This window comes from Asterias rubens, chromosome 11 (assembly GCF_902459465.1).
Source record: "Asterias rubens chromosome 11, eAstRub1.3, whole genome shotgun sequence".
Taxonomy (NCBI): Eukaryota; Metazoa; Echinodermata; class Asteroidea; order Forcipulatida; family Asteriidae; genus Asterias; species Asterias rubens.
Window position 1 is genome coordinate 1,958,696 of NC_047072.1, and position 144,179 is coordinate 2,102,874.

General features: G+C 39.4%; 3 protein-coding genes across 4 annotated transcripts; 1 reads left to right on the forward strand and 2 right to left on the reverse strand.

The window, feature by feature from the left end:
- Positions 1-41,987: 41,987 nt before the first annotated feature.
- LOC117296617 (phe13-bombesin receptor-like) lies at positions 41,988-43,353 on the reverse strand. Its single transcript, XM_033779638.1, is given in 1 exon segment — positions 41,988-43,353. A coding segment is annotated over 1 exon segment (954 nt). The 5' UTR covers positions 42,942-43,353.
- A 3,618-nt stretch (positions 43,354-46,971) lies between these two features.
- Positions 46,972-49,154, forward strand: LOC117296876 (SH3 domain-containing protein Dlish-like). The gene is made up of 3 exons (XM_033779973.1): positions 46,972-47,208; positions 47,709-48,331; positions 48,883-49,154. The coding sequence occupies exons 1-3, from the start codon at positions 47,160-47,162 to the stop codon at positions 49,039-49,041; spliced, it is 831 nt and encodes a 276-aa protein (XP_033635864.1). The 5' UTR covers positions 46,972-47,159; the 3' UTR covers positions 49,042-49,154.
- Positions 49,155-52,851: 3,697 nt separating this feature from the next.
- LOC117296330 (afadin-like) lies at positions 52,852-101,120 on the reverse strand. 2 transcript variants are annotated; one of them, XM_033779195.1, is made up of 24 exons: positions 100,866-101,120; positions 95,187-95,379; positions 83,100-83,314; positions 82,583-82,742; positions 81,589-81,746; positions 79,731-79,854; positions 78,530-78,670; positions 77,528-77,634; positions 76,629-76,832; positions 74,416-74,566; positions 73,015-73,220; positions 72,394-72,539; positions 71,943-72,040; positions 70,494-70,610; positions 67,849-68,114; positions 66,253-66,411; positions 65,107-65,287; positions 63,565-63,962; positions 62,466-62,648; positions 61,917-61,990; positions 60,358-60,476; positions 59,111-59,338; positions 58,408-58,504; positions 52,852-58,271 (listed from the first exon to the last, which is right to left on the reverse strand). In XM_033779195.1, exons 1-24 carry the CDS (start codon positions 100,968-100,970, stop codon positions 55,118-55,120), a joined length of 6,984 nt encoding a protein of 2,327 aa, XP_033635086.1. In that variant the 5' UTR covers positions 100,971-101,120; the 3' UTR covers positions 52,852-55,117. The 2 variants fall into 2 exon arrangements, with proteins under 2 accessions (XP_033635086.1, XP_033635087.1); XM_033779196.1 differs by lacking the exon at positions 70,494-70,610.
- Between the last annotated feature and the right edge of the window lie 43,059 nt (positions 101,121-144,179).

Genomic DNA, 144,179 nt, shown 5'->3' on the forward strand with positions numbered 1-144,179 from the left:
TTTCACACCATCCTTCTCAACATATATCACATTTATTATTGCATTCTGATCGAATCAAAGAAGAAAAATGTCACTGAATAAATCCGCATATTGGGCCGGGGGGAGACAAATTCAGACAATTTGTGTCTAAGGGTAGACTACATATTGAACTTCTATATAAAGTTACCCCAAAGCCTGCAAGACATTGATGATGTGGTGTCTTTTATTTGGTTTGCCGATGGAAACTCGAAATCTAATCCCAGGCTCTCATAATTCGGTGTATCTGGTTGCGGGTATAGCAAGAAGATGTGAGTGGGTGTTTAACTTATAAGGGAGGATCTACGGAAGCCAAAAAGGGTCGCTCAAGAAGAAAGTCCATTAAGGTGTGATTTGTCTTTTCTTATGAAAACAAGTTCTGAATTTTTCTGTATGGAACCTTGACGCCCCTTGCATGGGGTGTTATCTCTCTGCTCATTGTCTATCACTCGAAATGGATTTGATCGAAATCTGGGCAGCGGGTTCGCGGGTTGTTTTGTTCGTGGTTTTCCTGGTGTGTTTCCACCTCAATCCCCCGCATGCCTTGTACTTTTATTACTATAAAGGAGAGATAAGAAACTCATGAAGTTGCATTCAAAATGTGCTTCATAGAAACTCAATTCTTCAGTTACCTTTTCAGGAGGGACCAGGATTTACGTTTTATAATTTGATCGTACTGAAGTTAATAAAGAACGAACCAAAAAACAGAGATAACAACAAACTCATAAAGTCGCCTTCCAAAAAATTGCTTCATGAAAAATCTTAATTATTCAGTAACCCTTTCAAAGGTGAACATGTTTTAGATTTTTCAATCTTCGTCATGATACCAAATCTAATGAAGAAGAAATCATAACAAGAGAATATATATATATAAAAACTCATAAAGTCGCCTTCAACAATTTAGCTTATAAAAAACCTGAATTCTTCAGTACCCTTTACATATGGACCCGGTTATTTTCGTTTTCAAATTTTGCCATGATACCAAATTCAACGCAGGAGGAACCATATTGATCTTTGATACTATTGTAAACTCGTAAATCCGAATATGAAATTTTTGGCTGACTTGATAAGATAAAGTTTTTCCATTATCCAATAGTTGCAGCGAGAAAACACCTGTTTGGGTTAAAACTTCTGCACGAGCTGCCGAGATCAAATTTCAAATCAAATTTAGGCCAACGCGCAGTCGGAGTGAGGTACTTTCCAAATTAATGGTTTCAAACGCAGCTGAATCCGTTTTGCATCATGCCAATGAATTGAATTTAGTGATGAGACCGTTGTCATTGGCCTACATATAGACGGACTTTTGGCTAGATCTTTGAGGTAACGGGTTTCAAATGTTTTCCAATAAACGGGATGCTATTTTGATCCCGTCTGAATTCGATGCAGTACTTTCCAAACGGTTTTTAGTTGCGAGCTCAGACGTTATCAAAAAATGTTTCAATTTTAGTTTGGGTGACAGTTTTGAACACAATAACATAAACAACCACATAAAATACAACAATAACAACGAAAAACTTTCTCTAGAAGATGATCAGAGCAAACTAATCGAAACATCGAGTTGAAACCAACGGTCTTTTTCGGAACAACCCTAACTCATTTTAGAGATTAGCATTACTATATCGTGTTTCCAACATGCAAAGTTTCAAGACCTTTATAAAGATGCTATGGCCGATTTTTGGCCGATTTGACCCCAAATATTTTGATTTAAAATTCAATAGGTATTTTGATGGGGGTCGAGAAAGTTACAAGCTTTCATTTGAGCCATTGCTCGTAAAAGTCCGCCAATTATTAGTAGCAGTGAAATAAAGTGCTCAAAATTAGTTTTTGTCGGGATCCCGACAATATACCACGTGACCAATTCTTATGTGTTTTATAAGAAACGTTTTAAATTTTTGGCATGATTCCTGACCATTAAAAGTAAAAGTAAAAATTTGTTTCGTTAGAGCGGGTGATAGTCTTTGAAATACCATTCACTAAAAAAAAATATATGTTTTAATGTTATGGGCCAAAAATCTGACATAGCATTTTTAACAACGAAACAAATAATTAATAAGTAGAAAAAGCCTGAAGAGACGTATTTTTTTGCACAAATATTTACAGAACTCTTGATATAACTATATCACGTGAAATATGAGAGATAAAATATAACATTAGAACGAATTTTGCTATATAATTCATAGCATCATTGCACAACCAAAATATTATTTTCAATGACTATCGTATACAGGCAGGTTCGGTGGATGTTTATTATGCATAACAAAGTTATCAACATTGACGTCATTAATGGTGGGGGGGCCACACCATGCTTTTTGTCGACAGGTTTTTGTCGACACTCGTTACGCAAATTTTGCATCAAGAATCTGAAGAAAAGATTTATATATCCATCAACAAACCCTCGACAAAAAAAATCATGTCGAGGAGAAAATAATGTTGTGTCGACAACATTCTAAAAATAGTATTGTCGAAGCATGGTTATAGTACCCCTGCAGTATCCAATACATTGTTCCCCAATCACCTTTTACAATAAACTGCAAAATACATACACCTCGAATGTCGAAATTCGTCACGTGCACAGCTTGGTATGTATTACATCAAACAACAAGATAAGTTAATCAGACAGTTGGCCATTTTTTTAATTATCCTCAATACTTTCTTTTCATAAACATACTTCAACAGTTTCAGAAAATATAAGACAGTTACATATATCTCCTCCTTAACAACAACAAGAGCAACCACAACAACAACAACAACAACAACAACAACAACAACAACAACAACAACAACAACAACAACAATACCAACATGTTACAGCAAACAGACACAAGTAAAAGTTGAATCAGAAAAAAGTTCGTTGCGGACGTTTGCATTATTTTGTTGATCGAATATCGCGCCACATTTCAATTACAATTGATCCATTGTCAAGCCGAAGGGTGGATCATAAAGTTACGCCACTAAATGCAGTTACCACACTGTCTAATAAATCTAATAAAACACTACTAACTCACTCAACGAAGCTGACTGATTCGAATATACAACAGTCAATCTGATTGAAGTGCAAGTAAATCCTGGAATTATTAACTCACTGCAAAAACGATTAGTTGATTCGATTTCCAGCCAGGGTAGTTTGTTTAGGAATAGGCACTCGTTGTAAATAAACCGCTTGCAGTGATTCTTCACTGGGTTGTAGAATTATGGAATTGGTCTGACCCTCTGTGCGAGCTGCTGAACGCGGGGCACTTTGTGCCTGGCGCTCAGCAGACGGTGAGGGCTTCCCGGAAAAAAACACGAACCTAACCTCAGAATGAACACACAATCTGATTAACTACACCTCTCTGGAAAAGTACTTTCTTCTGTGGGCAAAGAAAAAACTTCCTTCGAACTAATTGTTACTTTGAATTGCCTGAAGTTTGGGCCCCACGTCACTTTGGGAATTCTGTCTTTCTGTCACTCGACCACCAAATTACCACACATCTTTTCATTGAATTGCGAAAGCTTTTCACTGACTAGCAACAACTTTTCACTGATTAGCCCCCCAAAAAGTCACCTAGTCTTTTTGAAGTACCACACATCCTGACGTCACATTTTGCGTTGCGAATTGACATTAGCACTCAGGCAAATTGGTCTTTTGTGAATGCGAATGCATACGGGCTGGGGTCGGGCACCAGACCCATCTCGAGTCAAGTCTTTGCATCAATACAAGTTTCCCTACCAGTACACCTTTACTGTCAGCTCACAGGTCGCACTTTGTCCAGCTTAGTGTTTTGTAATACTCCCTTCAAACCCGTCCAGTCAAAAAGTGGCGAATCGAGGCAAAAAAAGCTACACAGACCACTTGCTAGTCTATTCACAGGGCAAAAACTTTAAGCCGTTTCCGGGTTAATATTTCGACGAATGCACTTAAAATTCCTAACAGACATCTAGGTCCCATACGTTTATGGCGCGCAGTGCTAGTCCTCACCGGACCGCCAAAATGACACATGGTGTCGGCCATCTTGTCGTGTTAAGTTGACCTTTTTTGCGAATAAAACCTGCCAAAAACAGTGGCGAATCACTGCACATCAAACAGTGAATCCAAACCGTGCATGTTTTAACCTCCACACAGAAGATCTGCCTAGTTTTCGGTCTTTGTTTAAATTTGAAAGCTGGCAAATCGTGACGTCACTCCAAATCAGATCAAGGTGAATTCAGTCCGTGCATGTTTTCTTACTTTGTTTGCGATAAAAACCTCCCAAATCGTGACGTCATTCCTCATCAGACAATGTGAATTCAAACCGTGCATGTTTGAATCTCCACACAGAAGATCCGCCTAGTTTTCTTTCTTTTTTGCGATAAAAGCTGGCAAATCGTGACGTAACTCCACATCAAACATTGTGAAATCAAACAGTGCATGTTTTAGTCTCCACAGAGGACCCACGCAGTGACCCATCCCGTGACCTTTTGTTGATGTATGTGCTCATGGGTGATCCAGGGTTCATTTGATACATGTTCATCCGGGTTGCCCGTACATGTGATAGCTTCTTCCTCCTGCAGCAGAGATACCTCGCGAAGTATCGCCTGTACGTCTTACTAAGAAAGCAAAGGGCCAATGGGTTGATACAGGAGTTCGTGTACGACAGGAGGAAACACACCGTGGAAAAGATGAACATTCCAGTGGATTGGAACACTTCCATGCTGAAGCTAAACTGAAACCACAACCTGCAAGATTAAAGCAAAATGAGGCAGACATGGGTTAAGTTATTGGAATTGATGTTTGTGTTTGTGCATTAATGAAAAGTTGATTAAATATAAACCTCGTTAATACCTCGAGGAGGACGCCATCAAGTGGCTTGAAGTCACTAACTAAATTTCGTATTACTAAAATTACCAAATTGGTCCCGAAAGATCAAACGAAAGAATAAGAGATATGAAACGCTTCGACAACCGTACGTGGATAAAACAAATTTAATGTGAACATTAAGGTGTACCAGACTAATATCATAACAACAGCGAATGTGACAGCGACATCGACAGCGATATCGACAGCGACAGCGATATCGACAGCGACAACAACACTAACAACACAAACGACAATTTAAATGTAATAACAGCAACAGCAGCAGCAGTAGCAACAGCGCATATCCCAACGGACCCGGTTTATGAGTTACTGATACCTTTTTAATTATATTATTCCCTCTTGTAAAGAATTCCCTTGAGGGGGGTCCTGGTTTAACAAAGAATTACATTGTGGAGTCCATTGTTATACTGAGTAAAAGACCCCACAAGGTCACTCTAGGAAACCCGACAACATTAGCAGCAAAAACACGTCATGTGGGGTTAACTACGACGCCATTTTATAACTACATTACTTTTAAACACATTGCCATCAATTGTGAGAAACGGCTCCCTCTGAAGTAACGTAGTTTTCGAGAAAGAAGTAATTTTCCACGAATGTGATTTCGAGACCTCAGATTTAGAATTTTGAGGTCTCGAAATCAAGCATCTGAAAGCGCACAACTTCGTGTGACAGGGTGTTTTGTTGATATACACCAAGTGAGAAGACTGGTCTTCGACAATTACCAATTGTGTCCAGTGTCTTTAAGAAAGAATACTTTTGCCCTTTGACAGGTCCCTTTGGGTTTTTTCCCTTAAAACTTAAACCTGGTCTGCATTCTGATCCCGAATCAAGAGGAGTTTTTAAGCCAGAAATTGTCACCGACTACCACACCTACAATAAACAGAATACACGGTATAAAGGCATAGGCCTATACTGACGCAATCCTATCACTAGAAATATTAAGACCGAACTCCTCTCTCGGGAGTAAGACAGTTTTCCCGTCAGGGGAAATGCACCGAGGCGGTAGTCCTTGTACGAGACAATAACGTGGACAGATGTACGATATAAACTTGTCCAAAAGAAAGCTAATTACGTTTGAGATTCAGCAAAATGGGGTCGGCCAAATTGTCGGCTCAAGAAAGTCGTTCAAATGGAAAATGTGTCCGTCCTGCCATTGCGGTCAATATTGGTAGGTAATAACAGTCAAAGAAAAAAAAAAACGCGGCCAGAGCGCTTACCGTTCACGATCGAAAATTGAAACTGGGCTTCACAATTTAATTGTTTACACAGTCTCTTAAGCCTATTAATATTATGAGCTTGGCCCAGTTTGGTGTTTCAACAACCAGCTGTTATTAATAAACGATTTTGCATTATTTTATAGGTCAACTAAATAATTTCTCATTGCATGGACGCGTCAGATTATTTCATATGGACCTCCAAATCAAGGTCAGTGTAGAGCACCGAATGTGTAATCTGCTTCAAATTGAACCGTTTGCCCAACTCGGAATATAATAATATCAAAGTCTTATATAGCGCACGTATCTACAAAACAAGGTACTCAAGGCGCTGAGGACTATACAACTTTCAGAAAGATAGGTTAATGCAGTGATGCATTGTGAGACCCAGTTATTTTGCACCTTATAATGGTTTACAAGGTGCTATGGCGCATAATAGCAGCCACAGCCAGGAACACCGGGGCAAACCCCTCCTCTTTTCGATAATTGACTGGGTTCTTTTAAAATACACAACACATTGGACCAACGGGTTTGCGTCCCATCCCAAGAACGAAGCAATGGTTAAGTGTCTTGTTTAAGGACACAAGTGTCACGGCTGGGGATATCACTCGTCACTATTTTAAGACCGTGTGTGAAGTCACTTCGCTGAACCGGGTCAGAGTTGACTCGGATTCCGAGTGCCAAAATGCTCTGACCCATTCCTGTGTCAAGCTGACCCGGAATTATTTATAAAAAGTGGTCAAAACATTGGGTTTTTAACTTACTAAGAATCTGTTTCAGTTTAACAAATTTTTTTTCTGGATTAACTTGACACATATTCCGGGTATAATACTGACCCTAAAACGAGTCAGGCCCCACGGGACCCGGATCCAGATAAATTCCGACCCGGATTTGTCGTTGAGTGTACAAGAAACGATCCAATTTATGTCTTTAAAAGCAGTAATGAACGCTGATTGTCCTTTGTACGGAAAATATACCAGACTATTTTTTCCTTCAAGCCTCGGCTTTGATTTCGTTATTTTTCATTGATCAATTCTGGTTATGAAACTAAGAACTTTCGGAAAAGTGATCTTTATCACAGTACTACACTCTAAAAACTAAAGAGTTGAATCCAACACTTGCATAAGTTCGGTGAGTGATTACACTTTGAAAGTGTTGAAGCCAGCGTTTTGTTTGTTAAAACTAGCATGTTAAATTGTTGATCCAACGCAAAAAGGGTTAATTCAACATTTCTAACATAAAATCCTTCGAATTGTTGGATCAGATTTTTAAAAATTTAACTGGCACTAAAATTGTTGACCGAATACCTTAAAATGCTGGATTCAACACTTTCAAAGTGTAGTCACTCACCGAACTCATACAAGTGTTGGATTCAACTCTTTAGTTTTACGAGTGTCGCTAAGTGTCCAATAGAAAGAAGACAATGGCGGACATTTCAGTTTAAGGTGTGGCAGGGAAACCCCAGAAAACAATTACAGGAAAAACCCACACACTCAGGTATGGATTGACCCCCCCCCCCCACCCTCCACAGTGCCCACGGTTGGATTTGAACTGGGGTCCTAGAGGTGGAAGGCCAGGGGTGGATTTCACAAAGAGTTAGGACTAGTCTTATCTCGAGGTAGGACCAGTTCCTCGTCCTAACTTAGGACTATCCATGCAATTTGTATATCTCCTATAGGACTAGTCCTATAAGTAACGACTAGTCCCAACTCTTTGTGAAATCGACCCCTGTCAAGATACCACTACGCACATTCGACGGCATTAAAAACACTGGACACTATTGCTAATTGTCAATTGTTGCGTATCTCAAAAAATGTATCAAATAACAAACCTGTAAATTTGAGCTCAGTTGGTCGTCGAAGTTGCGAGATAAAAATGGAAGTAAAAACACCCTTGTCAACACGAAGTCGTGTGCTGTCAGATGGTTGATTTCGAGACCTCATAATCTAATTCTTAGGTGTCGAAATCAACTTCGTGGAAAACTACTTCTTTCTCGAAAACTACGTCACTTCAGAGGGAGCTTCTCACAATGTTATTTTTAATCAACCTATCCCCATTACTCGTTACCATGTAAGGTTTTATGCTAATAATCATTTTGAGCAATTACCAATAGTGTCCACTGCCCTTAAACACTGATTTGTAATGAGAGAAAACCAAGAACGCGACCACAGTCCATGTTTGACACGTTCCCCCTCGCATATAGCGGCTGTAAAACCTAACCAAAACCTTAAAGCGATTATTCACATGAACAAAATGTCAAGGATTTATGCCACTTAAATGTCTCAGACTGAGAGAGAAACTGAGTAGCCTATATTTTTTAAAGCAATCAGAAAACACGAAAATAACAATTCCAAATTGCTCTGATCAAAGCTGAAAAGCCGACGTGGCAGCACATTAGGGCCAAATGGCCTTCTCATCAGGCCCCATACCATTCAATGTTTCAAAATGAGTTGAAATTATGGTAGATTGGTAATGAACAAAATGACTCTACCTTGAAGAGATCTATAAACGGCTGGAAGCTACGACTACGACCCAGATATCAAGTCGAAAATAAACATCCAAATTACAGACTCAAGCACTCGCTTGAGTTACGTGATGTACACACGATGATTGTGGTGATTGCCACTTGGTGCGTAGTTGCGTTCACACGGTATAGCCTAATCCCTTTGGATTTCGCATGGGTAAGGGGGTAATTATATCTCGAGCATATTATATGATAGTTGCCCAGGTGGCCGACGGTTCTTAGATGGTGTGGTGATTCTCACCCGATGACACCTTTTTGGAAAGCTTGGAGGAATTCTAATTTTGCGAGGGGAAAATGTGTTTGAACCACTGTGTTCCATGTGGCGTGGTAGACGGATTTGCAATCAGTCTGCAGCGTTGCTGTATAAGGAAGTGCCCGTAGTTGTATTGGCTGCATATTGCGCCACAGCACCTTGTAAACCATTACATGGTGCTTAAAGGAGTAGGTATCATAGTTCAAAAACGTAGTCCATCCAGAGAAAATAATATACCTTGCATGAAAACATAATAAAGCGTCGTTGAGCGTCACTGAGTGTCGCATATGATCGCTATACTATAATTTGATCTGATTTAAAAACGTTATTTCAAAAAAAAAAAAAAAAAAAAAAAAACACTTTCAAAGCCAGTAGGCTGAAATAACATGAATCGTACAAGTAAAAAAAAAAACATATGAGAACTAAGCCACTATTCATGAGTAAAGGGGGGGGGGGCTCAGTCTGGAGTTTGTGCCCAAATGAAACTGATGAAATGTATGGACAGAAAATCACAATGCTTCTTCGGTTTATGTTTTCAGTGATTAATGCCTTGCCGTATAAACCATCAAATTAACCGCCGACCATACACGGCTGTTGAGCAGTTCAGAAATTCCAATTGCATGCCCCCAAACAATCTGATCGTTCAGCGCGTAACAGTTCCCTTTGTTATTTACTCCGCAGGTCTAATTTGATTTTTGGTTCAATACACAATGCAATAATTACACAATGAAGAAAAAGACAATAGATTAAAAAGGGTAAATGGACCAGAGAAAAAATGCAGTCTATAGCTAGAAACCTTGACATTGACAAAAGGGGGGGGGGTACACAAAACAACAATAGAATAGCTGTTGTGTTATAGAACACACCGGAAGACTGCCTTGTTACGCTCAGTATTTATATAAATTATATCGAGTCAGGCTGAATAATATTGTGCTCTTCTCTTGTGAAAAACCCTCACTGACGTTTTTTCTTTTATATCTAATACTTATAGAATTGTTATTTCTGTTGTGCAGTTTTGAGTAATCAAGGCTTGAATCGTTTTTGTTTAAAGGCAGTGGACACTATTGGTAATTACTCAAAATAATTATTCGCATAAAACCTTTCTTGGTGACAAGTAATGGGGAGAGGTTGGTGGTATAAAACATTGTGAGAAACCGCTCCCTCTAAAGTGCAATAGTTTTGGAGAAAGAAGTAATTTTCCACGAATTTGATTTCGAGACCTCAAGTTTAGAACTTGAGGTCTCGAAATCAACCATCTAAACGCACACAACTTCGTGTGACAAGGGTGTTTTCTTCTTTCATTATTATCTCGCAACTTTGATGACCGATTGAGCTCAAATTTTCACAGGTTTGTCATTTTATGCATATGTTGAGATACACCAACTGTGAAGGCTAGTCTTTGACAATTACCAATAGTGTCCACTGCCTTTAATTAGTCTCAAAGATCAACAGCATAGCCGCTCATAATAGGTATAGACTAGTTCTTCGTTTTTAAAGGTAAATACAACAATCATCTCTATCAAATATTTTGTTTAAATGTTTGACACATGCAACGGTTAAAAGTTTTTGAATGATTGAATGATTGATTGGTTGATTGATTGATTGATTGATTGATTGATTGATTAATTAAAGGGTGGCTGCAGTGTTTTTTTTTTAATAAGTTAAACGATTAAACATGACTTTTGAAACCTGAAATATTGTTTATTATTTTTTATTAAATGCGCAAGTATTTTAAAAATGGTTTTCAAGAGATTAGGGGAACCCACCCCGACCCTAAAAGGGGCATAAACGTGACGTCATGTCGGGAACCCGAGCCGTCGGGCCCCCTGGCTGTGTGCATATAGAGACGTGTGCACTGTGTGGCCTGGTACCTAGGCGCGTGTAGTTAGGGACCAGACTCTTTTTGCCGACGATATGTTTGAATTCCCGACGTGACGTCGATGGTAGGGGGCGGTAACAATCCACAAAGGGGGGGGCATGACTTATTCGCTAATTACGCAAGTGAGATATGTCGAGAAAAAAACAAAACACATTTTATTGAGGTTCAATACATATATCAGAAATAAATGACAGCAAAATTAACTGTTTTATTTTAATTCACTGCAACATCCCTTTAAATGTGTGTCTGTTTGCTTTAACTAATTAAGTTGCATCCTTTGATTTGATCTATCCATTGACAAAAAGATTTTATACAATGATGCTGGCAGAGTTTTGTCTTGTCCTATGTTTCAGACCACTTTCACATGTTTATTGACAACCCTGTGACGCGTGGAATAGTCCAATTTAGGATATCAATGCAGATGAGCAGACCAGTGTGTACGACGTGGTAAATTGCTTTCAAGACCTCTATGATCTTGATACAATAGCGCCTTCTAAATAATAATTGTTAAGGCAATGGAAATGTCAAAATAGGCCAGAAAGTGTTGACAACTACTCTCACAGCAGGGATGTGTTACAGTCACCTCTCTAAAAAGTGCCCCAACAAAGTTCAACATTTACAACTATAAAAGGGTTAGAAAGTCCATTTCCCTTATAAATTGTAATCCACCATTGAAAATAGAAGCCTTAAACCTGTTAGAACGAGAAGGGGAAAAACGCGCGGAAAATAACTGAACGAGGAAGAAACGAAATGTGCACATTAGAAATCCCCTTATTGGCTAATTCACGAAATTGGAATAAGTTAAGCGTGCGAGAAGGTTCGCCGTAGCGTGGTGTGGAGTGCGTCCACTCCACTGGTAGCTATAAGGTAATGGTTGATTGGTATAAACTGATGATCGAGGCAGACTCTTTATTGGGTTACCAGTGATTTCATGATCCGGGGGTTGACTGGGAGAGCTGTGGACGGTAGAGGGACGATTGTGTTAAGATCGATCACCGTGACATTTAAGTGCAGCTATATTCGGGTTGCATCGCTGCTGGGCCAAGACTATTACCTAAAGGTCGTGACCACGCCCTCCCTTAAGACGCTCCTCTTTAGAACCCCCCACACTGTTTCAGGCTTACCATAAACATAAATCACATTCATAAAAACGTTAAGCAGAATATATTGCTGGCCCTGGACACCTTTGGTAAATGTCTAAAGATCAGTATTCTCGCTTGGTGTATCCAAACATAATGAATAAAATAACACATCTGTGCAGATGTTAACTTAATTTGTCATCGAAGTTGCAAGAGAATAATGAGAGACAAAACACCCTTGTTGCACATTATTGTGTGTGCCTAATAATGGGCTTTAGGCCTTTCATTTTTTAGTGAGAATTAGTAACCTCTTACCCAACAAATGTTACTTCAATGGGGGGGGGGGCACGTTTCTTACAACAGCAGCTCTCCGTTGCTCGTTTAATACCAAGGTATTTTTTATGCTAAAAGATATTTTGAGTAATTACCCGTTTCCAGTGGCTTTAAGCAGAAAATATTGCTAAATAATAGTTGACATATTAAGCACCATTGAACATAGAACAAACAGACAATGTATAACAGTATCAAGAACGTTCAAGTGCTCTTTCACCAGGTAAATTGTTTGGGTGATATTTTTATTTTTTAATTTTTTTCTAAAGGTATACCCTCCCGTCAAACCTCTTACAGATCACAAAAATACCCAAGGCCAAAAAGGTATTGAAATCTTGATAAGTTATAATGTTATCAGACATCTGTAGTCGAGGGTGATAAAGTCTTTAGTGTTATATGAGATATCTCAAAGATGGCTCCACCGTGCAAAACGATCGCTACTTGATAGTATAAAATGAAGACACGAAATGTTCGAATGCTCGAATGTGATACAGCACGTTGCACACACTCTGCCCCCACGATCTGCCTGCAGTGAAACGCGTTGATCACATCAATCAGGGAAAGAGAACAAGTAGCGAAACAGAAAAGGAAAGTTTCTCAAAGCTGGACTGATCTATACCCGTCTGGGAAATCCATTAACAGAAACGAAAATCGTGTTTCTGTACTCAGAAATAGCCTTTCCAAATGTTACTGCTAAAGGGGGACCAGTCTTTCATGTCCGCCCACGGGGGGTAGTGGGATGACGCTTAATGACGGGTTTAAGGTTGTCACTGTTCATCCCCGAACTAAGCGCCCAAAGATGAGCAACCGACGGGTCTTTTTAATTAAATCTCTTTGGCGCGTAAAAAGGTAATGACTCTGGCAGACAATAGATCTGAGGGCGACCTCAATTATCGGAAAGGTATAACATGGAGAGCCTTGAGGCTTGCAAAGCCGTGTGGAGATGTTAAGGTCGATTACTGATGACGATCGGAAACGGGTTTACTTGAAGTCGCCTTTGCTGATTACCGATGGCAGTGATTTTCTTTGTTATTCATTGAGTTGTCATGTTTCGCGCGGATTGTCTTCAATTAATGTATAGGGTTCAATGATTCAATGGGAAAAACATGTGTGGCAAACCTTACCGTATCCTTTTGTCAAGGGCTTCTTGGCTTGAGATAGCGGCTTTATGAATCTGTTTAAGCCGCAAAGGCCTTGAGAAGAAGGTTAGCCTTACCGTGGCTCAAAGACAATGCGGAAAACAATTTTACTGCTGACCTTTTGAAATTATTGATTTATATCAATTTTAGTGTTGTTTTTCCCCTTCTTTTTTTTATTATATTAAAGATATTGAAGCGTTTTTCTTTAAATGACTTCAATGTATGCGATCATTTCAATTAAATGTTTTTGGATATATATAAGAAAGAGTCAAAAAGGGAGAGTTCTACTTTCTTTGAATTTGTTATAGTTTTTTGTTGTTGTTCTGCACCATAGATAAAAAAGTGCATGGTCTATTGAAACGACCAGCTGCTTGTGGGTTTTTGTGACCGTGTCTGCTTTTTTTTTTTGCATTGTTTTGAATCAATGAAAAAAGTGCATGGTCAATCGAGATGACCAATCTATTTTGTTTTTCTTATTTTTTTTTTTTTTTTTTTTTTTTTTTGGGGGGGGGTTCTTCTTTTTATTATTGCATGCATGGTTTTGCACCAAAGAAAAAAGTGCATGGTCAATAAAGTGACCATCTGTCTGTGGATTTTAGGGGTATACGCTTGAGCAGCACCTATTTTTAACGCCTCCTCTGAAAAAAAGGGGAGCAGAAATAAACTACACAAGGAAGCCGAGAGAATAGAGTCAATAAATTCGCGTGAAGTAATTAAATGTGCCTGCTGTTAAAGTGAGACGCAGTTTCAAGTATCAACATTATCTGACAATTAATTTAATGGAAAATTGCTACAAGTACCACTTGTGATTAAAAATGATAATAGATGATTATAAAAGGGCTTGTGTGACTTTTTGACACAAATTACAAAGTTCCACTTATTTACTTTAAACTTACACGGGTTTAAAGACAGTGGACACTATTGGTAATTGTCAAAGACCAGTCTTCTCTCTTGGTGTATCTCGACATATGCATAAAATAACAAACCTGTGAAAATTTGAGCTCAATTGGTCGTCGAAGTTGCGAGATAATAATGAAAGAATAAACACCCTTGTCACACGAAGTTGTGTGCGTTCAGATGGTTGATTTCGAGACCTCAAATTCTAAATTTGAGGTCTCGAAATCAAATTCGTGGAAAATTACTACTTTCTCGAAAACTATGTCACTTCAGAGGAAGCCGTTTCTCACAATGTTTTATACTATCAACCTCTCCCCATTACTCGTCACCAAGTAAGGTTTTATGCTATTAATTATTTTGAGTAATTACCACTAGTGTCCACTGCCTTTAAAATAATGATAGAAAGCTTCCCTTAACATGATTAACTATTGAGGTGCTGCAGTTTTTTTTAAATAAATAATTTCACAAAAATAAAGTTTGTGACGATTGATAGTGGAAAATAAAACTGTTCTGCAAACAGATAAAACGGTTACTTCGACACCGACGTTTCTGTACTCGAAACAAAGTCAAAAGCCACGAAAAAATAAGGTTTATTTTCGGTTATACTTCAGAGAACCCAAATTGATGAACAAGTTCCAGTAAAAAAAAAAACCATATAGATCACCCCTTTAAAATAAATTCCCACATCGACCCCAAATTTGCCGTGAAATTAATTGAGGAGAGTGCACAGTCGCCTACGCGCGTCGTTGCACAGTTAGCTCGAGCAAGCTCACACGGCTCGATGATAACTCGTTCTAAATATTCCACCGTATCAGATGCACAAGTGACCCCATGATTCGAAAAGAGCGAGAGTGTACGCAACGAAAGTTACATATGACGACAGTATCTTTTCCCGGGTGGACTTAGAAAAACACATTGCCAAGGAAATGTTGTTTTTATTACAGTGTCAGACACTTGATGTTATAGTGCCTATACGCCTCACTTAATATTTATGCATGAGGTACGTCACAATGCTATTTCAAAACGAGGCGATGGGCGCAGCCACTGCAAGTGATGGGGAACGTGCGCCCATAGCCTCATTTTGGGTAAGAATTATGACGTCATGCATAAGTATTAAGAGAGGCGTATGCGTATGCTTTCGAGTATTTTGTCCAAGTTTTTAAAATTCATTTATCAACGATTTATTTAAATAATAATAATAATAATACGAATCATGACATCAACCAAATGGCTAGTACAGGGTTGAACCTTCGGCAGAAATGGAATTTAGGCGCGAACTGAGAGAACTGTATACGTGAAGTCTGAATTAATTAGGTGAGGTTTGCGGTAACACATTTTTATAGTAGTGTCGGTTCTGAAAAGAACCGTTGGTTGACAACGCAACGTTTCAATCAGCATGATCTGATCGTCTGCAAGTTTGAATTACTCTGATGACGGGAGTCTTCCAGTCAGAATGAGTAAGCTATATTGTAAATGTTGGGTGGCTGCTCTTTGATGTGTTTAGTTGAGTTATCTGTAAAAGTTAATGATTTTATCTGATTGAGACAATAAACACTGCTTATTAACACAAACATAAAATGCTAAGCACTCAACACCATGCTTACCAGATTAAGGTTACCAGTCCCAAAACTATGTATAATGTGTGACTAGTGTCCTGCTCATTTCTGCTAAGCAGACATTTGCTAAGCAACATTTTCTGCTTAAGCAGCTCAATGACTTTTGGCACTGGTTGGTAACTGTCAATACCAACCAAGCATTTCATTAAAGTTAGTGTGAGTACAAACTGTACCCCAAAGTTTTCAGATCCAATATTAACAAGTTTTGTTCGTCTGGTGGTATCTTATACGAAGACACTTGTTCAAATTGACACTTATGGCTACGGCTACGTCTGGATAGCCGCGTCATCATACACTGGCGCTCATAACAGTACCATTATTAGCAACAGCCGTAGACGTGAAAACTTTAACCCGGTTCAAAGTTAGTTTTCAGATCAAATGCTAAAACTTGTGTGCGTCTGGTAATCTTATGTACGACGTCCCTACAGATACGGCTATGTCTGGAAAGTCGCGTCACCATGCACTGACGCCCGTAACAACCAACACCCTTAGCAACAGCCGTAGCCGTGGTTGTTAGCTGCCAATTTAGATACGACCCACGTCTCATTCGTGAACTCGTCCCCAAAGATCGATCTCAAACTTGGTCATCTATAAAATGCCTTGAAGTGTTTTTCAATTTTACTGAAAAACAACATCCTGTTTAACGTTGAACCTCTATGATTGATTTTGGCTCCCCACCAACGCTACATTATGTCCCCGACTGACTAGCTAGCATGACAGCTTTCTACCCCCCTGGGGGAGAATCGACGTGCCCGGAATTTGTATTCGCTCAATTATCACACGTTATTCTTGAGCCACTGACCAATCGGTAATACCACCCTTGGGGGGGGGGGGGAGGGCGCCAAAATTGTTAACGTTTATTCGTCTGCATTGCGAGTCTTTCTGTATAACAACCTTGATATAGAGTTTGTGAATGTGTACTTTTTTTGTTTGTTTTATCGAATTTAAAGAATCAGTGAATAATCTAGTCGGGCTATAAAGTGGTACCACAACGTCATCGTGACGTCAGCAAACCGATTGATCCGCCACCAACCGTAGGGCATTTTGTCCCATTGACTGACTGGATATAATGATTGGCAGATGGCGCACGTGATCCAATCACATCAGCTTCAGTGAAAAGCGCCCCCAGTGGTAAAGTTAAAAACCAAGAACCAAAACGACTGAAGAACAGGAAAACTACTCCATTGCAATTTTGAGAAAACGAATTACAGGTTTGTTCCTTGGGGGGACTTAAACGTGAATAGCGGATTTACTCTCATTATTGGTTACCGATCTACAACGCAGGCGTTAGACGTCTGCAACATTTATCAACTTTAAATTGAGTTTTTCCCGCCAACAGATATTGACTTGGTTCTCTAGTGACGTCACTTGACTCGAAGCGCAAATAGACTCAATCGCATGATGTGAACTTCAGTTCAATGTGATTTCCTACAAGTCACAAAACAGGAGGCTTTTGTGCTGTCTATTAAGTGGATAGAATACGAAGAGGTTATTTTCTTCTTTTCTTCGTCTCCGAACTCTCTACACCCATGGGGACAATGGCTAGACAAAGCTTTACAAATTGGTAAAGAGTGCATTATCTGCAAATTGAATAGTTACGTGCATCCTCGTCGGTACCCCTGCTCACCAACATACAGTTGGATTATAACTCACAGATGAGACCAACCTATTTTTTCATTGAAGCCTGACGTTGAAGATTTTTTGTTTTTTTGTCTTGCGAAAGGTCGAGTGATAAAGCTTGTGAATAAAAGTGAAAACCGAATCAATTCATTGGTTCACAGCCACAATCGTAGGCCTACATATTTTGGTTGTTGTCCATTTTATGAAAAACAGTTCTTGAAAACCTTTGATGCAGCAGTAATCTCAATGCTATTTATTACATCAACTAAAAAACGCTGTGTCGATGTTGAATAGCAATTGCTTGAGTTTGTCAAATACAAGACCTGCAAAGAGTTACTCAAAAATAAAAAATAATTTATATAATTGGGGGGGGGGGGTGCTAACCATCCTTAAGAGCTTAATTGCGAAGGACGCGGCTACAACGTGTTCGAGAAGCAGGCATGCAAGGGCGCCTTTGGCTGCCGGCCACATCAACCCATTATGACCACGGAGCACAGCCAAGATCGAAAGTGTTTGATTTTTCCCGAGGGAGGACAACCGGATGGTGGGAAAACCCTCGTGACACAGCAGAGAACCAACGCACAACTCAACTCACTGGCCGGGAGTCGAACCGGGGTCACCTTGGAGAGAGGCGAGCGCTTTACGCACAAGCCAACCATGCCACCCAAAATATACCAGTCCCTTCCCTCACCCCCCCTGTCCCTTTATTCTTTGTTTACCCCCTTGATTTTGTGTGTGCTTTCTAACTCACTCTATAAGCTAAAGTAGTAGTCCCAACCCATTTTCTAAACCATCCATTCGAGAAGTCTCCCGAACCCCCGAACATCTACTCCGCAGTAGTAGAATAAAGCAAGACAGTTCTCTAAGAACAAACTATGTCTGGCAAGTAGATACACACATGGTGTTACCGCAAACCAACTATATAACCTCTCATTCTCTTAAATATTCATGAATTTTCACTTCACTGCTTATGTAACACCCCAAAGTTACCTGTTCATGTTTGTTCTGTTGTCAGTTAGCCTTTGAGGAAGATTCTGCTAGGGTCGAAACGTCAGGCTATTAAACTGCTTTTTGTATACCCATAATTGTGGGTGTGACATTGGCACAGAGCACATGAAGAAGAAAACCACTTTAGTCTTGCCAGTGTTCCACCACAAAACTAATTCTCAACTGCTTCTAAATTTTTACCAGATTTGCAGCAGAGAAACACCCTTGCCCCAAACACGAACGTGGTTTCGAGGTTTCTTGAAAAAGGTTGAGTTATAAAAGCTTATGCATGAATTTGAAAACCGAATAAATCTGTTGGCATTTGTACCGTCACATGATGAATAAAAGGGCCTTAACTTGCCAGCTTTCCGAATATGAAGAAGAAAACAAAAACTGCAGCAGAGAAAACACATCCTTTGCCCAAACATGAACGTGAGGATAAGACCAAACTTGTTTTTTGAGGTTTCTTGAAAAAGGTTGAGTTATAAAAGCTTTTGCATGAAATTGAAAACCGAATAAATTCGTTGGCATTTGTACCGTCACATGATGCACATGATGAAGAAAGGACCCTTAAAACTTGCCAGCTTTCCTTCACCTCATCGATTCTCAACTGCTTCACATGTTTGAAGAGTTTGCAGCAGCAGAGAAAACACACCCTTGCCCCCAACATGAACGTGAGGTTAAGGCCAAACTCATGAAATTTCATCCAGCGAGTGAGGCATGTCTCATTTTAAATCCCCACTCTCCAAAAAGCTGAATCAACCAACTACAGGCAGACTCTTGCATAAAGTCGGTTTGACCTTTCATGGGAAATTCAAATGGCATGGTTGAGCACGCGGTTTTGGTAGTAGACTGTGGAAGTCTTCAAAACAAATTCTCGTCTGTTATTTTAGTTTCACGTAGTTAATGACATTAACATAAATGTTTTTGGAAATGCAATACTGATTAACAACACACATAAAAGTATAATCAATTCAACAAAATAACGAAGAAAAACTTCCATTATGGAAGTCTATAGACTTTTCTATTGAAACGTCACTGGCCGCAGTTATGCCGACTGAGATTGGAAAATGGAAAGCCATCAATACTACAATGTTGCACATTCAAACATTGTGTTGCATTTTACTCATTATAAAATAAAAACCTACAGCACCTCAGTAAATAATATGTTAAGGGAAGCTTTCTACCATCATTATCTTCAACCCGTGTAAGTGTATGAATGTAAATCTGTTGACATTGTGTTTAGTGTCCTACAAAAGTTACAAAACCCTTTAAACCGAACATTACCATTACGATGTGACTTGTGACTTGAGTTACAACACTGCACTAGATTCCAGTCTAATAATAGCTCCAGTGTGTGTCTTGAATTTAAAATCAATGAAACCCAACCGAGAATGGAAGGACAAGATAGTGTGGCCCTTTTGTGAGCGGTGAGGTCTGTAAATGTAGTGCAATATGCTAATCGCGGAAAATATGCCGTTTTTCACGCTGTGGCCACGTTCGGTTTGGTTCCCGAAACGACAGTCGTGCTGAATAGTGCCAATGCTACGGAGCTTTGGAAGTGCCATCCGAGGTGAGTTCCCGAGATACATCCGGAACATGTTCGGAGAATCCAAGATATCTTGGGAAGACCACATCCTACTTTCACGATGTCGGATGGTATTTCCAAAGCTCCGTACAATGCCTTCGATTGGGGGGCCAGTCTAATTTACTTTGACACCCCGGTCTCCACGGAGTACATCTGGCCGTGCAGAATTGTACTCTTTTCATTTCTGTGATTTTGAACGTGCAAGCTGTGCGATCCACAATACAATCGGGTGAGCAGCACTGTCGATTTCCACTGCGTGCCATTCACGTGCTTCCACATTTTTGACCCTTTTTCTTGAAGGGTGCTTTGGAATCGATACTGGCTCAACGATACCACTATTCGAGCGAATCGATATATCGATTGTAGAGGGTTTGAGTGTGCGTGTGTGTGTGAATGGATAGGTATGCATATGCGTTGCACACGGCTGTTTCACTCAATAAAAAGTGCGCCCTCTCGTGGTTGTTTTTGTTTAGCGCGATTCGCTTGTCAAAACGCGTGACGTCATTGTTTATTAAAAGGACGGCAGCTAAAACTCGCCTGTTGTTGAAGTCGTGACGTACTGAAAAACCTGTTTGTTGATTGGCTAGGAGAATACCAGCCGTTTATTTTTTAGGGGGATTGTCTTAGTTACGTGTAGTATAGTCTTTTTTCAATCTAAGTGGGCTTGTTCGCTGAACTTCTTGACTTAGAGACTACCACGAAAAGTTCAATGTGAGCGGCCATGCGACGCGAAATGTGACTGTTCCTGTTGTAAAAAACGACGTGAAGTTTGTATCATTTAAAAAAAGCCTGAGCATTTTTTGTTGCTGTCTTCTAGCAAGTCTGTCATCCAATGACTTTTCCAAGTGGATGTGTGAATGGTAAGTCTGGGACATTTGGTTTTGATTAGCAAATCGTCATCTAACTTTTGTGTTTTTTGTAGCGTGTTTTGGTTCACTCACACGTGGGGATCATGTTCCGTGTACAAACTACATGTATGTACCGTTGGTACATACGTATACAAGTTCGGCCATGTTCGACGTCCTGTACATGGGATTAGTGTCATCTAAAAACATATTGTATGCCTACTTTACGTTTTTTTTGTGCCAGTTGGTAGGGTGGGGGTATTGGATGGAGGTACACATTTGATGTTAAGGGCGGGGGGGGGGGGGGGGGAGGGGGTGTAGCTTTGATAATTGGATGATTTTTTTCTTTCACTTTCAAAATTCAATTCATACATTCCAATTCCATGTCATGGAGTATTGACATTGACATGACATCGATCGACTAGGCCAAACTTTCAAAACAATATCAACAGATGCCAATCAATTCGGAAAAATTTTACGACCTTGCCACCAATTTCTGCCCCTTTTTTTTGTATTTATTATATTTATAGGCCTAATTATTAATAAAATATCATAAATACAAGATTTATAAAAAAAGTAAAAACACTTCATTCATGCTCTTTCTACTTTAGCACTTATTTGCAAACTGTCACGTACATTTTATTTTAGATAAGTGAGAACTGATGTATTGACACTTTCACTATTTTTTATGAGATACATTGTACATGCACTGAGACAGCGATATATTTCTGGAAACAAAAGTCTTGTATAGTATACAGTCATGTACCTAAGAAAGAATACGTGTTTAAGAACAAGCCCTATTTTTTCCGTAGATTGTTTACTTGTTGAAGATTATTTATTTGTAGTTATTTACTACTTTTCATTTTTTCTCCAGACTGGGGCAACTTCTGCCTGAACCTCTGGTGTTGTGCCGACGTGATGACGCCGCATAATCGCCATCAACCGTTGAATTGGATCCTTCATGCCATGAACCACACGGCCTGTGCGGTTGAACTCTGTGTGAATAAGTTCCCCGCCTTGTCCTAAATCCAACTTTAAACTTAGTAAGCTGCTGTACTGCATGATCTTGGAGGAGATGCATCTTCGGTGATGTGTTGACATTAGGGAATAGGTCACGGAACGCTGACATAAACTCCTTAATACATACATCTGTAAGAGAACACAAATGCAACCATCAATGATTTAGATACAGCAAATGATTATTTCATCATACGTGAAGTTATGTACTGACATGAAACATGTGCAGCCAGGTATACTGGTGTGTAGTTACCTATATGGTGAATGTTATGTGACGACAAAGGCTTTGCATGGTTGATGCCATGGTGAACATCAGCAAATTTTAGAAAAATTTCATGGTATTTCCTTCCAATATTTGCTGAATCTCGCACTAGATGTCTTGAGCAGCGATGGTGATGTCGTCTGTGAGGTTATGAACATCTGTGAGGTGATGAACTGCTTAGGAACTGCAGTCAGAGGATCAATCACTTCAACCTGAAACAAAGATAAATACTGCAGAGATTAACGTCAAGTCAAGAAAGTACTATTGGAATTGTGTTTTTTTTTCTTGTTGAAACCCATAATAATTGCACAGTATCCATTTAAATTATAGTGAAGAGACTTGCTGCTGTTACTTACTGTGCAACATCTGTGTACGTGATTACCAACAAAAGCAATCTCGCATCAATGCAAGGGCTCTATTAGCAGACATTGGTTGTTGAGTTGATGATGGGCTGATCTCTATATTAGCTGTAGGTGTGGATGTTGTGATCTTTTGAACCAAAGCAGGCTGAAAGGAAAAACAAAATACAAATTATTAGATTGGAGTGATTGGCCAAGTGATTACTGCTAAGTTTGAAAAACAAATATTGTAATAATACTGTACAGTCTCTGGTTTTAGATCACGTGGTTCTTTGTGCAATTGAAAGCCAGTAAAATACTATATTTTTTTATTATTTTTCTTTGTAAAAATTGTATTCTATTTTAAACAAATTAAAATGTTTTAAAATTTGTTTGTTTCAATTAAAACTTTTGAATCTCAAATGTTTGTACTGATGTGATTTAATACAAAATATACAATGTAGTCCTCTCTTTGTTTATCCTGCAGCCAAATTCACGAAACTTTACGCAAACTGCGTAGGTCCCTTTGCGCAACGCATATGGCTTTACCTATGCCATAAACGTTGCGCAAGTGGACTTACGTAGTTGCGTAAAGTTTCGTGAAATCGGCTGCTGGTCATAAAACTGGTTTTAATTCAAGATTGATTAATCTTGTTAGTTACGCAATACTTACCCGTCCTCCGGTATGAAGCATTGCTGCGTTTCCCTCGTTGCGTTTCAACTTCATCCAAGTCCAGCGGTCTGCTGTTGTTCAATTTCCAGTGGAATTGGATCACCCAGTTTGTGCTTTGTGGCCATACATTTTAGAATTTTGGCAGCGTTCAAAACATCGTCAGTTGGGTCGGGGAGTTTGGATTGGAGTGGGAGATCAGCTCGTGCTTTAACGATTGTTATTTTTGGAGCATGGACTTGTACTGCTTGACATTCGTGAGAAATTAACTTACACATTTGTCCAATGCTGCTGCATTTAGTGCAAAAAACAATCAAGTTGTCGAGTTGGACACAGAGTACCCGCGGACTTGGTGTGATAGGATGGAAGTCCATTGTAGCCATGCATATTGGGCATTTGACTATAACTGCGTTGCAGTATTAGTACGCAGATAAACAAGTTGCACAGAAATTGTGCTGACATGGAGTTTGCACACATGGTCTATTAAGTAAACACATGCATATTGCGCAAATAAATAAGTTGTGTTCACAATGGCCGAAAACTTCAAAGTGAGGGAGTACATCCTGCTGACATGTCTGTGTTGGCATTCGAAGATCAGGGAAAATGTTTTCAATCATTGTGTCGAAAGGAAGCTCCGGTTGGTTTTCAAGATCAACGGGCCGGGACCTCTTTTCGGTTTTTGACGCGGACCCCCTTTTTCTTGCTGGTGAAATAAGTCACAGACGTAACAACTGCCAGTACGTTGGTGCTTTGGCCATTCTGTCCCAACCACAGTCTGTCGGTTCTTGACTTTTCCTGAATCGTACTCTCTCAAACCTGCTCTCTGATGCCATACTTTTCTACCACACAGGTCGCATAAGCTATGTGGATGCTGACCCGAAACATCCTCCCAAGTGCTCACGTCGAAGACGGTTTTAATTTCTTTGTTGTAATCCTTGCAAAGTATTGGCTTTCTATCAGTTACCCTTATTTTATTAGAGCATATTCTACATATTTTTGTAAGAGCTACTTGATGAAATTTGAAGCTCATCTCAGCTTCAGAAAAATTAAATATACTACATGAATTGTACTTGTAGGCCTACTGAGATGTAAGACTATTGGAGTATACAAGAATATTTCAATGTGATGTTAATCTCCACGACATCAAGCTATCCAAATCCACACTCCATCGTTATTTTGTAGGCTACAACCTGTTTTACACAAACTTTATAACTTCCCCATATACTTTGTATGGCGCGCGCTTTCCCTGGCGAGTCGCTGGTACGCGGCGCGCCGCACGTTATCTGTAGCGTTCCTACGTGTACTCACCAACGAAACCGTGTCGTTTGCTTCGCTGAAACACAATTTCACCGAGTAATACGAATGGATTTTACGGTCGGATTTTGACATTTCTCCGTGTAAAAACAAATGTCCCAGAGATGAATCTCAGCGTATATCATGTAAAATCATCCATTCTTCTTAGTAAATAGTCTGGCTTGTAAAGATAATGTTTTCCTTTTACATAATCTGAGATTTACCGTTGGGTATGAATACATCACACGTATATAAATAACTACGACGAAAATCTCACAAAAAAGTCTGTTTATTATTCAAATTCTTCTCTTTTAGTATAGAAACGTCTAAATCTTGGTAGAAAACACAATTATGTATACACAAAGTGGCATGGTAAATACTGGGACGTGGATGAATTAAAGAAACGGGGCATTACATCAACTTTTACATTGCTCTGTTGAGAGGGGTTGTAGTGTAAACAAATGATGACGTTCTGTGTAATAATTGGAGGAAACAAAATTTGTGCACTTTCTGCAGCAAACAAACTTGAACACTTGTTTAACGCACAGTGCATGGGATTGAAACAGCCGTGTGCAACGGAGCATGCTTATGCATACGGTATTGAGCGACTTGTTCCATGAGACGAGAGAGTCAGTTCCGATTGTTGCCGTCCTCAAAATTAAGGAATAGACTGAAGAAGAAAAAAATGCAATCCAATTTTGTTCTGATACGTTACATACGACAAGAAGGTCAGTTCCGAGGTGTAATGTCGTCCTCAAGATTAAGGAACAGACTGAAAAATATATTTAGTCCCATTTTATTTTATCCCAAAACAATTCTATCACGTTCCATGAGACAAGAATTTCAGTTCCGAAGTGTTGTGTCGTCCTCAAGACAAAAAAAAAATTAATTTAATCCCATTTTATTTTATCACATTTTTTGTTCTCTGACACGTTCATTGGGAAGAAAAAGTGTTATGTCGCATTAAGACTAAGGATTAGACTGACAAATAAAATCAATCTCATTGTCGTTAATCACAATTTTGTATACGATGCAATGACATGTTGTATCGATTCAAACATGGACCGGAGGGGATCTTCAAATAAAGGGAACTTGGTTTCCTTAAGGGTTATCATTCGGGCTCCATAGATGGCTTTCTTTTCTTTCTCTGTGTTTTAAATGTTGTTGTTGTATCTTTTAACTTTGTTTGACGTTGTGCATTTTGTACTTTTGTTGTTGACAGAAGTACATAAGCCTATCATTTAAAATTGTCCTGAACAATACAACAGTAAAATAAACATTCGTTAAAGGGAAGGTACACGTTTGGTAGTACTCGAAAAACAAATATTAACTTAAAAACTGACTCGGTAACGAGCATTGGAGAGCTGTTGATAGTAGGCCTATAAAACATTGTGAGAAACGGCTCCCTCTGAAGTAGCATAGATTTTGAGAAAGAGGTAATTTCTCACTAAAATAATAAAAGGATTCTAGCCAGAAGTCTTTTGTTCCTATCTGAATGAAAGCACACAAATTCGTCCAACAAGGGTGTTTTTTTCTTTCACCATTTTCTCGCAACTTCGAGGACCGACCGATTGAGCTCAAATTGAGCTTATTTTATGCTTAATATGGGACCCACCACGTGAGAAGACTGATCTTTGACAATTAGCAAACGTGTTCAGTGCCTTTAATAAAGTCATTCCTACCAAGTTAAAGATAAAATAAATGATTACGAAATACAAAATGTGATTTGTGTTTAAGCAATTATAAACTCCCTGTTTAGACCTTGCCAAATTGGTATGAGATAATTATGTACAAATTACTTTTGGGTTGATTCTTTGCATAACCAAAGAAAATTTCGAAGTTAAACACGCGGGGAAGTGACTGGATAAATTATTAAAACCAAATGATGTACAAGGCCTACATCTCAAAATGGACACTAGATGTAGGTCCGCAACCTTTATTTACAGTCCACAACCTTTATTTACAGTACAACAAAGATGGCATGAGCGATGCGTAGAGTTTCTGACGGGTAACAAACAATTAAATCAAGAACGGGAGAGAACAAACAAACGGATGTGGGGACGAGGAAAGCGATGACATGAAACGGGGGAAAGTCAAACAGACCGTGGAACAGCGAGCAAGGAAGAGGCTGTTCTTGTGATAGATTGGGGTGGGGCGGTTAGGGTTCGGTTGACAGTCAAAACTTCTCCTTCAGTGTGGTGAAATAGTTTTAAAAAGGCACACGTTGCCTTGGATCGGTCGAGTTGGTCTTTGAAATGCGTTTGAAACCGTTTGTTATGAAATGCCAATGGTTTTTATAGATAATTTAAAAGTAGTTGAACTTGCACGGTTTTCCTCGTACGTCGCGAAGAAACCCGGTCGGCCATTTTATAGAGTCAAAATTTCGAATGACTATTATGTGGACCATTATATTCTACTTATCTTTCTAACCATGGCACTTGATAACAAACGGTTTCAAACGCTTTCCGAAGACCAACTCGTCCGATCCAAGGCAACGTGTTCCTTTAAGTTCATTCAATAGATAGCAGTTATTATGCGATTCCGGGGTAAGTGTGGGACGTTTTGATTCGGGGAAGAGGTTGTGAGAGTCACTAACCGTTTGATGGATTGGTAGCACTAGCTGATGGGTAAAAAATCAAGTAGGACACTAATTGTAGGTTTACGCTTATGGTGCACATGAAAAGGCATCTAAGTTAATTCGGGTGTTCAGCTGAGGAAACTGGCAGTGAAGTAACCAATCATGTTAGAGTTAGGTTGACAGTAAAAACCTCTCTTGTAGTAGTGTGGTGAAATAGTATTACTGCATTTAGATATAGATTGGTGTGTGGTTTTGAAGGTTGTATGGTGGGGACGTTTTGTGATTCGGGGAATTAGTGTTTGTGAAGCGGAAGCGATTGAAATGCGACGGATTGCTAAACGCTTGTTGACGGGAAATACTCAGTGTGATCCCGATTGCCATCGTTCACTACATTAATGTTTGTGTTTAAATCTTTTTTTGTTTATAGTGGGTGCACCTGGATGACAGGCGCCAGAATTTGTGTCACGCCCCCACCCCAAACCTTGTCTACACCGCTGCAATCGCTGTGTGGACATTTTGTTTGTTCTGTATACATGGACAATCTTATTCTGCATCACTATAATAACACTGTGTGGTTTCGTGTAAAGTCTTCACAGTGTTGCAAGTCCCTCCATGATGTGGCCTCTTTTGTTATCAGATCCACACGTTGTACTGTAGCGTTAAAACACTATAAAAAGCGGTTGTCTGTCGACGGTTTAAACTAAAAAAGAATGGATTGAAAAGAAGGGATCCCGGACGCGTGTGACTGTTATTATGACTGGTAGAATTTATAACATCCCCCTTTTTAGACGGTTGCAGTGAAAGAACGAAGGAACTTGAACTTTTACCATCAATTTAACACAGAGACTCTCTTCTCGACATCAAAATGGAATCCACTATTTAAATTGTGGCTGAGGTCCCGAGCGGTCTTCGGCGCATTGATTCTTGTTATCAGCCTACTTTACTCCTTTACGGCTCATTTTCTAAACAAATCAAGCTTGAACATCTTAGTCTCAAGCCCGAGTACACTCCCTGGAGACGACGAGAGTGGGGTCGTTTTCACCCGATGACGGGGAATGGACGCGGCACCGTGGTGGTGTTGTTGACGACAGGGATGGGTTAAATTAGTTGTTGATGAGGTGGAAAACTAATGCATGAACTGGTCGTCCTGTTAACGAATAACTGACCGAAAGAACATGAACAAACAACCATTGCGTGGTGTATATGGTGGATGCATGGGAACCAAAATGACCATCCATGCAAATTATACCATAGACACTGGTAATTACTCAAAATAATTCTTAGCATAAAAACTTACTTGGTAACGAACAATGGAGAGCTGTTGACAGTATAAAAGATTGTGAGAAACAGCTCCTTCTGAAGTAACAGATGTTATGAGAAAGAGGTAATTTATCACTCAAACATCATAATTAAAGACGAGGTGTTTTTTTAGGCATCTGGAGGCACAACATTTATGCCAGAAGAGTGTTTTTTTTTTCATTCATTATTTTTTTGCAGCTTCGATGACCGAGTGAGCAAAAAATTTCCCAGATTTTTTATTTTATGCAATCATGTGTTTGGATACACCAAATGAGAAAACTGGTCTTTGACAGTTTCCAAACCAACCGACGTGTCCTGTAAACGAATAACCGACAATGACAACTATAAACGAATAACGGTTACTCGAGAGTCAGTCTCAGTGATGGCAGGATTCGACCCAAGTTGGTCTCTTCTTGACAGTGCACGAATAATCGAAAGATCACACGGCAGTTATCGAATAATGGTTTCCTCGAATACTTATGGTAGTTGTGGACGAGTCCATTTCACAACGTTGAGTGATGGGACCAATTTCATAATGCTGTTAAAGATACCAATTAAGTTTTTGATAACAATTATTTTGAGTAATTACCGGTATAGTGTCCAGTGTCTTTAAGCAAAAACTACTGCTTGACAAAATTACATTGTTAAGCAAAAATTTAGTGGGGCACCAGCCACAACAATGCAAATTAAATGTAATTTTGACTGGTAACCTAATCTGCTAAACGATTCGATTCTGTGCTTAGCAATTTTTTGAAAATGGGCACAGGTCTCTATCTGACCTTGGGTTTGATCTAGATTAATTAGCAAATAGTCTAGACTTAAAATGCACTTAGAGTGTTTTAATCAATTTATAAAGCAGAGTGAACCGCCAACCAATGCTAGGAAATTAATACGTCCTCGCCAATTGTTGCATGAAAAAAATGTTTCAAGTTCCTGTTGAGCTTGATGGTGTAGATCAATATTCTTGATACGTCAATTTAATTATAGCCTCTTTTTGTGGGAGGAGCTGCCTATCGAAATATCTGCCTGGTTTTTCGACGTTTCGACTAGAGTGTGCTCCAGTCGACTGTGTATAGTCGGGTTGGCGTAGTGGTATCTTTCCCAACGTCTTCCGTGCCTAGGACCCCGGTTCGAATCACGCTATGGGCACTATGTGGATTTGGGTTCAGTCCCTGCCATGTGCCAAATTTCATTAAACCTGTTTACATAAAAACCTGCTAAGCACAGACAAATCTTGTTTTACAAAACCTGGTCACCAGTCAAAATTCCGTAAAGTTTAACAATATTGCAACTGGTGCCCCACTATTGTTTTGCTTGAAAAGGATGTTTTAGCTTTATTCAATTTGGTCATGACTGCGTCGTGTTTCCCTTTAACATTTCATCTTGGGTTTTCCTCCCACAGCTGAAACTGAAACTCGTTCTCTCCATTAGGTTCTTTGCAAGAGCAGAAGTTCGCTTTCGTGAGATTCATTGGCTTCACAACCAGAATAAATAAGACTGCAAATAGCATGAAAGGGGATTACAAGTTTCAAAGTTGACATATTGGGAACAGACCTCCATCTTCTAGGCTGATTGGTGCTTTTATTTATAAATATAGATATTTCCCCTGCCGATAATGATCAAGGCTCGTGTAGCATGTGTTATTTGTTATTGTATAGAATAATTTTTGTGATTTATTAAAATAATTTTGTTGGTATAATGTATGATGGAATGTTGTTCACGATGTCTTGTAAATTGCCGAATTCCGGTTTGTCTCTAGTGGTTTGTGTCTTGTGGATGGGGCTATAGATATGCATTAAAGGCACTGGACACTATCGGTAAATTGTCAAAGACCAGTGTATTCTCACTTGGTGTATCCCCCCAAAATGTATAAATGTATAAATAATAGTCATCGAAATGGCAAGAGAATGATGAGAGAAAAACACACTCGTTGCACAACTGAGGTCTCGAACGAATTCAACTCATTATTTTAGTAAGAAATTCCTTCTATCTCAATAACAACGTTACTCCAGGGGGAGCCGTTGTTATACTATCAACAGCTCTCCAATGCTTGTTCGTATGTTTTTATGCTAAACAATTCTTTTGAGTAATAATCAACAGTGCCCACTGCCTCTAAAGGTAAATTTGATGTGCTTAAACCTACGTTTAACGATAATGCTTATAATACCATAACTTGAAAGAATAACAAAGTACATCATTGTTTGTATTAATGGCATTGGACACATTATTGGTAAGTGACAAAGACCAGTATTCTCACATATTGTATCCCAACATGCATGAAATAAATCATCTGCCAAAAAATTGATTCAATTGGTCATCGAATTTGCGAAAGAATAATGAAAGAAAAACACCCTTATTTAGCGATCTCAGGTCAGTTTTGAAAACCTATGTGAAGTAAGATGTATGTAGATATAATGCTGATAATAATAATATTACATCTTATAATTTTTCGCAGTTTGCTCCCTAGTGAATTAACATAAGGTATCGTGTAGGAAATCGTTGTGGTAAAGTAATTGTATTGGTTAAATACCTTCTCTGAATCACGACATGGTACGTTACAAAGCATGGGGTTTTATTATATAATGCGCGGGGTCAAATTATATAATGCGCGCGAATATCAAAAAACTTAACCTTTGTTGGAAGGAAATTGTACAGTAAGTAATGAATTTCTATAAATTTTAATTTAACCATGAATACAACGCCAGGTCTGAAACTGCAATTTTCTCTTGTTAGTTTGACATCATTTAATAATCGTTGTTGATAAATTGCACAATGTAAAACACTGTACCGAACAATACAATGGCTCTACAATGGAAAGGCTACCCTTATTTTTTACTAAGTTTGGCTCCGCACCAATCAAACGAAGGTGTATAGAGAGTCAGCGTTGATAAAAATAAGTTCCCTGCGCAAAAATATACAATAAAGGCCCATCCTGTCACAACGGCATTTCTCCTTCCAGCCATTGTTTGGTTTGCTATGATTTTACCGGAAGCATAGGCCTGCGGCTACGGTAAAACAACATAAACAAAATGCATGACAGTTCAGATTGCCAACAGAAAACTAGCTTCCGTTTTGTATATAACCAAAAAACCTATACCAAGGTTAAATTTTGAGATTATTGGCCAGCCATGAAACGTCGATCAACGCGACTCCCACTGCCAGTCAAGACGCTTCTTGACTAGCTCAGTCAGAGAGGAGTTAGGCCAGCTTTAGACAGAATGTCGCAGCGAGTTTATGTATACACAGGAATATTTACCTCTGTCTGGGAATGCCCAGTATTAACCTTATAGGCTGTGATTGTAGATTCACCAGAACCTGATCGTTCACGCCAACACTGGATCGACAAATAAGGGACAGACAACCATGAGCAAAAACGGAACAGAATACTGCCATGGCAGTGGGTTGACAAGTTGTACATTGAAAGTTATTTGGAACGAGCAGTGATATAGAAGGCATTGTCCTTACAGCATGAAGACAATATTGGTTGTCAAAAACCACACACATTATGTGAGCCAACGTACACTTGGAATGACAAACTTGAAGTTTAATTTCGATTGGTCATGATACTGAAGAATAGTGAAGAAACAAATTACAGAATTTTGAACATAACCTACATAATATAATAAAGATGGTCTAGGTTGGATAACTTAACCCTGAAATGATTTTGCCTGCAACGCTATGGTTTTTGAGTAACGATGAACACAATTATTAGCCGCCAATCCCCCCCCCCCCCCCCCCCCCCCACGAGAACGTGTGGTTATCCAACTGATGGTGCTATGGTATCATCGACTGGTCCCCTGTCTTTATCCGCAAGGAAAGACAGGTGCCTGCTACTCAGACCAAGTGGTTCCATTGGATACAATGGGTGCGTTCGTTTAGCTTCCCATGGTCTACCCCGCGGTGCTCACTCGGGTGAGCCCCTGACTAAACGAACGATCACCCACCGCTCTCGTAGTGACGTCATGCACTTGGGGCCAGCTCAAAGTGACCCACTCCACAAGCAGGGCACTGGGGGCTGACCCGGGTGAGCCCCTGGAATGACGTCAGAGCTATTCGAACGCACCGGGGGAAGACCGGGGTCGACCCAAGGAAGCTAAACGAACGCATCCAATGAAATCAGTGGATAAACGTGCACAGTGACATGAGATTTCCACAGACGCCCAAACAGTATCACGTCCGCCATAGTATTTGGCTGCGTATCTCTATGTGAAATGCATGTAGGTCAAAGGGGAAAGTACACGCCGGCTGGAGGCCGGTCTCCGGCGTTATTCACGAGCCTTGAAGTGTGACGTCAGATGTTCAGGCTATGTTATAGTCTATAACAACTATACACATTTGCTCCCACCCAACAGAAACAATAATCTTAGAAATACTAGGTGTAGAACTAACCGCTACAAAAACAACCCAATTCCTTCCCTAACCACCCTTCTCAACAGTTGAATTTTAAACTTCTTGTTTTTTGTGGAGCTGGAATCCAAGTTGTATTTTTTTGTCAATAATTATTGTACATAATCTTTTTAAACAATTTTTCTGTAAACACTTCCCTTTTTAATATTTTTATAATGTTTTTTTTCTTGTTGTGTATCTTTTAAACTCAATTCAGCCCTCGGGCTGCGATGTTTGAATTTTGCATAAACCAATAATAATAAAGTAATCATAGCTTTACAGTATTTGACTAACCTACATCTGTAAGTCGCCATGGCGGCAATTGAAGGCCATTTGAAGCTTACAGAGTACACATTTGGCGACGTTACTGATGACATTCGAGTAATTATTTTTAAAATTTAGGCCAATTGAGCATAGAGTACCATATCCAAACAACGGCTGCTTAAACCGTCTATAAAGCGTTTTATGCGTTATACAATCGAAAGCTGCTGTAGGCTTTTTAAACAAAAGCTTTACAGTTTATGAGTGATTACCAAACGTATACCTTCCCTGTAAATGGTTAGGGTCACTTGTTTAACACGTCCACATATATACATTAAAGCCATTATACACTTTCGGAACAGAACAAAAAGTTCACAGATTTACAAATAACTTACAGGGTTTACAGAAGGTAATGGTGAAAGACTTCTCTTGAAATATTATTCCATGAAATGCTTTACTTTTTGAGGAAACATTAAAACAATTATCAATTCTCGTTGTCGAGAATTTCGGATTTATTTTGAACACATGTCATTACACGGTGAAACGTGCGGAAACAAGGGTGGGTTTTCCCGTTATTTTCTCCCGACTCCGATGACCGGTTGAGCCTAAATTTTCACAGGTTTGTTATTTTATATAAGTTGTGATCCACGAAGTGTAGGCCTTTGGACAATACTGTTTATCGAGAGTGTCCAATGGCTTTAAACTTAGTTTGAATATTATGGTAGTAGAAAGCTTCCCTTTAAATTTATTATCTTGCTGAGGTGGTGAGACCTAATTTTTTTTTTAAATGAGTAAAGCAATGTCACGAATTAATTGTTGTCTCAGTTTTTGCATGCAAAATGTATTTACCAGTTATGGTAGAAAAAACATAACTGGTAAACACGTTTAACGTGCTAAAATAACTTTCGTTTCACTGAGAGGACAATTATTTCCATGACTTGTTTTACTCATTTCTCAAAAACTACAGCACCTCAGCATGTATTAAAGGAAAGCTTTCTACTATCATAATCTCAAAACCGTGCAAATTTAATGTAAACCTAAACAAATACCCAAACCCTTAGTTGAAATTTTGTTGGTGCGTTTCCCCTTTCCACATTTTGCTTTGTTAAGGCGCCGTGAGAACCTTTGTGGATTCATCGGGTGATACGGTCTTATTTTTCTGCCCACTGTCTTCAAGAAAACTGCTTTTCAATTCCAGAAGATGGCATCCCTATAAGAATCGTGTCAATGGGTTGTTTTCTTCATCTTATATCGTCCATTAGTAACAAGACAGTATCTTAAGGCAACCGCAATATGCATTAAGAATATTACGACAAAAACATGCGACTGTTAAATGCAGTTATTCAAAATACATGCATATAATGTACAGAGATACTTGCAAGTCACGTAAAGTTTAAAGATACGTTTTCTTGAAAACTAGACGGTTCATCAATTTGTCCAAAATGTAAGGACCTTTTTTTCTTATGCAGGTAAACATGGAAAGCAAGTTTGTGCAAACAATCTATATCGTTAGCTCGATGGTGTAGTCGTTCTTCACATACACAAACTCAACTCAAATGACTCAAGAATTGGTCTCAAACTTAATCAGTGTGACTCGGAGGCGCCTTATCCACAGTTTCTCCCTACTCGGACGAACAGTCTCTCTGTGGTTATCTCATGTCTTAAAGACAGTAGACACTATTAGTAATTGTCAAAGACCAGTCTTCTCACTTGGTGTATCTCAACATATGCATAAAATAACAAACCTGTGAAAATTTGAGCTCAATCGGTCATGGAAGTTGCGAGATAATAATGAAAGAAAAAACACCCTTGTCACACGAAGTTGTGTGCTTTCTGATGCTTGACTTCGAGAATGTTATTGTTATTTAATTTTTGAAAACAACTAATACAGGGACTCATAAAACCTTAGACACGATTTCAACTCAAATGACTCAAGAGTTGGACTCAAGCTCAATGAGTTTGACTCAGAGGCGCCTTATCTACAGTTTCTCCCTACACTCGGACGAACAGTCTCTCTGTGGTTATCTAGTGTCTCAAGTTAAATTTTTGAAAACAACTAATAGGGACTCATATAACCTTAGACACGATTTCAACTCAAATGACTCAAGAGTTGGACTCATACTCAATCAGAGTGACTCAGAGGGCGCCTAATCCACAGTTTTTCCCTACTCGGACGAACAGTCTCTCTGTGGTTATCAAGTGTCTCAAGTTAAATTTTTGAAAACAACTAATAGGGACTCATAAACCTGAGACACGATTTCAACTCTTGTCACACAAAGTTGTGTGCGTTTAAGGTTTCGAAATCAAATTCGTGGAAAATTACTTCTTTCTCAAAATGTCACTTCAGAGGGAGCGTTTCTGACATTGTTTTATACCATCAACCCCTCCCCATTACTCGTTACCGAGTAAGGTTTTATGTTAATAATTATTTTGACTAGTTACCAATAGTGTCCACTGCCTTTAAACCACCTTTAAGGAAACCTTACCTCGTTTCTTACGACTCGTCATAATTATAAAGTTGACGGGGAAATATCGCCAACGATACGGCAGCGGGTCCGGCCGCGTGAGTCCCAGGGGCTATCCGAACCGCTAGTCGTGTCTCGCAAACTCGTAACATTCGCTCAGGAAATAAAATACGGCGCGCATGGGTAAATAAGACAGAAATAGAACAGTCATTTTACGACTGACATAGTGGAGTGGGACGGAAGGATACGGTTTGGGGAAAATGTGGAAAATAGATGAGACGGAAAATGGGAAGGATAGGGGGTAGGAATGAGCCGGTCATCCCGGGGGTGTTCCGTATAGGAAATATCACAATACTCTGCTTGTGGGCCAGATTGCGTTCCAGTATTGTATGCACCGGCAGATTTCTTAATTATTCCAAAACGGAAGTCCGGTCTCCGTAAACAGGACTTGGGTTTGGTTTCAGGTGTGAGGGAAAATACTAATCGAAAATCTTGCTTATAGGCAAGAAATATTTCGGTTGCAATTTGTTTTCGGACATTGATTTATCAGATACGTCGAGTTAAAGGCAGTGGACACTATTAGTGATTACTTAAAATAATTATTAGCATAAAACCTTACTTGGTAATGGGTAATGGGGAGAGGTTGAAGGTATAAAACATTGTGAGAAACGGCTCACTCTGAAGTGACATAGTTTTCGAGAAAGAAGTAATTTTCCACGATTTTGATTTCGAGACCTCAAGTTTAGAATTTGAGGTCTCGAAATCAAGCATCTAAAAGCACACAACTTCGTGAGACAAGGGTGTTTTTTCTTTCATAGTTATCTCGCAACTCCGACGACCAATCGAGCTCAAATTTTCACAGGTTTGATATTTTATGCATATGTTGAGATACACCAAGTGAGAAGACTGGTCTTTGACAATTACAAGTAGTGTCCAGTGTCTTTAATTAGCATTGATCCGTACTCAGAACCGTAACAACGCTTGTTCTTGATTTTTTAGTTATTTAGTTCGCTTTTGGACAATCTATTGGCTGCTGTTTGTTTGTTATAATTAATATTCCTCTTCTTTCATAATTATTGTCAGAGTGTTGTTGTTTTCCAAGTATTCTGTTTGTTTTACTGTATGGTTTTTAAAACCCGAATGCGTAAATTAGTATATAAATAAACTCTGAATTAGGCGCCAGCAGTGAACCTTTCAAAAGAGGCTTAATTAATGAGTTTACAAACCTACATCAGAGAGCTACTTTCACATAATGCTTGACGTGGAGCTAAAATTTTGAGAAACTCGATTAAAGGTCATTTTGGTATATAACTTTAATTTTTGGGTCAAAATGGTTGATTTTTAAGATGTTTGCACTGTTGACACCAACGGGACAAGCTTTAGTCTATTAAGGCAAGTTTTAGATCAGATTGAGTCTCTAGATATTCACAAACACCATGATAAGACCGAAATAAAAAAATGTACAGTGACTAAAGGCAATATAATATGATTTGCCTTGTTCTAAAATTATTGATCTGAAAAGGTATTGGTCATTGACAGAATCGTGACTCTGTCTGATGGGCTATTTTAAAGACACTGGACACTACTGGTAACTGTCAAAAATTTAGTCTTCTCCTCACTTGCTGTATCTCAACATTATGCATATACAATAACAAACCTGTGAAAATTTGAGCTCAATCAGTCGTCGAAGTTACGAGATAATAATAAAAGAAAAGACACCCTTGTCTCACGAAGATGTGTGCTTTCAGATGCTTGATTTCGAGACCTCAAATTCTAAATCTGAGGTCGCGAAATCACTCGAAAACTACAGTACGTCACTTCAGAGGGAGCGGTTTCTCGCAATTTTGTATACTATCAACCTCTCCCTATTACTCGTTACAACCTGAGGTTTTATGCTCACAATTATTTTGAGTAATAAAAAATAGTGTCCATTGCCTTTAAATAATAATAATAATAATAATAATAATAAACGAGACTTATAAAGCGCATTTTACAAAATTCAATGCGCTGGAAGAGTGCTACGGAAAAGACTATTATGAGAATAGATGTGTTTTTAATTTACTCTTGAATGTCTGGAGTGTGTTGGTGTTCCGAATATGACTTTGTAGGGCATTCCAGCACCGGGGACCAGCGACTGAAAAGGACCGGTCCCCTGCCATTTTGTGTGTGCGAGGGATTGTTAGATTCTGGCCGGAGCGGAGACCACTCCGGCCAGGTTTGTTGAAATTTAGCGACTCTGTAAAGGTATTGTGGAAGTACGTTAGAGAGTGCTTTGTGCATGTTCACTGATGTTTCGAAGGTGATGCATTGTTTAACTGGTAACCAGTGTAATTGTTTGAGAAGAGTGGATGCGTGTGTGTATTTGGGTTGCAAGAAAATGATACGTGCAGCATTGTTCGTGTTGGTGCCATACTGCAATAATGATTTACTTCATGCATAAGACACAAACTTGTGTTCGAATTCCGGGTGTGACCCGTGCGTTCTTGGCTGAACAATCTGTAGCTGCTTCTCGACACTCTGGAGGATTTGGGGGTAGAGATTTGTGATTGTGATTTATTATCTACATGTGCGTCAATTTGGATGCCGGGTTTGGGTGAAGATAGTGGTAATAACTAGGTTTCTCAAATCGTTCGGTAAACAAGAGTCCCATAATGATCGCCGCGTTAAAGGCAAAACATACGAACATGGCGAATACGAAGAAAAATAATAATGCAACATTTAAATTTGCCGCTTATAAGACTTATAAAATGAAGTTTAAGATAATTTGCACTAAAACAAATTTGTACTTATTAATTTGAGTTTGATATGTTCTGAGAGAGTAAAATGTTTCTGGTGTCAGTGACGGGTATTTTTTGTTCCACAAGATTGGTACATTGTGAGGTAGCTCTATTAGAAGAGCCGGTTTGAGGCCTACTGCTCAGTGAAGACGGTCAGAGCACACTGACTGAGACGTCGAGTAGTACAAAACCGTACTTTCTCAGAGCTATCACTACTCACTATGGGTGCGTTCGTTAAGCTTCCCCGGGTCGACCCCGGTGTGTGGCGTTTTTTTTCCCAGGACGAACGTATGCAGATATTTACCCACGTTCGTCCTGGAAAAAAAAATGCCACACACCGGGGTCGACCCAGGGAAGCTAAACGAACGCACCCTATAAAGAGATGTTTAAAATGGTGTCACCGCAAACCTTACTTACTCGATCAACTGTGTAAATAAATTGCACTATCAGCCTTTTTGTTTCTCTACACAAGCGATGACAACACAAGAGCCCTTGTCAATGTATTGAAAAGTACATGGAACTACGAGAAAAATCAATGAAATGATGCTCATTGTTGTTACAGGTTTTTTTAAAAGCAATGGACAGTTCTTTCTCCTCTACTCGGGTTTTAATAGTTAAATGAATTTTACAGTGTTATCTTTGATATGATTTTGTTGAGGGTAAGACTCTATGGGAAAGGGGAGCACTTTGCGTTGTTTGAAGAAGATAGGGGTTGGGGGTTGGAAAGAAGATGGGCTAAAATTAGGTCGCAGCTTGAGGCTTTTCGAGTCTAAATGCTAAGACGGTTTATCCGATTCCACCACAAGCTCACAATGACTTAATAACTACAATCTAGTTAGATGATATCTATAAAGCGGACACAGACGGTCAATTAGCGGCTACGGGCGACATAATAAACCTAGCTCTGGGGAACTGAATAAATACAGGTTTCAACAGCGCGATGATCCAGTTTTTACGGCTAAATAATGACGGGTTTTGACCTGGGAAATCCACTCAGCCCATTAACACTAGCCGCCTAGCCTTTGCGTTAATGCAATGAAGTCGGAGGGCTCGTTCCCCAGGTACACAACCTCGTCCCAGCTCTGCTCTGAACCCCCGGCAGCTACTTCGAAACTGTTCTCTTATAGCAAGTAGATTAAAGTTGACGGGCAAAGCCTAAGACACTGAGATTATGGGTTGTATAAGCTACCTCGGTAAACCCTCCTACTGTTATTCTCATTACCAACTAGATCCTGAACTGGTTTCTATATCAAACCCGGAATCCGTTAAAGCACAGCTGCTGTACAAGAAATTTGAGTCTGCAAAGAAAGTAATACACGGGTACACATTGGGCCTGACTTTTTCCTACTACCTGGGTTCAATTTCATATAGCTACTAAGCACAAAAATTGGCTTAGCATGAATTTGTTTGTCTAGATAAAAACAAGATTACCAACCAAATATCTACGTGATTTTCAGGTTAAGCAAACAACCGCTGGATACCAGTAGAAGAAAACCTTTGAGCTTTACGATTCAAATAAAGGCGGCCCTTACTATAAATTGCTTTAAGGGTTTAAAACAAAGATATAATTGTCTTTAATTATCTTGGGTTACTTCTTAAATCTCTTTTTATCATTTTATCTGTATGAGTTATGATTAACCTTCTAATTGGTACTGTTTGTTTGTGTTATACAAGACACATGGGGTATTTTGAAGTATAGGCATTTTAGGGTGCTTTGACATTGTGTGTGCACCGTTTTTAACGGGAAAGATTAAGAAAGCAAATCATTGGGGAAAACCCACAATTTGCTCCACAAAACATTTGAGTTTGTCTTATTCAGTACTGTTCTCTGTCTGTCCTTAACGTCCTTTTGTAAGTTTAGTTAATTGTCCACTATCTTGTTTTTTCATGTATTTGTTTTTAATCAACAAGCCTTGATCTTTTGAAAGTGCCTCCGTACAGTAGTTGCCTTTAATTCATGTTGGCTCTACTTCATTTAATTTTACTTCTTGTAGTTCTTTATAAGTCTTTGTTCAAATGACCTTCTCGGTAATTACATTTGCAATAAGGAATTCAAATGTTTATTTGATTTGAATTGAATTGAATAGAACTTTACAAAACAGCTCAGCGTGATCGAGTAACTGGGCCACCAATTAAACAAACTGTACCAAACATGTTAATTAATGCGTCCTCGTCTATCATACTAATCATGTAGGATTGATGTCTGAATAAAATCTATTTCAATGGGCAGAAAGGGGAAAATTATCATCAAAGCACGCAGACAGTTATACATGACATGTATATATATTTATTTTTTAAATCTTCTGACATAACTCTTTGTTGGCAGTGGCCATCCTGGGCAAACGGCAACTTCTCACTATTATTAAAAGACTTACGTCTGAAGCCCTTTATTGTGCATCTGCAAGCACACACATTTTTGTGCAACAAGGGTGCTTTTCTTTCATTATTTTCTTGCAACTTCGATAATCAAATTAGTCAAAATTTGCGCAGATTTTTTATTTTATGCAACATGTTGGGATAGGCTCACACAAAGTTAGAACACTTATATTTGACATTTATTACTAAAGGTGACCTGTGCTTTTATAGGCAGATGGACACTATAGGGAATTACTCAAAATAATTATAAGCATGAAACCTTTCTTGGTGACAAGTAATGGGGAGAGGTTGATGGTATAAAACATTGTGAGAAACAGCTTCCTCTGAAGTAATGTAGTTTTCGAGAAAGAAGTAATTTTCCACGAATTTGATTTTGAGACCTCAGATTTAGAAATTGAGTTCTCGAAATCAACCATCTAAACGCACACAACTTCGTGGGACAAGAGTGTTTTTTTTCTTTCATTCATATCTCGCAAGTTCGACGACCGATTGAGCTCAAATTTTCACATGTTTGTTATTTTATGCATAATGTTGAGATACACCAACTGTGAAGACTAGTCTTTGACAATTTTATTACCAACAGTGTCCACTGCCTTTAAGTGCGGTATTCGTTCCCACCTAGGGTCCGAAGACGCACAAGGGTTTCTATTTACACCCGATCGAACATCTATTATCTAACCATCTCGTCTTATAAACAGATGACGTGTTGCTAAGTTGTAAAAACGTCAGTGCGAGGCGAACCCTAGTGCAACCTTTTATTAAATGACCACTTGCCACTTTGATTTCCTAACTGCTCAACTCAACGCTTTCGCTTAACTTCATTTAATTTAATGGCATTACAGGCTGAGATTTTATTTGCACTGCAGATTTCTTTCCTAAAAAAATGATGGGGAAAGGATGTTGATGGGGTTTCATTGATTTGTGTTTGTGACTTTTAGAGTTTTCTTAAAACCTTTCAGGTATGGTTTCTTTCCCTGTCTTTCACCTCAATGACTGCGGTCCGAATTCGGGACTGGTTTGGTTTCCGTCTGTCTTGTTTCCGATGTGCATTATTTTCAGGCGTTTTGTATACTTTAAAAAGAGGGTTTAATCAGAATGTCCTGGTTATACTTAGAATGGAACACACTGCCATCGTAATGGCAGCTAACCATGTATCTTGATTTGCAGTGATTAGAATATAGCATTTAATTTGCATTGACAGACGATCGATTGATTGGTGCCGTCGTAAGAGCGGGCATTAGCTAGCGACATTTCAGCAATGCCGCGTGTGGGTCCAGTGACATCAGACCAAGAATCGATCCCTGGGGCACACATTCCGATTTCGTGTGGCCCACCCGCGTGTAATAAGACATTGAGATTGACTCCAACGGAATTTGAACCAAAGACCTCCGGATTAATGCGGATTAATACCCATTAGGTGTTTGTAGACTATGATGGTGGTTTCCCTATTTTGTCAGTATCTTGGTTCGCGGTGTGCAGGATATCTGACAACATGTTACGTTACACCAATGACTCGCGTTACAATCTGAGCACCTTAAAGGGGTCTTTATAAAGTGTACAAAACACGCAAATTGAAAATGTTTGAAAACTCACCTGTATATAAAATGAGGTATCCAACAGATAGCAAATATAACCACGAGTACAAGAACAGTCCTGGCCAGTCTGCGACGGGCTCTGAGCTGCCTCGAGTCCCCGTGACCCTCGCAAGGAATCGCCCTGGAGCTTTGGTACAGCTGCGCCGCAATCAACAGGTAGTAACAACTAATAATGGCAAGAGGTCCAACGAACATAATGAAACACCTTAAGACTTCGTGGACCTTAGCTTCCACCGAGCCGACCGGGTAGGGTAGACATATAGCCACGCTGACACCTTCGTATTCGTAAATTTCCAACCGGGCGTAAATTGCTGTTGGGGTACCGAGAAGAATCGACATGCACCAGATGACAACTGAGACGATGTATGTCCGGGCAACGGCGTTGGACTGCCGCCTCTGCATGGGGCGGACGATGGCAGTGTAGCGGTCGTAGCTCAGGGCAGCGAGGGTGAAGACAGACACCCCGTGTGAGATTATCGGCACCACGTTGCCGAACTTACACATAGCGACACCGAACGGGTACTCGGTATAAAGGTACGACACGAAGGTGACTGGAACCGAGGTTATGACCACAAAGAAATCCCCAAGTCCGAGGCTCGCTATCAAAATGTTCGGAACTGACCTCATGTCCGGATTGAAGAGGACGATACAGACCAGGGTTCCGTTGCCCACTACTCCGACGATGCCGAACAGGACCAGGAACCCCATAGCTACCGCTTCATAAGCGTCTACGGGCTCTTCAAAATAAGTCTCATTATAAGAATAGTTGCTGTAGTAAGAAGCTAGCGTTGTCTGGGAACTCATCTTGACTGTAGTTAATTCCGGAGTTCAACCGAAATCCACAGTGTAATCTTGACGGGCAAGTCGAAGGTTCTAAAGCAAAAAACACCGAATCCGTGTCTTTAAAAACTATCAATCCGGCGCTGGATAAAGTTGCAACTTATCCGCTAAATAAACAAGTCACCCTTGTGATGGTGGAGTCAGTCTTGGAAATAAAATCATTTCGCTGATAGAACTTCTCTTAACGTGCGAGCTTTCAACGAGTAGCCGCCTACACACGACGCCCTCAGTCACTGGCAACAACTGGACGGTTGATACATGAATCCAGCGGATAGAAAATCCTGACATAAGCCGTGTGTTCTAAACTGCATGGTCCCTAAAAAAGCTTAGAAAACGCTTTTGGTTGAGCCGTTCACGTGTGTTGTGCGATGTTCACGTGTGTTGTGTGATGTTGTATGTTATTATGAATCCTTGTCGCTATCTCACGTCCCAAACTCTCGCCTCCAATAATCAACCCACGAACACACATCACGTGATTTGATACCCAAAAGCTTTTTGCCAATGAAAACAGAGCTGGTGTGGCTGGTGAGCGTTTAGCATACAGACATGAGAAAGCAACTGTCTTGGTGTATGTATACATGCAATGAACTGCAACCACACTCAATACAAACTCCCGGTTGGTTGTTTATTTGGCGCATGCTCAGACGCCTAGATGTTTCAACTACTCTGATTGGCCGTGACTGATGATGTTGGATTGTTGGCATTGATGGTCGAGAGACACGCTCTGTCATCCGTGCACAGTGTCACGGACGTTTCACTGCTTGATAATGTCAAGAGAGGGCGGTGTGACTGTTCCAAACGGCTGCAGAGTAGAGAAGCACAGACGTGACGAATAATAATGGCACGTTCATACGCTGCTTTTGCAATCCCCAGGAGCAAACTTGTTTGTTTACGTTTTTACTAACCAACGGTTTCACAGCACATACAAAGTCCTTTACCATAAAACATCAACATTACATACTGTATGTATTATGAAATAATAATGATATTTCACTTGAAATTATTATTCTTGCAAAAATTAGTTTTGAGAGTCATCTCCTCAAATGAATTAATGTACGTCAACAACTCTCACTAATAATAATTGTGAAGTCTTTGTCATGTCTAAGTCTTTCGTTGTATGTATGTATAGGAACAAATATGCTTCACTTTTCTCTTAAAGGGAAGGTACACGTTTGGCAATTGTCAAAGACCAGTCTTCTCACTTGGTGTATCCCATCAACACCATAAAATAACAAGCCTGTGACAAGTTGGGCTCAATTGGTCATCGAAGTTCCGAGAAAATAATGGAAGAAAAAACACCCTTGTTGGACGAGGTTGTGTGCTTTCAGATAAGAATAAAATACTTCTAGCTAGAAGTCTTTTATAATTTTTAGTGAGAAATTAACCTCTTTCTCAAAAACTATGTTACTTCAGAGATGCTTCAGAGGGAGTTGTTTCCCACAATGTTTTATACTATCAACAGCTCTACAATGCTTGTTACCAAGTCAGTTTTTAAGTTAATATTTGTTTTGAGTAATTACCAAACGTGTACCTTCCCTTTATTAAGTGTGTATATCTATGTATGATTGTATAATGTTGTATGTCAGAGGCACTGTGTACACTATTGGTAATGTTACTCAAAACAAAATAATTATTAGCATACAATTATAAGGCCCTTTAAAGTTGTATGCTAATAGTTATCCGTAGAAATGTCGAGGAGGCGACATTCATTGCTCATAATCACATAATGGGAGACTTTCTGGGACGATAGAGGGCAGCAGACTTACCGGGTAAATCCATTGTTCTCAGAACTATGCGCATGTTCAGAACTACGTAAACAATGGAAATTTACCCGGTATGTCTGCTGCCGCCTAGCGTTGGAAAGTCTCCTATTGTACACATTGTTTGGTAACTAGACCATCATGGAATGCACAATGTTTTATTTAGTATACAGTATAGAGCTATTCATTTTTTTTATTGTTTTTTTCAGCCGCGCCACGCATCTGGAACTCTCTACCACTTAATCTTCGATCTTGTCTTTGTACCACAAAATTCAAGTCTCTTCTCAAAACTTATCTTATTGTCACAGGTTTTCAATGACTAAATGTGTTGTGTCTGTTTTTCTTTGTGTTGTGTTTTTGTTTTTGTTTTGTTTTTGGGTTTACTGCGCCTTGAACACCCAGCCAGCCGGGTGGATATGTGCGCATTACAAGTCTTATTATTATTATTTTATTACTATTTAATTTTCAAACACGCCATTATTGACTACTACACAGTATAGTACAATTGGTATTATCCGTTTATCAACAGCACTGGACACCTTTGGTAATAATAATAATATAGTCAAGGACCTCTATTCTGACCTGGTGTATCTCAACATGCATAACATAACAAGTACGCGCCATTCTCTTTGCTTACTGTTTTCGAAGTTTTTAACTCAATATTGGTCGTCGAAGTTGCGAGAGAAAATCTCAGCCGGGTCTCAAACTCAAGTGAGATATTACTCCTTTCTCAAAAACTATGTTACTTCTGAGGGAGCCATTTCTCACAATGTTTTATACTATCAACAGCTCTCCATTGCACGTTACCAAGTATACGTTTTATGCTAACAATATTATTACTTTGGGTAGTATAGTATACAGTGCATTTATAATTATTATTATCTCTAAGACTCCCCCGGTCTACCCCCCCCCCCCCCGGAGAAACACCCCCCCCCACCCTCCCCGGAGAAACAAAAAGAGAAATCCACAATTCCTGGAAACTGGCCTGAGTTCACATTGTTTACTAGTCTAGGTTCCTAGACCATTGGTGTTGCGTGGTCACACACAACGAACGTTCCGATTATGCACGGCAAAAACTGTACACGCTTGTAATGAACGAACGCTGGCGGGCGCTCTGTCAGAGCGCCCGCTAGCGTTCGTTCATTACAGTGTGTGACCACGCAACACCAATGGTCTAGGAACCTAGACTAATTGTTTACTTAATGCTTACTTTGCCGATGAACATTATTTTTATTTTAATTTCCGTCTGCCCGGTCTACCCCCCCCCCCCCCCCCGGAGAAACAAAAAGAGAAATCCACAATTCCTGGAAACTGGCCTGAGTTCCGTTGTTATTTTTTTTCTCGAAGGAACGCGAGTCGGCACAGAGATCTCGAGAAATACACGACAAAGGCCGTGGGTCTGACCAGCAGTTCTCACGATTCCCGCGTTTGATATCTTTTTAGGGTTCTCTTTACAATGAATGTACATGTGTACATGTACGTCACAAAAAAATCTCTCTTCAATTTGGTACTGAAAACAAAATACAGAGATGAGACTTCAAAATCCTGACCTAAAAAGCCTTCGAAATAAATCGAGTCTCAGACTGTGGTATAAATCAGAAGTCATTGTGTCGATGCTTTATTATTCAATGACTGAATGCATAACTATCTTACGTACATAAAAAACTTCACCCTTTAACCAATTTCTGAGGCAGGGAGTTTAGATGAAAGCGGGTCTTGACGATCCAAATTATGAACAATCGTGAGTGCTTTCAGCAATTTAATGTGTAAAGAAAATTATATTCTGTCTTGCCCGTGAAACGAAAACATTGTTGAAAGGTGACAACATTATCACACACAGAGAAACACACAAAACGTCGGTGCTGTTCAATTCTGTGGACCCCAAAAATGGGATGGGGCGATTTGTGAAAGACGGCGGAGGAGTTTGATTTTTGTTCATGAATTAAGGCCGCATAATAACAAATTGGAGCCATGTGCTGGTCTATTATTTATTGTTTAATTAACTTTTGTTTTCAAAATAAAAATCGAAGAACTCAAGCTGACTGCATGGCGAGTTATTGTAAAGAACGGCTTGTAACGATTTTAAAATGTCAATAGATGGCGCTATTTCAAAAAATAATGCGGTCTCGAAGGGCAGACCAAGAGGGTCCTACTCAATTATTGAGGCTGCCTGATTGCGAATACACGTTAAAATCTGTCATTAAAAAGGCTTAAAAAACACAAGAAATAAAATATTTTTTGAATAATTTAATAAATGCACCGGCGGATCCCGGAGAATTTGTGAAAAATAACTCTGATGAGGCTATGAAATTCCTTCTGACATTATTGAAATAATCTCCTGATTAAGAATAAAGCCCAGATAGGAAACAAAAGCACTGCTGTCAAACTGGCACTGCGGCAGTGGTTGTTGTTCGGCATAGAAATGTCGTTTTTCTGTGGCCCGATGAGATTAAGGACGAAAAAGAAACGAGGTAGGATTTTCCTTCGAAATCTGTTGTACAATTTTCTTTTGCCACTGTAATAATTGATTTTCAGACAATCTTACAAGTAAAAACCGTTACATATCAATATTTGCCCAGTTTCCGGACAGGTACTGCCTGTCACACCACACCAGTTGAAAAAGTTGTTTGTTTATTTGTTCTTATATTGTATTCATAAAAAATATCGACATTATTGATATTGTGGTGAAGATGCCCAAATCCAATCAATTTTTAAAACGCTACAGTGTACAGGTCTTTTTTTTAGTGTGATAACCGTGGCACTGCCATTGCATTGATTGATGTCATGATGAATCCCATCCATGATCCTGATGATGATTATAAACCCGCCTATCTCTATCTGTCGTCTGACCACTGACATGACTGACGTTAGTCGTTAATGACAAATTGTGGAAAAAAGGAGTACAGAAATCCAGTTACTGGGTCTTATCTCTACTTTACCAAATGTTGACTCTTTTGATTTTGATTTTCAGATGGAGATGAATCCTTGTTACCCTATGACTCGGCTCCGATGTCCGCGCCCATCAGGATTCCAAATGATCCTGCCTCCAAGATGACAGTACTCAATGACTTCATCGCAAGTCTCAAAGATGAACTCACTGTCCGCAAGGGAGAAACTGTTGACATCTTAGACGTCGACCGTAAGTGGGCATTTGTAGCAGCGGGCTCTGGGCGTGGCTTCGTGCCGCTGTCATGTCTAGGGCCACACCCGGTGAGAGCTCGATCAACTGTGATCGCAAGTTCAACTCTGCAGTCACAGAATGAAGACAATGTAGGCAGTGTGAGTGTGTTTACGAAGGACCCGTGCGGACATTATGTCGCATTGTACGATTTCATGGCGCAGGATGAAGACGATCTGAGCGTGGTTTGCGGGGAGTGCGTGATATCCTTGAATGAGGAGGACCCAGACTGGGCATGGGTGCAGAAGAGTAACGGGGACGAGGGATTTGTACCTAGATCGTACTTATACTCGGACAGTGTCTCCTCAACGAATGATGTATCAATATCTGCTGATGGAATGATGATGTCATCTGATTCTGACCTTCACAAGCTACAGCTATGTGGGACAGAGTTAATGTCACTATATGATTATCAGGTAATAGTTTACAAGGTGCTGTGTTGCACTTTGCAGCCAATCAAACCAGAAACACCAAGGTGAACCCCTTCTTTTAACGAGAAGTGAACTGGGTTCTTTTACGTGTGCATTTTGGTGAATAGGAGACTTTCCAACGCTAGGTGGCAGCAGACATACCGGGTAAATTTCCATTGTTTACGTAGTTCTGAACATGCACATAATTCTGAGAACAATGGATTTACCCGGTAAGTCTGCTGCCCTCTATCGTCCCAGAAAGTCTCCCATTGTCTTGCTTTTTAAAGGACACAAGTGTCACAACAAGGATTCAAAACCCACACTCCGCTAATTAGAAACACAAGAGCTTAAATATGGTGTTCTTATCCACTCGATCCTGAAATGCCACACAATGCAGCTGAGCACAGCAAAAATACACAACCAGAACAAGGTCACTTATACCAGCCAAAATACTACGTCAGTGACGTCACATGCAAAATCTATGACTTGGCAGTTGCCAAATATGATGGTTCTCTCATTGACATCTTTTTATTTGTCTGCGTTTTTTTTTCCCACAGGGACGTATAGCTGAAGACTTGAGTGTACTGAGGGGTGATCTATTGTATGCAGACATGACCAACCAGACCCATGATGAATGGCTGTGGGCGTACTGCCCAAGAACACAGTCTTGTGGGTTTATACCCAAGGACTATGCTCGACCACCAGCCCTAGAGTAAACACAACAACTAAAAACCAGATTCATCTAAAGCTATTTACCCCTTGCACGCGCGTCACACGCTCACCATTCTGGTGAGCAATAGGTTTATGTGTAAACGCCGCTTTGCCTAAAATGCGCACTTAACTGGATAACGCACAGAGACATTGCCCACCAAAGTGGCCCATCCAAGATTATTCTGATGATGACGTCAGGTGAACTGGGTCAATATAGCAAATGAAATGGATTTTGACTGATCTTCATGTGTTTTAACTAGCCTTTGGCCAGCGGACCACTGTTAAGGGAGAAATCGGGGAATGGGGGTTTTAGTTCTAAGTACAATAATAATAATAATTATAAGACTTGTAATGCGCACGTATCCACCCTGCTGGGTGTTCAAGACATATGTTTAGTCTTGAGAAGAGAATTGAATTTTGTGGTACAAAGACAAGATCGAAGATTAAGTGGTAGAGAGTTCCAGATGCGTGGCGCAGCTGAAGAAAAAGACCTGTCACCCCATGAGTGTCGAGACTTGGGTTCAATGAGGAGAGGCATGGAACTTGATCGAAGATTCCTCGATGGAGTGTAAACTTGGAGCAGATCAGAAATATAGTGGGGAGCCTTGCCATTAAGAGAATAATTCCAAATTTTGGACGACCCCTTTACATAAAATTCATTGTACTACAGTTGACCCTTTATTACTTTTAACAAGTTCGCTGGGACCTGCCAAGTTATCTCTTTAATGCCGGAACATTATTATAAGCGGACAGCAGAACAAAGAACAAAAAGTAGAACTTGTATTTGAGACTGAAGAAGTTGCTCTTTGTTCGCAGAACATCTTTATAACTGCTTTTCATAACAAAAATTAATGTGGTGTTATGTATGAATGTTCGAAGGGTACTTAGTAAACAGTATTATTTTTTTTTAACTAGTAGCGTAATCATTTACAGTTCAAACTTTCTTGTACATTGATTTAATAAATAATAAGATTTCAATCTGAAATGCCATTGTATTACTATTATTATTTTATATCTCTGGTAATGAAACCAAGGATGAATCGTAAAGTGAACTTAAAGGAATGCGTTGCCTTGGATCGGACGAGTTGGTCTATAAAAAGCGTTTGTCACCGTTTTTTAAAATAAAATGCATATGGTTGGAAAGACGTTTTAAAAGTAGAATACATTGATCCACACAAGTTTGCCTCGAAATTGCGTGGTTTTCCTTTTACTGTGCGAACTAACACGGTCAGCCAATTTTGGGAGTCAAAAATTTGACTCGTAAATGGCCGACCGTGTTAGTCGACGAGGTAAAAGGAAAACCGTGCAATTTCGAGGCATGTTTGTGTGGATCATTGTATTCTACTTTTATGACATCTTCCTACCCAAGATGGGTAGCATAGTCTAGCATAGTCTAGCATTTTTTTTTACTTGGGCCCTACGGTGGGGAAAATTAATCAGAACTTAAGTATTTTTTTTTTAATATAGGCTTGTTTGAATGAATTTTTTGGGTTTTTTTATTCGGAAAAAGATAATCAGAACTTACGCAAAGTGTTTTGGTTGGAAAAAGAGGAACAATATATTTGTTAAAGTTTACTTGTTTGAATCGGAAAACGATAATCAGAACATAACGCAAATGAATGAATTGAATGAATTTTTACAATGTACGGTACGAGTTGACCTGGGTGGGTACGAGTTGACTTAGGTATGAGTTGACTTCGGTACAATATTTGAGTTGACGGCGACCCGTCAACATGGGAAATTAAAAGAAACCACAATGGATCTGAATGAATATCCTCGCGAAAAAAAAAAGCAGAAATGAGATGAACAAACATAAAACGAAATTCATGAGATTATTATTAATAAAAGTGAGCTCCATTTGATGGTAGAACATCATTTTTATTTCCTATCGCAATAACAAAATCACGCCGCAGGGAAATTCTCCGTTTTGGCATACAAATACAATGTACGTTGTACGGTACGAGTTGACTTGGGTACGAGTTGACCTGGGTACGAGTTGACCTGGGTACGAGTTGACTTAGGTATGAGTTGACTTGGGTACAAGTTGACCCGTACTCGTGGAAAATTACTTCCTTCACGAAAACTACATTACTTCAGAGGGAGCCGTTTCTCACAATGTTGTATACTATCAACAGCTCCCCATTACTTGTTTCCAAGTATGGTTTTGTGCTAATAATTATTTACCAATAGTGTCTGCTGTCGGACACTTGGACACTTTCGGTAAACATTTTTATCCAAGACCCACACTTAGTGTATCACAACTTATATATAAAATAACAAACCTGTGAAAATTTAGGCTCAATAGGTCATCAGAGTCGGGAGAAAATAACAGGGAAACCCACCCTTGTTTCCACACGTTTCGCCGTGTCATTACACGTGTTTAAAATAAATCAGTTATTCTTGATATCGAGAATTGACCATGGAATAATATTTCCAAGACAAGTCTTTCACCATTACCTTCTGTGAGTTCGGTAAACCCTGTATGTTTTTTCTGTTCCGAAAGTGTCCAATGGCTTTAAGAACACAAGTACCATGATCTGGACTCGTCCCAAGACTGTGATGATTGGAAACACCAGAACTCGAATCTGTTTCCCAGCCGAGACACACTAAAATGTGTGAGAACATTGCAATGGACAAAAGGGTAAATAAACAGACCATAGAAAAGCAAAATATTTCAAGAAACTAACGGTTTTATGATATAACTGGCAAAAACAGTCAATTGGTGGCATTAACTCAGTATGCAAAACTGACTAAAATCAGCATTAACTATGTATAAACCCCCTTCTAATTTGCATAACTAGTGGTCAACTATGTACAAATACAGTGTGTGTACTAAAACAAACATGTACTGATTATTTTTGTTGACGATTCTTATTAAAGTAATAAAAATTCCATTAGTAAAATCTTTAAATTTGTGTTCTAACGTGAACAGATTTTAACAGGATATTAAAACAAATTGTTTAAAATACTTTTTACATTGTTTGGTCACTGGTCTAGTAAAAGACAGTTGTTTTCAAGGAGCACATTGCCTTGGATCGGTCGAGTTGGTCTATAAAAAGCGTTTGTAACCGTTTGTTATAAAATGCATATGGTTGGAAAGATGTTTCAAAAGTAGAATACAAGGTTCCGCACAAGTTTGCCTCGAAATTGCGTGGTTTTCCTTTTACTGTGCGAACTAACACGGTCGGCCATTTATGGGAGTCAAACATTTGACTCCCATAAATGGCCGATCGTGTTAGTCGATGAGGTAAAAGAAAAACCCTGCAATTTCGAGGCATGTTTGTGTGGATCATTGTATTCTACTTTTACATTTTTCTACCCATATGCATTTTATAAAAAACGGTTACAAACGCTCTTCAAAGACCAACTCGACCGATCCAAGGCAACGTGTTCCTTTAAAACTAATAACAGTAATGCATGCAATGGTGAAATGTTAGTATTAGTAGACCGACATAAACTTGTAATATCTTATGTTTTTTGTAGTACTGCCATTACATGAAAGAATGAATGAAAAAAGGGAAAACAGATTTATATGGACAGGTTGCCTTGGTTGGATAGGGCATGTTGGTCTATGAAAAGCGTTTGAAACTGTTAAGTTGGTTAGAAAGATGTTTTAAAAATAGAATATAATGATTTACACAAAATGCATTAAATTCGCGTGGTTTTCCTTTTTACGTCATGAACTATACATGGCACCCCAATTTGTGCAGTCAAGTTTTTGACTCCACAAAATGGCCGGCCGTGTTAGTTCGCTAAAGTAAAAGGAAAACCACACAATTTCAAGGTATATTTGTGTGGATTGTTTTATTCTACTTTTTAAACATCTTTCTACCATGCATTTCATAACAAACGCTTTTCATAGACCCACTCGCCTGATCCAAGGCAACATGTCACTTTAAAGGGGAACTGTCATCATGATCATAGTCTGCTTGTTAAAGACTTGGGGTGAGAGTTAACTACTCAATGTCTGGCCACAGACTCCCTTCATCACGCCGACAGTGCCCTTTCAACCATTTATGTACTGAAACATGTAACAATTCTAATGCATTATTTTTTAATATTTGGTTACATTATCCCCAATAAATCAACTTTTGTTAAAAAACTATGATACACTTTTATTTTAAAATGCTCAGGATTTCTCATTACTATATACACAATTATTAAGACGGGAGTTGAACAAAAAACAAATCAGAATTGTACCCAATTTCTAAATTACATGTAAAGTCGTCAATCATTAAGGCCCAATTTCATAAAGTCTGTAAGCATAAAAAACCTGCTAAGCTTTGACAAATCTTGCTTAACAGAAACTGGTCACCAGCCAGAATTCTATGAAGTCTACATCATTACAACTTGTGTCCCACTAATTTTTTGTTTAGCAAAGAAATTTGCTAAGCAGTATTGTCTGCTTAACAGAAATGGATAAATGCTTCTACAAAGGATGAAGTTTCTGAGAGTAATAAAAAAGTACTTTTAAAACAACTTCAATACTGGCATGTATATTTACAAATTACTTCATGCAAATGGTCCCATTAAATTCTCAACTATCTGGGGATTTATTTTATTTTATAAAACTCCATTAAAAAAAATGCACTCAATGGTACACGCATTGTAGTACTTACAGTGATTTCACATCTTCCCATTCAGTGTACACTGGGTATCTCTCCTTACATTCTGGCCCCACCATTACACACAGACGCAACAGGCCGACTCATTTTGCAAACAATTTCCAGAATCGCCACAAACAGGCAAATCAACGACAAGTAGTTCATCATAAAAAAACATTTTTTTAAAAATTGGTAAAATCAATAACATTAAAACGTATGTACAACAGAACTGTTATCGTTCTACCGATAATGCGACAAGTTAAAACAATATACATCAACTGAAAACCACACATGAGTACAGATTAAAGATATCTATTGCCATGCACATCGCCGTACTACCAATGCCAAGCACTCCCATAGCAAGGCGGGAAAATCAAGCCTAATGCTTTACTTTCAATCACTCACAAATATGTTTCACAGTTCTGGTGAAAAGTGGCGAATTCATCAACTGCGTAATTTACATGGTAGGCACGAGCTGAATTTAACTTTACTTTATGAAATATGTTCAATGCTGGCGTTCAGTGCGATTTCAAGGAGCTTCTTAGTAAGCACAAAGTATTGCCTAAAACAGATTGTGCAGCCTCTACCAATTAAAACAATAAAATAAACAAAAATAATCCATTAGTAGGGTGGCTTTAAATCTGTGTGCAATTATATATTGGGCATCTTTGCTTATTCTACAAGTGTGATTTAAAAGGAAAGTTACATTTTTAATAACATCTGGTTAACCATAAATCACATAATTTAAAAAATCCCATACATGTGTACCAACTTTTTATTGAGATTATCAAAAATATATTACTTAAGTTTTTCTACCTGGCTGCTCAAATTAAACTAAAGAGATTTTGATAGACCATTTCTGTTATTTTTTCTTAAAACTATTTACAGTGGCAGTGATATAACAATAATAAGAGATCTAGATGTGTGGTCAAGGTGCATTCATTTTCATCTACAGCCCCCACCCAAGAAACAAAAAAATTATTTAGCTTTTTTACGCAAAACTATTTGTAGAATATAATTTGTTTTTACCCTTCGTCCATATGTTTAAACACTGTATTACGCCATGTTTACTCACTACTTTTCAGAGTTCTGAGGAAAAAAAAATCACTTGGTGGGATTAGAATCTACGGCCTTTGCATTGCTGGAGCAGTGATGTAAGAGTGAAATCAAAGAATGTTTTGCAGGGAACCAGTCTAAGCAGTGCACATTACCATGCATTTTGGCTGGTTGACTTGCTGGTTGGCTGGGCTCCGGCTCGTCAATTTTGGAGCAATGGTACAATTTTGTACGATGTTCCGGAGCTACAGACGGTGCCTTAGCAGAGATTTGGAAAAAGCCCCAGAGCATACTCTAACGCACAACCAGTAGCCCATCCTAGCTTAGCTCTTAATCCATTTCTGCTATGCAGGAAGTTTGTGTGCTAAGCATTATTTAAGTGATATTTAAGCTCTATGAAATTAGCACTCGCTGAATAACTTTAAGTTGTGTTGAGATGTGGATTTTGTGCCACAAAGTCCCTTTCCCATTTCGAGGCTCTGGTCTTCTTAATAGGGCTGTCTTCAGTGAACATCTTCATCTTGTCTCGGAAAGTCAGTTTGTCCGTTGTCATGCCTTCCCTGATTGGCTGTTGCTTACTGGCGAGGAGACGATCGCGAGGGTCGCGGTAGACTTCCTGAGCACCGATCACCGACGGAGTATCCCCGACTTTGAAAGTATTCATATTTTGTGAGTTTTCCGGCGTGGCGTACTGGTGGGTGTTCGGTTTGCTGTTGGTTATCGGGGAGTGGTTGTAGTCAGTGGCAGGCTCGTAGGCGCTGTTCTCCTGCATTGGTATTTGACTGATTGTGGAGGTGTTTGCATGGTACGGCACCGGACCCATGGAAGAATAGTTGGATGACGGGGCACGGCCATTAGCCTTCACGCTCGGGAATGCTGCTTTCTTGGGTGCCACCGGGGGAGGTACTTTGGTTGGTTTGGGCTGAATCTGAGGACGCTGACTTGGGATGCGTTGATTACTGATCGCAGACGGGACCCTCTCTGGGTTTGCAGAAATGTACGTTTTCTCGGGTCCAGGTACGAAACTAACATTCACTTTGGTATGTACAACATTGCTATCATTGTGTGCGGCATTGTGGTTGTAGTGCGCAGGGGTGGGGCCACTTTTCGGTTTGAATGATAACTGCTCTTCGATGCGCCGACGCTCTTGCTCGATTTCAGCGACTCGTCTCTGGTACTCCTGTCTCTGCATGGCGTGGCGTCTCTGCATCTCCTCCTCCTGTCTGTTGGTCCCTTGCTCCTGGTTGATTTGTCTCATGAACTGGTCTTGCTCGGCCTGATGGAGCTCCCGGTGTTCTCGCTTACGCTGGAAGTACTCTTCTTCCTGCTGCTGCATGATCTGCTGCTGTCGAGCTCTCTCCTCGGCCAAGGCTCCTGACAGTCTCTCCAACTGCTGCTCTTGCTGTTCTCGAGACGCTGTCTGCGCCACTTGCTGTTGAATCAAGAGTCTCTCAGCTTGAGCCTGAGCCATCTCAAACTGCTCCCGTCTCTTATTTGACTCCTCTTCATCAGCGTCCTCTTCTTCGTTTTCTGCCCGCGACTCGTCCAGACGCCGTTGGAATTCTTGCTCCATTCGAAGCTTTCTCAGTCTCTCCTGTTGCTGTGGAGTCAAAGTATCTTGTCTTATTAACTCTTCGATAGCCTGTTCTCGGATCATCTTCTTTTGCTCCTCCTGCCGAAGTTCCCACTTCTCTCTTTCTTCCCGTTTCCATGGAGACGGGCCTTTAAGATCTTCATGTGAGGTGTGAAGGTCTCTTGTTGCACTCCAGTTCCCTGGGGCAACCGGAGGGCGGTTATTTTGAGCAGGGCTTAGCCCTTCATTGTTTGAGGTGTATCTTCCCCTTGGGTCTGGACTGGCCTGCAATGGGGATTCGTAATTCTGACTGAGTGGTCGTACAGGTGACTGAGGCACACCATCGCCTGGGTAATGCTCACTGTGGGGTCTGCTGGGCCCGTCATCACTGTTTGAGGGCTTCCTGCCAGGAGCCCGTGGGATGGGTACGGGTTTAGGACCAGAGTTCTGTCTCTGTAGTTCCGGCCGTTGATCGTTACCGACGGATCCGTGTCTCTGTATGCGCCCTTGCCTTGGCAGTGACGCATAGGCAGGCCGCTCTTGTTGCTGAGGATGTGGTGGTTCTTGACGTTGATTATTTGGGCGTTTAGAATCCTGATAAGCCTGACGCTGATTCTCAACCAAGGCCTGCTTCTCCCTCATCCTCCTCTCACGCTCTTCTTGCAGACGCCTCTTCTCTTGATCATGCCATACCTGGTACTGCTGCATTGCCCCAGGAGGTAGGGACTGACTTGCTTGACCACTCGGTGGGGGAGGTGGAGGAAGGTCCTGCTGGTAGTCCATATTGGGAGGGGGTGGAGGGAGATCCATCGGGGGCGGTGGGAACTCATCGTAACTGTCAGACGGGGGCGGAGGTGGTGGAGGAGGTGTTTCAACCCTCTGACTATCAGCTGTACTGTAAGGTGCACTCTGATACATCTGGCGTTGTTGGACATTGACAGGGAGGTAGTCTTGCTGTGGACCGTACCTGTTGTCCATCTGAGAAGCTGAAGATCTAGGAACTGTCGACGACCTGTTGGCCTCCCAGCCGTACTGTGAATCTCCCAGGTCACTGTATTGGTAGTTACTTTGAGGGGCTGAACTTACAGGCATGCTGGCCTGTGAGCCATACCGATCACGCTGACCCTGCTGGTACTGCCCAGCTTGGGGTTGTTGGCGAGGATCACTTTGGCGATAGTATCGCTCTTGTTCTTCCTTGGCTCTCACTTCACGCTCTCTTTCCTCGCGTGCTCTCTCTTCTTTGAGCCGTTGCTCTTTCTCCCGTTCTTCACGGACACTTTCCTCTCTGGCGCGCTCTTCTCTCAACCTCTGGATTCTCACCATCTCTTCCCTTGCCCGTTCCTCTTTCATCCTCTCTTCCCGCTCTCTTTGCTCCCGAGCATGTTGGACCTGTTCTTCTCGAATTCGCTCCTCCTTGGCCCGTTCTTCTTTAGCTCTTTCTTCCCTGGCCCGTGCTTCTCTTGCTTGCTCTTCCCTGGCCCGTGCTTCTCGGACCTGTTCCTCCCTTGCCCTTTCCTCTCTAGCCCGCTCTTCTTTGGCCCTTTCTTCTCTGAGTCGCTGTATCCTAGCTTGCTCAGCTTTTGCTCTTTCTTCTTTCATTCTTTCCTCACGCATTTTTTCCTCTCTTAAGCGCTCCTCTTGCAGTCTCTCTTGCCTGACCTTCTCCTCTTGCTCTCTTCGTTCCCGCTCCACTCTATCCCTTTCCTCTTTCTTCTTCTCTTCCTTCAGTCTTTCTTCCTTGAGCTTCTCCTGTCTTTCTCTGGCTTCCTTAGCCCTTTCTGCCTGTTCTTCACGCGCGATCTCTTCCTTAGTGAGAGGCTCTGCATACTGGACTTCCTTGAGGCGTGGTGCGGGAATTGGAGCACCCATGACCTGTACGGCTCCAGGTGGTGGAGCTCTTACATTAGCCTGGGACATGGCCTGTCGAGGGAGTTCACGATTGTCCATATCGAGCTCTGGATCCAAGTGAGAGGTAGACTTTGAGCGCTGATACATCTGCTGACTGTTAAATGAAACATAAAAAAGATGACGCTGTTAGTTTAAGGAGGAACAGAAACGGATCCAAGAACATGTTTTGTTTTTGTAATGGGACATTGCAATAGTTATTAATGTGTGTGCAAGAATAATTGTGTACTTACTTGTGTTGTGGATGGCCCCGGTGTCTAGCATAAGGGTCTTTGTTGACTGTTGCATACAAATCTCTCTCAGACTGTATACGCTGTCTTGGTTCTTCCACTATAGAAATATAGGTTCAAGAGTACAAAAAGATATATTGTTATTAACAAGGAAAGCCATCGACTTATTGATACAATTCGATTCTGTTCTTCACATTATTTAATGGAGTGAAACACATCAACCACACTTACAGACTAAACACGTATATCTGGGCCCAATATGGAACCCATTTAGACATTTAAAGAGGTTCCGCAAGCGCGCAAATACAGATACAGACACGGATATGATAACTGTATCCGTTCACGTCAGCCGCGTGTTGGATTTTGTTTTGCAACATATTGGTATGTGTTACTTGAGGACACTCGCATTCATCACGGGTGTTTTTCCCGCCAAGGATGACCTCTAGAGACCCCGTGTTTTATACACTGCATTTTCTCATTGTTTTGCTTGCAAATAACTAACCAGTTTCTATGTAAATCAAGCACGATACCAGTGCAAGCAATTCCAAGGCAAATGTTTTTGATCTGGGACAAAAAGACAACTGAAAGGCTGCAAAGCAGTATCATGAATGAGCTCAGGACTGTATCATATCTGTTCAAAGGTTTTGAGGAAATCCTGAAATCAGAAAAAAATCCTGAAAACTCACACCTCTGTAAAACTGCTCACCTAGATTTGGAGAGGACTTAGCGTAGTCTGCTTGTGTCATGTCATAGCGCCTTGGTGCCGCTGTCGGACCATCACGCTGTGTGGGCCACTCCCGGCTCTCTCCAGGGTATCGCCCCTGGGGCGCTAAGACACGAGAGATATCTTCACTCTTAGGGCGCATCTGTGGGCCAGGTTGAGTTGGGGTAGGCGGCCCTGACTGAGATGGTGATGGTTGGGCTCCTTTGTTAGCTGTTGGAAAAAAAAAAATGATACAAACATCAGGAATGAAATTTGGTCATTGGAAAAAAGTAGAAATATTTCATTCAGTACCAGGGCTGACCTACATGTACACGAGGTGTAGGCTTTGGTGATTTATCCGAGGGCAAACAAATCAGAAAACAGACATTAGTGGGATGATTAACATGCCCGAAACTTTAACATCTGTGCTGATTCTTATTTTAACAAGCACTGAGAGAACATTTGACACTTTGATAAGCGCCCTTTGCCACTAGGCACAATTGAAAGAGACTCAACATTTGAACTTCATTTTTATTACAATGTTAGGTACTTTTATTCAATAGGAGACTTTTGAACGTTAGGAGGCAGCAGACTTACCAGGTGAATATCCATTGTTTACGTAGTTCTGAGCATGCACACATTACCGGGAACAATGGATTTTACCTGGTAAGTCTGCTGCCACAAAGTGACCTGAAAGAGTCCCCTATTGAAAAATCATAAGACCCCTAACATTGAACATACTGTGTTTACTGGCCCAAAGGCCTTATCACACGAGGCAACTTTTGCGGGCAACTTGGGGGCAACCAACTGCAGTGCATGCTACAGGACCATTTTGGTAGTACATGAGTAAATTTTAAAACATTGCCTTACGATCCACAAAATAAAAAATGTTAACATTCAAATGGGAATGCCTTTTCTTCTTTGAGATTGCCTGGAACTGGTTGCCCGTAAATTGCCTCCTGTGACATGGCCCTTAGACTAGAGTTGCTGGCGATCGGCCTTCAGTCTACTGTTAACTTTGAGCCCTGTTAATGATGGTGGCTCTGATCCAAGCCAAATCACATTGGGACCCCGCACCCTGGCGCCAGTTCATTGTTTGCTGTCATTGCGCATTCTGCGCGCCAGCTGGGTTGACAACATTGAGCGGAGGAATGGGGAATAGGGGTACGGTATGGTTATTGTCATGCGGTCAAAGCATTTTAGCCAGAATTGTAAGCGAATCTGATATCTGCTATAAGGGGTTACTGTACCTCTTTGCATTGGAGGCGAGGCCTGGCTAAGAATAGCTGCTAAGCCATGAAAGATGGCTCCCTGCTTAGCGATCTTCAATCTCACTATCTGACCAGTTTTCATTAGGAACATCGCAGCTCTAAACAATCGGAACAAAAACAGTAATTAGTCAATAATAATAATGCTTGACACAGGCATGTGTGGCCACGGGGAACATGTGGGAAAATGTATTTCTTTAGTACAAGGGATAGCCACCATGCACACATACTGTTCAGGCTTTAATAACTATTTTGCTAAATTTTTGTCTAGGGCAAAATAATTTGTTTATAAATCCGACTTAAGTAGGAAGAAAATAAAGCCTGTCTACAGGAAAAAATCAACCAATAGGCTACTACTTAATACAAGATTTTGTTAACTAATTGATTTGTTTACTAAAGCAGTCAATCAATATACAAAATAATTAACTAACATGTTAACTACACTAAAGAGCACATATAAAAAAATCACTAGATCAGCAAAAACAAAAAACCTTAGGATTAATAATAAGTAAAAACACAGGATCATAAAAAGAACCTGTCACACATTGAAAATCATAAAATAATAAAATTAAAAAAACATTTTTATTACAATAAATAGCAACACTAAGTTAAACTGCTGACCACAGTTTGACATGCAAGCCTAATAAACAATGATGAGATTTTAACACTGCAAGGTACACATTCAAGGCAATTCACAATACTTGACAATGTGGGGGCAAGTGTGAACCCTATGTGATACAAAACAGGCAGAACGGACTGTTTTGTTTGGTAAACAAAACCTGTAGAAAACAATATCAGTAAGTGTGCAATATCAGTACAAAGCAGTAACAATCTTTCAAAAATTCAGTGCAAATGAAAAAGTGCAATATAATACAAAAGTAGGCTGATGATAGCCTAATTTGACGTTGAAAAAGGATTCGCTGCTGAAAGCGCCTTCATGCAGTCAAAACCAATAGAAACCAAAGAAGAAAAAAAGTATTCAACTGTGTTAATTTTCTCTTGGTCGCTAAGTTCATGAAGTTATATTCAAGACAAAATTTCAATTAGCCTGGATATTCACTGTTCAAAGCTCTCAACAGTCAAACTAATAGAAACCAATGAAACAAAAGGCCATTCAACTCTTGATTTCTCTTGGTCACTTAGAATCTTTGCTGTGTAACGGCCTTGTCACTTACTGGCAGCTTGGAGGAAACCAAACCAACTACAGTACAAGCAAAAGGCACACTTTGGTAGAACATGAGTAAGCTTCAAAAATATGCGAACATTGAAATGTGAGTGGCTGTTCCTTTAAGAAATTGCTTGGAATTGGTTGCCGGTGTCCTAGGGAAATCTGTCCGTTGAAGATTTTGTTCCCCATATGGGAAATTAATGTTGGGCGAGGGTGGAAGATTCAGAAGAGAGCAAATCAGAAGAAGTTTGCCGTATGGGGGACAGAGTCTCTGGGCGGGACAGAATACCTGACACCAGAATCTACGGGGGGAGAAGTGACCAGAATCTCCTGCCTGGAGTGACATGGCCCTAAAACTTAAACATCAACTCACTGCTCTTGGGTACAGCCAACCAGACTGTTTCCATCCACCTCGAGAATCTGATCACCGGCCATTATGCGACCATCCTATGGAACCAGAACAAAAACAAGTAATAATAAGAAAAATGTCCAGCAAAAACATCAATTATACATCAATTATACATCGTGCCTCGATGGCAACATGAGGGGCTGTACTGTATTTGGTCCTTTGGAAAAAAGGAGGAATGCTTGATTGAGCACAATAGACCTCTCAGGCTTTCCAGTTTTTCTGGAAAAGAAATATGGAAATCAGGCAAAGTAGAAAGAATATCATGTCTGTAGATTTATCACTTGACGAATGCATCTACACAGTAAACTTCTGTAAACTTCATTTGACAATAAAACTGGTTGTGATTACCATTAATACATTACATATCAGAAAAAAAATACATTTAAAATCTGGGTAATTAATGCTGCAACTTAGTGGCAAATCAAATGCACAGTTTACTAGCCCGGTGCCTGGTACTATCCCCTGATGGGATGGGGATTAAGATGTTGGTGTATCTCTCCAGAGAGTACCCACCTTATGAGCAGCAGCGCCTGGTACTACCGCCTTGACGTAGACACCCATCTTCTCTTGACCTTGACCCTTGGCTGCGACAATACTAAGACCCATACGACTTCCTCCCTTGTTCAGCTGAATACTGAAGACTTCTGCTTCCTTGCCTGGTGGCGCTTTGGCATCGGCACGGACTTGAGGGGCAGGCTGAAATCATTTGAAATTTTTAAAAGGTGAAATTAAAATCAAAATTTTCTAAACCTGTTAATCGTGTTTATATTAGTAGGATTTGAAACTTTGCATGTTGGAAGTAACTAAGAGAGGCGTTAACCACCCACTCTTTTCAGAACCAACTTTTCATTTCTCTAATAAGAAATATTCATATGGTTTTACCCAAGACCTCTCTGATGAGTTAAAAATATTTCTGATGCATTTGTATGATTAGGAATACTGGAGGAGGGTTGTGAATTGTGAACACAACGTCGACCTAAATTCTAAATCTGCCTAAAGCATAGATAAAACCCTACTTCAAGACTAAATTGGCTAAACTGGCTTCTCCCAGTTTAAAAAAGGACGGAGATCACAAAGCCATTTGTCTACTGATGTTGTTAAACTTCTGCAAAAAGGGGTGCGTTTTGGCGGCTATTAGAAATGTACGTGTTTCAGGCATTGGCCAGTGATTAACCAATGGCCACTCACACCCATTCAGGGCCCAATTTCATAGCGCTGCTTAGCACACAAATTTGCTTAGCATGAAATTTCTTCCTTGATAAAAACAGGATTACCAACCATATTTCCATTTATTGCATATTGCTTGATACTTGTATTCAACTATTGTTTGTTTATCCTCAAAACCACGTGGAAATTTGGTTGGTAATTGTGTTTTTATCGAGGCCAAAATTTCATGCTAAGCAAATTTTTGTGCTTAGCAGCGCTATGAAATTGGCCCCTGTTTATGGTTACAACTGCAATCATGCTCCAATACATGTAGGCACAGTATCAACAAGAAAATAAGACAGTCAAGGTTCAGCGATCACTGTGTATTACAAGAAACACCAGGGCATGAGTCCTTCTCCACTCGGCCACGACACGGCACGGTGTAATAAAGAGCAAACACTCTTACCTTCATCATGACTGGTGACATCGGGGGTGCACTCTGCTGCTCTTGCTGCTGTTGTCTCTGCAGTGTAGAGGGCTGGTGTGGGGGACCATGGGGAGAGGGTCCCTGTTCCCGCAAGTGGGGTGGGGGCCCTTGCTGCTGAATGTGGGGTGGGGGGCCTTGTTCCCGCATGTGGGGTGGGGGTCCTGGTTGCATGTGGGGTGGGGGTCCCTGTTCCCGCATGTGGGGTGGGGGTCCCTGTTCTCGCATGTGGGGTGGGGGTCCTTGTTCTCGCATGTGGGGTGGGGGTCCCGGTTGCTGCATGTGTGACGGGGGTCCAAGTTCTAAAGCGTTTTGGCTTCCATACAGATAAACCGTCCAATCACCTGAGGAGGTTGGGTTTACGGTTAATCTTGCCAGACCTGAAGGACGAAAGAATCAAAACCAAAATCAACAATACTGTTACAGCCTCCAAGGAATAGCATCACTGATAATATATTATTGAAACTCTGCTAAGAGACATTAACTGTAAGTGTCTTGCCAACAACTCACGATTTCAGTTCAATTTCTTTGGAGGTATTTGGTCAATGTCTACGATTAAAAGTTGCTTGCATAACAACTTCAAACACTTTTGCCTATACTTTAAAGTATAAACAAGAACCAGTACCAGCAGAGTTTTATTGATGTATTTTGTTGTCAATAAACTTGCAGGCAATGGCACAATATACTGCCCATTTTCATGTCATTGAATCCAACCAAATACATGTAAGAGATGATCGTTTTAAAAATTGCTCCATCCCAAACTGGTCATTACCAGGACTGAAATTTCATCTTTAGGAGGGCAAGGCCGCTTTCATTTTGCAAAGGGCACTTCCATTGGAAAATCTTTAAGTCTAAGGGAAACTAGGCGAGTGTAGGGCAACAGAGGTCAACGCCTCCACTGCCTGCTTAAAATTCCAGGCCTGGAGGACAGAGCCGAGTTTGTACTAATTGGACAATCCTTTTGTTTTATACTTCGTAAAGATGGTCTGTCCATGGACGTCCATGAGTGTCAGGATAGTATCTTGTTTCCTTAAAGACACTGGACACATTTGGTAATTGGCAAAGACCAGTCTTCTCACTTGGTGTATCTCAACATATGCATAAAATAACAAACCTGTGAAAATTTGAGCTCGGTTATGGAAGTTGCGAGAGAATAACACCCATGTTACACGAAGTTGTGTGGTTTCAGATGCTTGATTTCGAGACCTCAAAACCTAATTCTGAGGACTCAAAATCAAATTCGTGGAATACTACTTCTTTCTCGAAAACTACGTCACTTCAGAGGGACCCGTTTCTCACAATGTTTTATACAATCAACCTCTCCCAATTACCCATTACCAAGTAAGGTTTATGCTAATATTTGTTTTGAATAATTACCAATAGTGTCCACCGCCTTTAAATACGTGTTGATGTACACATGTACCTGTCGTTGTAAATATGATCTCCTTTTAATCTTCTCCATTTTTGGAGGTTACGTTGAAATAAATAAATAAAATTGGTGATTCATGAACTATGCTCCCTTACCTGCCCGTAGTAATGGCTCCAGGAATTCCTGGAGCCCTGTGGGTACACCTTTCACTATCTCACATGAGTATCCGTCCTCGGGAACTATCAACGCGAGACGCAGCTCAGTGTCTTCTTCTAAGGGTACAGGGCGACCATCTGGGGAGGGTTCATCGTTAGTGGTTTGAGCCACTGCTACCAGCTGTAATTAAATCAAATAATAACAATATTTAGTGTATGTAAACTCTGCATCAGGGAATAAGAATATTATACACATAATGAATGTTTATGAGTGCAATGGTGCGAATATGTTCATGAGTTGAAAGATGGAATGTTCTATTCAACGAGGCGGAGCCTAGTTGAATGGAACATTCCAGCTTTCAACAAATGAACATATTCGCACCACTGCACGAATGAAAAACATTCATTATTTGTTTTATATAACATCCAAGTAGAACTTTGTCATTTTGATTGAAAGAAACAACTTTCAAAACAAACAATTTCAACTGTAGAAGCCGAATGCTAGTAATTTTACTATGCCTTTTTGCAGTAACACCTGCTGCGTTACCAAAGACACGCGCACGCAGTGATGTTTTTACTCAGCTTTTTCGTTCCATCCGAAAAGTACCATTGCACGCTGGCGGCGTGCCAGCGTGCAATGGTACTTTTCGGATGGAACGAAAAAGCACGGCGAGTGACTCAGCGTGCAATGGTACTTTTATTTGCTATCACGTGACGGACAATCCTCCAATCAAATGGCAAGGATCCGCTTGGGTGTTATATAAAATTTGTTATTACCCTTTCATACAACTCAGAAAGAAGTACTGAGTGTATAACGTCGACTAGGCCCGCCCTGAAAATAACGGCCGCAAATAGGTCGTTCGTGTGTACTGAATGATGTACATGTACAACTAGCCTTCCGTGTTATCTTCACAGACGACATTTTACCGTAGTCAGGGTTGTTGATTATTAGGTATATAAAAGAAATAATGACTGCTTAATAATCGAGGCACAGTTAAAATTATAGATCCTAGGTGATGTCAAAACCATGGCTATGCCCTTAGCCTCGCTTCGGGCATAGTCATGGTGACATCACCTAGGGTCTATAATTTTAACTGTGCCCCTCATAGCAGTCAATATTTCCATACTATAAAACTAACTAGTTACCTTCATAATGATCTCATTTGGGATTTGACTCTCGTTGTGGGACGGGATGTAGTTCTCCAGGAGAGCTCGGAGTTGTCTTGAGTTGAGTTTGAAGCATTGCGAGCATGCTGTACTTAGGGCCTCCCTGGAATCTTTAGGTGCCATCAACAACTTTAGTGCCTATTTACAAAACACAGTAATGTAGATTACTGATTTATTTATTCACTATATCTGCCTAACTATGGGGTTCCGAAAAGAACTGGTGGACTATTTGGACAGTAAACTCCATTGGTCACCAGGGGTGGATTTCCCAAAGAGTTAAAGATGCTATGTCAGATTTTTTGCCGCAAACATTACAAAATAGATTTTTGGGAGTGAATGGTATTTCAAAGAGTATCACTCGCTCTAACGAAAAAAAGTTTAACTTTTACTTTTAATGGTCAGGAACCATGACAAAAATTTAAAACGTTTCTTATAAAACACATATGAATTGGTCACATGACATATTGTCGGGATCCTGACAAAAACTAATTTGAGCACTTTATTTCACTGCTACTAATAATTGGCGGACTTTTTCGAGCAATGGCTCGAAAGAAAGCTTGTAACTTTCTCGACCCCCATCAAAATACCTAATGAATTTTAAATCAAAATTTTGGGGTCAAATCGGCCAAAAATCTGACATAGCACCTTTAAGACTAGTCTTAACTAAAGATCGAGTTACACTCGGGACTAGCCTTGAGTTTGTATCATCTGCTTGGACTAGTCCTATGATATTTGTGAAATTGATCCAGGACACTTTCGACAGAGTATACTTTCTGAAACATTTTAGTCCATCGGTTCTTTTCGGAACCAAACAGTTTTGTAGATCAAAGGTCTCCAACATCAGTTGTTTTAAACATGTTCAATGGCTTTTCCTTGCGTAAACAAACAACTTTGTAGTTTAGTCAGGAATGATGACAATCGTGCCAGCTTGGCCAGCTGGGTATTTTCCCTGCTTCTTTTTTTGTTTGTTATTATTATATTATATATATTTTTAATAACTTAGTTTTGAATTTAATCAGTTATTTCTTGACCCACCCACCTATAATTTTGAATTTTATTTAACACTTCCTATTCTGCCTTGATAGTACGCTGCTGTCAGAACCTAGGTCCAAAAAACACTAACACGAACAAAGCCTTCACAAATGCTGGCCTGAAACTTTGGAACAGTTTACCATCCAACATCAGATCACTGGACACTGTTTCGTTATTCAAGAAGCTCACCTGTTTCCAGTTTTTGTTTTTCACTTCCTCTTGTTGCCGAGTGCCATGACCTAGATGGATTGGCGCTATAGAAGTCCTGTTATTAGGGAGGTTTAGCTGCACGTTCCGCATGAACGTAAACATGAATGTCAGAAACATGTGTCGTTAAAATCTTACGTTTTTAGCATACGTGAAGTTAAAATTTTTCACGTCAGGTACGTACGTGCGCACAGACGTGATACACGACCATGCAATACGCCCAAAGTGGTGGCGTCACACAGACACAACACAACTTTTTTACATTCATGTTCACGTATATGCTCGCGTAACGAGCAGCTAAACCTCTTATTATTATTATCCTGAATGGCCTCTTACCTGTGTGATCTTGCTGGTGTGCGCCTCAGCAGCCAGCTCGAGTCCTTGCTTCTCAGCCCACACTATAATCCGATGGAGTCTCCTCATCAACATGGCTGCACCGTCCCGATGGCCCAGCCGAAGCTGCTGGTTAGCGATGAGCTTGTTGAATAACCAAGCACCGACAAAGTGGAAGAGCTGGGAGAAGAGCTGAATGGTGAGACCGGCATTGACTCGACATCGACGGAGGAGCGTCATGACAGAATGGAAGACATGAACCACGTCACCTGTTAAGATTTAACATACATTAATAATCATAATAATAATAATAATAATAATAATAATAACAATAATAACATTTATATAATACTAATAGGCGTAGCGCTTCATAATGGCAAACACACACAGCTGTTTTACATACCCTCTGCGGACATTCCTTTGTTCTGTAAAGGAAAATCCTTCAACACTGTAAAAAACACTGGGTTTGTATGGCCTACCCTCCGTTGACATTTTTCAACAGGGACAATATGTCCTCACTAGTCAGTTCTTTGTTTTCATGGGTCCTCACTAGTCAATTGTGTACAAAAACCAATAGGGATTGCTTCAATACAGGAACAACAGCAAGCACAATAGGTGTCCTCTAACGTAATGGTCAAACACGACTGTGTGTATGTAATAGGTCCTCACCAGTCGGTTCTTTGTTTTCATGGGTCCTTACTAGTCATTTGTGTACAAAACTAATAGGGATTGCTTCAATACAGGAACAACAGAAAGCACAATAGGTGTCCTCTAAGGTAATGGACAAACACGACTGTGTGTATGCAATAGGTCCTCACCAGTCGGTTCTTTGTTTTCATGGGTCCTCACTAGTCATTTGTGTACAAAAACCAACAGGGATTGCTTCAATACAGGAACAACAGAAAGCACAATAGGTGTCCTCTAACGTAATGGTCAAACACGACTGTGTGTGTGCAATAGGTCCTCACCAGTCGGTTCTTTGTTTTCATGGGTCCTCACTAGTTATTTGTGTACAAAAACCAACAGGGATTGCTTCAATACAGGAACAACAGAAAGCACAATAGGTGTCCTCTATTGTAATGGTCAAACACGACTGTGTGTGTGGATGTGTGTAAGTCCACATAGTGTTTCAAAACCCTGCCTTACATTACATTGACATCTTTTGTTCTCAAGTCAACAACACTTCGTATGTAATGCTTCAACATGTAGGACCAAAGCTCATGAGGTATCTTAACACATGGCCTCACAAGCCTGAAGATTTCATCTTTGAGGACAAGGTCACTTTCAGATTGCAAGGCGCACTTCCACAAGAAAAACATTCAAGTCTATGGGAAACTTTAGAAGGATCACAAGTCCAAGACTAGGGCGTGGCCTCCATTTAATTTCACGCCTGGTGTGGGCACAAACTTTCTTAGTGCCATGAGGGCAAAGTTTCACTTTCAACTTGATGTACACGAAAGAAATCAACAAGCTACAAAATTAATAATACCTACCTTCACACAATTCTGTAAACAAAAGTGCACAAAGAAAACATGGGCATGGATGTTGGCAGTTTGAACAATTTGAAAAGAAAACACAAAAAAACTCATAATCAGTTTGACAGCAAAATGCAGGACCACAACAACGCTTGAAATGTACAGCTGAACTGAATACAACGGCAAGTCAAAATAAATCACAGCAATGCAAGACATGTACACAAATTCAATGTAGCTTAAAAGGTGCCTGAGTGCATGAAGGCCACAGTTCAGAAAGCCATTTGCGAGTGAGATTTGAATACGTCTAGAACAATGATTTACTAAGCGCCAATTTACCGCTTAAATTTGAATTCCTCAGACTAATGAGACAGTTGCTACATTGTACATATGTCACATGATTCGTGGTAAGCGTTTACATAGTTAACATAAACATAAAGCAAACACCCATACACAGTTCCGTGAATGGCACACTGGCACCAGGATTTGCTCATCTGGAGGTCACTTTACAAAAACTAGCCCCAAACCATTTGAAATACATGTGGCAACTGTCTGTAGTTTGAACAATTTAAAAAATTTTAAGCAGGAACTGACTTTAGGCAAGTCATTGTACCAGAAATTATTCAAATCAAACTCCTAAATGGCTTAATCCATAAAGCTGTTAAGCTGGTAAATGTCACTGAAAAGATTGATCCGCTTAGCAGAAATTATGCAGGCCACCAGCAACAAGTGATGTTAAGTCTTTGTAAAAGTTGTCTGGTTATCAGTTTCTGCAAGGAATGTCTGTGCTTAACATACTATGTGAGCTTAGCCAGTCAGCGAGTCTGGCCAAAGATCATACATGTACTTGATGTGGATGTAAAGTCTGTTGTACATGTCGACCCATAATATGTTATCATGAGAGGGCATTATCACTCAAGAAATACTGTTGACTTTGGGATGTACCAAAGCAACACAATTCAGCAAGATACATTTTGTTCGGTGAGAAAGACATACTTATTTACTTCTAATACAGAATTTTGAGAAACGCCAAAAAGCTGGGCACTTAAGGTTCAAAACGCGAAGAAAAAAAAAGCAGGCACAGAAAGAGTTTAAGCCGAGAGCTTCTTTAGCAAGTGACATTTTGGAATGCTTATCAGCTCTATGGACCCATGGGGGCTTTGGGATGAATCTTACCCACGGTTGGCCTGGTCTGCGGAGGGCCATGGTTGGGTGGATTGAGCCAGCGAGCGCTGATGCGTAACGGATTATCCTTGGAACCTCCTCTCCATCCATCGTTACTCTTATCGTCATCTGAATCAGCATGCGACATGAAATACCCCACATCAACAGAGCAATGATAATCAAATAAAAAAGCATGCGGCAGGAAACAAACAGCATGTCAGAAGCAATGTACATAGGGGCAAGTGAGAAAAACAACAACAGATTAAGAAAAGAAAAAGAAAAAAAAAAAAACGTGGAAAAAAAAATGAGCAGAATTTTGACGAAGTACACATGTATGTCGTAAGGTGTTGAAAGAAAAAAAGGATACTTTACATTTTCCAAAACATTTCAGAATTTTTAATGGAGGGAAAAAAGATGAAATATGAACTAGGCTTGACAGTGGCAATGTGCGAGGTGTTGTGAGCATGGTGTGATACTTCAATAATGATTGACAGAGCAAATTCCCAAGAAATAAAACCCCAGGAAGCTCCCGAGGAATTGTTTATTCCCACCACCAACCTATGTTCGTTTCACACTTGATGCAGTATTCCTGGAGAAAGTGACCAATCCGTAAGCTAAAGCCCAGGATTCTTACATGTATATAGTCCAGGTCATACTTCCTGGGAATGGTTTGTGAAAAGCAAATTTTCTTGGATCACTATTGGCAGGGGAGCTGGTACAGATTATTGTGGCACCAAAACGCACCTCGCATTCACATTCGCAGGAAGTATGAACCAGGCTTAACACATGTAACTCTACTCCCAAGGGGTAGCCATTTCTAAGGGAATTGCCAGGGTCAGCAACTCCAGTGTGAAAAGGTCAACCAAACTTCACAAGAAATGTCCCCGAAAAATACTTGTAGTGTGAAAGGGACCCAAGATAAGCTCACTCAAGAACACCTTTTTATCAAGTCAGGTAAATTCCATAGAGGTAGGAATAGCAAGTTTAAATACATGCCACTTTTCAGAAGTTACAACAGAATTTTGTTTTAGCAAGATAGGCTTGAATTTGCAACAAGCATTTGTCAAATGAAAGTACGTATTTCAGTGTTCACAGCACAGCAGAAAACAATACTCAAAGAAAAAGCATTGTATCTCACACCAAAATGCTCCGTGCACAAAGCCAGGCATGTTTTCTGACCCTAACATGCCTAACAAACATCCCTTTAAAGTGTACAGTTTTTACTATTATCATGCGAACCAACACAGTCCGTTATTTTGTGAAGTGAAAAACTTGGTACTTTGGCTGGTTACCTCATTCTGGTAAGCATAATTTTGTAGTGCTTAGCTACTTCTTGTGCTTTATACAAGTGGGGCCCTGGCGTTTCTGACCAGCAGAGTCTGGGTTTGAGTCCCAGTTGTGGTACGCCAAGTCCCGGAAAGGGTTTTTAAGAAAGAGTGAGTGCATTGAGCGGAGACTAACCTGTTGACATATCTCTTTCTGCGTCGGCCTCTTCACTTGGATCCAAATAGGCAGATAACATCATGTTCATCTCTCGCTGGATACTGTGCACAAGATGCCTGCAAGATCAAATCAAACATCATCAATGAAAAGGTTTGCCTCGCACCAATACTAGGGCGAGAAGGCTGAGATTAGCAGGTCACTGTCTCAGATATGCTGAGCTGGCAGTGAGCAGGCTGGTGCTATGGCCCCCTACTCAGGGACACTGTACCCGTGGCAGAGCACAAACCACCTATGTGGACACCTTGTGCCGGGACTCTGGACTGCGTCGGGAAGAGCTGCGTACAGCAATGGAGGACCAACGTGTTTGGAGGGCCATCATCCGATGCTCCACATTGACTGAATGAATGGAACCCCCCCCGCAATTCAATCCCTGCGCGCCAGCCAACTTTTCAGTATCAACGGCACCTACCTGAATATCTGTTGGATGCAATGCTGTAGGATGTCCTGGGCGTCTTGGGAGATGCTACTCAGTGCTTGATCCTCTTTGATGAAGTGAAGGAACTCAGACGCGTTGGCCAACCAGAACGCCAACACGCCGGCAATCTGATTGTTTTTCTGTAGTGACGAGAACAGACAGACTTTTTTTAATCAAAATCTCTATTGATAATGATGATAACAAATTCTTATATAGTGCATTTCGCAATAACCGTATCAATGCGCTTTACATTAGTGCCCTGGTCATAGGGCGAATAACATCCCTTTTAATGTTTCTCAGCTCCCTTGGGAGTATACAACCTGGGCAAATATTTGAATTGAATTTGAGATCTTAGCTGAGGTATCGAATTCAATGGATCTGAAAGCACACAACTTGTGCGACAAGGGTACTTTTTCTTTGATTATTCTCTTGCAACTTCGACAACGAAACTAGTTCAAATTTTCACAGGTTTGTTATTTTATGCATATGTGATAAAATACATGTACACCAAGCGAGACGACTGGTCTTTGACAATTATCAAACGTGTCCAGTGCCTTCAATTGAAATCTCTATTACATGTACGTAATAACCAACGACCCAATATTCGCAAATTACCTCCACTGTGCGATCGATCAGATCTGCCGTTTTATTGAGGAATGCTGTCAGTCTCTGAGCACGCTCAGTGGGTCCCATTTCTGGTCGATACAGCTTGGACAGCCTGAAGCGGCACCCGAGGTACAGGGTGTAGGTCGGGGCAAGCTTGAAGTAAATGTTGGCACCGTTTACTTCGTGGATGAAGGCGCTCAGGAATTTGTCCTCCGCTGTTAAAAAAAATTAAAAAAAAAGGAGAAAAAAAAGGTTAATCCAATGAAGATAGAGCATTGATATTTACTGGGACCAGCAGGCCTGATACTTCACGGAGGAAACAGAGGCGATTGCCTCCGTTGCCCCCTTGCCATTGCCTTGGTGCCCTTGAAATGCTCCAGTAGAAATTTACAATTTCCTCATAGGGTGCCCATTGCCAAAGAGAAAATGCCTTGGTGCCCTTTCCCTTTCAAAAACAAAGCATACAGGCCTGGACCAGGCCTGATATTTTGTGTAAAGCATTATTTCTAAGTAGAGCAAAGGCACAATAGACCGTATTGAACAACCTCTTTGCTGTTATGAAAGTCACCATCTTGTAGATCAACCCGTATGCGCGTCTAAACGCGTACATCAAAGAAACACACAGCAAGCAGCTTTCCCGATTCGATTTCTATGGCACAACACGCACAAACACATGCAAACGCTCGCAGACGCCATCTTGTAGGGCAGATATTTCAACGGCGACGTCATAATCAACATGGTCTATAGTCAGAAAGTTGTTGGTTCAAGTCCATTGTTTGAAATCTCCTCAGTCAGTTACCCTTGTGGTTTATTGTTATCGACTACAAGGGCTGACCTGTCTATGTTGGCAGTCTCCTATTTTGTCAAAATCTTTGCTCGGGGTGCCAGTCAGAAGCCATACGACCATTAGCTGCACGCCCAAGTTTACGATACAAATGGGCAAGGCGTAGCAACGGGATTACCTTTAGGGCAAGTAACTTTCTTATTTCAGATACAACTATAAACATAGGGTGTCGTCGCTGAGCGGATAGGAGCACCAAACTCAAGCTCTACATGTAGTGCTTCTGTTCAGCAGAGTGTTGGTCCGAATACCGGTCGTGACACCTGTGTCCCAGAGCAAGACACTTACTTAACCATAATTGCTTCTCTCCACCCAGGGGTAAATGGTAACCTATAAGGGCAAAGACGGTTCTTGTGATTGATTACGGCGAGTAAGGCATATTAATGTTGCACAGGCTTTATACTCCCGAGGGAGCTGAGATGGTTCAAGGAATGATTTAAGGCCCAGTAACCAGGGGTAATGATATTGGAAGCGCTTTGAGACGCCCTTCGGATGTGAAAAGCACTCTATATGCTAAAAACTGGTTATTACTATTATCATTATTAAGTATCTCGTGTGTTTGTACTTACCAGCTTCTTTGAACTCTAGAGTAGCCGGCAGAACCTCCGGTGGTCTAGTCTTCTTCTTCTCAAGTTGTCCGTTATTGGTCTGAACCTTACCGTCCACCTCAAACGTTGTCTCAAAATTGTTTGGTTTCTTCTGCTCTCTCCTCGCCCAATCCTGTTCCGATAAATATATTTATTTAGCTACACCATTGTACAAACTGCGAACAGCACAATCACCGCCAATAACAGGGTGAATAACATACAAATGAACTATTTAGTTCTTGATGTGGGAAAAGCATAAAGAAGAAGAACAGGGTATGTTCAGACAGCGTACTAAAGTTAGACCCGAACCGGTTTAACTTCTACGAGCAGCGGGGGGGTGGTCACAAAAATAAAATCCCCTTGCGTTAAACCCGATCCGGTTTATCTTTGGTTTTAAGAGGTCAAAGCACATGCGACCCCGTTACTCTAACATCCTGTTTATTGGCCTGTTCATTGGTCACCGTGTGTTTACATAATGATTACGGAGGTCAATGGGTCGTCTGTTGTGAGTTAAACCGGATGTGGTCTTTTTTATTCTGTCCACACACAGTGTTAAAAGGTAAACCCATAGCGGTCTAAAGAGAAACCCCCTCCCTGGACGGTTTATCTTTTGTGGGTTTAACTCGATTCGGACTAACTTTAAAACCGTTCACACACACAGAGTTGAACTCGATCGGGTTGAACCATGAGTTAAACCAACTTTAGTACTGTGTCTGAGCGACCTCACAGTCAGGTTTGGACTGTGCATACAGTTAACACTTCACAAGATGAAAAAGAAGAATGAGTTACTCTTTGACTTGATGCCTCTTTTGTGGACTACCATATTTGTTAACCCATTAAAGGATTGGGTACTTTTTGTAACACAAAACACAATGTTCACAGATTTACATTAAACTTACACCGTTTGAAGATCATGATAGTAGAAAGCTTCACTGAAAATATTAGTTGCTGAGGTGCAGTAGTTTTTGAGAAATGAGTAAAACAATGCCATGAAAATACGTTTTTTACATGCTAAATTTTTTTTCGTCTCATGATCAGTGAGACGAAAATTATTTTCATGCGATGTTTTACTCATTTCTCAAAAACTACAGCACCTCAGCAAGTAATATTCTACAAAAAGTACATAGACCCTTTAAGTGGATTGAACACAAGCCCTGTTACACTGTGAACGGCTTGGATGCACAATTCAATTACGTACTAAGAGCATACTATAAAAAGTTGCATAGCAAGATAAACACACCAATGGGAACAAGGAGTTACATAAGCTTGTATGGATGGGAAACAAAATTGCTAACACTGCCATGGGCTAGACTGAGGCCGTGTCCGAAACGACGACTTCGGCTACAGCTACGGCTAGATCGCGCGCGTCTGCTATTCTTCAACACTGGTAGACGGGCTGATCTAGACGTAGCTGTAGCCGAAGTCGTCGCTTCGGACACGGCCTAACTCTCTGGAATGACTTATTACTACAACTTGGTAATGTTATTATGATGGAACTTTAAAGGCAGTGGACACTATTGGTAATTACTCAAAATAATTATCAGCATAAAACCTTTCTTGATTACAAGTAATGGGGGGAGGTTGATGGTATAAAACATTGTGAGAAACAGCTCCCTCTGAAGTGACGTAGTTTTCGAGAAAGAAGGAATTTCCCACAAATTTGATTTCGAGCCCTCAGATTTAGAATTTGAGGTCTCGAAATCAAGCATCAGAAAGCACACAACTCCATGTGACAAGTGTGTTTTTCTTTCATTGTTATCTCGCAAATTCGACGACCGATGGAGCTCAAATTTTCACAGGTTTGTTATTTTATGCATATGTTGAGATACACTAACTGTGAAGACTAGTCTTTGACAAATTTACCAATAGTGTCCACTGTCTTTAAAGCTCAGTTTGAAAAGTTACTTGTTCGATGTGGCGTTTGTGTAATTGGTTTCTGTCTGTGTGAGGACTCTCTCTCTTTTGGGGGGCTTTGGATAACACCTTTAAATTGGTGAAGATGGGGCAATACAAACACACTTTGTTATTATTCGATCTAAAGGGTTTTTGTCAAACCCATTGGGCTTGGAGTTGTTGGATTTGTCTGCCTGTTTTAATTCCCACATCACAGTAATATGTTTACAATAAACGACAGAGCCTGAGCTGGAACCCAAGCTGTGGTTTTGAAAAGGAAAATAAATTGAGATTTTACTTACCGGATCTTCAACCTCCGGGTCGCAGAATCGGAAACAGTGATGTCTACCGAACCTGACCACCGCACCATGCTGCAGCATAGTGGTCTCATATATGCGCTGACCATTCACGTAGGTCTCTGACTCAGGGCTAGTGGGCGTGACGGTAACTACGCCCTCCATGTTAGCTACTACGCAGTGACGGGGCTGGATACCGGGGGAAAACAGCTGCAAACAAAACGAACACAATAAAGTTTTGATTAATTTACTGCATAGGATATACATGTAAGGCAGAAAAAAAGGTTTGTTGGACATCTTTAGCCACAGAAGAGGGGGTCAACTTGAAGTTCAGAGAAGAGAAGCCACAAGAAACCTGTTGCCTAGCAGTGGTATGATATTTCACGGAGGCAACGAGGGCAATTGCCTCGATGCCCCCGGGGCCGATTTCACAAAGATCTAAGATTGATCGTAACTGCAAATTAATCGCAATTGCTATGGAAATGGTGATGTCACAATACAAAAAACTATGGTGATACTGAAAAGTTGTCTTGTGATGAATTTTATTGCTTTGTGAAATCGGCCCCAGGTCGTTTCCTTGGTGCCCTTGAAATGCTTGACAGTAGAAAATTACATTTCCTGCATTTGGTGCCCTTTACCAAGAGAAAACGCCTTGGTGCCCCTGCCCTTTCAAAAACAAAGCATACAGGCCTGCAATCAATTCCCCATCAACTTTTCTTTGTCCTACAAGGCCAAATTCTGGGAAGAAAACACAGGCAGGATTCTTGAAGGGCAAGAGCACCAAGGCGCTTCTCCTTTGAGCAATGTGGAGAAGTGCACCGCTACAAGGAAATTGGAACACTTTCAAGGAGGCATCAAGGCAACGATCAGGGGCATCTTGATAACTACATTGTGATGAGATTTACCTGTAGGTATTGACCAGTGTTTGACACTTCATGTTCACTGCCGACTTCAGTCACATTCTCCTGCAGACGATACCTCTTAGGTTTGTAGTCAATAATGTCCGTCCCATCTAAAACACAAAGTATAACGAGAGGGAAAACAAAATAAGCAAACAAAAAACCTTCTGTTTATGACGTCATTTAAGTAAGGCGACCTCTACAAAGAAGTAGTGCATCTACGTTTACTTAACTGGTTAAAGACACTGGACACTATTGGTAATTGTCAAAGACCAGTCTTCTCACTTGGTGTATCTCAACATATGCATAAAATAACAAGCCTGTGAAAGTTTGAGCTAAATTGGTCGTCAAAGTTGCGAGATAATAATGACAGTGAAAGAGATAATAAACGAAGTTGTGTGCTTTTAGATGCTTGATTTAGAGACCTCAAAATGTAATTCTGAGGTCTCGAAATCAAATTCGTGGAAAATTACTTCTTTCTCGGAAAATATGTTACTTAACAGGGAGCCGTTTCTCGCAATATTTTATACTATCAACAGCTCCCCATTACTCGTTACCAAGTAAGGTTTTATGCCAATAATTATTTTGAGTATTACCAATAGTGTCCACTGCCTTTAACTTCCCAAATCCAAAAAAGAAGATTGCTTTTATAATGCCACACAAATATAGACCATAATACCGCAGTCTGATATAGCGCAAGTATCCACCAACAAGTTTACTGAAGGCGCTTAGTATACACAGAAAGATAGGTTATTGAAGTTATGAATTCTGAGACCCAATTATGTAGCACCTTATAAGGGTTTAAACGTGCTTTGCTAGTGTCATGCCTATTAGAACTTTTACCATTTTTAAATCGTGAAGGAAACAAATAAGTGCACATAAACGTACTGTAATGTTTGAATATCCACGAGACTTGAATGGTCTATTGATGTCCATTTCCATTATTTCATCATCTACTTACTTTCAACCCCCCCCCCGAAAAAGACAAAAACCCCAAGACAACGATACCTTCGTTTAGTTCCAGGAAGTACGGCAGTCTCTCTAGGGGGATCCTTTGTGGATGCATGTCGTTCTCCTTGTCCTGTCTTTGTTTCTGTAGTCTAGGCTTATAGTCAGTCGGCCGCAGTTTCAACTCAAAGATCAACTCACCTGCAGAGAAAGCAATAAAGATAAGAGTGAGAACAAAATGGTTGTGTTTCCTTTACCATAATGGGAAAAAAAAAAGGATCAATAGTAGGCCTCGATCTAACTCAAAGCACCGTCAGCAATACACCCTTCCCATGAAACATGATAATTGCACATAGCGCGTGCGCAAAAATGAGGGAACATTGCGCTGTTTTGTACACGGCTAACGGCTAGCTGACGCAGATGCGATTGCCCAGCTGCTTTGTCAACTTCTCTATTGCGTTTGACAATCAATAGGGTCTGTACGCATGCGTGAATTAGCATTCTTCAGGGGAAGGGTTATACTGCCCTGGTGCTCTGTGCTTTCGCTGTGGTGCCCTTTGCAAAGTAATAATATAAATTTTAATTTTTCCGCATAGAAGTGCTGCCCCTTAGCAGAGGAAAACTGCTGTGCCCCTTAAGAGTCTTTGTTCCACTTTGGAAATTTGCACCTTAGGCATATTATGCATGGATGTTTACTGTATGCTCATGTTTTACCTCAGTCTCTTTATACACTTTCATAACATTTTTAAAGCAAGAGCTCATCCATGTCATTTTTCGAGGCTGCACTGCCATGCCTCAAACCAACCCACAGCACCCATGACAACTGCTGTGGTTAGGATTTGAGGCATTGCATGGTGAGGTATCGATAAAATTTGGTTTGCGGTAACCCCATGTGTATATCTACTTGCCACTTACATCTTCTTGCCACGTAGAGTTTGTTCTTAGAGAACTGTCTTTGTTTATTCTACTAGCGCGAAGTAGATTTATCAGATGGTCGGGGGACTTCTCAGTTCTGAAAAGAACTGTCCTGCTTTTTAACTACTACCCAGGCGGAAGACATAGAAAACTGGCTGGGACTACTACTTTAGCTTATAGGATTGTAATTAACTGCACTTCCGCAGAGTCAGTTCTTGAATTGGACTCAACATTTCGACTAGCTTGCTCTAGTCATCGTCAGACAACTATTGTGGTGCTGAGCTTTTGCTGTGGTGCCCTTTGCTAAGTACTGATGTTTATATAAATACTTGGGTGAGTGGTTTACCTCTGGCATCTGGCCATCTCATGACAGCTTCTAACGGTGACTCATCGTCATCCATAATGTGTTCTTTACCCCAGCCACCCTTCTCAATATACGCAGCAGGATCCTCATTGGGTGGAACCACCACCTACAAAGAAACAACGCAGAGGAAAAGATGAGAAACAACATACAAGTAATAGGCCCTACATGTATAAACACATCATGTTGCAAGTAATGTTGAAACTTGATGTTTGGATTTTGTGCATTAAAGGCAGTGGACACTATTGGTAATTACTCAAAATAATTATTAGCATAAAACCTTACTTGGTAAAGAGTAATGGGGAGCTGTTGATAGTATAAAACATTGACAGAAACGGCTCCATCTGAAGTAACAGACTTTTCCATAAAGATGTAATTTTCGACCGAATTTGATTTTGAGTCCTCAGAATTACATTTTGAGGTCTCGAAATCAACTGAAAGCACACAACTTTGTGTGGTAAGGGTGTTTTTCCTTTCACTGTTATCTCGCAACTTCAATTTTCACAAGTTTATTTTTGTATGCATGTTTTAAGATACACCAAGTGAGAAGCCTGGTCTTTGACAACTACCAATGGTGTCCAGTGTCTTTAACAGTGCTGTCTGGAAATGGATTTTGGGAGAGATGTTTTTATTATACTATATTTATGTTTAGTTATTTTATCTAATATGTTTAATTAGTTTTGATTTATTTATTTTATTTCATAAGTGTTTCTTTGTTTGATTGATTGATTGATTGATTGATTGATTCCTTGATTGATTGACTGACTGATTGATAGATTGATTGATTGATTTAATCTATGACATAACTATTATAGACCTTACATGTATTTACTGGTGATGTATGAAGAAAGGAAAGTATTACAAACTCTGACGATAAAGAACACATTCTGACCATAAGAATCCCATTTTCCGCTTTGTGTTTCTTTGTTTTGCTTTACTCCTGTAAAGTAGCGACCTTCCTGTCTAGGGAGTTTCTCTGGCCCGTTCCAGCGATCTCGTTAAGAGTCAACTGTACAATCAAGTCATGATTCATTTGGTGCGCTACTACTATGCAGAACAATTTGACAATAAGCAAAGCTAGTACCAGCCAACACATGGCCATTTCAACTTCATACTGTAGATCAATGTCCCCGTGGGAGAAGGCATGAATGGGTGTCAGGACCTTTTTCCAGTCACAAAATGTAATGTACATTTTTGGTTGTTGATAAAATCAAGTTGAGACAATAAAAAACATGTACTAGGCAGATCAATTTTTAAAGGGATGGTTTTTTATAAAAACAAATTTTTGGAACATAAAGGCCTGCAATTTGTCTGTAACTGCCTAATTTGCTAAAATGCGTTAAGTGAGAAAGCCATGGTTTTCATGGCACAATTAGCATTTTTTGTTAATTACTCCTCTTATGAATAAAGTAGAAAGCCATTTTTTCTTGACTTCCTCCGTTTTAGGATTGAGAAACATAATGGAGAATTTGAATGGCCTAGCTTATCTGGTTTGCCCCTACATCCAATTCAACTGACACTGGTCTGAGGTCTATGGGGATTTCCCCATTAATTTGCATCTTGACAATGTCTTTGTGGGGACTATTATGCCTTAGAATACAGACACATGTTGGATACTCTGCAGGCAAGTGTGGTATTTGGGAATTGTTTTACTATCTGTAGACCATCTTTACAGCGGAGATTTCACAGGCCAGAATACCATACAGTTACCATTGCTGCGACTGGTACCCTGGTCATCTCTTGCTTAGCAGCTTTATCAAACTGGGCCCTGTTCTTTAGCCCCCATGCTTAGCATTCTAAATGGAAACTGGTACAACTAGGGTTTTGATTGATGGTAACGCACCTTGACTAGACAGAACTCCAGAGGGTCTTCTTTGGGCTTGCCAAACTTCTCCAAGGCTTCCTTGACGATGCTGTCCGAGGGTCTGCTGACATCGACTAGTAGAGTCTTATATGGGACCTCTGGGAACAGTGTGTGGGCGTAGATCTTCAATGCGCCCCCTGCAAAGTGTCAGATGTCATTGTAATGGAAGTTCAGTCAACTTGATAAAGTCAACCGATAAAATATCACAACATTCTAAAGCCTTTTTAGTACATTTGATATGTAAGTGCACACTGCACTTGATCTACCCTTATCACAGTGCAGCTGTCTTCGAATTTGTACCCCTATTTAGAATTGAAACATAAGCTGTCATAGAGAGAACATTAAACATTTAACCTTTGTTAACAAAAAGATTGACCTTGTACTGTACATTCCAGGGCATTTCCAGGCAGGCAAGATACAGTTTGCTTACTTGCAGTATTTTGTTTTGAAAATTAAAAAGCACAAGAGTTATAAAAGTAACAGCTTAATTCGGGAGACTTCTCAGCTCTAAAAAGAACTGTCCTGCCTATAAACTGCTTCCTGTCTTAAATGTACTTTTACAATGAGTTAAACAAGCTACATGTACAATGTACCATGAGTTACCTTGAGAAACTCTAAGTGAATGCGAGTTACAATACATCTACATGTACCAAACATGTAAATAATCGTGAGTGACTGCAACCGACTGCAAGTACACTAACTGCGAGTAACCATATATTTTGACATCAGACCTATTTTCTCTATTAAACCGAAGTAGCTGTTAGTAAGTTCTTTTTTGTGTGCAACTTAAGTAACAAGAAATTGACATCAGACCCATAATTTTTCTCTAAACCCTTGCTGTTGATAAGTTCTTTTTTGTGCAACTTAAGTAAACAAGGAACATCGTCACAAATAATTGGCATTACTCAGCGTTCAATCTGGTGACCCGATCTTGCTAAGCAAGATTTATCTGTGCTGAGCAGATTCAATTTACCTGAATGTGGGCGGTTCTTGAAGCGTTCCATCTGCTCTAGCTTCTTCTGACGTTGTCGTTTCATCACCATCTCGGGGTTAGAGATTGTACGAGTGAAGCGCGACTTGGAAAGGTCTTGATAGAGTTTGTCTGTCTTGTTTTCTTCTTTCTCCGTCTTACTCTGAATCAGAAGATGAAATCATAAAACACCAGTATAACTAAAAAATCACAATAAATTATTTCAATAAACCAAAACAATCCTCTGTTCAGTGGCTTTCACTGAATAACTTGGTGGCATGGCCTCTCCCCCTGGTCTTGGCCTTGGTGCCTCTTTAAAAGCATTTTCAAAGGGTGTTTATCCCCCATAAACCCTTTTTCAAAATAAAGATGGCCTCACCCTCTCAATGTAGAAATATTAGGCACTTGGCATTTCTTGTTTTTGTATGTTTGTTGTTGTTTAAATTTTTTTTTAATTTGTTTTGGGGGGTTTTCTAGGGGTGGGGGAGGGGGCTAGTTTAAGTGCTAATCTTATTCCCACCTTGAGTTTGGCTTCTTTATCTTTCTTCTTCTGCTCTTTCTTTTCTCTACGAGATAACTTTCTTTTCATCGCCGGCGGTTCCGGCTCGTTGACGTACAGGTTCACCTTCGTGCTGTCGGTGGCCATCTTGAGAAGGAACCGACCTTCCCTGAGATCCTCGCTCCAGTTGAGCTGTACTTTGAGAGGATGCTCATCTTTCTTCAAGAAGCGCTCCTCTGTGAAATAAAAACAAGAATCCATTGATTGGGCTAATTACAATTCAGGGCGACAGCGATCAGCTATGGGATTTGTTTTCATCTTTTACTGAAACATGGTCAAGGTTATTAAATAATTTTGCAAAGTGCACAATCCTTAATGTCTTAATGTAAATTTTGTAAACGGGCATCCGAGGCCAAAAAGAGGCGACTCAAGCATTATGTAGACCTACCATTTGACAGTACCGTAATTTTCGGATTATAAACCGCGCGGCGTATAAACCGCACTTCCTCAAAATATACAAAAAATATTTAGATGTCGGCGTATATGCCGCGCGGCGTATAAACCGCGATCAAAATATAAAAAAAACATGAAAAAACTAACCTCAAAACACGGAAGTGAAGTACGCAAACCTGCCGCGTTACGGGTGATTTTTTATCTCACACTATCAGTCCTGAGTTATATTTTGTTTCCATCAACAACCCTTTTCAAGAATTTGCGATTTGATGATCGGTTGTGTTGACCATATGTTTTGTGAACTTCTTTGGCAACAATCTCCGTGAATCAAAGATCGGTCTACAACGCACACCGAGAAATAGTTGAACTTTGCCCTGCATCGCATCGCCCTCTGTTGACAAAAGTTGTTCACGTTTGATTAGACTGGGCCCCGAGCCTCAAAGCGTGGGTCAGACGTTCAAGCTCCCCGTTGTACAATGGGCAGCCGCTCTACTCGATCTGTCCGAAGTCTAGCAAAGATTTTATGAATGGAACTATCACCGGCCAATCAACAACGGCCAATCATCAAACGGCCAATCACCGCATGTGTGAACACATAGGGGCCCTGCTTGTTTGTGGTCCCCGTGTGGCGATGTGCAGTGACAGGCGGGCGGCACATCACTCAGTCTTGTATAGTTGGCCGCAATGTGGAGTTGCGTTGTAATTAAAGTGGAAATGTATTAAAGTTTACACTATTGATCGTAATTGAAATGATCTATTATAGGATAGCATTCTTTTTGGGTTTTTTTTTTGTTGGTTGGCCGGTGTTTCTCCCTCCCTTTTATTGTAGTCCCACAACGAGGATCCACACAATAGATTATTGCAACGACGGACGGGCGGACGGACGTAGCGTGTGTGTATGGAGTAATGTATCATGCAGCGTGCACATTAAGCACATGTACACACATGCGAGTTCGTAAAGCTAGCAATCTGTTAATTGCGCTGCTCAATCTCGAGATTGCACAACAGATGTTGGCTGCACCGTACTGAGCGATGTTCGCTGACGGGTTGCGCTACGCCCTCGCATTTGCGCCGCCTGGAAATAAAATTCCCAATGTTACTGGACTCAACAATCAGGGCAGGTTGGAAACGTTTTGTTTGATCCCCCGGAGTGGCATAGCTCTTTGCGTACGTCCATTCACCATTCTGCTGTTGCGGTGTGCGTGGTTGAGCTGAAGAAACCGCTGGCTGACACGAGTGTAGCGGATGTCTGACGTCAGTATATAAAGATCGTGGGAAAAATAGACAGGGGACGAGTCTATTTCGCCGAGACACGAGTATAGCTTGAATGTCTGACGCCAGCATGTAGAGATCGCTAGGATAAATAGACGGGCACCAGTCTAGTCTACCCCGAGTTGCGCTGAGCGGGGGGGAGCTAGCTAGCTGAGGGCGGCTGTTAAACGTTTTACAAAGGAAACATGGAATACAATTGTGGTGGGATTTTCAACAGGTTTTTGTCATCACACAGGCAGGTTTTTGTTCTCGTTTAAGAAAAAAAAAACATTATTTAGAATATTTTACAAACGATCTTTCTTTTTAAAAATGCCGTTTTTCTCTTAAATATTTATACGTCGGCTTACAAGCCGCCCGGAGAATAAACCGCAGGAGTTCAAAAAAATGTCAAAATCAACATATAAACCGCGGTTTATAATCCGAAAATTACGGTAGACCTACTGAGTTGACAAGTCAAAGTTAACATTGTCGGTGTACATGACACTTACAATGCACAGTGTACATCAGAGTTCCAATTGAAATTTGCAAACCACAGTACATATATCATGTATGTTGTTGTACATTGTCTGTTCTGTCGGTCCTGAAGAGACCGTTTCGCAGCGCATCATGCATCATGGACAAAAAGGCAAAAGTTTTTGGTCATCTTTTGACGATCCCGCATTTGAAATTGGCATTTGGTTTACAAAGCAGGGTCATTCCGTGTCAAATCAACCAGTTTTCAGAAAAGTTCCCAGGTGACCCCCTCAGATTTTGATGAAACTTCATCAGAATGATTGAATGTGGCTCAAATGAACACATACAAAAAAGCTAAGTCATACTCCATGTCGTTTGCGAGATATGACCCATTGAAATTTGGTCGAGGCGGCCATTTTGTGCTCGCGCGGGACGCGAAAAGTGATTTTTTTGATAATTTCCGACTTTGAAAGCTCATAATTTAATTATTGTACCAGGTAGAGAGCTCAAATTTGGTATTCCATCTTACTTCTTGCCAAATTTCATGAATCTGCACTCAATTTAGATGTATCTCCTTTAATTTTCTAGTTATGGTCACCTAAAACAGGCACTTTAATCAGCCAAAAATGTTTTTTTGTGATTTTTGGGGTCACCCTGTGCCCACATGAGGGGTCAAATAAATCCTATATTCCCTAGGTATTATCTATGGGTGCATGTTTATACCCATAAGCAATTATAAGCTCACCAATGCAATAATTTTGAAATAGCATGGGCCCAAAGTTGGTTCCAGCCAGAAAAAGGTCAAAAAGACCCCGCCCGTCTTGATCCCGGTTGACCCCGCGATCAATTGAAATGTTTTTTGAAATTGATACCAGTTAAACATATATATTATATCTACTTATGCACCAATTTTCAGCTTTGGCACTCAACTCCTTCATGGTGTGGTGGCAATTTGAATGTTATATGTTTTTGGCACATTTTAATGTAATATCATACAGTGTACATGTACATGTACATTCATGTACACATACAATACATGGTAATATATGTTTGAAGCTTGTGTAACTTATTTTTTCTGGCTAGCAAAAAGTAAATGAGTGTTTGCATGTGATACACATTAGAGAAGTATTGTTCTAAAAAAGTAGTGTATGGAAAGTAATACCAGCGTTTAATATGCAAATGAGGTGACCATGTGATTGGAAAGTTTAACCAGCATAAACATAGCATGGAGGAAACAAAGGGGACTGGGGTTGGGTTAAAACCAGAGAAGAATATGACAGATAGTTAGTGTTAAGTACTGGCAGATTTAATTTGTATTGTGTGGTTTGATCCATGTTTCAAGTGAAACTACACACGGTACACTGGGGTATGGTTCCATACTGGGGTATGGTTCCAATATTTTGTGTGTGTTATGGGAGAATTTTGCAGCACTTCGTGGTACCTGCCTTAAATTATTTATTGCAGTTAAAAACCTGCATCATCAACCCATTTCTAAAAACAATAACACAAATAAACTTACTTTTTTGCTAGCCAGAAAAAAATAAGTTACACAAGCTTCAAACATATTTTACCATGTATTGTACATGTGTACATGAATGTACATGTACATGTATACTGTATGATATTACATTAAAATGTGCCAAAAACATATAATATTCAAATTGCCACCACACCATGAAGGAGTTGAGTGCCAAAGCTGAAAATTGGTGTATAAGTAGATATAATATATATGTTTAACTGGTATCAATTTCAAAAAACATTTCAATTGATCGCGGGGTCAACCGGGGTCAAGACGGGCGGGGTCTTTTTGACCTTTTTCTGGCTGGAACCAACTTTGGGCCCATGCTATTTCTAAATTATTGCATTGGTGAGCTTATAATTGCTTATGGGTATAAACATGCACCCATAGATAATACCTAGGGAATATAGGATTTATTTGACTCCTCATGTGGGCACAGGGTGACCCCAAAAATCACAAAAAACATTTTCGGCTGATTAAAGTGCCTACTTTGGGTGACCATAACTAGAAAATTAAAGGAAATACATTTAAATTGAGTGCAGATTCATGAAATTTGGCAAAAAGTAAGATGGAATACTGAATTTGAGCTCTCTACCTGGTACAAAAACTAAATTATGAGCTTTCAAAGTCGGAAATTATCACAAAAATCACTTTTCGCGTCTCGCGCGAGCACAAAATGGCCGCCTTGGCCAAATTTCAAACGGTCATATCTCGAAAACGACATGGAATATGACTTAGCTTTTTTGTATGTGTTCATTTTTGCAACATCCAATCATTCTGATGAAGTTTCATCAAAATCTGAGAGGGTCACCTGGGGACCACTGGTTGATTTGACACGGAATGACCCAGCAGCATGGTCATATTGTTGTCTTTGATGTTTCATAAGTTGGCATTTCTGCTGAAGGTTGGTAGCTACATGTACTTGCCTGTGTGCCGAGGAACTTTGCAAACGCGATATTTGTTTACTAAAATAATTTTAGACGACTGCTTTAGGGGAAATGTTTCACTCAGTGGTAAACTGCACCAGCCTCCAATCCACCCCCCCCCCCCACAAAAACAAAAAACAAATTAAAAACAAATTGAGACCAACTATTACAGCCTGTGGTAGTAGGCCTACATGTATGTACATGTACATAGGCCTACACACCCCACATTTTGTTTATAAAACATTTATTATACATTCATAAATACCTCAGACAGTTTCGCTATTCCTATTGGTGGAGAGCGCATCACGTGGGTGTGTATAAACCTTTGTTTATGACCGGTAAAAAGTGTTAATTCATGGGCGTGACACGCGACCTTGCACCTGTTCTTATAAGACAGTTTCTTCATTCTTATTGGTCGAGAGCAACGGCTGAAACAGTTGTGCCACATCATGCGATACGCGCACAGCATTCCCTTATAAGGAGTTGTTTACCCGAAGGCGTTAGAGGGCATTACCATTTCATAGCTGGAGGGGTGTTGTGTTGCAAGAACAAATCATTTAACAATTATAATTTTTGCATTTATTTTACTTTTTGACCAAAGAGTGATGATGTTTTTGACCGAAAAGGTATTTTTGAGTGGGAATCAAATTGTGTTGAATCGTTTTTCAACTAGTGGTTTAAACCCGCCGAGGCCTGGTTCTTTATAATTTACTTCGACTTCGTCTCGGTAAAATTATCAAGAACCAGGCCTCGTTGGGATTAAACCACTACATGTAGTTGAAAACCTCTTCACCACACATTGATTCCCTTAATCAACCACTTGTTTCAGACTGCACACAGGTTGCAAGTGTTACATGTACTGGCACATTCTAGTAAAATGTTGAATTTGGCCCACAGCCTTACTAAAATCCAAAGGGAATTGATACTGCATTATATGGAAAAACACCAGCTTCAGTAGCACAGCTAACAGACAATCACTACACATTATCATGCTTGCATGACACTGTATTATGTCCATTTGCCAGCTCCTTTATCATTCAAAGTGGAATATTTTCTGTGTCAGTGAGTTTGACCTTGAAGGAGCTCCAATCTGAACCCAGCGGTGGCTGATTTAATGATACTTTATGAAGTCTGTGCATTCCAAGCATACACTGACAGACATGCCTGCATTGCCACTGGGAATTGGACCAGATCAGCCCAACTGCTTACAAAAGTCAGTGTCACTCCCAATTATAATGTTTACTATACTACTGTTTCATACACAGTACTTCTTTTCAAGACTGTAATATGGAAATATTGACCACTACAAGGCGAAGCTGAGGGCATAGCCATGATTTTGACATCACCAAGGGCCTTCAATTTTAATGTTTCCCCCGATTATTAAAGGTAGTGGACACGATTGGTAATTACTCAAAGTAATTATTAGCATAAAACCTTACTGGGTAACAAGTAACGGGGAGAGGTTCATAGTATAAAACATTGTTAGAAATGGCTCCCTCTACAGTAACATTGTTTCCGAGAAAGCATTAATTTGCTACGAATTTGATTTCGGGACCTCAGGTTTAGAATTTGAGGTCTCGAAATCAAGCATCTGAAAGCACACAACTTCGAGTGACAAGGGTGTTTTTTTCTTTCATTATTATCTCACAACTTCGACGACCGATTGAGCTCAAATTTTCACAGGTTGGTTATTTTATGTATGAATATGTTGAGATACACCAAGTGAAAAGACTGGTCTTTGACAACTACCAACAGTGTCCACTGTCTTTAAGCAATAAATATTTTTTTTATAACGAATAAAGATTCTTCTAATCAACAACCCTGACTACGGTGAAAGGTCGTCTGTGAAGAAATGTCGTGCGTGACAAAGAACGCTAAGTTATTGACCATGTACACACAAACGACCTACATGTACATGTACATGTATTTGCAACCATTACTACCAGGGCAGGCACAGTCGCTTGACTACATGTACACCAAGGGCATATTCAACTACACATATGATGTCATCTTGATAGAAAAAGGGGGCACAGCCTTTTCCATGACTCCAACTAATCAGATTAGAGGATTCTAGCATGAGGCACAATTTGTATTGTAGGCCTACTGATTACAATGCAAAGGGCACCTTAAGATGAGGCCATAGTAAATTTCTACTGCAGAGCATTTCAGGGGCACCAAGGCAATGACCATCCTGTATGGAGTTGATGGAGGCAATTGCCTTTGTGGCTCAGTGGAGTATAGGCCTGTACATTTGTACATGTGAACATAATGTACATGTAGTACATTTTTGTGCATTATGTGCTGTAATACCATAGAGCTCTATGCATACATGCACATGTACATGTACATGTAGTACCAAGCTGTGAAAAACCACAGTGGGGTTACAGTGTTGGTGTAAACTCAAAATGCTTTACGGTTGGTGAAAATTCTTACAGTGCTGTGGTACAATTCAGCTTTAAATTTTTCTGCCACAGCATGAGCGCTCCACACTTGTGGCGTCGGTAATTAAGAAACACCACCGGTCCAATTGACCTCAAACGCTTGATCAAATCAAAGGAACACTGGGGCCAGGATTTGCTGGGACTGGGGACCAACAATGTCAAGGCCTCCTTTACCACAAAATTCTGCACTTTAGAGTTGCATGGCTGGATTTTTCTTTGAATGAATGTTGACAGATATGACAGTTTCAAAACGCAAAACATTACGTTTTTTGAATACTGTGATTGCACATAACAAAAACCACTTTTGTACAATGTTGTGCACATCATGCACAGTACAACTGTACATGTAATGTACGTATTGCATTGTAGGCAGTAAGGCAAACTATTGTACATGTATGGTGAAAATGGGCCAAAGTCCTCCCATCCCAATCTATCTTACATTATAACAATAATCACTCAGGCCAACTTGTTTCAAGGGACATACATGATACAATGTACAGTAGGCTGTATAAGATTTGGAATGCTTGACCCTGTGATAGCACTTGGATCAGGGTTTGCCTTTTAAGACCTTTTCAGTACCTATTTACATAAAATTACAGCCAGCAGAACAAGTTAAAGCCATTGGACCCTTTCGGTAAAAAAAAAAAAAAGAAAATAACTTAGAGGGTTTACAGAAGGTAGTGGTGAAAGACTTCTCTTGAAATATTAGTCCATGAAATGCTTTACTTTTTGAGAAAACAGTAAAACAATATCGATTCTCGATAGCGAGAATTATGTCATGACACGGCGAAACGTGCGGATACAAGGATGGGTTTATCCCGTTATTTTCTCCCGACTCCCATGACCGATTGAGCCTAAATTTCCCCAGGTTTGTTATTTTATATAGAAGTTGTGATACACAAAGTGTGGGCGTTGGAAAATACTTACCGAAAGGGTCCAATGGCTTTAATGTTACACAGCTTTTCATTTCACTTGTGATACATATATGTACATGTAGCACTTACTGAGATTCACTGTTCAGGGTTTGCCTTGCCCTTCAGACTTGTTTAGTGCCTACACGTACATCGACCTAGCCAGCAGAACCAGTTAATATTTTAGCTTTTCATTTCACTGGTCTGTCAGCTTCTGGCACCTGTCCTTGGGAATGCACACAGCGATGCTATTCAACACCGAGTAGCCAGCTAAACCACTTCAATAAAGAGAATTCTGAATGGTCCTCAGGTGTTTTGCATGTAACTGGCATTGGCAAGCAACCACTGTTGTGCTGAGTAAGGGAGAACACTGAGCCCTGTTTGACCTTATATAGGCAGTGGACACTATTGGTAATTACTCAAAATAATTACTAGCATAAAACCTTACTTGGTGATGAGTAATGGGGAGAGGTTGATGGTATAAAACATTGTGAGAAACGGCTCCCTCTGAAGTGGAGTAGTTTTTGAGAAAGAAGTAATTTCCCATGAATTTGATTTTGAGACCTCGGATTTAGAACTTGAGGTCTCGAAATCTACTATCTAAACGCACACAACATCGTGTGACAAGGGTGTTTTTTCTTTTACTATCATCTCGCAACTTCGACGACCAATGGAGCTCAAATTTTCACAGGCTTGTTTTTTTATATACAAAAAATGTTGAGATACACCAAGTGAGAAGACTGGTCTTTGACAAAAATTACAAATAGTGTCCACTGTTTAACACTACCAGAACAGTCTTTAGAACCATGGACAATTTCCTTCCTCCATGTTCGAACTCACTGCTGGCCTGACACATAAAAACACACTGTACTTCATCGAGGCAACAACATGTATGGTAGGCCTACTGTTACATGTACTATACATTTGCAAGGTGATTGCCCCCTGGTGTGCCTTGGTGCCCTTAAAATGCTATCCAGGTAGAAATTTGTAATTTCCTCATAGTGTGCCCTTTACCAAGAAGAAAATACCTTGGTGACCTTGCCCTTTCAATAACGAATCATACTGTACAGGCCTGTCACTACATCCTTCACTTTGGCTATTTGATTTTAAGGTAGCAGAAGTTGGGACAGTAGGCCCTACCATGTACAAACTGTGTACAGATGTGTGGTTTTAAAAAGCATGCAGCCAAACTATTTCTCTGATTGAAAAAAAAAATCATCATCACATTGACATAATATTTTTTCAACCGACATCTTCTCTCTTCAAACAAAATCCCAATGCCTTGTTCAATTTGTATAACGACATAAACTTTGCCATGTAAAGGTTAAAGGTTACAAGTGTTTGAAGCCATTGCCATGGCAACGGAGCTGCCTTTAGCAAGACCGATGGTTTCCCACAAGTAAAGTGTGTACCCGAAGAATAATAAACCACCTGACACAAGTATAAATTGCTATGACAGCGTGAAAGGAGCATGTCCAAACAGTGAGCACCTCTTCTTCGTCCTTTGCACCTGGTGTTACTTTTTGAGGCAGACAGTCCTGAGGTAACTGGTTGTGTATTGGATTGCACGCCTTGAAGGGTCAACTAATAATCAAATTTGGTCACCTTAAAGGCACTGGACACTATTGGTAGTTAAGCCTCATACTTCCTGCGAATGCGAATGCAAAGCGAATGTTGACGTCACAAATTCACACTGAATAATTCGCAGCAGTTCAACTCTGCTCAACTCACTTGCGAATATCGCTGCAAAAGGAGGGTTGTGACATCAAATTCACATCAAATTCGCATTGCATTCGCATGAAGTATGAACCTGGCTTTACTAAAAAAAAAAAATAATTGTTGCCATGTGTACAAACTTACTTGGTAATAAGCAATGGAGAGCAGTGTACAGTAGTATAAAACATTGTGAGAAACGGCTCTCTCTGAAGTAACGTATTGTAGTTTTTGAGAAAGATTTAATTTTCCACTCAAATTTGAATTCGAGACCTCAGAATATTGTTAGGTCCCGAAATCAAACATCCAAAAGCACACACTTCGTGTGACCAGGGTGTTTTTTTTCCTCATTATTATCCTGCAACTTCGACGACCAATTGAGTTCAAATTTTCACAGGTTTGTTATTCTATGCATTTTTAATATTGAGTATACATCAAGTAAGAAGACTGGTCTTTGACAATTACCAAAGGTGTCCAGTGCCTTTAAAGGGAGGTAATCCTTGAATGAAGAACATTTTGTCAAATTGCTCAAATCATTTGAAGGCTGTTCAGTTAAAGTAGACATACATGTATATATAGGTTTTACTGTACATGTAATGTCATGCAAATAAATACCAGCAGTAAATTACATACATCAAGGTCTTCAGTGAGGCTTAACAAATGTTGATTTAAAATTATAATATTAATTTATTTATAACAGCATTCTCCTGTCTGTCATGACTGTGGTCTTCTCCTCCTTACTCTGGTTTCCAAGTTCTGGCAAAGATGAAATTCATGGCCGGATTTTGAAAATCTGATAAACTGTAAATTTTGCTTATTTCAAAAAGAAGTTCTCCTTTGTGAAGTTCACTTTTGGTACATTTGGTGTACACGTAGGCTACTGCATACCACAATAACTTCAACAACAATTCGTGTTTGTTTGTTGACTGTTTTTAAAAGGTGATGCATTTTGACAACTAGCCAGGAGCAAAGACAGATGAGACTGGTATTATGTCTTCAAGCCAGGACCACAAAGTTACTGAACAGCACCACATTTTGATCATACTTTCGAAAAGACACTAGGCAGCTAGACTTAAAACTGGTGCACGCATTTTTCTAAAGAAACTATTTTAAAATGACATAAACATTGACACTTTACAGTATGTACTGTACATGTATGACTATAAACTGTAAACAATTTCAGTTGTTACAGTACATTGCAGTACGCAACACTGGTAGCAATTGGCGAACAGTTGTTTGTTCTTTCTGACGGGTACATCAAAAGAGGAAGTACGATCTTTTAATTCTCTGATCACAATAGACAATGTGACCTATACATGTATATGTTTACATTCAAACCGCCCTCTGTTGACAAAACACTGTATACATCATGTTTCGCCAGGCAAAAAGACGTGTAGTCATGGTAAGATTGCATACACTTTCTAGCTGGCTGCCAAAACACAAAGGTTTTGCCCGGCGGTATGGTTTTCGAGTGACGTCAGAGGTCACATCGTCTACAAAGAGTCTTTTCAAATATTACTCCTACAACATGTAGACAAATTCACAGCAATTTGTTTTATAAATAAATGTAGATCTAGCCATCGGGCTTGACACTAATGTTATCGCGACATTGAGATCGTTGCAATAACAAAATTTACAATATTCTTATCCGATGGAAGTTGGTACCATTACTCGTGATGGTCATTGATATTGTGCAATCAGAGATGCTAAGTTCATCTTGGAACACATCCAAGAAAATCCTCAGACCTTAAACTGTCCCAGCAGGATTGACTACCATTCATATTGTGTATTTGCGCCTGAGAGCAAACTATTGATTTTGCTGATGTATACAATGAATTGTACATGACTTGTGGATGAGTGATTGATTAATTGATCGTTGATTATAAATGTCTGGTTTGACATCTTATCCCCATTCACTTTGGCCCAACTTCAGAAGGCTCTGCCTACATGTACCATGGCCTTCTGCGCTTTAAATCCCATGGATTTATGTCCTTTTGCAAAGCTCAACTTCTAAATCTGAGGTCTCAAAATCAAATTCGTGGAAAATGACTTCTTTCTCGAAAACTTTGTAACTCCAGAGGGAGCCGTTTCTTACAATGTTTAATACTATCAACAGCTCACCATTACTTGTTACCAAGTAAGGTTTTATGCTAATATTTTAATAATTATTTTGAGTAATTACCAATACAATAGTGTCCAATGCCTTTAAATAATGTAAGGCCCCTACATGGAATCACAAATGTACTTTTTTTTTGCCTTCCATGCAGTTGCCGCCTTAGTGTCCCTTCAAAGTGTCCCATAGACTTTCACATTTCCAATGAAAGTGCCCTTTGCAAAATGATATGGCCTTGCCCCCTCTCAAAAATGAAATTACAGGCCTAGTGCAGAGCATAAAATTTTCAACATGCTGGATTTCTTACCGCCGTTTGCGTGTACTTCCACCAATACATAATCCGGGATGGAGAGCATACGCAAATCTGGATGAAACTTCTCAATCAGTATGTTGGTGACATCCAGGGTGTTGGCTGAGCTAGAAACACGGATGCATTTGGACGTCACTTTATCGCCTTCCTCCTGGAAGAAAAAACGCATCACACCGAAGAATTCCAGATGCTGAAATACAACAAGACAAATAATTGGGTCATTCCAGGTCAAATAATCAAAACAAAAAAATTGATTTTTAAAGGCAGTGGACACTTTCGGTAATTACTCAAAATAGGAATTGCATAAAACCTTACTTGGTAACGAGTAATGGGGAGAGGTTGGTAGTATAAAACATTGTGAGAAACGGCTCACTCCGAAGTGCCATAGTTTTCGAGAAAGAAGTAATTTTCCACTATTTTAATTTCGAGACCTCAGATTTAGAACTTGAGGTCTCGAAATCAACCATCTAAACATACACAACTTCTTGTGGCAAGGGTTATTTTTCTTTCATTATTATCTCGCAACTTCGATGACCAATTGAGCTCAAACTTTCACAGGTTTGTTATATTATGCATACATGTTGAGATACACCAACTGTGAAGGCTAGTCTTTGACAATTACCAATAGTGTCCACTGCCTTTAAACCCTTCCGTCTTCAAATTTGCTCAATTGTGAGGTAATTTTGGTCTTTAAAATAAGCTTAAATTCTAAAAAAAAAAAAAAAATTCATTCTGTGTTTTGTTTATAAAAACCATTGATCAGCTAAACTACAGAATTTCCTGGAAAAGAAACAAATTACTTTGTAATGCTGTTTAAAAATATGGAAATGTCCATATTTTTATACAACATTGTTTTATACAACAATTTAAGTTAGTGTTTTTGAAAACTCTCCTTGATGTCCAATACAAACGTACGATAGGCCTACCTGATGCAGAACAGGGCAAAACAGATAAAAACAAAATTGATTTTAGTGTTCTCTCGCTGGCTAAATGCTAGTTAAAACACCAGAGGACCATGGTCTAAATTCTCTAATTTCTACTATGCAAGTGCAATGCATTTCAAGGGACTGTGTACGCCAGAGGGTTGCTGGGTGTCTTTTGGAAACCCCGTGTACGCTAGTGCTGGGCGAATAGTGAAATTTTGTTATGCGGATACCGCTGGCCAACTATCCGAAATTAACCGGATATTCGAATAGTTTTTTTCGCCGCTAGAGGGCGCTATTAAAAAAATAAAAATAAAAAAATATTTAAAAAATATTTTATTTTTTGCCGCTAGAGGGCGCTGTTCGTTTGTGAATGAGATCTTATGGGCGGATTGATCTTAGTTTTAGACAGTGTCACTCGGTTCATTCATAAAAATGACCGGATTCAATTTAAAGATGGCGATTTGCTTTTTCTTTTGATCGTGATTGACTCTACGTGAAGGAAAACTTTTGTAATCTTCTAACAAAATACGTCGGAAATGTCATTGTTTTAACTCTTCACGGAGGTGAGCATAGTTAAATACTTAATTTATGCTGTTTTATGCTGTCTTAATAGAAGTTTCATAAGGATTCAGACAAAACATTCATATCAGTTGTCGCCCGACGTCCGCGGATATTCGGATATTAAAGAATATCCGGTTACTTGGTTGTAATTACAGAACTATCCGGTTTATAAATAGGTATTCGCGCCCTATGCGGATATCCGGTTAAGAAAAAAAAAGGCATTCGCGGTTACAGATAGGAAAGCATATTCGCCATTAACCGGATATTCAAATAATTCGCCCAGGCCTAGTGTACACCCAGTTTAAATTGGTCATTTACGTGTAGCCTATAGATTAAGTATAAGTGAAAGATTTGCACACCAAGTTTTTAAATTTCCAGCAACGTTACCCTTTTAGCAAATCCTGAGTGGCTGAAACCTTTCCAATATAGGCACCACGGTAAAAATAATGATGACCAGGGCAGGCCATGCTTCGTTTTTAAAAGGGCAACGGCACCCAAGGCATTTTCTTCTTGGTGAAAGGGCACCCCATCAGGAAGTTTCTACTGGATAATTTCAAGGGCAACAAGGTAATATGACCAGCCTGGGCATTAAGGCAATCGCCTCCGTTGGCTCCGTGAAGTACCAGGCCTGCCAGGCGCATCAAGGCGAAATAATGGCATCACTGACCCCATGCAGTTGTATCACACACTGTGCATTGTATGTACAGTACTATGTATGTACATGTAGGTCTGTTGGGTCCAATAATCCAAACAATTTTGTATTTATACCTCCAGGGAATCTGAAGAACCTGATAAGATAAACATGCCATACCAACCACAGATAATGGTAATTCATCTACATGTACATTAGTCTACATGGACATCAAAATGTACTTGACACTTACTAGCTTTATCACACTCCCCCTGGAATATTTATAAACATGTGGATGTTTATTTTAAGTTCAGCTGGGCCTTCTGAATAGGAATTTTAAAGCAATAGACAAACGTACACAATGCAAGGCTATGGAATTGTCACTCACCGATTTCAAAAATCAACATTACAAAAGTGACTTTACAGTATACGCATTACACGTACTGGTAAATTGTTCTTAACTTGTGGTTTGTTTTTTAAACTACAAGTTGGCAAGCAGCAGACTGTGTGTATGGTGAAGGTTGCCTAACCTCAACAATGCACTCAAGTTTCGCAACCTCTGTCACATGTAGTAAATCATCTACACCAACTCAATTTAATAAACTGTTACACAAGGTCAACCTTTGTATATTGAACACAAATTTAAAGCTTCCAAAATCCACCATGTACATGTACTGTACATGTATGAACTTATCATGCACACAATTGTATGGACTGGTAGTTACTGTCATGCATCACTGGTTCCACCTACTTCCTGTGAGAAAATTGTTCCGCGCCCCCATATCATGCATTCTAAGAATACCACAAAGTAATTACTCATAACTGGTGGGTTTCCCTATTCATCAACAAGTAGTGAGATGCTTGCATGCAATACACAAACTTGGTGTGGGTATGTTAATCTAAACCGTTTGAAACCAACAGTGCAATGCCTGCAACATGTACTAATAATGATGCACATAACTGTAGGGCCTCCATTGTAAAAACGGGTGTGCATTGGTATACAGTTTTGTGTTATAATTACAACTTACATGTACATGAATGCACGTAAAGGCTGAAGTACAGTTTGAATTGTGTTGAGTTTACTTCCAATTGTACCAGTACTGTACACTACATTTGGCACATACCACATGTTTACATAAACAAAATTATACAGTTGTAACTCACTGCATGTTATTTGTAAAACATTTTAAAGTACAATGTAACATTACAACTACAAACTAACTACTGTACTCATTAATATGTCCTGTGCAGTGCAATTAGCATTCAGTATACACAAATCTTGTTCAATCTAAATATTTTGGTAATTGTTTTTGCAAAATTGCTGGATGAAATCATTCCCCTTAAACAGAGGTATTTCCCTGACAGCACCCTTCTGCCTAAAACTCATTTCAAATGTGTACACTATGTAGTTGTCAGTAAACAGGCATGCATTGCACACTTTACTTGTACAGTACATATCCCAGCGTTCTCCCTACTGTGGTCCGCTGGCCAAATGCCATTTAAAACAACATAGGACAAGAATAAACTTTCTATGGTGACGGTCCTACTAGTGTTAGAAAGTAATTTCCTATTTTATTTGAAATTAAACTGTTCCTGCTCACTGGCCAGTCACTAAAAAGGGTAAACCCTGGATGTCAGGGCTGGTTTGACGTTTCAAGAATAGGCTGTTATTCAGGAAATTGTTTAAGAATTGAGTACTTCCTTTATGATTGTTAATAATTTCCTGTATAGGGATCATGCAACGGCAGTAACAAGTACATGTACGTAACAACGATTGATGGCTTGCATTTAAAATGCACTGCAATGTTTTTAAGTAAATCTGTGGTTTTCTTTTCTGAGCATGAGGTTTTTATATTAATCACAGTATTTTTGTGGGGCAAGTTAATTTTATCTAAAAGGCCAGATATCTCAGTTGTTTATGATGCCGGTATGTTGTATTGTCCATATGACTACATGTGATGTAGTTAGCTCAGTGTTGGATCTGATCTGTAAATTTGTCTTTCTTCAACCTACTTTATTTATATCCCCAGAACAGAAAAGAAAGCCTGAGACATTGCTTTTAAGAATACTTCACGGCTTGGCAACGAAACCTTTAACGCACATGAGTCGGGTGCCCACGTTAAAAAAAACAAAAACAAGGTTTTACATTGGCCAACCCTGTGCTTCGTGCAAGTCTGCGCATTTTCCATAATTCATCATGGTTTTTATTTTTAAGTAAGAATAAGATGACGACTTGAAGTCAATAGATACATGCCGTTCGTTGGTCATTGCTGGCCATGTCTCTTGTTAAATTAGAATTTGGACAATCAATAGGATCACACTGCCACCAGTTAATTGAATGTATACTTTCTTTATTCACAAGTCTGGATGGTGTTTTTTAAAAAGGTAAATAAAATAAGTCAAGCAACAAATGCACTACATGTATGGCGCGGATCAACCAATTGCATCCATCATCAACAATCATATTTATTTTTCTTTCATTTTTCTTACTAATAAAATAGGCCGTCAACTAGACCCAGTTACGGGGCGCTGTACTCCTTTCTTTTCTTCAAAATTTGTCATTTGTCACAAAATTTGTCAAATTAAGTACGATCGATCATAGAGTTAGAGAAAGAGACCAATCAATATAAAGGCAAATTAATCAAAAAAGGGAATGCACACCAGCCATGCAAATGACTGACACTGTGACAGCCAAATCCAATGCAATGAAATTAAAACATTTCGGGGGTTTTTAAGCACAAAAAGTGGTTCGTTCAATCATGAGCTTCTTTTATTTTAAGTGGAAAAGTTTCCGGATGGCGCCACCACTTTTTCATTCGATATGAAATAATATAGTATCTAATTTACCTCAATGAGATATCCCTTTTCAGGCCTGTATGCTTCGTTTTTGAAAGGGCAAGGGCACCAAGGCATTTTCTCTGTGGCAAAGGGCACCCTATGAGGAAATTGTAAATTTCTACTGGAGCATTTCAAGGGCACCAAGGCAATGGCAAGGGGCAACGGAGGCAATCGCCTCCGTTGCCTCCGTGAAGTATCAGGCCTGCCTTTTTGTAAAAACGATTGAAAAAGTGGTGGCGCCGTACGGAAAGTTATCCCTTTAAGTTTTATTAAATTAATAGGTAAAAATGAGTGAAAAGTGAGGCAGAACATGGAAATCTTTCCCGACATCATATTGAGTTACTGTACAAACAAAAGGCAGGAATTTGTCAATTTAAATGCCCCTGATTGACTTGAATTGGGCAAGTCAACATGTCAAGTGACATGACGTTCATAAAATACAATCACAAGTTGGTGATAATAATAATAATATTAATAATATAATATGCCATGACTGACCAACAGTACACCATCCATCAACATATTTTCAAAAATTCATTCATGTTTTTGTAGACAGGCCTTCATAAACATGTCATACAATCTCATACAAGTAAATGTGCCTCACTGAAAACGTTTCGTAAAAAGAGTCTTGCTTGAAATTCTGGCTCGGCTAAAAAAGTTTGTTTGTAAAATTGTAACCGCCGAGCCTAGCCAGCCAGCAGTGGTTTCGTGCTAACATACCTCATCTGGTTCGGTGATCTCAAAAAGATCCAATCGACTGGCATTCCATAATTCAATTACTCGTTTTAAACGGAGCCTTTCGTCCTGTCGACCCCGTTGAAACATCTTCTTGTTGTCGGAGAGCTTCTATGTTTTCCAATAAGGGTACTAAATGTCCATCAGGGTAGATGTCAGTGACTCAAATGTATTAAATTAGTCAATTTCTACGTAGCACTTGTGTGTGAAATGCGGAGTGTCGAAAACATACGGATATATGACAGAGTTCAAACTTGTGTCAACTACGCATGCGTTGAACAATCATTTGAATGGAATGCATTGTTTTGTAGTCTGGTACCGTACCGTGAACCCGGATTGTGCCGTTGTGAGGATAATGCTTTCCCACACGATGGCGGTTGGGTGTTTGACAATAGGTGTGAGGGTTGTGTTATGGGGGTACGCCAAGCATCACTCTAAACACTTGTGACTGAATTACAAACATTCCACAGTGGGTGACGAATCTCATGGTCATCCATGTCACCGGCCGTGGCGTTGAGAAACATACACGATGATGAGTTTTCACGGGTCAACTTCCCACTTGTCGTCGTATCTATAGAATTGAAACCTTTCTTTATCAACTTACAGTTACAACAAAGAAACAGCCCAACCCTTCTCAGCTCGGACTGAAACCTTCATGAACCGGGGAGGGCGTGTCCCCCCGGCGGCCGCCCCCGGCCGCCGTTAGTTGTTAAGTTGTTCCACATAATAAAATTATACAATTCCTCCGAGATGTAGCCTACTTTACTAGATTTGAATGAGGAGGAGCTTTTAGAAAGATTAAAAAAAAAAACGTTCAGGGGCGGGCGGTGAACGAAGGATCTGGTATAATGTTCCAGAATTAGACCCAAGACCGATAATTTTGTAGTTGCTGCTCACGGTTCAAGTCAAGAGAGGGCGCTGTAACCAATTATGTACCACCCGGTTCAAAGGCGGTCCAGAGTTGCAACGAACCAAAAAGAATAGGAGCGACTCTGGATCGACCTAATTAAATTGTGGGAGTATACATTGGAAACACCATTATCGTCTATTAATTTTAGAGCTGTGTATCTCGCACGAATTCAAATTGGCACACGTTGAATTATTTGCTCGATCATAAAGGCCCTAACCCACTTTAGAAATTTAAAATAATTTCCATGGCAACATGAATATTGGTGCGTTTAAAAATCTTGAGGCCTTTTCACACGAGGAAAATAAGCAGGGGGTCCTTGGTCTTAAGAACACGTTGTTTAATCCACATCGTGTGAAAGGTACCTCTGCTTAAATAGGCACGGGTCTTTTTAAGACCAAGGTCCAGACCTCCGTCTTAATTCCCGTCACACAAGGAAAGTTATGACCGAACGCAAATATAATAGACCTCATCGCGAAATGGTACTAGGTAAGCGCGTTATAGGTGTGGGAATAAGGTGCATGCTGGTCTAGCTAGCAACCAAGCTTGATCGCTAGCTAGACCAGCATGCACCTCATTCAACAGTTAGCGATTGCGCAAAGGGTATTTGCGGAAAAGGGGTCCATTGTAAACCCCGTACGGATGCACCTGAAAGTAAAATACCACAATAGGTTTATTTGTATAGGCACCCTCCATGAGCACAGAATCCTACACATTATTTTGTTTTTAAAAACATGTTTATTATAATCAAGCGCCATATCCGAGGACGTTCAAGATTCTTGAATGTCACCGAAACCATCACGTAGAATTGTTGCAATGGGCGGTTGGAGACACTTAATTTGTTAGCAAGGTTGCCTAGGGTAACACTCGTGATGAAGCCACGAAACCGAATTGATCGATTAGAGCATAGAGTAAGGTCAGTACAGTTACTCCTGATTAGAGTCCATCCACCATGCCGGTTCAAGTTAATACTCGACCGTCAGGTTAATAACACCCATCAAGAATGAAAAACTTAAAGGAACGCGTTGCCTTGGATCGGACGAATTGGTCTTTGAAAAGCGTTTGTAACCGTTTGGTATGAAATGCATAATATTGCACATTATTATGGCTAGCTTAGGAAGATAATTTAAAAGTTGAATACAAGGATCCAAAGTATCACTCGAAATTGCAAGGTTTTCCTTTTACGTCACGAACTAATAACACGGACGGCCATTTTTGACTCCACCATGGCCGACCGTGTTTCGTCACAATGTTAAAGGAAACTCGTGCAATCTCGAGGCATGTTTGTGTGGAATATAATATTATACTTTTCAATAATCTAATAACGGTTTGCATTTCATAATAAACAGCTTCAAATGCTTTTCATAGACCAACTCGACCGATCCACGGCAACGTGTTCCTTTAACATAAATAAATCCCAATAAGTAACAAATTATGTTACCCTCGTACCTTTATTAAAGATACTGAACACCTTCGGTTATTGTCAAATTATGCATAATTTAACCAATCTTTGAACATCAGGGCCAAATTTCATAGCGCTGCTTAGCTGCCAATTTTGTGCTTATTGTGCGAGTTCCATGTCATAGCGCTGCTAACCGTAAGCACACGAAAAGGCATGCTTACCTTCCGGTGCTTACCGCACGAAAATAAATGACGTCACAATGCAAATCCATGGTAAACGCGCAATATGGCCCCTCAATTTTTCGTCTAACTTGTGAAAATACGCTTGCACCTTAGCAAACTTGTCTGCTACAGTATGCACGAAATTTGCTTACTGTTAAGCAGCGCGATGAAATTGGGCCCCGGTGTGGCGGTTTCAGTCTTCCGCCGTGTTCAGTTTTCCGGGTGACGTAGTCGGACATAATTATCAAAACGCTGTTCGAACGGTTTTAGCTTTCCGGCGTGTTCAGTTTTCCGGGTGACCTGTCAGATACCTCCGCGAGTACCCTGGCGAGTACTGTAGTTCTCTCAGCAGTGACCCCCACATTTTTTATTATTACGATTCTTTTCTGTGTAGTCACATAATCTCTTGCCCCATCTTTACATGTATTCATTGGTACACCTTTAGGCAGGTCACACTCTGCTTGCATAAAAAACAACTCATACGATCCACGCGTTTGCCGCTAGTTGTACTCGACTCATGGACGCCGCCATGACAGCTACCGGGGGGTAATGGATAACTCAATACGGCACTAAAAATGGACTACTTTCGCTTGCTGTGCGCAGGCATCGCATGACGTAATGCTACCGTGTTTGGTCATTCGGAAAACTGAACACAGCGGAAAGTTGAAACCGCCACACCGGTCCCAGTTTCATGGCTAGGCTTACTGTAAGCAAAGAATCAGCGCTTACTGAAGCAGGGATTTTTGCGCTTACGTGTGAAAAATATTTATGGGTGCGTTCGTTTAGCTTTCCTGGGTCGACCCCGGTGTGTGGCGGTTTTTTTTCCAAGACAAACTTGGGTAGTTATCTGCACACGTTCGTCCTGGGGAAAAAAACGCCACACACCGGGGTCGACCCAGGGAAGCTAAACGAACGCACCGTATGGTTAAGGCGGGGAATGTTTGACTTGTGCGTGCGTACTCCACGTTACTATGGGTGCGTTCGTTTAGCTTCCCTGGGTCGACCCCGGTATGTGGCGGTTGTTTTTTCTAGGACGAACGTGGGTAATTATCTGCACACGTTCGTCCTGGAAAAAGAAAACGCCACACACCGGGGTCGACCCGAAGAAGCTAAACGAAAGCACCCTATAGGCATTCTACGCTACAATACAAGGCTTGCGCAAACATCTGGACTGGCATTTTGGCAGCGTGTGTGAAACACACCACAACGTTCTCAATATCTTCTGTATTAGAGATTTGATCAGACACCAGTGTTAGTGTAGTGCGGTGCAATGATTTATCACCGCGAGGGAATGTTGCTGGAGAAAAACCTGTTGATATTTCTCTTTGGAATTCTCGCTTGGTTTTACCCGCTATCCTGCTGGTGCGTCAATCTCACTGGTAAGTATTTAATTAACGGTGAAACTAGTTGGGGAGCACTTATAAACACTGCAAAACTAGGGTGTTAAATTCAGTCTTTTTGTACGTGACAACACCAACACGGTGTTAATCCCCCCCAAAAAAAAAATAAAAAAAAAAAAATAGAGTAATTGGAATCAATACCACCAAGCATGGTGTTGTCACATATAGATACCAGGAAGAATCAATAATGTATTGCTGCATCCAGCAGCAATACACCTGGTCGAGAGACATTGCCGGAAAATGCAATGACCAACTTTTTTTAGAAACGTACAAACTCACGACTATGACTTGTATGTACTTGCACGTGCGTGTGCATGTTCAATTATTCGATCGAGGCATAGTCTGCCTCGATTGACGTCACAGAAGGGGTAAGCGGAGTCATCCCCCCAAATTACTTCATCAATTTTTGTTTAGACATATAAATCGTTACAAACAAATACTCAAAAACTTTTGTTCATAAACATAATTAATACTCTAAAAAATCTATTTCCATGTGACTTTAAAGGCAGTGGACACTATTGGTAACTACTCAAAATAATTATCAGCATAAAACCTCACTCGGTAACGAGTAATGTGGAGAGGTTGATAATATAAAACATTGTGAGAAAAGGCTCCCTCTGAAGTGACGTAGTTTTCGAGACAGAAGTAATTTTCCACGAATTTGATTTCGAGACTTCAAGTTTAGAATTTGAGGTCTCAAAATCAAGCATCTGAAAGCAAACAACTTCGTGTGACAATGGTGTTTTTTATTTCATTCATGTCTCGCAACTTCGACGACCAATAAATTGAGCTCAAATTTTCACAGGTTTGTTATTTTATGCATATGTTTAGATAACAATTACCAAATAGTGTCCACTGTCTTTAAAGGCAGTGGACACTATTGGTAATTACTCAAAATAATTATTAGCATAACACCTTTCTTGGCGACGAGTAATGGGGAGAGGTTGAATGTATAAAACCTTGTGAGAAACAGCTCCCTCTGAAGTGCCATAGTTTTCGAGAAAGAAGTAATTTTCCACGAATTTGATTTCAAGACCCCAAGTTTAGAACTTGAGGTCTCGAAATCAACCATCTAAACGCACAGAACTTCGTGTGACAAGGGTGTTTTTCTTTCATTATTATAATCTCGCAAGTTCGATGACTGATTGAGCTCAAATTTTCACAGGTTTGTTATTTTATGTATGTTGAGATACACCAAGTGAGAAGACTGGTCTTTGACAATTACCAATAGTGTCCACTGTCTTTAAGGCATTGTTCGGTTTTCGTAACCGTTCAATTGCTTTACATAAAACTAACATGACTGTGAACAATTTATTTTAAAAATCGCGTTTTAAGGTATTGATGTGCACACAGGAAGAATCTCTGTAATTTATGAGTACACAGTTTGTCGGCGTCACCCGAGATTCAAATTTTAGGGCAAAAGATTTTTACTGAAAAAAAACATACTACTTCGAAGTGAATTAGTGCTTTGCGAAACTTTTTATTTTCAATAATTTTACTGTGGCAGTGGACACTATTAGCAATTACTCAAAATACTAATTATAATCAAACCTACTTGGTATTACAAGTAATGGGGAGAGGTTGATAGTATAAAACAGTGTTAGAAACGGCTCCCTCTGAAGTGACGTAGTTTTCGAGAAGAAGTGAAATTTCCACGAATTTGATTTCGAGATTTCGAGACCTCAGACTTAGATTTTGAGGTCTCGAAATCAAGCTTCTGAAAGCACACAACTTCGCGTGACAAGGGTGTTTTTTCTTTCATGGTTATCTCGCATTTCAGCTCAATTTTTTACAGGTTTGTTATTTTATGCATAATGTTGAGATACACCAAGTGAGAAGACTGGTCTTACCCGATACAGCACAGAATCCTATACATTATTTTGTTTTTAAAAATGTGTTTATAATCAAGCGCCACATCCGAGGACGTTCAAGATTCTTGAATGTCACCGAAACCATCACGTTGCAATGGACGGTTGGAAACATTTTGTTAGCCAGGTTGCCAAGGGTAACACTCGTGATGATGCTCACCGTCAGCAACGAAACCGACTTGATCGATTAGTTAGAGCATAGAATAAGGTCAGTTATGGTTAGAGTCCATCCACCATGCCGGTTCAAGTTAAATACTCGACCGTAGGTTAATATCACCCAGCAAGAATGAACAATTTAAAGGACCGCGTTGCCTTGGATCGGACGAGTTGGTCTTTGAAGGCGTTTGTAACCGTTTGGTACGAAATGCATATGGTTAGGAAGATAATTTAAAAGTAGAATATACAATGATTCAAAGTATCACTCGAAATTGCAAGGTTTTCCTTTTACGTCACGAACTAATAACACGAACGGCCATTTTGACTCCACATGGCCGACCGTGTTTCGTCAATATGTAAGGAAACTCGTGCAATTTCGAGGCATGTTTGTGTGGAATATATTCTACTTTTAAATTATCTAATAACGATTTGCATTTCATAACAAACAGCTTCAAAAGACCAACTCGACCGATCCACGGCAACGTGTTCCTTTTACATAAATAAATCCCAATAAGTAACAAATTATGTTACCCCGTACCTTTATTAAAGATACACCTTCGGTTATTGTCAAATTATGCATAATTTAACCAATCTTTGAACATCAGGGCCAAATTTCTTAGCGCTGCTTAACTGCCAATTTTGTGCTTATTGTGCGAGTTCCATGTCATAGCGTTGCTAACCGTAAGCACACGAAAAGGCATGCTAACCTTCCGGTGCTTACCGCACGAAAATAAATGACGTCACAATGCAAATCCATGGTAAACGCGCAATATGGCCCCCAATTTTTCGTCTAACTTGTGAAAATACGCTTGCACCATAGCAAATTTGTCTGCTACAGTAAGCACGAAAATTTGCTTACTGTTAAGCAGTGCGATGAAATTGGGCCCAGGCTTACTGTAAGCAAAGAATCGGCGCTTACTGAAGCAGAGATTTTTGCGCTGACGTGTGAAAAGTATTTATGGTTAGCGGGGAATGTTTGACTTGTGCGCGTGCGTACTCCACGTTACTATAGGCATTCTACTTGCGCAAACATCTGGGCTGGCATTTTGGCAGCTTGTGTGAAACACGTCACGACGTTCTCAATATCTTCTGTGTTAGAGATTTGATCAGACACCAGTACTAGTGTAGTGCGGTGCCAATGATGGCTCACCGCGAGGGAATGTTGCTGGAGAAAAACCTGTTGATATTTCTCTTTGGAATCCTCGCTTGGTTTTACCCGCTATCCTGCTGGTGCCTCAATCTCACTGGTAAGTATTTAATTAACGGTGAAACTAGTTGGGGAGCACTTATAAACACTGCAAAACTAGGGTGTTAAATTCAGTCTTTTTGTACGTGACAACACCAACACGGTGTTAATTTCCCCCCAAAATAGAGTAATTGGAATAAATACCACCAAGTATGGTGTTTTCACATATAGATACCAGGAAGAATCAATAATGTATTGCTGCATCCAGCAGCAATACACCTGGTCGAGAGACATTGCCGGAAAATGCAATGAACAACTTTTGTAGAAACGTATTTATACAAACTCACGACTGTGACTTGCATGTACTTGCACGTGCGTGTGCATGTTCAATATTCGATCGAGGCAAAGTTTGCCTCGATTGACGTCACAAAAGGGGTAAGCGGAGTCATCCCCCAACTAACTTTATCAATTTGTTTAGACATATAAATCGTTACAAACAAATACTCAAACATCTATTATTGTTCATAAACGTAATTAATACTATTTCCAGGTGACTTTAAGGCATCGTTCGGTTTTCGTAACCGTTCAATTGCTTTACATAAGACTGTGAAAATTTGAGTTAAAGTCGCGTTTTTAAGGTATTGTCGTAATTCAGGAGAGATTGATGTTCACTCAGTAGGAATCTCATCGGCGTTATCCTAGATTCCAATTTTAGGGCAAAATAATTTTACTGAAAAAAACATATTACTTCGAAGTGAATTAGTGTTTTTCGAAACTTTTTATTTTCAATTATCTTACTGACAGTGGGCACTATTGGTTATAACTCAAAATAATGATTATATTCAAACCTACTTGGTAACGAGTAATGGGGAAGGTTGATAGTATACAAATATTGAGTGGCTCAGAGTGGAATGGGAGGAATAATATTATCGCAAGGTAAATTTTGGACTGTTCCATTTCACGAGGCGAAGCCGAGTGAAATGGATAAGTCAAAATTTTACCGAGCGCGATTATATTCCTTCCATTCCACGAATTAAAGCCACTCAATGTTTGTTTTATAAAACTGACATATACTTGTCATTTGTGGTATTTTAAAAGTATAACATTATGGAAAATCACACAAATTACTGACAACCAAAAATCATATAGCGCCGCGTAGCGGCAACATTGCACAAATCGGATCACAACCTCTTGCACGGGCAGTGCTCCTTTGTTTTAGCAGCGGCGCGGCGGCGCTGGTACTGCTCAAAACATTGGGAACAAGGATGATCCTATTAACTGTTGAATGGAAAATGCTATTCCCCATGGGCGAAGGTATGTCTTTTTGATCGCCGGTGCGGATGGGAGTAATAGTGAATGTCACGTGAAGTAAGTTCCACCAATCAAATGACAAGGATCTGTATGTCAGTAATATAATATAAAACATTGTTAGCTCCCTCTGAAGTGACGTAGTTTTCGAGAAGAAGTGAATCCACGAATTTGATTTCGAAACCTCAGACTTAGATTTTGAGGTCTCGAAATCAAGCTTCTGAAAGCACCCAACTTCGTGTGACAAGGGTGTTTTTTCTTTCATGGTTATCTCGCAACTTCGACGACCAATTATTAGCTCAAATTTTTACAGGTTTGTTATTTTATGCATAGTTTATGTTGAGATACACCAAGTGAGAAGACTGGTCTTTGACAATTACCAATAGTGTCCACTGTCTTTAAGAGTGTTTAACAAAACGTATACATTTCCTCTGAAACAAACAATTCCACTGAAAGACTTAGATCAGAAGGATTTGCGTCTCTGATCGAATGCATTTACCAAGTGTTGTAATATTCATTTCAGCGTTGGATCTTCAGGGAATGCAAGCAAGCCAGATCTCGGACTGGATGAATTATTCAGCAGATCTTGCAATTGACGGCAACTCAAACACAAGCTTCATTGATGGGTCTTGTTCTCACACCGGTTAGTGTGAAATTAAAATACAATTTTTTTTTGCAAGATGCAAATTACATTGGTGGTTAGAGTACGTTGTAAAAGTTTGTTTGATTTTGTAATCTTCAAACACTTGTATCTACGGAAGTTTATTTTAAGACATAACGTACCGCCCGGGCGGACTACTAAAGCCCGGTTCATACTTCATGCGAATGCGAATACGAATCGAATTTGACGTGAATTTAGACGTCACAACTATCCTTTCGCAGCGATATTCGCAAGTGAGTTGAACGGAGCTGAACTGCTGCGAATATTCATTGCGATTTTTGTGACGTCAAACATTCGCTTCGCATTCGCATTCGCAGGAAGTATGAACCGGGCTTAATCCGCCAGGGCGGATTACTTTTGCGCCCGGGCGGGTTACCAAAACGAATATTAATACATACCAACTGTTACAGACATCCGCATTACTACGGAAGTACGGAAGTGTATTTCCGTACGTATCGTATCGTCGGTTGCACCAAGAACGGACGAGGGCCTTGTACTCATTTCGTGTCTAGACAAAATCGCAGTTGAAGTTGAAGTTGCGAGACAATAATGAAAGAAAAGACACTCTTGTCACACGAAGTTGTGTGCTTTCAGATGCCATGGTTTCGAGACCTCAAAATCGAATTCTGGAATATCGAAATCAAATTCGTGAAAAATTAATTTTATTCTTTTTCGAAAACTACATTACTTCAGAGGGAGCCATTTCTCACAATGCTTTATACTATCAACCCCTCCCCATAGTTACCAAGTAAGGTTATGCGAATAATTATTTTGAGTAATATATAGTGTCCACTCCCTTTAAAAAAAGGAACTTCCGTTGTGGTTCATTACGAATTATTAATTTACGTCGAAAAAAGTGGACGCATTGAAGTATATTACAACAATAAACACGTCGCTTCATGAAAACACACAACTAAAATTCTGTCACTTCGTGAAAACAAAGAAAGAACACCCGCGTGGTTTTTAACCTGTAATTCTACACCATCAATACCTTTGGGTCTCAACCAATATTTGTCCACATTTTATGTTATCCATGCCCCTCGTAATTATATTCCTTTTGTAGACCTTGATGATTTTCATCCCTGGTGGAGGGTGGACCTGGGAGCAAACCACTGCATCGGTCGTATCACCCTTGTCCACAGAGGAGATTGTTGTTGTAAGTTCTAAAACGTTAATATTTCAGAATAAATGGGGTCAGTGGAAAGTGGTGCTGGTTAATATTGTTTTAGACCTACGGTAATTATTCATACTTGAACAACGAGAGCGCACTGCCCGCCGCTCTTCAAGTGATTCCATTGGATACAATGATCATTTTGATAAAGTGCAGTGACGAGCTAGCTGTCCAAACAGAACACTGCTGTCACGTCAGCAATATAATTTGACTGCGTTTCTGTGAAATGGCTGAGGTCAAAGGTGAATCTACACGCCGGTTTTGGATGCCGGTCTGTGGCGTTATTCACGAGCCTCGAAATGTGACGTCAGATGTTCAGGCAATATCAAATCAGGAAGATAATAATATATATAAGGCCGTTGCCGAATCAAGCGACTTCGGCTACGGCTACGGCTGTTGGCTGATATAGTCCTTGATCGTGGCTTTTTAGTCGCCCTGATAGCCGCTACAAACAGCGCCCTTTTGTTGTGATCAACCTTCCTCATGTATAGCTTACTGTTTAGGGCGCGCGTGATAGCTAATTAATGTGGGGGCGTTTTCGTGGCCGAGATGCAAAAGAATAACCACGATCTAAGACTTGAATCAAGTCTAGCGACAACGTAGCAGAGGATCCGCTTTCAGAGGATCTGGCCGTATAGCCGAAGCCTTTAATTTGAACACGGCACAAAACAAAATGTTACCTGACCCTTTTTAACAAAGGAGATTGTAAGTTCACTTGAAAACATTTGATACTTTCAGAGCACTGCAAGGGTATTTGGAACCTAATAACCAGCGAGTGTATTGTGTTTTAGCATTTTCACGTATGGTTCTTATTTTTGAACTACGGCACTTGTTAAACTTGACCAACGAGGCCGCTATCAAAACGGCAAGTAACTGAAGCAACATCGCGTCGTGTGCCCGGCAAAAGGGCGTAAGGCCTTACGCCTTTTTGCCGGGAACATAAAGTAGTTCGTCCCAGTAACAAAAGGACGTAAGCAACAAAATGGCTCCTGACATGAAAAATATGTCATTTTTGTTTGTTCTTTTGCTAGAATTACCCTGAAGACATGTTTCCCCATTCCCCATGCAGAATTTAACCTTTCTAGAATGACTTTTGCATGGCAACAAATTTACCAAACTTTCCCGCTCATAATTCTTGAAACACAAATTTTAACATAAATTGCTTACGTCCTTCTGCCGGGAACTTTCCCTTACGTCCTTTTGCCGGGCACACGACGATCGTTAATGTAATTAACTGCTAAAAACCGTAACATTGGTTGTCCCAATTATCACAATAAAGCTGACATAACACTTGATTTATTTCGAGACAATGGCTTTAACCCAACAGTACGTGAGCCATACTGGATTTATGTGAGTCAAACCAGTTTAATTTTCATTGACAGTCAACAGAATGATTGGCACCACCGTGAGGGCGGGGACACAGAGCGACATTTTCAATAATGCCGCGTGTGGACTACCAGTGACATCAGACCAAGCACGGAACACTGTGGGACACATACCGATTGTGTGCGACCCGCCCGTGATTGCCCGGTACGTCAGTGTGGACGACGATGTTTCAGCTCAAAACTCCAAAGCACTAACACTGTGCGAAGTGATGGTTGAAGAGTACCCCATGGCAGACTGCGCTCAAATAACAAGTAAGAATATTATTTGGGCGAATCATTGACAAGGAATAAAAACAAGAATTGCTTTTTCTTTTCGTGAACCGTTCTTGTTGAATGGGGAAAACAAGGAACAACAAATTATTTTTAATCAGTACACATCATCTATATCATAGTACTTGCCATAAATATTGGTCCTTGGAATGTTAAAATCGTTGCATTATTGAGTAATTGCGTCAAATCTAGGAGTCTTCAACTCCGTTCGGTTATTTTCTAACTGTCCTTTTGATTGGCAAATTCATGTGTTTTGTTTGTTGCTTGACTTTTCAGTGTTCTTATCAACTTACTTTCCGCCTACTAATCATGTTGTAATCTATTCGACAAAGACGAACAAATTTCGGAAAGTGCTTTTTGTTTCATCGTTTCTACTACATGTACTTTATTTTCTACATCTGCAATGAACATAGACCCGTCGTTCTCCATCACCTGCATGTCCACATTTATGTTTGTGGACAAACAAATAACCAACGCACGCCCTCTGTCGGTCGTCCACATGAAGTCACCCATGCAATGCTTTATGCGTTGCAAGATGAATAACGAGTGTTGGTCTTTCGACTACGTCATGACTTCTGGTCAGTGCAGGCTCTACGATGTAAAGGCTGAAGACTTGAAGGCAGATGATCAGCCATGCTGCTTGGTGTATGCAGTAGTCCGTGGCTAGACCAGTATTGCGAACAGAGTCTTGTTCCAAACATTATCAGTGTACTTGATGTGGAGTCAAACGAATATACGTGACAATACATAACTCGAGTTATTCAGAAATAATTTGAATGCTTTATTTCGTGCTCTCAAGAATCTTTTCGAACGCACGAAATGTAAAACCGGGTTGTGCTCTCTTGAGAAAAATTGTTCAGGATAATCACATAACACAAAGTAACATAGTCGATTTCAAGTCAATTCTACACTTGTTTCTTGCTAATGCATACCCAAAACGAACAATTCTTTCTTGGCTCTCAGGCAAACAATATACTACGATCACAGATGTGCAAACCAAGTCTACTAAATTTAAAGGTACGCTGTAGACTTGAAACAAAATTAATCAATCTGTGGAGGCAACTTTTGTTTTTATCGTCATCGTATTGGTTCCTCTTACGGACCATTCCACAATATAAAAACAAAATTAACAAAGGCATTTGGAGAAGCTTTGAAACTGCCAAACATACCGAACGAAATTTCCCAGACAAGTGGAATTGTTCTGGGTTTTTTTGGTCATTGATATGAAAATTTAATGTACACATAAATATGACAAGAAAAGTTTATTAGATAAGCCGATAAGGCATTATGATGTTGGACTTACAGGCTATGAACTTTAGGAGTGAAATGTTGTGATGTATGCGTCAGTGTCATATTGCTTATGGTTGATAGGGATTTATGGGATCCTTCATGTTCGTTGGGTTAGTTTGGGTGATTCATGTCATGTGACTGTTTATGCAGATCTGGTTTAAGAATGGCTGTTGTTGAAAATGGGTGTTTATATTTAAACTGTTGAAATGTAACGGATGGAGGATGTCAATTGAAATCTAGTTCCAATCGAAATTGAGCAGTACAGAATGTCTTAACTTGTACCGGAGTCCAATTGAGTTTTGTGGACTTTATTTTTCATTCGGCAGTTTGTTTCAGGTCCAGTTTTTATTCTTCAAAGTAAGAAAGTGATGTGTTGATTTTGGCAGAATAAGACATTTTAATGAACCACGATTTAAAACAAAATTATGTCATGATTGCTCACAAGATGTGAGCAACGCAGATTGTTTGATGCTGAATAGTTCATGGATTAGTTAACACACTATCTAGATTCATATGTTTCTATGGATTTCATCATTTCATTGGACATCATTATGTCATAGTGTCATAGATGTCACAGATGTCATGACGTCGTGGCCTTCATACCACGTTGTCATGGCTTTCATGACGGCAGAACAAAATTAATAGGGTGTCGTGATGACGAATTTTTCGTTTTAAACTCTGACAGTTGTTGAAAATGTATGCTTTTAGGCTACTTAAAATGTTGATTTGTAATTGTGTATTTAATAAGTTAACAAGCTAAATTGATGTTGTTAATTCTAAATACTTCATTATGGCACAGTCTTAACTTAAACGGAAATCAATATCATTGTAAATATAAAACCTCAATTCGTATTGTTCCCAATAGTCTTCATTTTTTTCAAAATTCTTTTTTTGGGGGTTCAAAGTAAGAACATAAGAGGTTGATTTGGTAATATTCCATTTGAATGAATCAATATTAAAAACAATTTATTTCTTAAATTCTTAAAGGCTTCTTGGTGACGAGTAATGGGGAGAGGTTGATGGTATAAAACATTCTGAGAAACGGCTCCCTCTGAAGTGCCTTAGTTTTTGAGAAAGAAGTAATTTTCCACCAATTTGATTTCGTGACCTCAGATTTAGAACTTGTAGTCTCGAAATCAACCATCTAAACGCACACAACTTCGTGTGACCAGGGTGTTTTTTCTTTCATTATTATCTCGCAACTTCGATGACCAATTGAGCTCAAATTTTGAGAGGTTAGTTATTTTATGCAGATGTTGAGATACACCAACTGTGAAGGCTACTTTGACAATTACCAATAGTGTCCACTGCCTTTAACCATAATACAAATATTCACATGATGCATAAGCAGCGCAAATTGTTTGGTGCTGGATAGTAAAGGCCTATAATATGGAATATTACTCCCATCATCGGGATTCTAGTATTTTATTAGGATGGCATTGTATCTTGGGACATCATGTTATGATGTCATAATGATGTCATATGATTATGATGTCCTATGATTATGGATGCCATGATATCATGACGTCATGGGCTTCATATAATGACGTCACGGATTTCGAATGACGGCTAATTGATGATATAGGCCTAGACGATATTATGAGCTGCATGATGTAAAACTTGAAATCACGGTAAAAAACTTCCCTTGAACTTGTTTCGCTTGAAACTGCAATGATTTTTAAAGTGGTAGATGGACAAAAGCCTACTTATGAAAACTTTAAACATTATGTTTGTGGTTTCAATTTTCTTGATTGTTTTCCTGACTATTATCTGAATTGACGGCTACAGATTCGGCTATAACTATTTGTATAGCCGAATCTTTAGCAACGCATTACTATGGTGGCCCTGAAGGGACATCGCACATCACATATATCTTTGCAAATGTTTGCGATGTCGCAAATGTATTTGCAAATATCTTTGCAAATATTTGCGATGTCGCAAATAATTATCTTTGCAAATATTTGCGATGTCGCAAATATCTTTGCAAATATCTTTGCAGATATTATTTGCGATGTCGCAAATATGTTTTCAAATATCTTTGCACATATTTGCGATGTCGCAAATCTTTGCAAATATCTTTGCAGATATTTGCGATGTCGCAAATATCTTTGCAAATATCTTTGCAAATATATGTGATGTCGCAAATATTATTGCATACTTGATCGCATACTTCGTCGCATAGTTTGCATATTTGTGTCCGATATTTTTTCAAGAGCCTAGAAGGTTGTTTGGGTTCCAGCCTTCATTCCATTATATGTACACAACGAGTTGGTAAAGGCGCCACGCGGCTTCGCCGCTCGCGGTGGTAGTCTTTTTTCGTGCGTTACATTTTTGGGGCTGTGCGTGCTATCCGGTGTGCCGCGTGCGCCAGTTGTAATGGTATCAAAAACAAAACAAAAAACACGCGCGGACTGTATCCGACTATCCACCCGTGTGTACATGTTAATGGAATGAAGGCTGGAACCCAAACAACCCTTTAGGCTCTTGAAACATTTCTCGCCACAAATATGCAAACTATGCGACAAAGTACGCGACAAGGTATGCGATAAAATGTTCGACATCCCAAATATTTGCACATCACAAATATTTGCAAAGATATTTGCAAAGATATTTGCGACATCGTAAATTATTTGCAAAGATATTTGCGACATCGCAAATATCTGCAAAGATATTTGCCGACATCGCAAATATTTGCAAAGATATTTGCAAAGATATTTGCGACATCGAAAATATTTGCAAATATATTTGCGACATCGCAAATAATTTGCAAAGATATTTGCGATGTGCGATGTCCCTTCAGGGCCACCATAGCTCACTGCGAGGGAATTATGGCTGAAGGAAAACCTGATGATACTTCTCTTTGGAATCCTCGTGTGGTTTTGCCTGCGCTCCTGCTGGTGCCTCGATCTTACAGATAAGTAATATAGAGGTTTTGGAGAAAATTGGAGTCGTGCTAGATCAAAATAGGCCAAGTGTTTAATTCGTCTATGTGTGATACATTACCTGAGGTGGGCATGACTCTTAAAAGGGCCACGTCGTTAAATGCGTTTCCTTTGTTGTGTATAGGCCACTTATAATCGCGTTCAGAATATTAACCTTGACCGCCATCGTTGAGTCCAAGCATAGATATAGTTATTTTAGGTCTAGTCATAACTCCAACACTTCGGAGCAAGCTACCCACCTACATTCAAGCAGCTCGGTCAGTGGACACTTTTAAATCTCAACTTAAAACCCATCTGTTTTGTCAATCTGGTTATAGCGCTAAGAAACTTCCGTATTTATCGCTCTATAAATGTTGGAATTATTATTATTATTATGTCTATACGCATCTCTTAGATTTATGCATGACGTCATAATTCGTACTCAAAATGAGACTATGGGCGCACGTCCCCCATCACTTACAGTGGCTGCGCCCATCGCCTCGTTTTGAGTTAGCATTGTGACGTACCTCATGCATAAATATTAAGAGAGATGATGTGCCAAACATAGATATATAGAATTAAAATATTCTATTATATATCTATTATGGAGCCATTTATATCTATACGCCTCTCTTAATATTTATGCATGAGGTACGTTACAATGCTAACTCAAAACGAGGCGATGGACTGCAAGTGATAGGGAACGTGCGCACATAGCCTCATTTTGGGTAAGAATTATGACGTCATGTATAAGTAATAAGAGAGGCGTATACGCCTTTCTTAATATTTATGCATGAGGTACTTCACAATGCTAACCCAAAGCGAGTCGATGAGCGCAGCCACTGCAAGTGATTGGGGACTTGCGCCCATAGCCTCATTTTGGGTATTAAGAGAGGCGTATGGGAGCCAAAGCAATGAAAACCTGCACGGGTGTACGCGCTGCACATGGCCCTCAGCCAATAACATGTCTTCATTGACCTCTTTGAGGGCGCTGTTTATGGCTTCTGACGTCATAATATGCAAGGGAGTTTATCGGTTGACTGACGCAAATTAACCCCTCATCAGCTAGTCCAATTATATTGCGATTAGTCTGCACAACTCAGTTTGCGTGTGACACTTAGCTGCATTATTCTGTAAGTATTTTTGATATCAGCGAACGAGTGGTGAGTTGCCATGATGGCTCACTGCGAGGGAATGTTGCTGGAGAAAAACCTGTTGATATTTCTTTTTGGAATCCTCGTGTGGTTTTGCCCGCTATCCTGCTGGTGCCTCGATCTCACAGGTGAGTGTTTAATTGGCGGAAAAATAGTTTGGGGAACGCAACAAAGGCAAAGTATACCTTCAATTTTCGGAATCGTTCCATAATGTTTTAAAATGTAATCAGATAAAAAATTCACGTCGCGTTTTTGAGATGTCGCCGAAACTTTGGAAATATTTAAATGTCCACGCAGGATCGAAGAGTAAACTGTATAGGAAACACTAGAAGCGTTAATCTCTGATTCAAATTATGTGACATAAAAACCTCTATCTTTTTAAGATAGGTTTTCCCGGCCAATTTCAGCAAAAAATCATTCAATTTCAATAACATGCATTCAAATTCACGCATTTTCCCCTAATTATGGTGGCCCTGAAGGGACATCGCAAATATCTTTGCAAATAATTATTTGCGATGACGCAAATATCTTTGCAAATATCTTTGCAAATTATTTGCGATGTCGCAAATAACTGCAAATATCTTTGCAAAGATATTTGCGACATCGCAAATAATTTTTATTTGCAAAGATATTTGCAAAGATATTTGCGACATCGCAAATAATTATTTTCAAATATTATTGCGGTGTGCGATGTCCCTTCAGGGCCACCATACCTAATCCTCTCAAACTATATTATATTTATTGACCAAACCAACAGCGGACGAGCCGCCAATTACAGGAAAGGATAAAAAAAAATAAGAAATATTCATATAGCCTATATAAAAACAATCTGATATGTACAAAGTTAACAATAAAAATAGAATCATCTTAGGAAAGAAAATTAAAGCATACATTGAAGATGAAACAGACCACCATGAACGACTGTGAAAATATATTTAAAATAAATTTTAAAAGCAAAAGCCTACATTAAATTATAAACAGAATAAACGATAAAAAGACAAGGGAAAAAAACAAAAAAAACTGTAAGTACATGTATACATTAGTTACTGGAAGAGGATATGGCACTCAAAACCTGACCACGAAAGGAATTAAGAGAAGGGGCTCCGAACACATCACAAGAACCATGGATACTATTATATGTGGAGGGAATCCTTGACAAAAAGCCACGCTTTGTCATATCTACCCGATTCCTTGGCACATAATAAGATGTGTTTAATAGACTGTCTAGTATTACGGTTAGGAACATGTAAGGCAAAGGGGTTGAACTCAGTGTTGCTAAAATGATTGTGGAAAGATTTGTAGAGAAATAGACGGTCATTCAATATTCTTCTCTGTCTAAGGGGTGGAAGTCTGTACATTTTACATAGGTCAAGATAATCCAAGTTATAAACAGTGCCATTATTTAGTGTCCTATGAATAAATTCGAGAAAACGAAACTGAACTCCCTCTAGTCTATGTGCTTGATGGGCTGAAATAGAGTTAAATACAATGGTACAAAATTCAAGATTAGGTCTGATGAGAGAACAAAACAAGGTACGTAAAACATGCTCATTATTTAAGGAGCGAAAGTTACGCCATACTAAACCACTCATGCGATTGGCTTTTTTGATAATAGTATTAACACGCGAGTTGAAAGTGAGTCTGCTGTCAATAAAAATACCAAGATCTTTTTGGACATCAACACGAGTAAGAATATTAGGGTTTCTTGTTAGCTCTTAATGCATTCAATTTCATTTTCGTGCACACACGATTGCATTTTTTTCGTTCAGATTCGCTTCAGTCGTTCTATTTCATTATAGGTATTCAAGACTACACTTTGACCATTCTTAAGTTGAATTTCTACTAGTAACCTATTTACAATTGATGCATTCAAATTAGGACTCACCAAAGCGAACATGATTTTGCTGCTTGTTTGAGTTTTCTTTTTCATTAATGTGCAACGAATTTTAACTTCTTTGCATTCAAATTAAAGATGAGTTATGGCTTTATGAGTAAACTAGAAATTAAAGCTCCTTTACGAACTCACAAATTGTCCTTTGTAAGAGGTGTTTCCATGTACTTTTTACATTATATCATTTGTTTTTCTTAATTGAAATAATTGTTCCTTTTGCTTTGTTACCCTCAAAGTTAAAGCCTGTACTTTGAAATGAAATCGAAACCTTTTGCTTTAGCCTTGAGATTTTGGTTGCGCTGGTACTTATGTTATTGTCTTTGTTTCTACTAATGTCCGGAACATGTAAAATTAGAAGTTAACAAGTTTGTTTAAGGAAACAAAAAGCTTAAAATTATAAGGGGTCGTTATTAAAGCCATTATACACTTTCGGTAAACAGTATTGTCCAAGTCCCACACTTCGTGTATCACAACTTATATATAAAATAACAAACCTGTGAAAATTTAGGCTCAATCGGTCATCGGAGTCGGGAGAAAATAATGGAAAACCCACTCTTGTTTCCGCGCGTTTCGCCGTGTCATGACATGTGTTTAAAATAAATATTTAATTCTCGCTATATATTTATATTGTTTTAATGTTTTCTCAAAAAGTAAAGCATTTCATGGAACAATATTTTAAGAGAAGTCTTTCACCAATACCTTCTGTAAACCCTGTAAATTATTTGTAAATCTGTGAACTTTTTTTTTGTCTGTACCCGAAAGTGTATAATGGCTTTAATTTTGAAAACAAATTAATCTCAATGAGATCTTGCTCTGTACCGACCACGGGCAGCCGTTTTTCATTCGACACTGTTGGGCTTAAACGTCAAACCAGTGTCCCTGAAATAATCTGCCTTTAAAATAGGCAGCAACGAAAGAGTATAAGCACATACCATAGAATTTGAATTTGAATCCATTAATGAAATTGAATGGTTGACCAGCTCTTGCTGTTGGCTTTAACGAAATTGAATGAGTCTTGCGGCCTAATGAAATTGAATTGCTGGCTCAATCAATTTCATTTTGAAAATGAATGCACTTTGAATCAGCATGTAAGAGTCAAAAGGAGTTATTCAATTGCAACAGTTAAGCATTCACTGGTCAACTTACGTCATTCAATTTCATCAGGCCGCAAGACTCATTCAATTTCGTTAAAGTCAGGTAGCTAGAGCTGGTCAACCATTCATTTTCATTAATGGGCAAACATTTTCCAAATGTTTTCATTCAAATTAAAAACATTCGTTGGACAAATAACTCATTAAAAATGCGTCAGATGGTTATAGCCTGACCTACATGCCAAGATGTCTTGCACGTCAGATCATTGAAGGTTAGCGAAGAAGAAGATTGAGACAAAATATAACCTAGAACAATAACACAAATGGAACAAACGTATAACAATCAAAGAGAGCGAACAAGTGTTAAAAAACCACCAGGTTAACATTGAGTTTAACTTATTTGTAAGTTTGAGAACGAACCATTATAATTGTCAGCTTTGAGTTCCCGTAAACAAAACTTGATAACAAAGAAAAGCATCCGTGGAAAAAACATGATACCATAATTGAGTTTAACTTATTTGTAAATTTGAGAACAAACCCTTATGATTTTAAGCTAAGTGTTTCCCTAAAAAAGACTCGTTACTTTCTAGCTTGTTTGAGACGTTCTGGACATAGCAAAAACAAAGACAACAAGGCTGAAGCAAAACAAAGTTTTTACTTCCAATGTTATCGGATACAGGCTTTAACTTAAGGGTAACAAGGCAAGCAAAGGGAACAATTATTACAATTAAGAAAACAAAATGATGTAAATAGTGTAAAGTACATGGACACACCTAGGAAAATATCTGTATTAGTAAAGGAGCTCTAATTTCCAGTTTACTCGTGTCATAAAGCCATATTGAAGTCAACTTTAATTTGAATGCAAAAAAGCTGAAATTCGTTGCACATAAATGAAAAAGAAAACTCAAAATCATGTTCGCTTCGGTGGGTCTTGATTTGAATGCATCAATTGCAAATAGGTAGTAGAAATTCAACTTAAGAATGGTCAAAGTGTAGTCTTGAACACGTAAAAATGAAATAGAATGACTGAAGCGAATCTGAACGATCAAAATGCAATCATGTGTGCACGAAAACGAAATTGAATGCTTTAAGAGCTAAAAAGAAACCCTAGTTTGAGAGGATTAGGGGAAACTGCGTGAATTTGAATGCATGTTAATGAAATTGAATGATTTTTTTGCTGAAATTGGCCGCGAAAACCTATATTAAAATAAATTGTTTTATTGTTCATAAACATACCTAAAAAAAACTATTTCCAGGTGAATCTAATGCTTGACACTATCGAAAGCTGGTTTTGGCTTCTATACTAAAGTTTTCACTTTCATTTATGTTAAGTGTGACTACCAAACGTATTCGTTCCCTCAACAAACAATAACTTCAATCATGTATCTTAGCTTCCCATACTATGTAATTGAACCACATCCACCTGTTCAATATTTTATATTTTAGTTATATTTTTAATTTTTCGGACTAAACAATAGAACAAGCACAGGCCGTCCAGGGAAGGGCAAAACTATAAAAACAAAAAACGGTCATCAAAAAAGATGTGCCCTCCCAGACCCAGCTCATAAAAAGCACACTACGGCTAATAAGACATTCATTATACTTATCTTATTTGTTTTCAGCTTAAAATGTTCTGCCATCTTGTCGCTTTTATTACGAACTCGTTGTGTCGAGTATTATGTTCATCTGTTCGTTTGTCTGTCTGGTTGTCTTGTTTTCCTGATTGTCTTTTATAGGTTTTCTCGGTCAAATTCAGAAAATGAGCAGCCAATTTCATTTTCATGCTTGTGAATTAAAGCTGTTTTGCTTCTCCAGTTATATACTGCATTTCAAATTCGGAATTCGGCCATTCAATTTCATGCTTACCAAAACGGCCCCGTACTCTATTCATTTATTTATGTTTACTGTTACTTAATGATATTATGTTATGCTTTACTCCGCAATACATGTAACTGTCGTTATTCTTGTGTGAGAGTAAGGAAATAAATGTATTCTTGAATTTAATTGAAAATGATTGTGTCTCCAACAAATGGAATTTAAAACATTAGTCATGTACATTTCAGCGTTGGACCTCAGTGGGATGCAAGCCAGCCAGATCTCGACCTACCAAAGTAATTCAGCCGATCGAGCAATTGACGGAAACCAAAGCACAAACTTCTTTGATTGGTCTTGCTCCTCTACGGGTAGGTGTAAAATCCCCACCGCCCCCCCCCCCCCCAAAAAAAAAAAAAAGTTTGCAAGATGCACATTATTTTAATTGGTGGTTTAGAATAATGTGTTATTTGTTGCAACAAACAAAAAACGAGCCTCGCATTTTAAAGTCACCTGGAAGTGATATTTTTTAACAAATAAAGCTTTTGTCACTAATATGTGTTTTGATGAGTGGAATGTGAATAAACAGTTAACTAAGGTTTTAAAAAATCAGTTCTTATGTTATTCACAATTTTAAGAGTAGACCCCGACCCGAGAGGGCGCTGTTCGTGACGTAAATCGAGGCAGACTTTGCCTGTAATGCGTAGAGTAAACACAATTGCAAAGTACATGTACGGACCAAGTCGTAGTTAAAGTGAAACTTATGATTTTCAATATGGCTGTATTAAGAGATTCTGTTCCCCTAATAGGAAATTACATAGTCAAGAGGAAGAAGATTCACGAGAGGGCGGTACCACTAAACTGAAAAAGGTCTAACTTCGTGGAAACATTGATTATAGCTGTAGTCACACCCGCGGTGTTTTTAAATGTGATTCTGCAACATCGATACCTTTGGGTTTTAGACAATATTGTCCTCGGTTTATGTGATTCATGCCTTAATCCCCTTATTATAATTATTCATGTTGCAGATTTCAATGCCCATCCCTGGTGGAAGGTGGACCTGGGCGCAAACCACTGCCTCGGTCGTATCACCCTTGTCAACCGAGGAGATTCTGATTGTAAGTTCTAAAACGTTAAAACTTTAGAATTTGAAGATATCAAGGAAGAAGTATAGTGGTAACCAGCGAGAATAATTATAACCGTATCACTCGAGCCGGTGTTTTAGCATTATTTTTGTGCGGTACTAAAGATAACTCTGACCAGTAGATCTTATCGTAAACAATGACAACATATAAACGAGGGTTCTATTGTTATGCACAAAATTAATGTAGTTAACGGAAGCCATTAAGATTAGTTGGCAAATAATATTTGTACAGATTATCATGCAAAACGAGGCTTATATTAAACAACAAATAATCATCGGTTGAAGTAAATTTAATTAAGCGTTAAATTTCCATTGGCAGACGAACGACTGGATGCCGCCGTGGTTAGGGCAGGCATTCAGGGCGACATTTTCAACAACGCCGCGTGTGGGTTACCAGTGACACAAGACCAAGCGTCGATCCCTGGGGCACACTTACAGTTTGTATGTGACCCGCCCGTGATTGCCCGGTTCGTCAGTGTGGATGACGGTTTTCATGTGAGTGGACCAGATGAAAACTTCCTAACACTTTGCGAAGTGATGGTTGAAGAGTACCCCACGGGACACTGCCCTCAATCAACAAGTAAGAACATTATAACAAGAAAATGAATTATGTCAAAGAACGGTTTTCTGATCTTCTTGTAGTTAACCGTTCTTATAAATTGAGGAAATCTACAACAACGATTTTTCTTTATTCAGTGACAGTGTCTTACTTAATGGTAAACTCACTCTGTGACATTATTTGCCAGAATTGGTTCTTGGAATGTAACATTGCGTTATTGCGTTATTCGGTTTTTGTCAGCTGTTTGTTTAAATAACAGCTTTATTATGTGCTGTATGTCGGTTGCTTGATTTTTCGGCGGTCTTATTTTTTACGGGGATTTGGCGTCTATTGTTACTATTTTCGACAAAGATGCAAAGATCTCGGAGAAGGGCTTTTATTTTTGCGAACAACCAAAGCGTGTTCTCGCTTTCTACTACTTTGTTTTCTAATTTTATTCGACAGCTACTCTAACTGAAACAGATATGTCTACAGCTGCAATGATCGTGGACCCGTCGTTCTCCATCTCCTGCCTGTTCAAATTGATGTTTGTGGACAAACAAATCACCAGCGCACGCCCTCTGTCGGTCCTTGGCATGAAGCCGATGTTGCGCTGTGGCCAGCGGTGTTTGAGGATGGAGAACGAGTGTTGGTCTTTCGACTACGTCATGACTTCTGGTCAGTGCAGGCTCTACGATGTAAAGGCTGGAGACTTGAAGGCAGATGATCGGCCAGGCTGCTCCGTGTATGCAGTAGTCCGTGGCTAGGCCAGTAATGCAATAATACTGCATTATACGCGGTATTTGTTGTTAAAGGCAGTGGACACTATACCCTTATTGGTAATTGTCAAAGACTAGCCTTCACAGTTGGTGTATCTCAACATAAGCATAAAATAACAAACCTGTGAAAATTTGAGCTCAATCGGTCATCGAACTTGCGAGATAGTAATGAAAGAAAAACACCCTTGTCACACGAAGTTGTGTGCGTTTAGATGGTTGATTTCGAGACCTCAAGTTCTAAATCTGAAATCAAATTGGTGAAAAATTACTTCTTTCTCTAAAACTATGGTACTTCAGAGGGAGCAGTTTCTCACAATGTTTTATACCATCAACCTCTCCCCATTACTTGTTACCAAGTAAGTTTTTATGCCAATACTTATTTTGAGTAATTACCAATAGTGTCCACTGCCTTTAAATGAATATAATTTGTAATACAGCATCAAGCGCGAAGTCAATTATTAAAAAAAAAAATAATAATACAACTTTTAGTAAAAGAGTAAACTAAGTTTTCAATATTAATTTTGTAATTTACATTATATCGGCCTACTACTACTAGGCCTGTCTGTAGGGTTAATGATTGCATTTTTATATCATCCTTTGTGATGATTTGCATCTTGGTGGATCATCCGCTGTTGTTTGGTCATGTTATTATAATTAACACCAACAAAAAAGGTTTATAAATAAATTCAAAATCTTTTTTTAGTTGTGGTAAAAAAAACCTTAAAGAAATACCCTTGGCACAACCACTTTTTGATTTAATATCAAATATTATCTTCAAGTACGCACTAATCCTCCAATCAGATTGGCAGAGTGAACTTGTCAAATTCTGCTTGAAAAGTTAACTTGTCAAATTTTGCTTGAAAAAATCTACAACTTGTGAACTTGCAAATTTTGCTTGAAAAAATCTACAAAGGCTACGTAGCCTTGTGATGCCAAATTTTGCTTGAAAAAAATCTATAAGGCTATAATAATATAGCCTTACGAACTTTACAAGGCTAAACCTGATGAACTTGTCAAATTTTGCTTGAAAAAGTCTACACTTGTCGAATGTTGCTTGAAAAATCTACTGCCTTTTGAACTTGTCAAATTTTGCTTGAAAAAGTTTACAAGGTGTAGGCCTACTTGTCAAATTTTGTTTTCAGTTAGTGGCTCAAATTGGTTATAATTATTTGGTATTTTTTGTTAAAGTTAAACAAAGTTAAAGTAAATTTTGTGCAAAGAGTTAGTCAGAGTGACGACCAGGCTTTCAGGGGAATCAAAGTCTGGCCGAAACCAGCGTGGTGATCACCCTTTAGAACCCTTCAGGGACTTGCCGTCCCGGTCCCTCCTTTACTCTCCCACACAGTAAATCATCCACACCTAATTTGGGGATAGATATGACGGACCCCAATCTATTACTGGGAGTGCAAGCAGTAAAAGTCATGTCCAACTGGTACGGGTAGGATTTTTTTCCCAGCATTATCATGGTTAAACAAAATCATATAATATTAATATTTCTTTGTTTTTTGGCATCTTTGTGAGTGACAACTTTTGTAATGTTCTAGGGATTATTTTAAACAAATTTAAAGCGATTTTTATTTAGTAGTGGTGAGGGATTTCTCTCTTAGATACTGATGTGGTGTGGTTCTTCTTCTTCCTTTAAAGTGCTGCTTCAGAAAATTTGAAGATTACCGCACTGTGGCTGGGCGCACGCGTGAAACCATGGGACCGTAAGCCAATCAGGTGCAAAATATGGGGGATAATGGTTGTTGAATTTCATTGTTTATCCTGTTGCGCTTGGTATTTTTAACCGAAGTAATCAAAATCACCCAGCAGGTGCATTCATTAATACAACTCATTAACTTTACGCGGGAGACTCTACAATCCGCCGACAGAGGGCGCGATTCCTATTTAAATACCTAGTCAGATACCCTAAACCAAATTCAACGCTGAACGTATAGGTGAAGTCAAGCTTGATAAATCACGTGTGTCCCATTCAGAAACGCATGCGGGAAAGAATTTCTCAAAAACATGGACGGAGAGGAGTCATTTGCTTCTTCGAGAGAATTTTGCCCGCATTTGGCTCCATTTTACCGTTTCCTGAAAAAGGAACGGTAGTTATGAAATGCAAGACATGTCTACACAAAGTAAATGCAAAAAGTAAGTTTTTAATATATGTATTTCTTGTCGAAACCGGAGCTTGTAAAATTGTGTGTGATACTGATAGCCCCTTGACTTGAACTTGTGTGCGTTATTTATAAAAAGGGGTAGGCGGGGTCGGGACGTGGCCAAGGAGGTGGTGGGAGAGGAGGCTGATGCATGATCGCGACTCTCAGACTTCGAATATTAAATACATTCAAGCAAATTCAGCTCAATGAATTTGAGTCTTTTATAGGTAAAAAAAATATATTAAAAATGTTTTTTTTTTAGTATAAATATCTTTTATTATAAATTGCCGAATACCCCGCAACTCATATAAGCACCACCTCGTAGCCGGCGGCTACAGCTACGCAGTCACGGAACAGTGACTGCACATAATGTACCGAAGTGATCGTTCGGTGTGTGTACTGTAGCATGAAGTATGGTGTGTACATACATGAAGTATGGGGGTCGACTTGCCACAGGGGACAGGTATCATACGTTACTAATACTATTTAATCTTGGATGGGCCGGGGTCGACTTGGTGCACATGTACATGAAGTGCAGGATCGATGTGTAAAAGTTTTTCACGATTGGGTCGGAACTCCTTTTCATTTGCCCGACCTTGGGGGACATTAATCAACCTCGTCCCAACCATGGACAAAGTTTATTTGGAAATTTTCCCCGTTCAAGGATTATTTAAAAAAGGAAAAGAAAGTCCGAATTTCATTTAATATTTATTACCGTTATAATGGAAATGTTCCCCATTCAAGGATTATTTAAAAAAGGAAAAGAAAGCCCGAACTCCATTTACTTAATATTTATTACCACTATGGAAATGTTCTCCATTCAAGGATTATTTAAAAAAGGGAAAGAAAGTGTGAATTTCATTTAATATTTATTACCACTATAATGGAAATATTCGCCGTTCAAGTATTATTTAAAAAAGGGAAGGAAAGCCCGAATTCAATTTTCTTAATATTTATTCCGCTATGGAAATGTTTCCTATTCAAGGATTATTTAAAAAAGGGAAAGAAAGTCCGAATTCCATTTTCCACTATGGAAATGTTCCCCATTCAAGGATTATTTAAAAAAGGGAAAGAAAGCCCGAATTCCATTTTCTTAATATTTATTACCACTATGGAAATGTTCCCAATTGAAGGATTATTTAAAAAAGGGAAAGAAAGTCCGAATTTCATTTTCTTAATATTTATTACCGCTTTGGAAATGTTCCCCATTCAAAGATTATTTTTAAAAAAAAAGGGAACGAAAGTCCGAATTCCATTTTCTTAATATTTATTGCCGCTATGCAAATGTTCCCCATTCAAAGATTATTTTAAAAAGGGAAAGAAAGTCTGAATTCCATTTTCTTAATATTTATTGCCGCTTTGGAAATGTTCCCCATTAGAAGGTTATTTTAAAAAGGGAAAGAAAGCCTGAATGTTCCCCATTCAAGGATTATTTCTAAAAAGGGAAAGAAAGCCCTAATTCCATGTACTTCATATTTATTGTCGCTATGCAAAAGTTTTATACACGTACAGTACACTGCACTGCTAACCTCGTATCTGCCCCCCATGGTGACCAGTTTGGACATAGAACATATTCCCTTCCCTCCATAGCTTTATACACGTACACTGCCAACCAAACCTCGTATCCGCGTAGCCGCCACCTGGGTGACCAGTTTGGACATAGAAATAATTCCCCTTCCATGGCTTCATACACTGCACACCCAACCCCGTATCCACGTAGCCGCAACCGGGGTGACCAGTTTGGACATAGAAAGTATTCCCTTCCCTCCATAGCTTTATACAAGTACACTGCCAACCCAACCCCGTATCCGCGTAGCCGCCACCTGGGTGACCAGTTTGGACATAGAAAATATTCCCTTCCCTCCATAGCTGTATACACGTACACTGTACTGCTAACCTCGTATCCACGTAGCCGCCACCGGGGTGACCAGTTTGGACATAGAAAGTATTCCCTTCCCTCCATAGCTTTATACAAGTACACTGCCAACCCAACCCCGTATCCGCGTAGCCGCCACCTGGGTGACCAGTTAGGACATAGAAACTATTCCCTTCCCTCCATAGCTTTATACAAGTACACTGCCAACCCAACCCCGTATCCGCGTAGCCGCCACCTGGGTGACCAGTTAGGACATAGAAAATATTCCCTTCCCTCCATAGCTTTATACACGTACACTGCCAACCGAACCTCGTATTCGCGTAGCCGCCCCCGGGGTGACCAGTTTGGACATAGAAAATATTTCCTTCCCTCCATAGCTTTATACAAGTACACTGCCAACCCAACCTCGTATCCGCGTAGCCGCCACCAGGGTGACCAGTTAGGACATAGAAAATATTCCCTTCCCTCCATAGCTTTATACAAGTACACTGCCAACCCAACCCCGTATCCGCGTAGCCGCCACCTGGGTGACCAGTTAGGACATAGAAAATATTCCCTTCCCTCCATAGCTTTATACACGTACACTGCACTGCTAACCTCGTATCCGCATAGCTGCCACCGGGGTGACCAGTTTGGACATAAAAAATATTCCCTTCCCTCCATCTGTATACACGTACACTCCCAACCCAACCTCGTATCCGCGTAGCCGCCACCAGGGTGACCAGTTAGGACATAGAAAATATTCCCTTCCCTCCATAGCTTTATACAAGTACACTGCCAACCCAACCTCGTATCCGCGTAGCCGCCACCAGGGTGACCAGTTAGGACATAGAAAATATTTCCTTCCCTCCACAGCTTTATACACGTACACTGTACTGCTAACCTCGTATCCGCGTAGCTGCCACCGGGGTGACCAGTTTGGACATAAAAAATATTCCCTTCCCTCCATCTGTATACACGTACACTCCCAACCCAACCTCGTAGCCGCGTAGCCGCCACCAGGGTGACCAGTTTGGACACAACTACTGTCGTCGACTGCGTAGCCACTCCATTCAAAAGGTGCTTTTTCGAGTGCGGGGTATTCTGCAATTACTTCTTAATAAAATGTTTAGACTTTAGTTTACTAAGTTTTCAATATTAATTTTGTAATTTACATTGTATCGGCCTACTACTAGGCCTGTCTAGGATTAATGATTGCCTTTTATATCATCCTTTGTGTAATGATTGCATCCTGGTGGATCCTGGTGGCTCATCCGCTGTTGTTTGGTCATGTGGAAAAGTTTCCGTATGGCACCACCCGTTTTTCATTTGATATGAAATAATTTCGTATCTAATTTACCTCAATGAGATATCCTTTTTTGTGAAAAAAGGGTGAAAAAGTGGTGGCGCCATACGGAAAGTTATCCGGTCATGTTATTAATATAATTTAATTAAAAAAAGATTTATAAAAAAAAATCTAAATCTTTTTTTTTAGTTGTGGTAAAAAAAACTAAAAGAAATACCCTTGACACAACCGCTTTTTGATTCGATATGAAATAATCTAGTATCTAATTTACCTCAATGAGAATATATCTCTTTGTAAAAATGAGTAAAAAAGTGATGGTGCCCTAAAGAAAGTTATCCCCATTGACTGTCTGACTTGTCTTTTTTGGAAATGAATGTTTCAGATTTTCAATCTTGATGAGGCATTGTTTGTGCTGCGCTTTGCAACCTGCTGCGCTGTTGCTGGGCACTCATGATTACAAAATTGATCACCAACACGTGTTCTTTTTAAGTTGAAATTACATTCCTTTCACAGATTTTCCACAAAATGTAACACTTGTGTAAAGTTGTGTTTAGTAATATTATCAGTGAATTTTGTTATTTTTAATTGTTTAACTTTTTTTTATTTATTTGTTATATTTGTTTATATTAATTTATGTTTCCTTTCCTGCAAGCTAGTATTTTAATCAAATCGAAACAAACTAATCAAAGAACACAATAAAACTACTTGTTTTACCCTAACAAAGGAAATGTTATCATATTCTAACATTTTGGGGTGCAAAACAATGAAAACTAGGCTTAGAACTAGCCCTGGTAGGACGTCAGTCAATGCCACTGCACTGACGTCCTGGGTATAAAGGTTCTTTAAAATGCGAACACAAGTTTGACTACAATTTTCTTTATTTTTTACCTGATTTGAGAAGCTGAAATTCCGTTCAACGAGTTCTCAACGAGTTCACAGCTAACAAATATATCTATGGAAGAAATTATATCCGAAAATATGTCAAAGTTCTGCACTGGCGATGTGGTCATCGTGTACCAATTGATAGTGTGAGCCAAAGTGCGCATGGCTTTGAGTACAGTGCATTATTTTGCCGCTATTCGCCGTCAAAACAGGGTAGGTGCCGTCAACTCGCCTTCAACTCCTCCAATATACATTTTAAAATCCAGGAGGCATAAAATATTCCAGCTCAAATAGAATATTTATAAATTTCAGGTTGAATTTCGGTTACAATATCAAGTTTGTTTTCTTGTAAAAAAAAAAAGAGCGCGCAGCAAAGCCGTCTGCCGCTGTCTTGCTTTTTCACAGTGCTTCTTGTACATGTGCGGCTTTTCTGCGCGCGCATATTTTTTTTCTTGGGACATTTAGCATGCGCTAATTTATGGTAAAAAGTGGCCTCATTTTTCCTAGGGAAAAAATACGCTTCCGGCTCATGGAGTCTTAGCACAAGACGTCAATGCTCGGTATCGCATAGTTCTGCGCTTTGTGTAAATTGCTCACTGACTATTATCCATCTACTTAGTGTTTGGTTAACGCAGGTTGACAGCGATTTGGCTGCAAATAGTAGGCCGCCAGTGATCAGTGCAAGAAAGTGTTTACACGAAAGTTAGTGCACGACGTGGGATCGGAACACACTAATTTAAATTTTCTTTTCACAAAATATTAACACCAAAGGAGAAAATTCAACAATTTTAAATAATGCGAACATTGAGTTCCAACTACAAGGAACATGTGAGTAAAAGTTCAGATTCACGAGTTAGGTAGAAATATTTTTAATAATATTCCAACCTGGGCTAGCTTAGAACCAAGTTTAAAGGTAAATTAATCAAAACTCGCCTTTTTGTAAAGACAACAACTATCATTAGCACAGACAGCATATTTTTGAATGAATGAAAAGTCACTTATTGCCTTCCTTCTCATTACAGCTGCATTGCATGGTGTGGTCTATCATTCATACAGTGCGTCTCAACTCTCGCAAGACTGTTGAAGGTCGTCACAAGGACGGTCGTCGACAAGAAAGACCATGGACCACTGGTGAGTGAAACACTGGAGTTTTATCTTAGGAAATATCCAAATTGTTTAGGTTTATATCTTGCTGTTCAGACCAAGTAACAAAATAAACATATTAGCATCCTCGCCCGCTTCCTTTTTACAGGCCGCCTCCTTTTTTATTTCATTTTTTATTTAAAAAAAATATGCACATTTTAATTTTTATTGTTATTATTATTATTTTTTGTTTTAAAGGGTTATTTTAAACGATCTCAGCTAAAACAATCTGAATGTCTTGTCTGAATGTCTTGACTAAAATGTTTCATTTATGTATTGTGTATTTGAGCAGTAGAAAAAACAATGGATATTTGACATTTGAAAAAGAATGGCAGCCATCTTGAAAAATAAATAAAATAAAAAGCCCATCCTCCTTCCTATTTTTGAGATTCCTGGACACTAAACATGTTTTTTTTTTTTTTTACTCGGCCTCACCTCCAAAACATTTTGTTTTTATTAATTTTTTCAGAGGTTTCATCATTTATATTTAACTCTGAATTAATAAAACAGATGTACAATTAAAATCTGTGAAAAGGGTTCACAACTCACAGGGAAACCTCCGGCCATTTTAAAAATTTGTTTTTGAAGAAAAAAAATGCAAAAAACAAGAAATTTATTAGGTGATTTATTTCCTATGGTTTCTTTTGAAGAATATTACCCAAAATTATTTAGGTTCACCGTTTTATTTTATTTTAGGAAAGAAACAAAAACAAATCAGTGTAAAGGGTTCGCCACCCGTAGGGAAACCTCTGGCCAATTTTTTAACTGTGTTTATTAATTGGAAAACTTGCCACTTCATATTGGGTGATTTATCATTTTGGCAAGTTTTTAAAAACAAGCCCCCAAATCATTGGTTTTATTTTTTTAACTCCGAAAACAGAAAAGCAAAAATTCAGTGACAAAGGGTTTGCCACCCGTAAGGAAACCCCTCTGGCCAATTTTTTAACTGTGTTTGATCGAAAATTACACCACTTCAAATTAAAGGTTGACATTTGGTAAATTTTGAAAAATAACTTAAGCCCCCCAAATATTTTGTTATACAAATAGGTTTGTTTCATTTCAGGGGTTTTATATTTTACATGTGAAAACGGAGGAGCAAAAATCAGTGACAAAGGGGTTCGCCACCCGTAAGGAAACCCCTGGCCAATTTTTTAACTGTGTTTGATCGAAAATTACACCACTTCAACTTAATTTTGAAAAATAACTTAAGCCCCCCAAATATTTTGTTATACAAATAGGTTTGTGTCATTTCAGGGGTTTTATATTTTACATGTGAAAACGGAGGAGCAAAAATCAGTGACAAAGGGGTTCGCCACCCGTAAGGAAACCCCTGGCCAATTTTTTAACTGTGTTTGATCGAAAATTACACCACTTCAACTTAAAGGTTGACATTTGGTAAATTTTGAAAAATAACTTAAGCCCCCCAAATATTTTGTTATACAAATAGGTTTGTTTCATTTCAGGGGTTTTATATTTTACATGTGAAAATGGTGGAGCAAAAAGCAGTGACAAAGGGGTTCGCCACCCGTAAGGAAACCCCTGGCCAATTTTTTTGAAATCAAATGTTTGGGGAAAAAACCAAATGTAATTTGTTGATGTATCGAAATCTTTACCTCGGATGGATTCATCGCTACTGTGACTGGGTTTTGTTTCTTCTGTTTTCTCAGCAAGTAGAACCAGTAGACCTATTTTGCTGAAACTTTCACAGTTTTATTTCATCTTTCTATATTTTTTCCATTAATCATTGACAAAAAAACAAACTTAGGCCCTACCTTTTAGGCGTGTAATCACAAATTTATTTTTTAAATGCTTGGTTATTTTTCATCACTTCTTAATTTCATTTTTGTATCTGGTCTGGTTTCAGATTGACAGGGCATGTGCCAAGTGCGGTCACGATGGACTTCATTTCCACACTCACACAAACACGATCAGCTGATGAAGGACAAACCGTCTTCTATTTCTGCCCATCATGCAAGTAAGTCAAGCACTACTGAAGCCTGGTTCATACTTCCTGCAAATGCCAAGTGAATTTTGGCGACACAGCCCTGTTTAGTTAGCAAATGTTTCGAAGGGGTTGAACACAGTTCAACTGTTGCGAGTTATTCATTGCAAGTTCGTGACAAGAACTTTGCTTCGCATTCGCTGGAAGTATGAACCTGGCTTTAGGCTTGTAGACCCTTTTAGGTTTATCATACAGTTTCCATAGATTGCACAGGGGTTAGTAGGTACCTGTGAGGGCAGAGATGGTTCTTGTGATTTATTTAGCTTGGTCACTACATATTTGGCTGCACAGGCAGTTTATTCCCAAGGGAGCTGAGTGGGTTTGATGAATGAAATAAATGGCCTAGTGACTAGGGGTAACATTGTTGAAGAGCAACGACTGTCACTGAATTACGGATTTCAGTGCTACATGAGGATTAGTACAAGCAGAAATTCAGTGTTTACATGACATGTGTGTAAAGCACAATATGGTTACAAGTGCAGCAATCAGCAAAACAGAAACAAACAAAACATGCAATTGGATCTTTAAGGATCTGCGGTGGATTTCACAAAGAGTTAAGACTAGTCTTATCTCTAGTTATTAGGACAAGTTACTCGTCTAACTTGGGATTAGCCTTAAGTTTTTAATATCTCCTGGGACTAGTCCTAATAAAGGACCTGTCCTAACTCTTTGTGAAATCGACCCCAGGATGGTTAGGGTCAAAGGTTAATTTTTTATGTAAAAGTAATTTGTTATTGACTTTTTTGATTTACAGGCATCAAGAGATTGAGTACTCCTAGAGAGAATCAACATCTTCTGATCGGTCTACACTGAGAGGAACTCAAGGCAAGAGCTCACTGGAACAAGGAGATGAAATCACCACTGACAACGACAACAACAACTACGACCACCTGATGCCAGAGAGATGTCTTACTGATTAGGAGGCCAATTTTTTAAAATGCGCCACTTCAGATAAGATGATTTATCACTTGGTAAGTTTTGAAAAACAAGCCCCCATATATTTGGTTTTTTATTTTTAATTCTGAAAACAGAAGAGCACAAATTTAGTGACAAAGGGTTCAACCACCCGTAAAGAAAACCCCTGGCCGATTTTTTAACCGTGTTTGATTGAAAGTTGCGCCACTTCAAATTGACAGTTGACATTTTGGTAAATTTTGAAAAATAACAAACCCCTCCAAATATTTTGATATACAAAAAGGTTTGTTTTATTTCAGAGGTTTTATATTTAACCTGTGAAAACAGAGGAGCAAAAATTAGTGACAAAGGGTTCGCATCCATAAGGAAACCCCTGGCAATTTTTTTTTTTTTTTAAGGTTTGGGAAAAAAGCAAATCTAATTTGTTGATGTATCGAGATCTTTACCTCGGATGGATTCATCGCTACTGTGACAGGGTTTTGCTTCTCTCGGTTTTCTCAGCAAGTAGAACCAGTAGACATATTTTGCTAAAACTTTCACTTTTTATTTAATCTTTCTAACTCTTTGTGAAATCGACCCCATGATTTTTAGGGTCAAAGGTTCATTTTTTGATGTAAAAGTAATTTTTTTTTATACAGGCATCAAGAGATTGAATACTACTGAAGAGAATCAACATCTTTGGATTGGTCTACACTGAGAGGAACTCGAGGCAAGAGCTAATTGGAACAAGGAGATGAAATCACCACCGACGACGACCTGATGCCAGAGAGATGTCTTACTGATGAGGAGGCCGATATTTTGACTGTGTTTATTCATTGAAAAATGCGGCACTAAATATAAGGTGATTTATAAGTTTTGAAAAACAAGCCCCCCAATATTTGGTTTTATATTTTTAACTCTGAAAACAGAAGAGCAAAAATTCAGTGACAAAGGGTTCGCCACCCGTAAGGAAACCCCTGGCCGATTTTTTAACCGTGATTGATTGAAAGTTGCACCACTTCAAATTGGAAGTTTACATTTGGTAAATTTGGAAAAATAACGTAAACCCCTCCAAATATTTTGATATACAAATAGGTTCGTTTTATTTCAGAGGTTTTATATTTTACCTATGAAAACAGAGGAGCAAAAATCAGTGACGAGAAACCCCTGGTCAATTTAAAAAAAAAATGTTTTGGAAAAAGCAAACATAGTTTGTTGATGTATCGGAATCTTTATCTCGGATGGATTCATCGCTACTGTGACAGGGTTTGCTTCTTTCTGTTTTCTAAGCAAGTAGAACAAGTTGACCTATTTTGCTGAAACTTTCACTGTTTTATTTCATCTTTCTAACCATTTGTGAAATCGACCCCAGGATGGTAAGGGTCAAAGGTTCGTTTTTTATGGTAAAGTAATTTTTTGTTTATTTATTTTTTTATTAACAGGCATCAAGAGATTGAGTACTCCTGAAGAGAATCAACATCTTCGGATCTGTCTACACTGAGAGGAACTCGAGGCAAGAGCTCATTGGAACAAGGAGATGAAATCACCACCGACGACGACAACGACGACCTGATGCCAGAGAGACGTCTTACTGATGAGGAGGCCGATATTTTGACTGTGTTTATTCATTGAAAAATACGGCACTAAATATAAGGTGATTTATAAGTTTTTTTTTTTTAATCTGAAAACAAGAGCACAAATTCAGTGACAAAGGGTTCGCCACCCGTAAGGAAACTCCTGGCCGATTTTTTAACCGTGTTTGATTGAAAATTGCGCCACTTCAAATTGAAATTTGAAATTGGGTAAATTTGGAAAAATAACAAACCCCTCCAAATATTTTGATATACAAATAGGTTCGTTTTATTTCAGAGGTTTGATATTGTACCTGCGAAAGCAGAGGAGCAAAATCAGTGACAAAGAGTTAGCATCCGTAAGGAAAACCCTGGCCAATTTTTTTTTACATGTTTGGGGAAAAAAGCAAACATAATTTGTTGATGTATCAAAATCTTGACCTCGGATGGATTCATTGCTACTATGACAGGGTTTGCTTCTTTCTGTTTTCTCAGCAAGTAGAACCAATTAACCTTTTTTGCTGAACCTTTCACCGTTTTATTTCATCTTTCTAAATCTTTGTGAAATCGACCCCTGGTTGGTTAGGTTCAAAGGTTCATTTTTTATGTAAAATTATTTCTTTTTGTTTTTTGTTTTTTGTTTTTTTGATTTACAGGCATCAAGAGATTGAGTACTCCTGAAGAGAATCAACATCTTAGGATCTGTCTACACTGAGAGGAACTCAAGCCAAGAGCTCACTTGAACAAGGAGATGAAATCACCACCGACGACGACGACCACCTGATGCCAGAGAGATGTCTTACCATCCCAGTATGGGTACTTAAATAAGATAAGGATCCTTTATCACTAACAGTGCCATCAAGATTGTCTCAAGAAACAAAATGACATCAAAAATTAGTCTGGTTCTTTTTTTCAAACTTTGAGAGTTTCGAGCGGGTCTCGATCGGTACACAGGAACCAGACAAAATGGCCGAACTGTGGTAAAGGTGTTTTTAAATTGTCAGTGTTGCTTACATTAGTTTGTGTGATATAACACCCAAGCAGATCCTTGCCATTTGATTTGAGGATTGTCCGTCGTGTGTTGGCAAATAAAATTACTATTGCACGCTAAAGTCACTTTGAGTGCATTTTCCATTCCATCCGAAAGGTACTATTGCATTCTGAGCAAAAAACACCCCCGCATGTACGTGTCTTTGGTAACGCAGCAGTGTTACTGCAAGGCACATTACTAGCATTCTGCTTCTGGGTGTCCCAAAATAGCTGTACATGAACGCACATTGTCAAACAGGTCGACCCAAAAGAAATGGGTTTAATTTCACAATTAGAAAATGTAGGCCTACGCTTTGTTTGTTATGAAAATTGTATCTTCCAATCAAAATGACAAAGATCTACATGGATCTTTCAACTCATGAACATATTCGCACCATTGCACTAATAAACATTCATTATTTGTATAAAACGAGTATCTAAAGTTTAGTTTCAAAAAAGAGTATCTAAAATTTCATTTTTTACCTTCATGAACTGTTATTGATCGATCCTCCCCTTATCCCTGGGGTGGGTTGATTGATTGATTTTAAGAGCGAACGAGGCATAACATTTGTGTATTTTACATAAATTGTCTTAAAGGCAGTGGACACTATTGGTAATTACTCAAAATAATTGTTATCATAAAACCTTTCTTGGTAACGAGTTATGGGGAGAGGTTGATAGTATAAAACATTTTGAGAAACGGCTCTCTCTGAAGTGACTTAGTTTTTCGAGAAAGAAGTAATTTCCCACGAATTTGATTTTGAGACCTCAGATTTAGAATTTGAGGTCTCAAAATCAAACATCTGAGAGCACACAACTCTGTGTGACCATGGTGCGACAAGGCTTTCGACGATCGATTGAGCTTAAATTTTCACAGGTTTGTTATTTTATGCATATGTTGAGAAACATCAACTGTGAAGACTAATCTTTGACAGATACCAATAGTGTCCAGTGTCTTTAATACATTTTATCGAGACATTCCCACGAAACGAGTTCACAATACTTCGTACAAAACACATTTATTTTTTATATAGAACGTTTGACTTTACTTTCCAACAAACAGAATTTTTTTTTTTCTTTTTCAAAACTCTCTTGGCAAATTGTTTTTTTCCCTACTACTTTTAAAACTTTGCTCGCTTTAAAAACTCTTCTTTTCTAGATTTTCCCAAGTTGGAATATCTTAAATCGGTTTAGGAAAACAAAAATTTCGGTACAATTTGCTTGTGACTCAAATTGTGGGAGTGCCTCTGGTTATATATTGATACTTTGATGATTGTGAAGCCAAGTACAACTAATGCAAGCCGAACACATCCTAAAGTTGTATTCTTGGGACCAATCTTCATGACATACAAGTACCTCATCATTTTAACTAAATTTATTCCTTTTTGGCACGACATGTTTGGATAAGTGTGATGCACACCTGTCCAAACTCAAAATAAAATTTATTAAAAAGTACAATATTTTTAACGAAACAGTCACAAACTTCATTTGAACATGTTTTTTTTTTCTTCTTTGCATTGCTGTAACAGTTCTAAATTTTATTGAGTTGTTTTTTTGCATCAGCTGATCCAAAAAAAATATTAACTTTTATTTCAACTCAAGGATAGTAAATGTTGTACTTGGTTGTTTTTATAATTTGAAAAATTATGTTGTAAATTAATTGGTTAACATTCATTAAATGCTATAGAAAGCACCACTGAACTGTAGAAGCAGCAGAGTTGTGCAAATGTGTGTGCCTGTCGGTGTGGCCAACTACTATCTGGAAAGTGTGACGACCTAATGATCCAAGAGTTAATGGTTGGGTAAGCATTTTATTAAGTGAAATCTTGTTAATGTGGCGCTGGTAGTCTGTATTACCGGTGTCCTACCTTACACGATTGACAAACTATTTCAACTTTCTTGATCTCCGACAAAAAAAACGAAACCTAAGAAAGAAAGGATTTGGTTGCCTGTTGAAGTCTCTGGGGGCCTGTATCAAAAGTGTCAAGGACTGAGGACCATTGCACTTTTTTGCACATTTTTTACCTGATCATTTTGTTATCCTAAGTTGGTACCCGTCTCTCTATACTGTTCCTGTGTAAACGGGTCTACTTTTTGAGCAACTTCTCTACACTGGACATCCTCTTCTGATCTGAGGGAGCCTCTGAACTTGACGGATGACGGAGACTTCTACCCAGATGTTGGTGCGAGGGTCGGAGAAACGAGATTCTGAACATGGCTATTCACATTTCAATCAGGTACTCAGGCTTTTACATTGGTTTCACTTGTGTTAAGAAGTTTTGACTGTATCAAAAGGAGATATCAAAGATGACATTGGGATTGTGTAGGAAGTTAACAGGGTCCTTTATAGAAGAAACATCGTCGCTTAGATAGATGCCGTTGTGCATTAGGTAATTGTAACTGGTTCAATTCTCAGCCACAGTAGGTTGTATGTACACTCCTTCGTCAGTTAAAATAGTGTTTAGATTTTAGATTTATAAACCCCTGTTGAACTGGTTGACAATATTCAGTCTATGACGTTAATTATTGGTCTATTTCAGTGACCAATTAATTAGGTTGTTCATTGTAGGTTTTGAGTGGTCAGCTTTATGACAGATTCTACAGGAGATATGTTAACGACAATCAGTTGAGGAAATGATTTACAAATGATTTTAACAAATACTGCCACTGTGGTGTGCATGATTTGTATACATTTTTCATAAACGTAGTAATTTAGCTGCAGTAGGTGTTTTCAATCCTTCAGGGTATTAATTATTGATAATCGTGAACAGTTTTTACAACTGGTTAACCTTTTTCCAGCTGAACATGGTGACGACACTCAGGCGGTTTACAAAAACTCACAAAATTTGTTCAGCCGCAATGTTGGAATCTTGTTTCTCTGATCAGACACTTGGTCATTGATATTTTGACAGGTTCTAAAAAGAGTTGGCAAGTTTAAGACATGTTACCCGTAGAACTGTTGGGAACAAATGCAACCTACTAGTTTTTTGTCAGTACAACAACTGTATTTTTTTTATTTTTTAAGATCTCTTTGAAACGAGACAAATTTTGTGCGATGTCCATCAACATGTCTCAACATGTACAACAGCGTATTAGTGTAGACTTATTCAGTTAAATAACCTCAGAACAAACATAGTAATTTGTCACATGGCTAGGTAGTTATAGGAAGCATAAACACTAGTCCAGTATTAGTGTAGAATTATTAAACAAATAACTAAATTAGTTATTTCTCAATTTGCTGGTTAGATTGATTTTGTTATGAATATTATGCCAAAAAGACACAGCAGGAATAGGTAATCTAAATCAGACATCACTTTGTTACTTTAGTCATGCACTGTTTGCAGAATCACAGGTGTCTTTCTCGATGGAAAATACACCAAGTTATCAGCAATCTTATCGTCACTGACAAAACCTTAATTTTCCGACATCGACGTCACACTCATTTTTATGCAAAAACATTGTAGTTTATAATTGTTACGAAATCATTAGTACGCAGTGGTTGGTTTGCAGATTTACATGAAGTTAATCAGTAGGAGTAGTTGTTGATCCTAGATGTTCAATACTTTATTGGGACCTCATCAGCAATTTGTAGTTCCATAGGATTTGAAACTTTGTTGTACTTAGGATGTTATCGTCACTGATAAAACCTTAATTTTCCGACATCGACCTCATTTTTATGCAAAAACCATTAGCGTGCAGTTGTTGGTTTGCAGGCTTACATGAAGTTAATCAGTAGGAGTAGTTGTTGATCTTAGATGTTCAATACTTTATTGGGACTTCATTAGCAATTAGGATTTGAAACTTTGTTGTACTTAGGAGTTTAGAATTTGTTTAGAGATAGGTTAGTTTTTTTTAAGAGTTTAGTTATCCTTCATAAACCCAATGTCATCTACAATATCTCCTGTAATGATACTCGATGCAATGAAGATGCAAATCTGATGTTTGTGTATAACCTCATTTTTGACTTTGAAATTTGACTTCATTTGAACGTGTAATCACACACAATGTTGCGATGTTTTAACAAATCCAAAACAAATTGTAGTACTTCTAATGCAAGTGAAACCAATACATTCCTGAGTATGCTGTTAATTTTGAAAAGAACATGCGTATTTTAGTTCTGTTTTTTGTGCTTGTCACAAAAATTCACAAAATATTGTTCAAGTTCAGCCGCCATGTTGGAATCTTGTTTCTCTGATCAGCGCATCATCATCTGGGTTGAAGTCTTCGTTATTCTGATGGTACAGGACTCAATCAGTGACGGAGTGGGAGCGTCCTTTTACACTTCAACCAAAATTCAAACTTGAAACTTTACTCCAAGAACTTAGCGACGTGTTTGCCCGAACAGGGGGAGACGTCCGATGGTACACTTGATACAGATTCATCAAACATTTTAACGGGCAACAGAATCCTTTCCGACTTGTGTTTTGGACTTTGAAAAAAAAATCTTAAGTTTGTTTTTGGCTTCGGACTTTTAAAAAAACAATCTTTTTAGTTTGTCAATCATGTAAGGCAGGACATTGGTAAAACAGACTATCAATGAAACATTAACTTGATTTAACTTAATAAAATGCTTTCCTTCCATTAATACATAGATCATTAAGTCGCTTCACTTTCTAGATAGTAGTTGGCCACACCGACCGGCACACACGTTTGCCCAACTCTGCTGCTTCTACAGTTCAGTGGTGCTTAAAAAAATCAAAAAAATCCCTTAAAAAACGCCTTTTTTATATAGACTAAGTCAGCCAAAAATATTTCTCGTGCCGTTGTACGGTTCGAAATTAACTGCGTAAAAAGTTTGGCCCTACCCCCCCTATTATTAAAATATTGATCAACCAAGTGCACCCCCTATAGGGGTGCAGAAGAGACTGTATCCCAAAGTAATGTACACCAACAATGTAATCAACTAGAAATTTGCACATGACACTTATACAAGGCGTCAAATTCAAATTACCATTAGATTATATAGCTAGGTACATCAAAATGGAATACAGCCCCTTATTAAAGGTATCGTCTTATAGCTTGTTGTGACTTTAAATAACAATAAAATGGAGTCCCATTGTGGACTTAGTCATTTTTTGACCAAAAAACTAGCCATTGTTTGTACTTAGTAATTTTTTGAGCAGAAACTCATAGTCAATGTTTGGACTTAGTCTTTTTTTTGGACTTAGTCATTTTTTTGACAAAAACACTTGGTAATTATTGACTTTCTGTGTCCTATTGTGGACTTAGTCATTTTTTCGACCAAAAAACTAGCCATTGTTTGTACTTAGTCATTTTTTGAGCAGAAACTCATAGTCAATGTTTGGACTTAGTCATTTTTTTGACAAAAACACTTAGTAATTATTGACTTTCTGTGTCCTATTGTGGACTTAGTCATTTTTTTGACCAAATCACTAGCCATTGTTTGTACTTAATAATTATTTTGGACAAAAACACTTAGTAATTTTTGACTCGCTGTGTCCCTTTGTGGACTTCAAAAACTTTCCAAGATTGAGATTATAAAGTCACAGAACAAGCTATAAGATGCGGCCTTTTCAGAAGATACAACATTGGTAGTTGCGCTATTGTAAATTGAACTAATAAGTTTAATGCGGGAATTTGGTGAACATGCATTACCTTCGATTTTGGTAAGCATGCAAGTAAACATTCATCTAAATGTCCACTTGATGTAAAAACTGTATTGACTTTGTTTTGAAAACGCTGCAAGTTTGAGATAACGTTTTTTGTGTCAAAATTTGTGCACTCTATATGCAGTATATGAATACCAATGTTGTACCTTCTTTATAAGTAAGAAATGCAACCTGTAAACCATAAAGGAGTCAAATTTAATTAGATTTGTTTGAAAAAAAAAAAAAAAACGCTTTGATTCTGTAAATATTCTGAGTACTTGTAAAGCACAAACAAATTTGTTGCAA

Bases quoted from the DNA above. Each gene is read 5' to 3' on its own strand.
- LOC117296330 (XM_033779195.1), bottom strand. From the start codon at position 100,970: ATGTTTCAACGGGGTCGACAGGACGAAAGGCTCCGTTTAAAACGAGTA. The intron at 68,115-70,493 runs GTAAGATTCATC...AAATCTTAACAG, and splicing joins GCAGACCAGGCCAACCGTGG to GTGACGTGGTTCATGTCTTC. The intron at 58,272-58,407 runs GTAAGTACACAA...TTCATTTAACAG, and splicing joins CGGGGCCATCCACAACACAA to TCAGCAGATGTATCAGCGCT.
- LOC117296876 (XM_033779973.1), top strand. From the start codon at position 47,160: ATGTCGTTTTTCTGTGGCCCGATGAGATTAAGGACGAAAAAGAAACGA. The intron at 47,209-47,708 runs GTAGGATTTTCC...TTTGATTTTCAG, and splicing joins AAGGACGAAAAAGAAACGAG to ATGGAGATGAATCCTTGTTA. The intron at 48,332-48,882 runs GTAATAGTTTAC...TTTTTCCCACAG, and splicing joins TGTCACTATATGATTATCAG to GGACGTATAGCTGAAGACTT.